A 118,870-nucleotide genomic window follows, 5' to 3' on the forward strand; every position below is an offset into this window, starting at 1 on the left:
TTGTAGATCTCATCGAGAGCTATAAATTTCATATAAAATTTGTCCTAATCCGTGTCCATATGAAAAGAATAAGTTAAATTATGAGATGATAAATTTTTATTGCAACGAATTTGTTAATCATGGCAATAGAAAATAGTGAAAAGTACCATGTACTATGCAAATTGCCACAAAAATTAAATGTGTGGCGATAGAACATGTTTTTGCAATAGTACTGTTTGTTGTGGCAATAGCTCATTTCCTATTGCAACAAAAATACTGAATAAAACAATGATTGTAAATCGTTGCAACAAATTATAGTTATTTGCCACAAAAAAAATATCATTGCGATAGTACAATATATTGCCACGAATTATTTTTCGTTGTAATAAATTGGTGGTGATAGCTCAATTATCTTGTAGTGTGCCAGTTGTTTGTAGCCACTTTCTGGACCTATGATTTTCTAGGAAAATCCTAAATATACTTGAACTGGATAAATTTTCTGTGTGCTGTATTTTTCTACTTGAACTAGTAATTTTCTGCACCTGTGTTCCCACAAACCGGTGTGCTGCATTTGCACACTATGGTCATGAAAGTTTTTCGTCTCTATAACAATATATTCATGTTGAGTTTCTTTAGAATTAAGTTCCCTGAATGTTCAGATGTCAATTTTTTTTCATGAAGGTATATATCTGTTCACCCTCATCCATATATGTGGTCTGTGTATGTGGTGAGGGAGATGCCATTTTCCACCCTAGGCACGATTTCCTGTTGTCATGTGCATAAGGTAGATTATATTCACTTCAGTCTGCTCTGCAGTGTCCATTGTCCACTTAAAATTCACCAAAACCTTGTTCTTGTGCTCATTTTTGAATTAAGGAAGGGAAGAACGATAACTCTCACTGCCGTGCGTTGTCGTGGATTGCCGTCGAGTTCTGCTCGTGCGCGGGCTGTCATTGAGATGCAAAAGCAGTGCAAGTCAAGGTGGAAGAAGCAGAGGCATTTTACACATTGTGTTTGCTTGTAATATTGTCATTTCAGTATATAGACAAATTGATTACAAACTAACTCTTATATGAATTTTCTTTTTAAATCCTAATAGCATGATAAGTGCTATGCATTGTCTTGATGAAGTTCTTCATCTCCTCCAATTCCTGCAGCACCTTCTCTAGATTGTCACCTTCAATCATCATCTTAGTTAGCACCTCCTATGTATTCTCACAATGGTCGTCAGTTTTGAAGTGCTGAACCCTAGACCCACAGGATTACTGTCTGTTGCATGTTGCTCTCCTCTCAGCTTGGTAGTCTGAAAATGTGACATCCAAGGAAGTAAAAATACTGATTTGGTAGCAAGGTTAGAAAAACATACAGGGAAGCCTGAAAAATTGTGTGATACTAGCAAGGTTAAGTTAAAAAACTAGTGAAACATTTACTTAACTAATCCAAGAAACCAACAAAGATCCATTTTATGCCTATCATATTCTGAAAGCATCCCCTGTAATTGGTCAAGGAAGAGTTCAGCACTTCAGCTCCCCAAAATTGAGCACTTGTAGAAATTTTAGTCACAGTGTGCTTGGTGTCCAAACATTTTGCCATTTTCCTAAACATCAACAACTAAATTGGGACAAAATCCAATATGTAATTGGTTACTGATGAGTTCAGCACTTGCAAAAAATTTAGTCACGGTGTGTTTGGTGTCCAAACATTTTGCCATTTTCCTAAACATCAGCTACTAAATTGGGACAAAATCCAATATCCATGAGACATCCACACGAGAGATCCAATCAGTTCAAACAGCTACATGCAGGCTGAGACTAGGAGAGGCGATCAAGAAACCCTCACCTTCAGAGCCTAGAGCTACGAGTCAATATCCTCAACGCATGACCGCCAACTCCACTGCGTCGGGGGCTAGCTCCCTCGGACCTTCGGCAGCGTGCTCCCTCTAAGCTTCACCACATCCGGCTCCCTCAGATCTGCATCCGTGTTCGGCGCAACGGCGACATCGGCAACATCCTCCTTACCAAAAGAGTTCCTCTCCTTCCGCGCCTTCTCAGCTACCGACGAGGGCGAGGACAGCCAGAGGCCAGAGTAGGTTGCCGCCGGGGAGGATAGCATCGAGGCTTCACTCATCATCGCTCCTATCCTGTGCGGCTGGTTGTCTTTGATTTGGATCTGGTGATTCAGAAAGATGTGTACCTATGTGAGAAAGGAGGGAAATGAGATGGTGTATTTGTAAATGTATAAAGCCTGACGCGGGGGGTTATTCATAAAACGTGTTGAGTGGGAGCTGGGTAGGTAACGCCTAATCTGGAACGCACATTTTAGATCCAGTGGTCCACAACGTAGGTGTAGGTTTTCACTACATATTTTCTCGTTCAAACATCCATGATGAACAGACTAGATCCCCCAGCTAAAAGTACCGGTGTATATATATTCAACAATTAAAAAAAATACGATGAGATAGGCACAAGCTTTTATAAGTATCAGTGTATTGGATTGAAAGGAAGTAAACAAAGTTAGCAATACAGTAAGAATAGACTTAATTACCTCGAGAAAAAAAATCGGACATATCTTTCACCAATATGATTAGAAATTATCTACTCACTCCGTTTCACACGCTTTTGACTTGTTTAAGTCAAACTTCTTAAAAGTTTGATCAAGTTTATGCAAAATATACCAAAATTTATAACGTTAAATTAGTTTTATTAAATTCAGCATTGAATATATTTTGATAGCTTCTTAGTTTTATGTTAAAACTATTATTATATTTTTCTATAAATTTCATCAAACCTAAAAATTTGGCTTGAAAAAAATCAAAGCTTAATATGAAATCGTGGTAGTATATTTTTGTTTCTGTGTTTCCAATACGATGCCATTTCTCTTGCGGCTTCAATGCTTCATGCATATACATCCTCTCTTTCACCCCTGAGCAATTTTCCCGTCACGATGAATGAACCAGCCGGTAAGTAGCATGCTACTTTTATGAAGATAGCATTCATATGTCTCTTTTACATACCAAAGACCCTATTCATGCTCTACATTTCATAACTATATAATCAATCCATGCTTCTGCGCAATGGAGACACTGCCAGCCAACAACATCTGTTCCTGCTCTGCATTTGATAACTAGAATCAATCAATGCTTCAGTGCAGAAGCAGACCACAGCTAGTTAGTTTATCCATCATCTAGAAAACAACCCCTGCTCTATGCATTTAGCTGAGATATTGTAGGAAACCATTTTACATCTTACATCTTGTTACCATCCTGGACAAAATATAATATCTGATCTCAAACAAAATAATTGTGTTGTATATGGATCATCATGTGCAACTTCAAAACTTATTATCACAACAACTGTACAAATTGATATGAGATTATATGTTTGAGTCAACCTGATTAATCAATATCATTTGTAGAAAGGAAGATAAGAATTACAACTATCATGTGTAACCTGATTAATCTGTATCATTTTGTAGGGAGGGAGATAAGAATTATAACTATCATGTGTAACCTGATTAATCTAATCTGTATCATTTGTAGAAAGGAAGATTAGAATTACAACTATCATATGCTTATTTTGTTTTCTTGTTAGTCTTACCGATCATATAGATGAAACTCTAATTAATTTCAGTAAGTTTAAAATTGAGTCCTTGTCCATTAAAATACTTACCAAAGTTTTCAAACTGAGCTCTCGTCGTTATAAAAAATTTTCACACTTGTAAAAAACGATTTTTGCAGTCGGCAAATTTTTTTTTCCCAAACGGCTGGATGGTCCGCCTGCACACAGATGTTTGTGACAATCAATATTTTTCTATATATTTAGCGCAACCACATGCAAAAACAACATTTTTGAATGCTTTCACCTATGACGCCCGCATGTGAAAATAATTTCAGCAACAAAAATATAAAAATTTCAAAAGAACAAATTCGGCTGAAACCCTAGCTCCCCGATTCTCCCAAAACCCTAGCTTCTAAACGCATCGTCATCGAAGCCGCCACCACCATCGTCGTCGTCGTAGCCGTTGCCATCGCGGCCATTCGCTCCCGCTACCAGTGCTCCCACCGTCCCCGGTCGGATTGCGTGAGTCTGCTCCCGCGGGCATCGGCGACGGATTTACCCAGTCCGAGGTCACCACTGCTGCTCCCGTCATCCTCAGATTGGGCAAATCTACCACTTCTGTGGGCACCGGCAGCAGATCCAGCCAGTTTGAGGCCGCCGCCACCCGAGGCTTACTCCTGTCTCTCCAAGGACGCTAGATCCGTGCACCGGCACCGCCCGCCCTTGAGGCCACCATCTCCACGTGATGGTGCCGCCTGTTCCCGAGCTGTCATCTCTGCTGGGAAGTGCGGGAAGGAAGAGGAGGGGAAGTGGAGAAAGGAGGAGAAGGAAAGTGAGAGGAGGAGGAGAAAGTAGAGAAGGAAATAGAGAGAGGAGAAGAGAAGGGGGGAAAGAAAAAAGGGGAAGGTGGAGAGGCCAAATGCACGGATGAAAAAGAGTTAAGTGGAGGGGTAGCTGACTAGCTGTTGCGTGAATTGTAGGCGAAGGAGAGAAATGTCCATATGGGAAAATTGATTTTGTCATGCGGTTCTATTAAGAGGCCCACCTACGAAAATAGCCTATTATCGTAGGTGGGTGTTGGCGGCTGTTAAATGTCGATTCTATACCGCCAACATCTGCATAAAGATCAGATAATAAAACATCCAACATAGAGATAGGCACTTAATCTCACATATTCCACAGGTGTTGGTGTATATTTGGATGCAGATAATAAACCCTGAAGGTGGGAGGAAAATCAGACTAAAGTGAAGAGAATTATGTATCCATGCAAGGACGGGTTGTGAACTTCATCGAAACATCAGTAAATCAGCCCAAAATACCAAGAAATGGATAGAGGAGGACCAGGGGAGGACTTGGGCCAAAGGCCAGGCCAGATGGGCCCAGCCCAGGTTCGGCCCTGGTTCGGCCGAACCACAATCTCAGCCATCCAGGCTGGGGTTTGGCATGGACGTCCCAGATGCATCCCTGATGGCGGTTGGAGGGCACTTCGGACATTTCCTCTTCGCCAACCGTCATACCTACCTCTATATAAAGGCTTCACTCCCTCACTTCACACACACACTTCCAAGCTTGAGCTGAATTATAAGAGGCTCTATTGTACTATATTGTATACTAGAATAGGAAGAGAGTAGAGTAGAAGGAGTCGGAAGAATTCCGGAGTTGTTGGTAATCTTCTCCTATTTCTTTTATTTTGTTTATTACTCTGAATTCAATATAATATTCTTCTTGAGTAATTTAGATTTATCTTGTGAGAATTATCTCTTGGTTAGTTCCTAATCAGCATACGGGATTATTGTTCACTATAATCAACTAAAATATAGTGATTGCTTTGGTGAGTTATAAACACTAAAGTAGATATTAATTGCTTAGACGTGGTGTTTAGGTAATTATTATCCAGTAATTGCTGTGTATCCCACAGTATGTTGAGGTGGGTGTAGAGGTGGTGACAGCCCTATGGAATGTCTCTTCCATACAAGTTTTGAAGGAATTTTAACCAGAGGTAGAACCTCATGGAAGAAATACTCCGTAGGGGAAGTGCTACATCGGTATATCCGTGCGCTTGTGGATTTTATCTGTAACCGTATCAAATACCAACAGTGGGCCTCCTGCAAAAATATATTTTCGCATGCAACCCTTGAACCACTCCTGGAATAGCAATTTTTGCATGAGGGTCAGTTATGTCCCGCTTGAAACCTAGGGGGGTCTCATTCAGAAAAATAAAATCTATAGTAGTGCCATATTAGCTATAACGTCCCGCCTCTCCCAGACCGGGCCCACTTACATCTGCCAGCTTTCATAGGTCATAGGCTGCCCTCACAAACCAACACAAGTCTTCTGACCCGCCTGAAACCTAGAGGGGTCTCATTCAGAAAAATTAAATCTATAGTAGTGTCATATTAGCTGTAACGTCACGCCTCTCCTAGGCCGGGCCCACTTACATCTGGCAGCTTTCATAGGTCATAGACTGCTCTCACAAACCAACACAAGTCTTTTCTGCACACTTTGTCCTCACTCGTGTACACCTGGAAAGAATTTCCTGGTCGGTCACCCATCCCGAAATTGCGTACCCAGGAAAGAAATTTTTCTGCACACTTTGTCCCGGGACGTGTGCACCCGGAAAGAATTTCCCGGTCGGTCACCCATCTCGAATAGGGATGGCAGTATTGCCCGTGGGTTCGGGTATCCGCGGATACCCGGCCCGATGGACGCGGGCGTGTGCACCTTTTTTTCCCGTGGGCACATCCGACCCAATATCCGTAGACTTAGTGGGCACATGCGGGTTTTATATTTCACCCGTGGATAACCCATGCCCGACCCGAGACTTTTATAGCCCATGTATATCCTTCATGTCTTCAATAGTTTAACCTCCCCTCATGGCCCAATAGCCCATTTGGCTCATTTGTATACAGCAATATACTCTCTCCGTTCCAAAATATAGGGCACAACAACTTTTTAAAGGTGTTTCATAATATAAGGCGTGCATGCATGCATGGCAATTATTTAGCATCTCTTCTCTCCTAAATTATTATTTTTTAAATCATACACTCACAAGATATTTAATTCTATTGGGTGCATGTATTGTATTAATTGGATTGATTCAAACAAAGAGGTGATAATAATTGTTTCTTGGTCTTTGGGTCAAGGGTGGTTATGTCTTATATTTTGGAATGGAGGGAGTATATACTTACTCAATGAAACCCTAGCCTTATCTCCCCACTACCACCTTTCAATCTTCTACCAGCGGCGGCCCACGGGAAAGGTGGCTGGCGGCGCGACTCGGCGGTGGCTAGCGACGCGGTGGCTGGCGGCGTGGCGGGGGTGGGCGACGCGGTGGCTGGCGACGCGGCTGGCGGTAGGACGGTGGCTGGTGAGTGGCGACGCGGCAGGCGGCGGGACAGTGGCTGGCGAGTGGCGACGCGGTAGGCGGCGGGACAGTGGCTGGCGAGTGGCGACGCGGTAGGCGGCGGGACAGTGGCTGGCGAGTGGAGACGCGGCGGTGCTTGAGCGCAGCGGCGGCGGCTAGCGTGTGGCTGGTGGCGCACGAGCGTGGGCGACTGCAGTTTCGCGGTAGGTGGCACACGAGCGTGGGGCGGCGGCCCGCGACACGGCGGTGTGGGTGGTGGCCGGCGACGGGGCTGCACGCGGGTAGCAGGCGGCGACACGGCGGTGGGGGCGGCGACCGGTGACGCGGCTGCGCGCGGGCGGCGGCGCGGTGGCGGATGGCAGGCATGCCCAGTGGGCACCCGTCGGGCATGCCCGTGCCCGACGAGCATGGGCACAGGTACGGGGATTTGCCCGATTGGCTTTGTGGGCATGGGTCGGGCCCGATTGGCTTTGTGGGCATGGGTCGGGCGTGGGCACATGGGTCTCGGGCCGAGCATGGTTTCGCTCTAACCGTGCCCGACCCGATCCATTGTCATCCCTAATCCTGAAATTGCGCACCCAGGAGGTCACCCATCCCAAAATTGCGCATCCGGGAAAGAAATTTTTCTGCACACTTTGTCTCGGGACGTGTGCACCCGGGAAGAATTTCCAGGTCGGTCACCCATCCCGAAATTGCGCACCCGGAAGGTCACCCATCCCAAAATTGCGCACTTGGGAAAGAATTTTTTTTCTGCACACTTTGTCCCGGGAAAGAAATTGCTTCCCAGTCGTTGCTTCCCGTCGGTCACCCATTGCTCCAACACAAGTCTTTTCTGCACACTTTGTCCAAGGAAAGAACACTTTGTCTTCACTCGTGTGCACCTGGGAAGAATTTCTAGGTCGGTCACCTATCTCGAAATTGCTCCAAGTCAAGCATACTTAACCTCAGAGTTCTTTCGAGATCGGCTTCCGGAAAAAAAGTTAGAATTTGTTGATATGAGTATTCTATTAATTCTATTAAGCCCTGGGCCGGGATGTCACATTAACGCAGATGCATGATTTTAAGACTAGCCACTTAACAATAACAAGTGTTGTGTCCCTAATGTTTAGTGGGATAGAGTTAGGGGATTTGAGATAGTTGGCTACTGGGTTAGAAGTGATGTACATACATTCATATAGACACACACAATTTTGCTGATATACATATATGCGTTAGAGACATTGGCGCCGATCGAGTTAGATGTCCATTTTTTTAATGTTTTTTAATCTATTTGTAAAATATGTTTTGTAAAAAGAGCTAAATGTAAAAAATCCAGCATGTATTATGAATTCTTCATGAGCCCTTGCCTTTATGTTGAATAAGTATTTAAGAATAGAAAATTATACCAGATTGTTATTACTCATGTTAAAGTTTTCATAGAAGATTTCTTCATTAAAAAATGGGATTAGCAGAAAAATACCAGATTAATTTTAACAGGTTTGTTGTTAAGAAATTCCATAGACAAAAACTTTGAGTCAATGTAGGATTGAAAGCAAAGCAAAGTTTTGCAGCATTCAGAACGGAGACATTTTCTGTACATAACAAAGGCGCCTACGCATATAGACAGATCTTCTAAAATCTAAACCACCGACCAGAATATTTCACCATTCTCATGAAAAAGTACCGATAGTTTTGTTTTATATCTTTCCAATATGATGGCATAATTTATTATGCATAATTCTTTACTTTAGAACCAAGTCATTACCCTTCACGATGAATGAGCCAGCGGCTAGTAGGTAGTAGTAAACATGCATGCTACATGTCTTTGCCGCATGCTAGTGTGAAGCTAGCATGCAACTCTGTTTTATACTTAAGACTCTTTTCCTGCTCTATTTCATGAGTGCAACCAATGCTTTATACTTCTATATATATTTGTAAAGGAGACGCAATCAACCAGGAAGATAATACCATAGATGTTGTTAGATGTTGTGATATCTTTCCAATATTTTAGTACATATTTGCTCTTCAAAGGGTGTGAACCCATTTGGACAGATCAGACAGTTCCTTCTCTGAATAAGATAGTTGAGATATTGGAGAAGACCATATTACATCTCACTTGAACAATGGAAACAATGTATACTGAAATGATCCGATATGTGTAGCTCACTTCTAGAGATATTTTTTTCCAATTATACAACTCCATATAAAATAAAATGGGAAGAGTCAAGCTATATTGCACTGATTTGATCATTTGTAGCTCACTCGCAATAATTTTGTCCAAATCATACAAATTTGTGTGAAGTAAGATGAAGAGAATCAAACGGAACATCTCATATGATCGGAAGATACTTTATTTGATAGTAAGTCGGTGGGTAAAAAAAGGAAAACAATTTAGTTAAATAAGGCCCCTTTGATTCAAAGGAAATTCATAGGAATTTTAGAGGATTTCATTCCTATAGGAATTTTTCCTACAAATCTCTTTGAATCAAAGGAATGAACCCTATGTAATCCTATGAAATTCCTATGGAATATCTCTTCCCATACAAGTTTTGAAGGAATTTTAACCAGAGGTAGAACCTCATGGAAGAAATCTTTTGAGTTTTATCTCTCCTCAAATTCCTGTGTGTTTTTCCTGTGGTCCAATCAAACGGTCATTCATATGTTTTTCATGTGTTTTGCAATCCTCTGTTTTAGCTACATTCCTATCATAATCCAATGTTTTTCCTATTCCTCCGTTTTTTCATTCCTATGATTCAAAGCGGCCGTTAAAGCTTTTATTGACATGAGAAACTTCCATGATTCAGAATTCAGAAGTCTGAATACTGCAAAACAAACTAAATTTGTAGGATTCAGAATTCATGTTTGCAAGATTTTCAGGTTGTGTTTCAACTTTCAAAAGAATTTCTGGTTCAAATTTTCGATGATTTGATGTTCTATATTAATGTCATAACAAACTTCCATTTAACAGGCAGCTTTCCGTCTCACTGTATTAGACCGTCCTTCAGCCATCAAAATATCAAGTCTACGCTACGCTTTAATGTTGAAGGTGTCCACATGTTTGAGGCTTTCATTTCACCAAGTTTTCAAAAAAAAAAAGCCAAGCAAAAATCAATTTGAACATGAAAATAAAATGTAGGTTTCAATAAGACTTGAGTATATAGCTTGCATTTCCACGGTTCATAAACAGCTAAACACCATTGCGATTTGCAAGCTTCAATTTCATAATTTTACTTTTTTTGCTCGCCTTCAGATGATCAGATTCATTCGCATATATGTTCACATATTTATATATTTATTTAAGACAGAATATAGTTTAGCATTCATATTCTGCAAGACTCCATTTTTGCCCGTGGCTGCTTCACCGGCCGGCGCGCACGCCGCCGCCCTCCACCGCGCCCATAGGCGGCACCGGCTGCGGTATCGGCGGCAGCTGGCGGTAGCCGTACAGCGGCGGCTGCGGCGGCGGCGCAGCCCTGTACGCCGCCGCTGCCGCCGCCAGGTACGCCATCGTCGAGCCACCTGCTGCCGGCGCGGCGGGCTTGCAGCTGCAGGCGGCGGCGGCGGCCGCGGCGGGGTCAGGGTGGACGACGCCGCCGAGCTTGTAGGAGAGGTTGAGCACGCCGTGGGTGGTCCTGCTCGAGCCGACCTTGCGGACCGGGTAGGACGCCACCGCGGCGGCGGTGGGCCCGTCCCCGGAGCCGGCGAGGACGTCCGGGAGCGGGACGAACACCTCCCCGACGTCGCGGTCGCCGCCGAGCCCGGCGCGCTCCGCGCGGAGGAGCACGCGGACCGCGCCGCTCCCGGCGCCCGACGCCGGGACGGCGAGGCGGACGGTGGCGTCCTTCCCCTTCCACGACGGGTTGCGGCCGCCGGCGCGGTCCGTGGCGACGCGCTGGCGCGCGCGCGGGTCGCCGGCGAGGTAGACCACCGCGTAGACCTCCATCTTGGAGACGAGGTTGACGCCCCTCAGGTCGCTCGCGGACAGCAGCGTCAGCTCCAGCGTCCTGCACGCCATCGCCATGGCCGGTGGCCGGCTTTGGCTTCCGTCGATATCGAAGCTGCTCGACCTTGAACGCGCCATGATCGCGTATATATATAGCGGTAATTAGAATATGTTGAGTAGTGTATTATTATCTAGTAATTGTTTAGTGATGAAGCGAAAAATTCCTCGCGTTAGTGGCAACTGCATCAATCGGCCGGCCACGTAATCCGGGCTCGTTGGAGCAGAGCCAATGCTTTTGCTTCGAGAAGGAAGCAGATTCCAAGCTTGATTTGCCATTTTTTTTTATATTTACTAAGATTTGATAAACTTCAGTGGGCTGGAAACTTTTCCAGATCAGTTCACAGTTTCTAACCTTGCGTAACTTTGTGGGAAGATATGTTCTCGGCTTATCCGTTAATCCTAGTGAAATAGTACTAGATAAGATCCAACATTGTAACATTTCATTCCATTTTTAGTTTGGGATGGTCGAGAATGATTCACCAAGGTCCAAATTCAGTTACCCATTGACTGCTAATTAGATCGTAAAAGTGCTAGAAGGTGGATAAACAACCACTCAAATAACTTTTGCGGCTAAGCTTTTTAGAAGATTGATTGACACCTCAATATAGCTGCAAACAAATACTCTGCACACAGCACACTAGGCTCATCTTGAATTCTTGATCAGTATTGCATCGCTGTGGTGCCTTGTACCTAACCAACAGCTTAACGCCTGTCGTAACGGGCAGTGGTGGAGCTAGAGCAAAATATAGGAGGTGCACTACTATACCACAAGTGTAACCTTATACGTGTTTACATTAAGTAACATCATAGTAAACATTCAATACACAAAAATAGGTAAAAGAAAATGTAGCGATAATGTGTTTACCAAAATAGAGAACCCCAATGTTAATATAAAAATTAGTGAACTGTAGTAAAAAAAAGTAAGACTAAAATCACAACAAAAAACATACCCAAATTAGAGAACTACCTCAATCCACACTCATTGTCTAAAACACAAAAGAGGCAAATGATAACAAATTGGAACTCAACCCTAAATTTAGAGAAAAAAAACAACCAATAATCATCCAATCGACTCCCTATCAAGCAACATTGTTCGGTTTGCTTACAGTAAATCAGGATGATCCTAAAAAACAATTTGGAAAGGAAGCAACTCGTCAGCTGACTACCCGAGAATACTTATAAGCTGCAAGCATGAACGCATCTTTTACCTTCTTGCTCTGTATGGTGGCCTGTTGGGGGTACACTTGGTTGAGTTGAGGGGGGGGGGGTGAATGGTACCTATAAGGTAAAATGATTTTTGGACATGGGTGCTTGTGAACCCTCCCTGATCACTGTAGCTCCGCGCCGGTAACGGGAGAGTTGGGAATCAAAGATTAAGGTACTTTTCAATGAATTGTGTTTGATGAATGTTTTCTTAAGCACAATTCGTCTTTAAAAAATCTTGCACAAAGGGAAGATCGGTTAGACAACCATATAAAATTTTAAAAGCAAACTTGGTTTCATTTGTTAGGTATGAAATAAAGAAATGGGCGAGGGAACATTTCTGACCTTTCACTCGTTGTATATTTCTTCATCGAGCCATAGTATTCCTTCCGCCTTAAAATGAGATTATTTTTAGCCCCTTTTGTTTGTCCTAAAATAAGTTTATTTTTTAATCACTACATCAGAGTTTATAAAAGTATGATAAATGTATTAGGAGTAGATGAAGTGCTAAATAATTGCATTAGGTTTGATAAAGTGAGGGTACTTGTTCTTATTTTATTGGTATGTATGGGATGTTGTAAAAATTAACTTATTTTAAGACAGAGTGAGTATAACAGTATGGGTATTTCTAATAGCAAATATACAGATTTTGACAATGTTATTTTTATTTTAAATGATTGATTTCGGCAGTGTTCATAGCTAAAACCGTAATGTTATACAACAAAATTTTGCCTCTCTCATTTGTTACATAGCCAAATTTTGACCGCCAACAAAGATTTGGATCGGTAGATGGATAAAATTGCCAAAGGTTTGACTTCAATACAAATAAAAAAAATCACTGAAAATTACTGTCGAAGCAGCCAAACAATTGGTATGGCACAAATTGATTTCCAAAAGAAAACCATCGTTTTTTTTAAGAAAAAAAAAGGCATTGGAATCACATTTCTGGTTCTGGGCTACCAGCTCGGCGCCCTGGCCACGGGTGCATACTTTCCAGAATCCAGAGAAGCTAGGTGGTGCTCTTCATCTAATAAAGATGAAGATTAGGTTAAGTCATAAAAAACAAGTAAATTATTAGCACATAATTAATTAAGTTTTAATTATTATAAATTTAAAAATATTTATTTAATATTTATTTAATATTTTAAAGTAATTTGTATATAGAAAAATTTTGAGAGATGCTAGAGCACATGATGCAGTTGAAACGGGACAACTTAATAAATCTAATCCCACATGTCGCACCAAACGTACTTAGAGTTTCTACACGCAAAACAAGCAAAGCAGTGCAGCCCCCTACTTTCCTGCTTGTGTGCAAGCGAAGCAGCAACACTCATCGTGTTTTGCCCCATCGGCCACAATAATGGTAGGGGAAGAGGGAGCGCGTAGAGAAGAGGAAGGAAGAAGAGGATAGGAGGAGACAACGGCAGGTGACTCATTGCCTGACCAGGTGGCGACGACGCTCTCCCCTTCCCTCTGCTTTGATACCTAGTACCTAAGTTTGGAGTACTAGTGCTTGGTACCTCAATAGTAGGGGTGGAGTTAGGGAGCGTGTAGAGGAGACAAAGGGAGAAGTGGAGAGGAGTTGCTAACGGTTGGTGGCTCGTCGAGAACCAGACAATGGTTGCGCTTGCCTCTTCCCTATGCCTTGGTACCTAGCATCTTGTACCAAGCCTATGTGTATCAGTTGAGGATGAAGCGCCCATTGCATATCTGCAAGCTACATCAACGAGCTAGCGACTTAGCGAGAAGCACGATGGCTTCAAGCGATGCCTGCGTAACAACCTCAAAGCCCCATGAAGCACTTTGCAATCACCCCTCGTCTGCTTTGCCAACTCCTAAATTGCTCTCAATGCCAAGACCGACACATCCTCGCAGGTGCCGCGAACCTCGTTGTACTCGGACTTGCACCCTTCTTTTCCTTCCTCTTTACCGACCTCATCGTCGCCTCCCTCCTCACCGACTACTGTGATTCCAACAGCTCCCAATAAACTCGCCGGCCTCTAGATGTGGTGTAGGGATGGATAAAGAGGGAGGAAGGAGGAAGACGACGCTTGAGGAGTTGAGGAAGGGGGAGGAAGATAGAGATTGGGTCGTCGCGTGATGATGGGTAAGGTGGGAGGAGGAGGAGAAGGGTGGTGTTTGAAGTAGTGGGGGAAAACCGGATGAACTACATCCTTTGCGTGGCTTGAAGAAGACGAAACGATCTTATGGCATGAGAAAGACAAAGCGACGAAGAGTTTGGTGATCCACTTTATTATCTATCTTTTGTTCTCTTAACAATACGGGATGCCGTGGTGTAGATTTTTCTCAAAAAAATTACATTAACACGATGTAAAACCGTCAAAAAAACATAGCAACGAATCCTTAATAAGAGCCTCATTGGTTACCTATATTCCCTAATAAGACAAAACGGCTTTTTAAGAAATAAAAGTTAATATATAGGAAATTTTTTTATAAACTCGTTCATAGCGACTTAAAAACCAATGTTAAAATAAAATTACATTGAAAATATGTTAAAACCATTTCCAAATTCAATTTTAAGAATTCAAATTATAGCTTTTGCTTTTAACCTATTAGGCTTATTGGGCCAACCGATGAGCTCGAAGAATAACCACCTCGGATGTCTCTGTGGCGTGTCCCTTGTCCCTTGAACGAGCGTGCTAGGTCGTTCCCGCACAGCACGCAGCACGTAGGGGCTGTTTGGTTCAATGTTTCAACTTGCCACATCACATTTTAGGCTGCCACACCTTCTTAGTTTTGTGTTTGGTTCATTGCTATAGTTATGGCAAGCCACACTTTCTTACCATCTTACCCCACATATTATAGACTCAATTCTTTGTCTAACTTTGTCACAAGTGTGGCTTATAATTTGTAGGCCAAAAAAGTATGGCAAGCCACACTTGCCTAACATTGCCTAAAGTGAGTTATGGCAATGTTAAGAACCAAACAGCCCCGTACGCCGACGCCGGTGGCGCCCGCCCCGAGACGGCCCGGCTCGGCGGAAGCTGCGGCGGCGACGTCCACCGGCGGGATGCGTGCGTGGATGGGATGTGTGTCGCTGGGTCGTCGTCTCGTCGACCCCGGTCCACGCACCGATCGAGGTCGAGGAGACTACCCCCGACCGACCGGAGTCCAACCCACAGCAGCTGGATCGCCCTCCACGTGGGGTCCTCTTCACCCGTCCGCTGTCTGTCTCTGCCCGCACGCCGATCGAGAAAAGGAGAAGTGGAAGCGATTCCCTGTAGCAGCCCCGCCCGCCCGCCCAAGTAAAAAAAAAAAAGGAAAGCGCACGCGAATAATCCCATACTACTACCCACCACCACCACCGAGGCGGAGGAATATGCAAAGCGTGGCGCCGTGGTCCCACCCTGTCTGCGACCGCGGACAGCGTGTCGTCGCTACTCACGCTCGGTGGGCCGCCCAAAGTGCACACCCGCTTTTGCAGATAACACCCTCAGCTTTTGCCTATTTCTTCGGTACTGTATACTGTTTTTTAGGACTGCTTTTAAGACATCTCCAAATTCTAACCCACCCCTATTGTACTCTTGCACCCCTTTTTCCTTGTCGTTGCACATGCTTTCCTGGGAAATTTCTTTTTCTCTTGCATCCTTTGTTTGTTTCTTTGTTTTCTCCTCCTTTTTTTTCTCCCGTCAACGCGTTAAATTGTGCTGCAAGGGCATATAGGGACACTCCTCACTAACTAGGCACTCTCTGAGAAACACCCCTTACAATGGAGGACACCCTAAATAGGCTCCTCAAAATATAAGGGGACTATATGAAGATACTCAAGCCTACAATGGGTGTCTCGGCACTGAAAAAATTCGAAAATACCCCTCCCTACAGCCACTCCTATCTCACGCGTCTCTTCCTCTGCCCCTTCTCCGCTTTGCGTCTCTTTCTCTGCCCTTCTCCCCTTCGCCGATTTTTCCTCCGCCCTCTCCCCAGCCGCTCCGTTTCCTCCGCTCTCCCCTGCCGATCCTTTTCCTCCGTCCTCCCCTTCCACCTCGCCGGCGCCGGATCCTCTCTCTCTTCGCCGCCTCTTTCTCCCTCTCTCGTTGTCGCCTCTCTCTCCCTCGTGGTGGCCGATGGCAAGCGGCGCCGGCGGGGTCGTCTCCATCGCGCGGTGGTCACCGGGTCGGGCTCACAACCCAGGCCGACGCCGTCGCCAGCCAGAGGCGGCAAAACCCCCACTCGTCGCCGCCTCGCGCCGGCCTCGCCCCGACCTCACCCCACCGCCGTCGCCGACCTCGGTTCCGGCGCCGCCGACGACCAGAGGCGGCATATCCGATGCCATCGTGCGCGGATCTGGCCCCCTCGCGGCCAGATCGGGGTGGAGCGGTGCCAGCAGCACCGCATCGAGGAGGAGGTCATGACGCCGACGGAGGAGGTCGCGCAGGTCTCCCTCTCGCCCCCTCTCACCGCCGACTCGCACCTCTGTACCTCGTCGCTGCCGCTGGCCTCTCTCTCCCGTCGCCGGTGGCCATGAGGGGTGGAAGGGGAAATTTTTCGGTGGAAACGGTGTCCATAGGTGACGCTCGCGCCCAACGCGTCCCCTCGGTTGCGTTCCCCTGCCAAAAGTGAGCGAGGGACACGTTCCATTGTGGGGGAACAGCACCGACGATAAAAGCAAACGGCGACGGGCAGAGGGGGCCAAGGGGACGACCTGGGGCTACGCATTGGTGATGGCCTAATATACTCCCTCCGTTTCAGGTTATAAGACGTTTAGACTTTGGTCAAAGTCAAACTGATTTAATTTTGATCAAGTTTGTAGAGAAAAGTAGTAACATTTTTAACCCAAGACAAATTTATTATGAAAATATATTCAATTATTAATTTGATCAAACTAATTTAGTATTATAAATATTAATATATTTGTCGATAAACTCAATTAAACTTAGAACAGTTTGACTTTAACCAAAGTCAAAACATCTTATAACCTAAAACGGAGGGAATAATTTGTACCACCTCCGGTTTTCATACAAGGGGCGCACCACCAACCTGTTTGAATGTACTATTGTACACCAACCCCAACTCTAAGGCTGTGTTTGGATCCAAACTTCCAACTTTTTCCATCACATCAACCTGTCATACACGCACAACTTTTCAGTCACATCGTACTAATTTTAACTCAAACTTCCAACTCTTCCAACTTTGGAAGGAACTAAATACAACCCAAGTTCACTTGTCAATGGTGGTTGCAAGCACGGGAACTGTAAGAACAATGCAGTCATGTAGATGTACCGCTCTGTCACTGATTTACCTTACATTACTCTACGATTATCATTTTTTGGCTAATTATAAATTATTTCACACATAAAAATATTGATTTTCCAAACATGCAAACGATTACGTTTTCAGAATTATATTTACAAACTTGGCAAACATTTGTTAGAAATACATTCCAACTTTATTGATCACTGTTTATTATAAATCAATTTTAGTAATTGTGCACGATGTCTTTAATAATCCATGCCTTACCATTTCAATGGAAAAAAATTACCTTACAACGTCGTGTATAAAATCAAAACCAAAATACACCAAACTATGGCCTTGTTCTTTTCTCCAACAAAAATTAGATAAACTTTGGGATAAAAGTTGCACGTTTTTCAAGTTGCTAAACGGTGCGTTTCGTCTAAAAACTTTCTATATGAAAGTTGTTCTAAAAAAATAAGATTAATCTATTTTTCAAATTTATAATAATTAAAACTCAATTAATCACACGTTATTGTTACATCGTTTTACGTGAAACACTTAATACTTAATTTTTAGGAGATTCAAACACCAGACTAAATAAGCCGCACGTAAATATATTTTATACTATTTTTACTCAGGCCCATGATCACAACAGAGTACCAAGAAACCCTGGTCAACATATAGTACTGCTATCGTACTAACTATCATTAATGAAGGAAGAAGGAAAATAAAATCTAACCTCAACTTGTAGTACTATTTTTTTCTCTAAATGTACTAGAACTTTTATTTATAAATACCAAGGACCCATTAGGAATTTGAGCATATTAGATTGTTAATAGATTATTGCTATGGGTTAACTACTTAATTATAAAGATAAATAAAATATTTGAGAAATAAATTTTACATCAATTTAAACAGTATGGTAGAATAATTTATTTTGAGAAAAATACATTTTTAAATATATGAAAGTACTACTCATTCTGTCTCATAATAATTTAATCTTATACGAGAAATCATATTACTACAAATCTGAAAAAATAAACATGCCAAGATTTGTAGTAGTACCATGTTGTGTCTCATAATTTTTGAATGTAGTGGTACTATAACTCTATAATCCTAGACGAAGGGATTACTATTAATTTGGTACTATCTCCATCCCATTTTGATCATCTCCTAAGAAAAAGCATAAATCCAAGGACACCGAACCATTCATCATTCTCAAATTAATTCTCATCAGTTAACGTGTTCTATCGCTTTGTGTCCGGTGAATTGCTCATGTTTTAAATATTGTTTATCATTACACCAATAGAAATTATACACCAATAAAAATTAATTACATGCAACACATTCAATCATCATATTACTGTTTACACAAACAAACGAAATTCTTATAGATAATAATTATTTTGAGAAGACCTACAAATCTTATGAGACGATCAAAATGGATGGGGAAGAGTAGTTTGCGACTCGGGAGCAGTAGTATTTTCCATTTATAAAGAAGACTTGACCGGCAGCTGGGAGAGGAAGGAAGAAGACAATGCAGATAGAGTTGGCACGAACTCCAACCCCCACAATGTTCCATCAACACTCCTGTCTCCACTCTCCACCACCCTCAAATCCCCAAAACCCCATAGTAGGGTCCAAAACGCAAAAAAACCCCATCCACCCCTTACCACCTGCCCTAAACTGCCAAATCCCCAAAACCCAGGGTGCAACACGCAAAACCGCCACCCCCTTCGCATTTCGAAAAAAGAAGGCCACCGGCCACCCCACCACCACCTCCACCACGACGCACGCTTCGAGCGCCGCTTCGCCTCTCCCCGCTCCACTCTCTCTCTCTCTCCACAGCGTTTGTTTTTGCTCGCGAGAAAAACCCTGCGGAAAATCGAAAAATCTCGCCTCCCCTCTTCGTCCCCTCCCCTCCCCTCCCCACTCGCCGCCGAAGCTTCCGGTTTTTGTTCCTCCTCCTCGAACCCTCGGGAGAGATCGCGTGGTGAGCCCGCTCGAATCTTTTGGTATATCTTTGTTCCCGTTCTTTCCATCCATCCCTGCTTTTTTCTTGGCCGCTTTCCGTGTAATGCCGGTGCCATTTCCGCCTCTTTGGTTTTCCCCGATCTGTGGTTTCGGTCTTGCCCGGTAGAGATTCGGGAACGGGAAGCGCGGCGGCGGTTGCGTGACGGTTTCTTGAGGGTTCTTGAGAGGTCTTGGTTCGGTTCGTGCTTTTATCTTTGGTGGGGTGTGAGTCCGTGCGTGCGTGGATGTTTTTCTTTTGCTTTTGCGAAAGTGAAAGTGTGCTTGCGAAAAGGGGGTAAAGCGACGAGCTTGCTGTGTGCGCGCATATGTAGCTGCTGGTTTCTTGCGAATGGTTGGGGTGGGGGGATTTTTTTGCTCGATTCCTGGTTTTCTTGCCGGGTTCAGATCTGATCTTTTTTCTGCTCTCTCTTGTGTGTTTTTTCGAGTTGTTTGTGGTTGCTCACCTCTTGTGCACCGGCAATGGCAGGCTTGAGCAGCGTTTCTTGCTCGGCGGCGGCGGCGGCGGCGGCGGTTGCTAGATCTCCGGCGTGACACCGGTCGGAATGGGCTGGATGTCGACGGGGACGACGTTCGGGCGTTGATGGCAGGTGAATCCCTGGACGAATGTTTTTGCATTTGGTTTGGTCTCCCTCTCCAGATGTAGATGGGGGGTATATATGTTGTCTTGAGTTTTCTATTACTATATTGGAGCATGGTCAATAGGGAGAACATGCTTGTTCTTGCCGCCTGCGCTGGAAATGTTAATGCTTCTCTGTCCTTTCGAGATTATTATTATTCTTTAAAGTCGCCTACTTTGCAGTGCAAGAACTCATTTTTCACCTCTTGGTTTAGTGATTTACTTCCCTCAGTGGGGAACGGCAACCGTCCTTTGTTACTTTGAGCTAGTAAATGCGCGAGATTTACCTGGTTTGTCCATGATTGCTCCAGGTGTGGTGTTCCCATGATTGATGATGTGGAGATACTGGGATGGTTCGAGATGAAGAAAATGCTTGTGAGGTGCTCTGTTGAGAGAAACCTTATTACCTGATGACTTGTTAATTCGAAGGTGCCAGGTTCTTCCTGTTCATTTTGATATCGTTCATCATTTTTGTTTCCGACAACCAGCCATTTTAAAACTTGTTCTTATTTATGATGTTGCAGTTATTCTAGCACACCAGTTGCTGCTGGTTGGATCTTTTTCTTTCATTGCTGAGTAGGAGCGTAGGAGTTGGTTGGTTCAAGAATTTCGTTCAAGATGATGCAGAGGCCGTTCCGTCCGGAGGAGTACTCCTTGAAGGAGACTTCTCCTCACCTTGGTGGTGGAGCTGCTGGTGACAAGCTCACCACCACCTATGACTTGGTTGAGCAGATGCAGTATCTTTATGTCCGGGTAGTAAAAGCTAAGGACCTTCCAAGCAAGGACATCACTGGAAGCTGTGACCCATATGTTGAGGTGAAGCTTGGGAATTATAAGGGTACAACTCGGCATTTCGAGAAGAAGACTAATCCTGAGTGGAACCAGGTCTTTGCCTTTTCTAAGGAGCGCATTCAGTCATCAGTGGTTGAGATCATTGTCAAGGATAAGGACTTTGTCAAGGATGACTTCATCGGGCGGGTGTTGTTTGACCTGAATGAGGTCCCAAAACGAGTGCCACCTGACAGCCCATTGGCTCCACAGTGGTATCGGTTGGAAGAGCGGAATGGACACAAGGTGAAGGGAGAGTTGATGTTGGCCGTTTGGATGGGTACTCAAGCAGATGAAGCATTCCCTGAAGCTTGGCACTCTGATGCAGCGTCGATCCCAGGAGATGGACTTGCAAGTATTAGATCAAAAGTTTACCTTACTCCAAAGCTTTGGTATCTGAGAGTCAATGTCATTGAGGCACAAGATCTTATACCAAATGACAGGACCAGGTTCCCTGATGTTTATGTCAAAGCCATGCTAGGTAACCAAGCTCTTAGAACCCGGGTATCACCAAGCCGGACGCTGAATCCAATGTGGAATGAGGATTTAATGTTTGTTGCTGCTGAACCATTCGAGGAACACCTGATTCTGAGTGTAGAAGATAGGATTGCCCCAGGGAAGGATGATGTACTTGGAAGGACAATCATTTCTCTGCAGCACGTACCTCGGAGGCTGGATCACAAGTTGCTGAACAGCCAGTGGTACAATCTTGAGAAGCATGTAATTGTGGATGGCGAGCAGAAGAAAGAGACCAAATTTTCAAGCCGGATTCACTTGAGAATATGCCTCGAAGGTGGATATCATGTCTTGGATGAGTCAACACATTACAGCAGTGATTTGAGGCCAACTGCTAAACAGTTATGGAAGCACAGCATTGGCATTCTTGAGTTGGGTATCTTGACAGCACAGGGCCTGTTGCCGATGAAGACCAAGGATGGGCGTGGAACAACTGATGCTTATTGTGTTGCTAAGTATGGGCAGAAGTGGGTGCGGACAAGGACTATTATTGATAGTTTCACACCCAAGTGGAATGAACAATACACTTGGGAGGTGTATGATCCCTGCACTGTGATCACTATTGGTGTATTTGACAATTGCCACTTGAATGGTGGGGAAAAAGCCAACGGTGCCCGGGATACCAGAATTGGGAAGGTCCGCATCCGCCTCTCTACGCTAGAAACTGATCGAGTATATACTCATGCTTACCCTCTGATTGTTCTGACACCTGCTGGTGTTAAGAAAATGGGGGAGGTGCAGCTTGCTGTCAGGTTCACATGCTCATCACTGCTGAACATGATGCATCTGTATTCACAACCATTGCTGCCCAAGATGCACTATGTACACCCATTGTCCGTGATGCAGGTAGACAATCTAAGGCGCCAAGCCACCAACATTGTATCAACAAGGCTGAGCCGTGCAGAACCACCACTGCGGAAGGAAATTGTGGAGTACATGCTGGATGTTGACTCTCATATGTGGAGCATGCGGAAGAGCAAGGCAAACTTTTTCCGTATCATGGGTGTCCTAAGCCCTCTGATTGCGGTGGCCAAGTGGTTTGATCAGATCTGCCATTGGAGAAATCCGCTGACCACCATACTGATCCACATTCTCTTTGTGATTTTAGTCTTGTATCCTGAGCTGATACTGCCAACAATCTTCCTCTACCTGTTCCTGATTGGAGTGTGGTACTACCGCTGGCGGCCAAGGCAGCCACCTCACATGGACACTCGCCTCTCACATGCGGAGAGTGCTCATCCTGATGAGCTTGATGAAGAGTTTGACACATTCCCTACTTCTCGTCCGCCTGACATTGTGAGGATGCGTTATGACCGGCTACGGAGTGTTGCTGGGAGGATACAGACCGTAGTCGGCGATCTCGCGACACAAGGAGAAAGGCTGCAGTCCCTGCTAAGCTGGAGAGACCCAAGAGCCACGGCGCTCTTTGTGACCTTCTGCTTTGTTGCTGCCATTGTCCTCTACGTGACTCCATTCCGTGTTGTGGTCTTCCTTGCAGGCCTGTACACCTTGAGACACCCAAGGTTCCGCCACAAGATGCCCTCTGTTCCTCTGAACTTCTTCAGGAGGCTCCCTGCAAGAACTGATAGCATGTTGTAAGCTCGACTGCCTCATGCTATGCTATCGAGCTGCCCAGGCGATGGCTGCAATGCATAAGAAATTGGAGAAACCTGAACTCTTATCTATTCTCTTTTTTGTAGTCTATCAGTTGCATGGTTATGTATGTCTTCAGGTGGTTTTGAACCTTTCATGTAACTGCTGAACGCATTATGTGACTGGATTTGCATGTATGGTGCGTGCGGGAAATTTGTTCGTGGTCATCACCTGTCATCGGGAGGCTTACTGGGCATGTCATCTCATACATATTGCATTCTGTATAATTCCATCAGATATGTGCCCCTGAATTTAGGCTAGTTGTGTTAAGGATGATGACTGACATTTGGGCTGCAGGAAGAAATTTGTGTTAATCTGTGCTCGGCAATTCTAAGTGCAGGCATTAACCCTGACCAATCTGTGGCCCATCCTGTTGAGTGATCTGTTGTTTTGTGATTTGTGCTGATTGCCTTGGAGCCTGAACAAATTTTTTGGCAGCTTCACTATACTATATGATGAGCAGGACAGGACTTCTTGAACTTCACATTCTGAGGTTCTGAGCTGAGTAAAGTTTTATGTATCCATTTGCAATGAATATGCTGTGCAACTGAGATTATTTTGGTAGGCATCCAGTCTATAATTGTTAATAGTACACACTAATCGGCCAAGTAGTAAACGATTTTGTGCTTGCTAGAATTAGATCTGTTGCTGGTTCTCTTTCTGTTATTTCTTCAAGTTGGCAAATTTCACCTCATAGCAGCTGAGAGGACGAGTCTTTAGCTTGAGTATGTTAATCATCTCATTTATTTGCTTCAGTTTATGTTCATATGTGCATTGAAGTTCTGGCTCTATGATAGTACTAATTCCTTAGCATTCATGTCTTACTGCACATTACATTTACATTTACATCCTTTCTGATGATATGCACATTACATTTAAGTAGCATGAACTACAGATATATGCACAGCTTTTCAACCCTTTCTGATGATAACCACTAAACAGGCCCCTCATTTATTTTCCTGATAATGTCCAAATAGATGTACTACAGAGTTCCATGGTCAGGAGGGCGGCGCCCCTCATGAAGCTCGTCGCCGGTGAACCGGTTCGCCGGCCGGATCAGCGACAGCGCCAGGGTCAAGTCCTACTACCGTACTACGTGCAGAGAGCAAAAAAATAAATCATAAATTCAAAAATGAAAGGTGGTTGGAATATATCAGGTCAATTTAGCAGTAGGATCGAGAAACACACGAATAGAAAATTATATAGGAATTTAACATGAATACAAGTGTTAAACAAATAATTGAAATTACCGTTCGAATAGACAACAAGAAAAATATAAATTAGAGAAAAGAAAAATAACTAAAATAAAAGTTTTCATAAGGTTGGACCTCACGTTAATTTTTCTTCAAAAATCTTCTTGTCTTGAGCTATTTCAGAGGAATTTTATAGGATTGTTAGGGTCCCAATCCTTTCTTCAAAGGACTAAATAGAAAATTTTCATGTAAGATTTAAATCCTATAAATTTCATATGTTTTCCTACAAATCAAAGGGTTCCAAAATTTTGAGGATTTTGACAGTTACCAAACAACATTTGTAACAAATCCCCCTTGATCTATCTCCCATATGATTGATCACGTCTTAATATTAAGTTCACAGAATTAATTCTTCACTTCAACTAGCCTATGATGTCGCGCATTTGCGCGACTCTACACACCCTGTTATGTGATATGTGAGAGTGCTAATATATTTCTCTTGGGTTTCTTGTTGCTAGTAAAAGTTGGGTCAGGATGAATCATAGTATTACCTTAATACATTAAATGTCTTAATATTTTTTGCAAACTTTAATAGTATGAGTTATCGTCTTTATATGTCTTTGCTATTGTATTACCTTTATCCTCCACTTATTTTCTATTGGTGCGTTCCCTTTGTGGATTATATTTTGTTGGTTTTTAAGGAATTAGTTTAATTTTTTTTAAATTTGTGTGAAAATCATTAGATCTATATTCAGACGACTATGACCTCTTTATTGGAAGGAATGTGTGTGTCTCTAGCAAATTTTTCTTAAACACATTAACAACTAATTCTTAGAAACAAAATTAATTACATAAATATACATTTTGAATATGCACTAAATAGCTCAATCATGATTAATGAATATTTAGTTAAAGGATGAGGGTTGGTTTTTTCTTCCGTTCTTTCTTTCCACTTATAGGAAAGCTTCGTCACCGGAAGCCTCTTGAATGTGTTTTTTTACCATTCACTCTCTTTTGTCTTTTTACCATTCACTCTCTTTTGTCTTGTATTAAATCCAACAGATAATATTTTTCAGATGATGTGGATCATTCTCATTCCATTTTGGATTTCACTTTTCACTGGTTAAGTGGCCACTGAAAATTCTGAACAGTGTCTAAGATTGTGCAATTACTTGCCACTTAATTAGTCCTCTTTGGGATGATATAGAGTATATCCAAATCTTTACTCTTTTTTTTTAAAAAAAAAGTTCATCTAGTTCTATAAAACAACAATTTTTTTTCTCTTGGTGCAATTGGTTGAGGCATTACGTCTGGTGGGCTTAGCTAGTAAAGCTTCTGGGCCATAAAATTAGGCGTGAAGTTTTCAGGATTTCCTGCATTATCAGGGTCCTGTTGCTCGGGGAGCTGGAGCCTGGAGCAACCATAGTTATATTAATGAAAAAACAAAAGTAAGCCTAGCAGAGATAAAACACTAAAACTTGAAGAAATACTTATTTTAAAAGATTCTTCTTAAAAAAATCCAATGCCTAACGCCAAAATCAATAAAACAAAAGGTGAGCTAAAAGAGAGAAAAAAAAAACCAAAATTTGAGTTAAGAACTATCTTTTAAATGGAATATATTGCGTGCCATACTAAAATCTATTACTATCACACTACAAGCTATTGAAAATTAAACGTGAAAGAGTTAAAAGAGAAAGAAAATTAAATGCCATACTATTAACAACCGAATTTGGTAAGTATTCGTATCAGGAAAGGGGATTTGGTCAAAGAAGAGTTGGAGGCGGAGATCGAGTTCTGGAACAGAGCAAGAATCGGCTGGAGTCTGGATCGGCTACGATTAGGATCGGCTACGGCTAGGATCGGCTAAGGTTGAGTTAAGCTAAATAAGCTGATATATACAATACAACTTGTGCGCGACGTCAGGCTCAGATTGATGTGCTTCAAGATGATTGCCACGCATGGATAGAGTCCTGGGAAGGCAATTGTATCTATTAATAATGATGATTTATGTAAATTCCTTATAGATAAGTGTGGGCAAAAGTTTGCCGCAAAGACTTGTCATATTTTAGAGTTTGTTAGAGATAATGGTCGTGTCCGGTATGGGCGTATCTTGTAATCCTCGGGTATAAATAAACCCCGAGCCCTATGTAAAAAAAACACACACATTCAATACAATTCCGGCGCATCGCCACCTTTTGCTTTTGTTTTATTTCGACGAGTTCTTACTTTCGGGTTGAGCTGCATCGGTTTCGATCTTCAACAAGAGGTAAAATTCGTTATGACGGATCGTGTTCTTAGGATTAGTGCTTACATCTTCATGACGCTCTAATCTTATTTATATAATTCGTCAAGTTACCATATACCTTATATAATCTTCAGCAATATCGTTATCTAATCTACTATCGGCTAATATTTGTATGCAAAAGACAGCCGATTAGGTTAGATCTCGACATTGATCTAGATTATATAAGATATCTACCATTCTATGAATCTTCTAGCGGCTTGATTGTCTAGATATTGTTCTTCTTTTCATACTTAATGCTGCATCAATTAAGTTTGATCTATTAAGTCATGCTTAGAATATTGATCTCTAGCCTGCCATCTAGTTGTTGATTAGAATAGTATCGGAGTTTCAGCCGATCGTATCTGATTTAACTATACTTACTCTATTTGTTTCGCTGATATGTTAAATCTGCCCTTTGTGTTAAGATCTTGCTGCATTTAAGTATATTAGGCTTTTGTTTAGTATATTCTACTTGTTTTAACATCTTAACATAGAGTGGTATCGGAGTATTAGCCGATACATGCTAGATCTATCTGATCGGCTATGCTATGAACGTATATAGTCTTATTATTAATATATATTTCGATCTAGGTGATTTATACTGTCTCGGCATGGCGACCGATCTATCCCAATCACTTGATTTAAGTATATATCGATATAAGGATTATATATTGTTAATATCTACAGCCAATCAAGTAGATTTAGTTCTTCTTTACTTATTCATGACTGCCGATCGATACATGGATGACATCGGCCCAAAGATAAATGATATGTCATCGGCATCTAGCCGATCGGCTATCATTTTTAGATTTAACTACGGTTTCTTTGCTTCTATTTCTTGTTGATTACAGGATCAAATCAACTGGCACGCTAATACATCCGAAGGCGAGCTTTGGACCTGCACTGGAGTTAAGCAGATCTCCCAGGCTACGTGTTTTCTGTCAACACATACAAAACCTAAGTAAAGTCTATTAGAAGACATTATTACTAAGCTATTGAATATAAAAGATGGAAAAACTAAAAGAAGGAAAAATAAATACTGAAAATTGGAGATGTGTTTGGTCAAGAACTATCTTTTAAAAACTAAACTATTGAAGATAAAAGAGGATAAAAATGATGGGGATGTTAGGAGTTGAACCCAGACCTATATAACTTGAACAACCACTAGGACATACAAATCATTGTAATCCATAATATGTTTCACCAAAATATTTATTGGTATTTAGGTGAATACCCATGAATTCGGGCCCCTTCGATTTGTAGGAAACATGTAGGAAATTTGAAGGATTTCAATCTTATGAAAAAAATTTCTATGAAAGCCTTTGAAACAAATGATTGAATCCTATACTATCCTTTAAAATTCCTATAGAACATGTAATCCTATAGAGATTTGCTAGGAAAGTTAGCAAGAGGTCCTACCTCTTGGAAAAATTCCTTTGAATCTATCTCTCTCATCCGATTCATGCGTTTTTCCTGTGGTCCAATCAAACGGTCATTCTTATGTTTTTCCTGTATTTTCCAATCCTCTATTTTACATCTGCATTCCTATCAGAATCCTGTGTTTTTCTTATTCCTGCGTTTTTCCATTCCTGCGATTCAAAGGGGCCCGAATTATGAGGGATTCGCCTCTGCCGCCTATGCACTTTACTCTTAAATAATTACCAAAGGTATAAATGAGAAATATTTAAATCTCCTTATTTTCTAGAACACATGTTCTCTTTTGGGCAGTTTCACCCACTTTATGTGTTGGTACGTGTTTTTTTACTATATGGTCCCCTTTTCTCCTGTATATCTGCGATGCTTGGCACATCTTTTTTCAGCCCAGTTCGGACAATAACCTCTAAACAAACACCATTATTATTATTATTATTATTATTATTACTATTATTATTATTATTATTATTATTATTATTATTATTATTATTATTATTATTATTATCATCATCATCATCAAATGGTGCCCAAATAAATAATATACTATTACATACTACTTCAAAGTTCAAACAAACAGTGTAACAATCATTAATTCTTTTTTCCTTCCCTCATTCTCTTTGCCTCATTGGTTGACATAATATTTCTGCCCTATTGATCAGTGATTTGGCTGTCCCCACTCCTAGTCCGAGTCATGGACTCATGGTTCGTGTGCTTTGTCGGCGATCCTAACAAGCAACTCGGCGAGCTTGGCCGGGCTGGAGATCATGGCCATGTGGTCGGCGCCGGCGAAGTCCACCACCTCGACGCCGGGGTTCTCCGCGATCATGCGGCGCTGGAACTCCACGGGGATCCCGCGGTCGTCCTCCACGACGACGAAGACGCGCCTCGTCGACCCGTACCTCTCCTTCGTCAGGAGCCCAGGGTCCCTCATGAGCGCGTCGCCGGTGAACTTGTTCGTCGGCCGGATCAGCGATAGTCCTAAGGTCAAATCCTATATGGCAAAAACACGATATAATCATGTCACCATCATGTATTGAAATTATTAGTTAAATAAGGTCCTGTTTAGGTTAGCTTTTGGACATGTAGCTGTAGTTTTTCTTAAGAATCTTTAGCGGTTTCATACAATTCAGAATCAGTAGCTACTATATATAGTATAGAAAAGGGAGAATAGCTACTGTAGTCTCTAAAGTTTCTCTATAATATCAATTTAGTTCATAACATTTTAAATGGTCCAAAAGAAATCCTTAAACTTTGTCATAAGAACTAGAATAATCTTTGGGTCTACCAACATTGTCATATGGATATGCCATGTAATCATTTATGCAAAAGTTATGATGAATTGTCCAATTTACCCTTACGTATCATAGAAAAATAAATATAACGGTGAATTAGATATAACCATAGAAAAAAAAACTTTCCCTTTTTTTCACCCTTTTGACATATATTTTTGCTCTTACATATACTATATATATATTTTTTACTTTTTCCTTTTGTATTTTATTTTCTTATTATATATGTAGGGTAAATTAGATAAATCATATAGATTTTGTATAGGAGGGTGACATGGCATGTCGATGTGGCGATTTTGATGGGGCCAAGGATTATATCAACCCACGTGACAAATTTAAAGGACTTGTTTGGATAATATGAAAGATTAAGGACTAAAGTGACCCAGGAGCGAAACTTTAGGGACCATATTAGCTATTCTCCCTATAGAAAATGAACTAGCAACGAGAAGCTGAAAAATCAAAGCTTTTTCAGATTCCCACCTTCTGCTTCTTAGAATCTCCACCCCCTAGAAAGGATCTAAAAGGATTCTGAAGGTCCCATTCTATTGGAATGCATAAATTTCATGTGAAAATAACTAAGTTTTCTAAACGAGGTCCCTATCCTTATAACAAAACAAAATTACTACAATAATTTTGGAGAATTGAGCGTCGAAGGCAGATTACTCTTGGATCTGTATGAAATGTGCTATTCCATATGGATTTTGACGATAAGTTAACATGATCGTATATCTCGTGGTTCTCTCTCCTAGGTGTGTCTTGAGTTTCTACATTTTCCACCACATTTGCTAGTACAAATCCTATTTGTGTGACTCCCATACGATCCCAACAAGTAATAATGTAACATCCCAACATTAAGTTTTCCATCTTGAGAAAAAAAACGCCCTAACTTCTTGTTGGAAACTTGGAATTAATTCTTCGTTAATTCCAAAGTGGCCGGCCATGAAAAATTCCCACATTCCGAACAAGCTATTTTATCACGAAATTACTCCATCTAGACATTTAATTTATATTTGACGTTCAGACAACTAAACCTATTTCTTCCAACGTCAAATACATTCAACTAAAAGAAATACTTGCCGTTCTCTAGGCGGTCTTAACGATCTAGATTAGCAATTTGAACATTTTAAATCCTATAAGATTCCCTCTTGATGCGATTGGTTAAGGTATTACCTCTTGTGGGCTTAGATGGTAAAGTATTTGGGCCATAAAATTGGGCCCGAAGATTACAGGGTTCCCCGGGATGTCAGCGTTCTGCTGCTCCAGCTCCATCGAGTCAAGGAAGAACTCCACCCCAACATAGTTCACGTGCTGCGTACAATTAGTAGAAACTATTTGCTAATGAATTGATTGATTAGTTAATTAATTAATACAATATATATATATATATATATATATATATATATATATATATATATATATATATATATATATATATATATATATATATATATATATATATATATATATATATATATATATATATATATATATATATATATATATATATATATATATATATATATATATATCTGTGTGTGTGTGTGTGAGATCGGCATACTTTACCTAATAAAATGTGACTGTAGAAAAGTGTGCACACGAATACCCCCTCTTTCCAAAAATAAAAGCATCCATTGTATCTCGAGAAAACTTTAGTATATACTAGAAAATCAGCATGCCAATTGGCGCGCGCTGAGCTGGTGACTGATTTATGGCCCATCACCAACGTGAGTTTCTCTATATCCTAATAAATCTTTCATGTTTATTCAGAATTAGTTTTATGCCAATGAAATTTCTATCCAAAAAAATCACACATTCGAAATGATCCCTTAATTAGTGATTTCAATCCTTCCCTCATCACTTACAGTCTTAATAAAGTTTTTGAAGATATGCTGAACACCTAAAATAGATATTATTGTATAGTGGCTTAAAAATTTATATCTGAAGAAAACAAAATGGAGCAAGTGAAGTAATTCAACCACTTTTGTCAGTGCAAAATTACCTTCAGAACCCAACCAGGGCATACCTACTTATTTGACTCCAACCATGGGATCTGTCTGATAACTACAAAAATGTCCTAGACTCCATGATGTAAAAATTGCTAGGTTAAATTAGACCAGATTTTGTTTTTAGAATTGCATGTAACATTTTCTTTTCTTTCAAATTATTCTTACCTTAATTTTTTCTATCTAATATTTAATTTGCATTAATTTTGCCTGTAGAATTTCCTTGATGGCTAACATTGGTCTTTTTTTTTCTATTATTTTCCTCCTCCTACATGAAGCTAGCGCAGGAGTTGCCCGGCCAGTACCCCCCCACCCAAGAGGCAAAGACCCAGCACACGCACCCGACGACATTCGTCCGCTCGTCACGCGTCCTTCCTCGCGCATGGGCCGCCAATCAGCCCAACCTTGCTGGGAGCAGGCCCAAATCGGACGCGCGTACGCGAGAAATCGGGAAGGCACGAGTAACAAAAAAAGAAAAGAAAATCTATCGTGGTGTGCCGTCCGCCCGTTCCTCTCGTTTCTCCACGCGTCGCGGACCTATACGACCACCTGGACCAATTGCATGGCGGGTTACCCACCAGTTTTAGAATTACCGATTACCTTCATCTCATAATATAACTACCTCTACCATTCAAACTTCAATAGAAGAGATAGCTATATTATGGGGTTAGAGGTAGTAGGAAAAATGACTAAAATGTCCTAAACACTCTCTTTATCTAAAAATAAAAAAAAATCCCTCATATTTTGGGACAACTTCTTTGGAATACATAATTTTTGAAAAACTTAGAATTCGAGTGCCTTGTCACTACAAGTCTTATGATAGAAAAATATAAGAAAACCATATCGTTTGTATGGATCACAGAAAAAGAATAGGAATTGATCAGAAGAGAGGAGGCATAAATGAATATTTTCAAGACGTTAAACCTTATGTTAAAAATCCTCCAAAATTCTCATAATTGTAGGCAATCCTAACAAACTTTAAAGGAATTCAGAAAAGCCATTCCTTTGTTCAAAATGTCCATATAGTAATTCTTTCCGAATACATCCTTCGGAACTTTTTTCCCAAAGTAGCCCTTAGTAGGGAAGGAAAATGTATGATGTGTCCTATTAATAAACAAAATATAGCTTGTTCTAGAGTCTAAATTTGTTAAAAAATATTAATTAGCTAAGAGTACTTAATTAATTACGTGCTAATGGACCGCTCCGTTTTTCGTGCGCACTCTTTCGGTTGGGAACACTAGCTTCCGAACACACTCTAAGTATTATACATGTTATATCACTAGATTTGTATTTTAAAATACTTTATGTGATATAAATTTTGTAGTTGTTTGATAACATAATATTAAATAAATTAATAGTCAAAAATATATCATTCAAGACCATGTAAAAAAATATTATAATTTGGGACGATGGGAGTAGTAGACTCATGTGTCGGTCTCGCATTAGCAGTAGTTGTCAATATTAAACTAAGTCAACGCATTTAGTTACGTCTATATCTCCCCCCCTCTCTCTCGGTCGCACGCAAAGAAAATGAGTTCTCCTAATAAACAGAAAAAGTATGTAATACAAACCATATATATTAGAAACATTGGAACTACCGTTAAATTTGAAAACAAACGTCTGAGATTTTTCCACATTAGCAAAAATAAAATTTTTACTCACAGTAAAATATTTACTCATGATTAAATATAAAAATATTTTTTTCTCTTGGAAACATGGACAAACCTAATATAAAGCCTAGTTATCATAAATGTGAAGAAAATATGTAGTGTAAATCGGTACATATTTATTTATATTTATGTAGTGCAAATCATATATGTGGTAATATAAAGCCTATTTATCATAAGTAAATAATTTAAAAAATATATATGGTCCGCTACTCAAAATTATCAAATATTATGACTCGGAGATAATAATAATGGAGTCGAGATGTCTGGCAGGTTTTATCTCGACAAAATGTTTGTAGGGAATATGATTATTTCCTATGATTTCCATGAAAATAAAATCATGTCGGCTATATTATCTGGCGAGAAAGATCATTTAATTTCCACTAAGTTCAGAAATGTAATAAAAAAGTTCACAACATGATTAAAGATTGACCAAATTTAAATGTCGTTCTCAAAAACATTATCTCGATACTCGGTAGGTAGTTGTGGTTACCTCTAAAAACGAAGCGTAACTACTAACACTGAGTCCGTTGCTTGAGGTTGCCAACACTTCTTTCTCGTTTTCATATGTATGAGTGATTATTAGTTCACAACTCCAACAAACGAACTCAGCCTTAAATAGGTTAAGTTTCGAATGGTAGAATATACTCAGTCAAATTCTAGTCTTCAACTCATTAAGTATGAGTACTCATATTTTTGTATAATTATTTTTTCAGTGCTAATTGATGAGTCTATGTCAACAGTGCATTTGTATTGACTATCAATCTTAAAATATTTTTGTCCATGTGTGGGTGTGTTCATAATTCTTCTTTTTAGAAAATAAATCACGGACAAACAATGCTTGTTGGTCCACAGTACAATTCATTAAGGACTCCCAGACAAAATGCCATTTTAATTTGAGCATTTCAGGGTTATATTGACACTTAGATATTGACACAATCCTAATTAAACTCACATATTATACATCTACCTTTTAGAAAAATAGGGTGGAATTTTTAGGTCATAAGATTTTAAAGTTGATTTAATTAACGTAATCCTAAAACATCGTTTAGTGCGCATTCATGGAGTAAATAAAAAAAGACTAGTAGATCGATCAGAAAAAACTTCTGTTGATTTCGCAACTAACGCCGTGTTTAGTTCCAAAGTTATTCTTAAAACTTTCAACTTTTCTATCACATCAAAAACTTTTATATACACAAACTTTTAATTTTTCCATCACATCATTCCAATTTCAACCAAATTTTTAATTTAGTGTGAACTAAACACAGGTTAATTACCTCCACGGTGGTGGCGGACATGGGGCGGCCGACGGGCGGCATGGCCGCGGTGAGGAACACGACGGCGGCGACCCTCTCTGGGAACCGCTCCGCCGCGAGCGCGACGCTGAACCCGCCCTGGCTGTGGCCGACGAGCACGACGCGCTCCTCGTCGTCGCCGTCCCCGCCGGCCGGCGGCAGCGCGGCGAGCGCGTCGAGCAGCGGGCGGGAGTAGTCCTCGAACGTGCGCACCTCGTCGACGCGCGCCGGGTGCGCGCCGCTGGCGGCCATGTCGAGCGCCGTGGCGCGGTGCCCCGCGCGGCGCAGCGCCGCGGCGGCCTTGTACCAGCACCACGCGCCGTGGCACAGCCCGTGCACCAGCACGAAGTGGTGCTGGTGCCGTCGACGACGTTCCACGCTCTCATGGCCGCCGCCGCCGAGCTCCATGGCGCCGCCGCCCGTGGACATGGGTGCTTGGGCCATCATCGATTGTGCATATGCATCTGCGTAGCTCCTATATATATATTTCCTTCTTTAATTTGCGTGTTGCACATCATCAGTAGAAAATTATTTAATGCACGTTTATATTTCTTTGCGTGTTGCATATTTTCAGTAGAAAGTTAATAAAATAGGGTATTATGGTGGTGGGCTGCTGACAAACTGGCGGCTAGCACCATAACATTTGTGTAACAAATGTGGCTAATTAAGTGTTAAATTACACTACCTTATTTTCAATAACTTTTCACACAACATTTAACCGTTTATCTTGTTTAAAAATTTAATATAGAAATGTAAAAGTGTAAGTTAAAATTATATTTTATTTGATGATAGAACAAGTCCACAATATATAAAAGAAATTATATTTATATTTTTTTAATAAAATAAATGGTCAAACGTTATACGAAAAGTCAACACTCATTTAATTAAACGGAGGGAGTAGTATATGTTTTCTTCGTTTTTAAATAATCGGCAGCAATGGCTATCTCCACATTATCTGTTCTGTAAGTTTATATCTATACAGTGAGATTTATTTCGTTCAATAATGTAGAATATTTGTAGTTTTGTTATGGATAATCCCTGCAGGCCTGCACGAAAAATTATCAAACAGTGGTCAAGACCGGTCTGGCAATTGCGTTATTCTACGTTTTTACAAAAACCAAAAAGATATATCGCCACATTTAAAATAGGTAAAATTAAATTTGGTAGCCGCTATTATTGTTGATGTTCGATGTCGCGATTCCGGTATTTGCATAGTATGGGGATCGTTGGTGCTAGGATATATGCGAGATTGAGGTAAAGAGATGGGGACAATGATTTTTATATAGGTTCGGGCCCCTGAATTGTCAGGTAATAACCCTACTCCTGTTGGCCGAAGCCGGTCGTTGCTCTTATTCATCATAATCACACTGGTACAATATTTGGGGTAGCCTATCTATCTGTTATCGACATAGCAGATTGAAGTATCATCATGTAGTCGACAACAGGGTAGTCTTCCTCCTCGAATCTGTGCTCGGCGAGATCAGAGACAACGCTAGATCCCTACAGCCGGCCTCTGTAGGTACCGGGATAGGGTCAGTCCAGGCATATCTTTGATGTCGATATCCGGCGGCATATCTTGGCGTATATTGGCTTGTATGTTGATATTGTGTCTTAATCTATTGTTCTGTCTCCCCTCTCCTCCTAGGGGGTCTTGTATTTATACCCATAGGTGTCCCCTTGTCCAAGTAGAACTAGGGAAACCAGTATGGATACAATCCGAGTAGAGCCTTGTCGCTTCCATATAGAACTCTGGTTGTCTTTCCTTATCCGGAACTCCCTCCATATCCGAGGTCAGTTTCCGTATAAGACATGGTATGTGGTGGGTCCTACTGAGATTTCGTCAACTACTGTTAGATATGTGGTATCCATAATCTTGACAATTATTTCAAAATAGTATATATAAATTATAAAATTTTCTTTCTTATTTACTATAGATGTTTTTCATGTGCTTATATATTTTGTATCTTGATCACTTATCTAAATGTTATAAATGATTAAGTTGTATGGTGTGGTTTCGGAGGAAAAGAAATGCAATCCACGTCCTTGATAAATCATTCAAATGCTAAATCAATTAATATGATGTGACTTCATAAGTAAAAAAAAACAATTAAGATGTCGTGACTTCATAAGTGACTACACTTATTGAGTACGAACTTTATAAAATATACTGCATCCGTCTTAAAATAAGTGCAACGATAGATATCCGAGTCCAACGTTTGACCATCCGTCTTATTTAAAAAATTTATAAAAAAATTAAAAAATTAGTCACACAGAAAATACTATTCATGTTTTATCATCTAATAGCAACAAAAGTACTAATCATAAATTTTTTTAATAAAACGAACGGTCAAACGTTAAACGTGAATAGTGTAAAACTGCACTTATTTTATGACGGAGGGAGGATAAGGATTACGGAGCAGACCAAACTATATCGAGACAGCGATAAACAGATAAGACGTCTTAGCATTATTACCATGTGTACCGCTGATAAGACGCGGTAAACTCAGTTAAGGTTTATCGCTGTCGACAGCGGGTTGAACGTTCCATGTGTACCGCGTGATTTTCGTCATAGTGCTAAACGGACAAACAGGTGGGACACACTGCAGAAAATTGTAACTTCAGTTCCTCCATATATCCGTAAGCATTTACTGTACGTCACTATTTACATGGCTGCGGCCGTCGACCTCGCCGCCGCCGCCGCCAAGCTCCACTGTGCCACCAACCGTGGTCTTGAGTGCTTGGGCAATCCTCATAGTTAGGAAAAAGTCCATTTTTACCTTCCTTGAGTGCATAACGAGTTTTATCCATATGAAAAGCAAGTATAGAGACTCACTCAACTGTTAAAATCAATTTAATTTACGTTCCTATACGATTTTGATGGTGATTTCATCCTACGTAACACTTTAACCTGGTTTTTTACATGACGTAGTACCTACGTAACACTTAACATGCGTTCCAATTCAAAAGAAACAATTAAAAATAGACAAAAACCACGTGTAAGTCTCACACGACTTTTTTTAAAGAAAAACGGTGAAACTAACATGTCATGACAGCTCTCTCCTCCCCTTTTCTCTCCTTTCAGTCTCTCTCCCACCACGCCATCCACTATATCGCACTAGACGATGAGACCCTACGGAGGCACCTCCTGAGTGCTGCACCGCTGTCATCGACAAGAGCATATGCCACCTTGATTGTCGCGCCAAGTGTGAATTTGTCTAGGTAGAGAGCCTTGCTAGTCATTAACAAAAGCTGGCTGGGCATCGACGAGGGCAAAGGCAGTGGCATTGGCGGAGGAGGCAAAGCTCGCTTCGGGCAGTGCGTGGAGAAGGCAGGACTGAGCCCAGGAAAGAAAGGAACTTGAGGAGGAGGAGGCGGTGACGACTACAAGCCCGTGGCTACTCCAGGCAGATGCCACATTGGTTGCATCAGCGGTCGTGGCTTCCTAAATCTAGAGAGAGAGATAGAGGAGGTGACGCAACTCACCCAACCCATCCTCCAAGTCGAGCTCGTACTCCAGATTGGTGACGCCTGCCTCTAGATATTGCCCTCCAGCATTGCATGCGGGATGAGGACGTTGCATCTGGTGAGCGTGGCCTGCGGTTGAGGAGAGACGGGTCCATCTAAATCTAGAGAGAGAGAGATAGAGGAGGTGACGCAACTCACCCAACCCGTCCTCCAAGTCGAGCTCGTACTCCAGATTGGTGACGCCCGCCTCTAGATATTGCCCTCCAGCAGTGCATGCGGGATGAGGACGTTGCATCTGGTGAGCGTGGCCTGCGGTTGAGGAGAGGCGGGTCCATTGCCACTATGACCATCATCGAGAGGCGGATTCTAGATCGACGACCATGCATAATCTTCTTCACCTACGTTGATGGCATCGTCACGCCCTACCATGAGGAAAGTGGCAGCTCTTCTGATGCAAGACGAGAAGGGTGAAGGAGAACTCGAGGAAGTGATGGGCAGGTGGTCATGGAGGCAACGAGTGAAGAGAGTGTAGAGGAGAGGAAGAGAAAGTAGGGATGACATAGGATGGCATGTAGATGTGGGTCCCACTGAATTTATTTTATATTTACTCCTACTAGCAAAAATGCCTTTGCGTTGCAACAGCTGAAAATAATTTTCGCGATTGATTAAACTCTGCCAATTTAAATGACTGAAACAAGACAAAATAATGGTAAAACTAAATCAAAATCATATATAGCATTGAACCATGTTACATTCGCTTGCATTATCATACGAAGAATCCTTTATGTACACCTTTCCATAGCCTCACAAATCGATTGGGTGGCTACTATATAAGTTAACACATGTGTATTTGCTATACTTCATCGACCAAAATTGAAATTTTGAATATTCAATTATTGAATTTTTTTTACTGTAGATAGAAAGCATTTGTAAAGTAACAAATTTACCGTATACACACCTTAAATAATGATAATTTCAAAAGGAAAACATTTATGAGGAGAGAAATTTTAAAGAGAAGAAAAGAGAAAAGGAGGAGAAAACGGAAGAGATGGGAAGGATCGTGAGAAGATCATGATGATCGGAAGAAAAGAAAAGGAGAAAATGAAAATGAAAAATGGGAAAAGAAAAAAAACACCGATCGGGGGAGAGGCACGCGCCACGCCGAGTGGAGACGCATTGGATGGCGTGGCAGGATGGTTTGGACCGCTTGGGTCGGGCTAGGAGGGGCATATTAGTTATTTAGACCCACATCGAATTAGATACAGATGATTTATAACCAAATAAAAAACAACTCAAATACGGATGAAGTACCAAAATTTTAGCGGAAACAAATTTAATTTTTATAATAGTAGAGATAATGTGTCATTTTATCCTCTCACTATAATATCAGTTAAACGTTACGTATAATAAAGATCAGGTCAACATGTAAGATAGAACAAAATAAACATCAAAACTGTCTGCCTAGAGAGGTAATCTGATCTAGTTTTAATTCTGTCCCTGATTTTTGTGGTCAAAGAACGAGAATCAAACTAGAAATGTAAAAAAGTAGACTTTTTCCTCATATTTATTGGGTGGAGGTGTTGCACAATTTCATTAGAAGATACTCCCTCCGTCTCATAAAACCAACTTAGTATTGGATAAGATACGTCTTAATAGTATGAATCTAGACTAAGATATATGACATCCAGTATTAGATTATTTTATTTTGGGATGGAGAGAGTACTACGGTAATATAGATGAGGTGGTGGGTTGGTTCCTTGGTGGCAGCTGGCAAACTGGTAGTTAGCACCATAACGTGTATTTATGAGATTCTAACGCTAATGAGACCGTGTTCTTTTTAAGATAAGGTATGAATTATCCATATCAGGCTTTTATAAATACAATTTCTTATATAATTTTGTATATAAACACTGCTCACATAACATTTCTTCAAGCTATTTATTGAATTATATTAGTTATTAATTAATTCGTGTATTGGACCGAACATGCCTTAAAATATTTACTGTCCCAATTGTTTCTAGGCACTTTGTGGCTAAGTGTGGAATAATATATTCCCTTCATTTTCGAATAATTAGTAACATTCAGTAATCATATTAATTTCCATCCTATCAAATTTTATAGGTTAATAGTTGTATTGTAGGCCTATTTCGCTCCGATACAATTATAAATAGCATAACAGTCTCAAGTATTTGTAGATTTATTATGGATAATATATCTCTGAAAAAATATTACCAACTAAAATAGCCAAAATTTGGTAACGTCCATGCAAGTGACTGATCGAACTAGACTTTCGAGAGTAAACTAAAATGATGATCTAAACGGAAGATTAATAAATGGACAAGGCAGCGTTCTGAACATTCCACAGTGATTTCCTTACGGTGCTAATTAATTGCTAACAGTGAGTGCATATACTGCAGAAAATTGTATCTTCCTTCGTATTAGAAATAGAAAATTGTACTCTACCCTCTACGTATTCCCTCCATCCATAAGAGCTAGACCTATTTAATATTTTAGTTATTTCAAATAAGTTGTTTTATTTGTAGTCTCTATGCATTCAAGACTTAAATGAAGAAAAAAATTAAATGTTTGATTTGAACCCGACAAGTCATGCAAATTTGGAAAAAAAAGATGTACATTTTCAAAAAAGAAAATCTCCTGATGATACTCACAGACACCTTTTTCTTTACGGAAATGCTAAATGACGGAATCCTGTTTCCAGCGCCCACGCGACGGTATCGTCTTGCTCCTCATCCTAGAGCACTAAGCGCGGCAGCAGAGCAGCGCAATGGCGGCATGCGGCAGCGAAGGAAGGAGGGAGCTTGCTAGCGGAGGAGAGAGAGAGAGAGGAGCTTGTCGGAGAAGGCCCCCGCTGCCTCGCCTCACCTCGCCGCTCCGTTAAGGAGCACATTATAGGAGAAGGGGAAGGGGCTCTCCGGAGAAAGGACTCGTGCCTGCCTTGCTGCACTGCCCGGGAAACATCGCCGGATGCTGCTGCGCTGACCCGAAGAAGGGGAGCTAGTCGGAGAAGAGGGTAAGGAAGAGGCGGCAGTGGAGGAGCAAGTTCCAGCCAAGGTGAAGAACCAGAAGGTGATTCCAATTCATTGTTTGTATTGCTGCTTGTATGCCATGGAGATTGGTATTGTTGTGTCGCCAGGGAGCTCATCGCCAGAGAGTGGACGAAGGAGGACGCAGCTACTGACGATGAGCTCTGGCGTGGGGCGTGGATGATGGAGGACGCGTCCGCCGCCGACGTGCTCCGACGTGGCATGGACGGTGGAGGATGTGACCGTCGGCGACGAGCTCTAGTGTGGGGCGTGGATGACGAAGGACACGGCCGTTGGCGGCGAGCTGTGATGTGTCGTGGACAATGGAGGATGCGGCCACCGGCGACGAGCTCTGACGTGGGACGTGGACGGTTGGACAACCAGCGACAGTGCGTTAGTTCCCGGCTCCTGATAACTTGTAAGTATCACCTAATACGTGGTAGGTATCGCCTGATATTTAACAGCTATCACCTGATACTTCGCAAGTATCACCTGATATGTAAAAGTAATCGCCTAATACCCTTATAGGTATCACCTGATACCTTAGAAGTATCGGCTAATACCGGTTAGGTATCAGGACATGATATCTCAGAAGTATCAGGATCTGATATCTAATCTGTATAATCCCGTCCCAACGGGATTCCGTTGCATAGCAGCCCCTTTTTTAATTATCTTGATGGTGTCCAAATACACATGCATTATTACATATTCCAAACGGCACAAGGATATATATATATATATATATATATATATATATATATATATATATATATATATATATATATATATATATATATATAGAGAGAGAGAGAGAGAGAGAGAGACTTATTTATTTGTTTATAATATTATATTATCAATTATTTCTGAAATTCAATCTGGCAAAATATGCATTCAAGGTTGTGGTGCTTTAATTGGCAGCGATCCTGACGAGCAGGTCGGCGAGCTTGGCCGGCTTGGAGATCATGGCCATGTGGTCGGCGCCGGCGATGTCCACCACCTCGACGCCGGGGTTCTCCGCGACCATGCGGCGCTGGAACTCGACGGGGATGGCGTGGTCGTCCTCCACGACGACGAAGACGCGCCTCGTCGACCCGTACCTCTCCTTGGTCAGGAGGCCGGCGTCCCTCATGAGCGCGTCGCCGGTGAACCGGTTCGCCGGCCGGATCAGCGACAACGCCAGGGTTAACTCCTATGGAAAAAAAAAGAAAGACTTATATATGAATCATAAATCCAAAAATAAATGAACATTTATATATATGAATATATCAGGTCAATTCGTAGGTGCATTAGAGATTGATTTTTGTCATCCCTAGCTAAAGTCCTATTTGGAATGCAGAAGCTTTACCATAAAATGTGCTTTTTCAAAAGAATTTTCTACGAAAATCGAAAATTAACATCATTTTGATCATTCACATATTCCTTAATGTAAGTGTCATCATTTTCTTTTTTTCGAAAAAAACGTTCTTTTTTTTCAAAAAGAGAAACGTTCGGGGTATTCTACCTAACTCCACAGGGTGATGAGTTAGCCATTCTAAATTTGAAGCCTTACCCCTTCTATTTATTTGATATTAGGTCCTTCCCTAATATTTATGTTTTTTCTCAAATTATACATCTATACAAATTATTAAAAATATAATCATATATAATCATATGAAGCTTTTTTAATGACAAATCTACTAATGCCATTTTCACCTATTAAATATAAATATTTTTTATTATTGATTTAACAAGTGAGATTTGACCGTACATAACGTCATCTGTTTGAGAGCAAACATACGAACTATTTGAGCTGATCTAGAGTATCATAAAAAAATTAAATTAAAATTCCCTCTTGCTCTAGAAAAAAATAAATAGAAATTGATGCCTCATGTTGCGATTTAAGGCATTACCTCTGGCGGGCTTAGCTGGTAAAGTTTCTGGGCCATAAAATTGGGCCCGAATATTTCAGGGTTTCCCGGGATATCGGGGTTCGTTTGCTCCAGCACCCTCGAGTCGAGGAAGAAATCTGCCCCAACAAAGCTCACATACTGCATCGCAAAGTAGAAACCAACAATTTCATAATTAATTAATTATGTAGGAGTATATCATCAATATACAGTGCATAATGTGATCGTAGAATAGTTACATACATGTAATAATATCTATACTGCTATGGAAAATAGTAGTGGCGGTGATAGTCCTTAATATTTTTTAACATATATTATGCAATAGTATGAATATTTGTTTAAAAAAGTGGATACATGTATTAAAATCACAAACAAGCGGTGCTTGTATATTTGACACCAAAGATATTTTATCTAAATATATTATCGTATTTTCTTTTACCCATAGCTACCCGTAGCAAAGATGGGTCTGGGCCTTTGCTAGTACCTCATGCACCACATGATTCCGTGTATTAGTATGAGGATTGCTAGAGCACGGGATTCCATTCCAACGGGATATTATATAAATCTAATCCATCTTCCCCTATGTTTGAGCTCCCACGTTTCAAAGAAATGAAGCAGTGGCACCACTAACTCCTTGCCCTCACCGGTCACAGCAACAACAGAGGAAGGAGGGAGGCGTCGAGAGGAAGGGAGAAAAGAAGATGAGACAATGACATGTGACTTGTCGGTAAGCCAGACGATGAGAGCGCACCCTCCTTCCTCATTCCTTGATATGGTACCTGATACCGTAAGTACCAAACCCGATACCTAATATATGATACTATTCACTTGGTACATGTAACACACCCTGAAAAGTTCGTTAAAATAAAATTCGAAGACCAAAAATTCGCCTCAGGAAAATTTGCAAAAACTTGCATCATGCCGAACTTATGGATTTGGATTTTACCCTTTCTCGCCAAGTGCCAAATTTTGTTTAAATTTCTACAATCCTTTCTATCCTCGAAAAGAGTTTTATCCTTATATTTTACCTCTCAGAGCAACTCTATCCTACGAAGTCCAAATCCACTCCCTCAACCTAGCCTCTACTGTTTGAGACTTTTTAAAGAAAATTCTATTTACCTCCCTTGGCCCATTTCTCCTTTTTTCCCTCAATCGGCTAGCCGAGGGAAGTCTATGTTTGCCCTCCCCCCTCCCCCCCTCCACCCTTAATCGGCTTTGTCCTCCCTTAAATCGCGGGTGAGGCCGTTCGCGCGCCGCCGCTGGCCGCCGCCCCTTCCTTCCCTCCCTCACTGGCCGTTTTGTCGCTCCCCAACCGCACGCCGCCGAGCAAATGGCAGCAAAAGCCGCGCCGGATCCACCAGCGCACCAGCGCACCGCGACGCGGTAAACACGATTGGCGGCCGAACGCCCGAAAATCCTGTCTTCGACCGCCACCTTGCCGATATTACTCGAGTTAGTGCGGGAGGTTAGCTTCCGCCTAACGGCGCCGTGTGTCAGCCATCACCCAACACCTGTCGAAGCCAATCCCGCATCGCCACGGTAGCCCCAATCGGTGACGCCGTGCCGCCGCGCCGCCAAACAGTCAACCACCTCACCTACGTGCGCGGAAGCTCGTGGATGAAATGAATGCATGCATCAGCTCACCCGGTACCTATATAAGCGCCGCCAAAGCCAAGCACGCAACCCGCCCCTCTCTTCTCCCTTCTCCCCGACATTCCACTCCCATCCATCCTCGCCACTCCCTCCCGCGCACAGGCTGCCGCCTCTTCGCTTGCTCCGCCCCGGCCGGCATCGGCTGGGCCTCGGTTGGGCAAGAGATTGCGCCACCTCTCGGTCGTCGTAACCCCGTCATACGTTTCGGCTAATCAAACACATGAACGTTTTGAACGAACGATCTTTGAACGCTCGAATGAACGGACCTTCGAACGATTGATCGAACCTCATAAAGTTTAGTACGGCTTAGACTAGAGATGTTAAGACTTGTGTAACCTCTCGCCCAACATGCGAGGAGGTTAGTATAGTAATGGTATGAACTGGTGGTGAGGGTAAACCTGACCAAGCGAGGCTTGGGGTGGGTGGATGAACCCCCACTATTAAACACAACTTCAACTTAACGACATTTTCGGTTAAAACTGCTAGGTCCTAGGTTTGTGAAATGATTTGTGAAATATAGCTTTACGCAAATAGCTCGAACCCCTTCCTGGTATCCATGTATTCATTATTTGCATTTATTTTAAGTGGTGACATGCTGAGTACGCTAGTACTCACCCTTGCTTTACCACCCTCTCTTATACCCAGTTGATGTGGAGGTGCCATTCAAAAACGCTCCCAAGGAGGGAGAGAAGGAAGAGACGCCCTAGGGACTAACTCCCAGTTGTTGCCTGCGGGAATATAGCCGGTCCGCTATAGCCTCGCTTCTGCTATCCTACCTTATGCTTTGATGTTGGTATTGTACTCGACCAGTTATGGTCTATTCGGGAACCCATTCGGGCTTTCCTTGTATCAATGAGAACTATAAAACTATGCAATGCAAACGATGTTGTACAGTATTATATTGTGTGTATGCCAACCTACCGATCCAGGGAGTTGGTATTGCGAACACATGTGGCTTTCCGTATCTAAAAACCGGGGGCCGACAGTACATATGTGTACTGGCTGATACCTAAGGTACCTGGCATGATACCCCAAGGTATCAAACCCTTGTACCTAGGTACCATGCATGATACCCGAGGTATCAAACCCTGGGTATCAACCCCCTGATACCTAAGGTATCGGCTGCGATGTACCTGTATACAACACTGACGAGTAGAAGTGATGGGTTAGCAAGGAGCATGAATAAACCCGACGGCCTCTAATCCACTTCATCAACTCCAAGGTTGCCATTTACGTTGAGACCGGCTGCCTCCACCTCCATGTCGATGCTCAGAACCTTGTCCCCCTCGGCCTCGCCGCCTCCCTTTCCTTCTACTCATACATGACAACCCCCAACCTCACAGCCATAGTTGGCTCCCTCCTTGGCTATAACCCCCATGCCCTTGTCAACCTCCACTCTCTCACATGCTCTGGATTTGGTGTAGGAAGGGTGAAAAGAGGATAGAGGATGTCGTCGATGTTGGAGACGATCATCAAGGAGTTGAGGAGAGGGAGGAGGAGGATGGCCACTGGGGCAGAGTAGTGGAAGGAGGGAGGAGGAAGATGAAGCGCTGCTGCTCGGTGGGGGAGAAAGCAAGTTGGTAGGGGAAATGGATATGGGAGATATGTAACCTTCGCCCTTGTTTTATCATGTGCCCTCGTGCCCCACGAGATTCCTTATATTAATTTTTCTGATATAAATGTGTGTGCACACATCACAAGCTAGTCCACTTTAAGTCTTACTCCCTCCGTCTCAAAATAAGTGCAGTTTTAGCACTATTCATGTTCAACGTTTGACCGTTCGTCTTATTTCAAAAAATATTATGATTAGTATTTTTATTGTTATTAGATGATAAAACATGAATAGTACTTTATGTGTGACTAATTTTTTTAATATTTTTCAAATAAGACGGATGGTCAAAGCGCTAAACACGGATATCTATGGCTGCACTTATTTTGGGACGGAGGTAGTAAAACATAGTTACTTATACTATTTAAATTATATACCAAGTATAGCTATTTTTAGAGTATGTAGTGATAAAATGTCGAAAGTTGGTGTTTGGATTCGACTGTTTAGGTGGGCTAGTCTAAACTCTAAAGTTAGAACGTAATAAATATATTGTGTCATCCATACATGATAATCATTGCACGGACTAGCTAGTACTCTCTCCATCACATATTGATATACATACAGTTTTTTGAGGTTATTCCTAAATGATCTGCATATTTATGTTCATTTATTAAGTCTATTCGTTATTTGTGCATTGGAGTAAATAGACATTGATGCATGCATCCATACATATAAGTATTTATAACCCACATGCAATATCTTGATTTGCTATTGGCTAAGAAATAGTAGGGATGGTGCATGCATAGAGTTTGTTGTTAGAGTAAATATAGTATGAGAGAGTTATTAGTTTTTCTTGATCTTGGTGTACCTATGAAATATGTAGATCAATTTAGAATGGAGGGAGTAAATAATAGTGCTCCAGCCGACCCAAATATGGCTACTTAATTATAGAGTTTTTGATCATGGAAGATAAGAAGAGAAAGATAAAACGACTAAATTACTACACTCACACTACAACACACGCACACACACGTTAGGAATGAGATTGGAGGCACTAGGCCTCAGTGCACGGAAAACGTGCAGTCCCACTAAACGCGCACGCGTGTGTGTACCCTGTTACCTAGCCGGGACCAACCGAAGTCAGTCCCGGGTAAAGAGGGGAAAAATCCCCCCGGGCGAGGGACGAGCGTTGAGTCTAAGACTCGAATGCTGATCGGCACGGAGCGAGCCACTGGCTCCTGCCACCCGCGCTAAGCGCGGTCCTCGGAGGTGGATGAGACTTTAGAGATGAAAGTACTTATTTGGGGCATGTTTGGATAGAAGGACTAAATTTCACATCGGATATTTAACACTAATTAAAAATATTAAACGTAAACTAATGACAAAACACATTCCATAACTCTAGACTAATTCGTGGGACGAATCTATTGAGCCTAATTAATCTATGATTATACTATGTGATACTACAGTAAACATATGCTAATTATGGATTAATTAGACTTAAAATAGTTGTCTCACGAATTAGCTCTTATTCATGCAATAGACTCTAGAGTTCTGACTTCATGTACAAAAGGTGGTGTTTGGATTCGACTATTTTTAGAGTATAGTGGTGTCTTGTACGTTTTATCATAAGGCGCGGCGCCAGCTAGGCAGCCAGCCAGCCATGAGACATGTATAGTCACAGGAGTAGAGTAAGGTCTCGTTTAGTTTCTAAATTTTTTTTCTAAAAGCATCACATCAAATCTTTGACACATACATAAAACATTAAATATAAAACTAATTGTACAGTTTATATGGAAATCGCGAGACGATTCTTTTGACCTAATTAGTTCATGATTAGCCATAAATGCTACAATAATCCATAATTGTTAATGACGGCTTAATTAGACTAAAAAATTTGTCTCGCGGTTTCCAGTTGATTTATAAAATTAGTTTTTTCATTTGTGTCCTAAAACATTTTTCGATATCCCGTCAAACATTCGATTCGATATGAAACTCGAAATTACAGGGCCTAATAGTACTACGCGTACCTCCAGCAGAGAGCAGACACGCCCATGTCGGCGATCTCGGCTGTGTTAACTTCCGGTGTAATTACTTCTTATCAAGATAAGTCAACTTTCTTAATTACGTCTAGCTCTCTCTTTCTCTCGCACACGCAAAATGAAAATGAGAAGCTTTTTTTAATAGATATGCAAAAGAAGTACGTGCTATTGTTTTCAATGTTTTCTAAAACAAGGCGTGGCGTGCATGTAGGAGTAGTATGATTAACTAGCACCTGAGCATTTCTTCTTGACTAAATTAAGATATCTAATTTTATTGGATGTATTGTATTTATCGGCGTGATCCAAATAATAATGTCATAATAACTTTTTTCTTGGTATTTGTATTAGTGGTTGTTATGCTTTATATTTTACAGTTGAGGAAGTATTTTTTTTAGGAATGTTTATATTCGACTGTTGTTTTAGGCAATTTCAATCACTTTTTAATTTCTTGAATGGCAATCCCATGATTCTTTACACCACTCTTCTATTAATTATTTATACGCAAAGTCCCTTTTCTTTTAAATAAAAGGTTGAAGAAATTATTGTAACCTAAACATGAAATATAACTTACCATTCATTAAAACTTGGTACAAATAAAATTACATATTAAAATATTCAATCTTGGATAAAAATGTATCAAAATCATACATAACAACAATTGCAGATAAAATGAACTTACAATTACATATTTTACGTAGGCCCTGTTTGGCGGAGCTTGTCCCAGCTGCAGCTTTTCCAAAAAACTGCTTCTGCTAGAAGCGGCCCCCAAATAATCCACAGCTTCTAAGAATCTGTAGTTATAGATTCTGAAAAATGAACTAAGAAGCCAGAAGCTGGAGAAGCTGGGTTTCAGAGTTTTTCCAGATTCTCAGAAGCTGGCTACCAAACAGCTGCTTCTCAGAATCTAAAGCTCCTCCAAACAGACCCGTAGTCCATCAATTTAAGTCTTAGTAATATGCAAATTTAGGTGATTATAAATTTGCAATTTAAGTTTTATTAAGTACTCCCTCTATCTCAAAATATAATTATTTTTAGCTATGAATCTAGATAACTGTGTTTAAAGTTATAGCTAAAAGTTACTATATTTTGGGACGGATATAGTACATTATTTTTTTTCCTTCTCGTAAGACTACCACGTTTGTTAGTGAAAGATATTTTAAAGCTGCTAGCTCTTCTTTCAAAAAAAGCAAACACTGCCAGGTGCAGATAGAGCAAAAAAAGAATAATGTCCATGTCGCTAAGAAAGATTCCCTTTCGCAGCCATGGATTGCTACCATATTTGATTTCTTATACTAGTGATCTACTCCCTCTGTCCCACGATATAAGCGATTATCTTATTTAAATTTTTTTAGAAAATATAAAAAACGAAAAGATGTGCTTAAAGTACTGTAGATAATAAAGTAAGTCACAAATAAAATAATTAATAATTTTAAAAAAATTTAAATAAGACGAGTGGTCAAACGTTGTAAGCAAAAAATCAAAATCTCTTATATTATGAAACGGAGGGAGTAAGATTTTTAATTTTTTTTAACGGAAAATAGATTTTAAAGTTCGATTACATAATCTTAAAACATTATACGGTATATTTCAATAACAGTGCTAGCTGCAGAATGAGAAAAGAAAAATGACATTCAGATTGATATAGTAAGGCTTCCTCTCTCTACTAGCCCAAAGAGCTCAAAAGCTCGTGGATTCAATCGGCTCTAACTCGTAATCATAGTAAGATGAGCTTTTGCTCAAGACCGTAATTAACGAGCCATCTCACGGGCTACTCATTTACCTCGCTTAAAAAGATTATCATATATTTGTTTTACTTAGTGATCGTTAAATTCACACTTAATTCTTCAATTACTTCGAACATAATTTGTACTTAAGTAAGTTCTTGATGATAAATTTAACATTATAAATCTTAAGATAAAACTAGTTTAACAAATCGAGTTAAGCGCTTAAGCCAAGCATTAATAAACAACTAGCTAGTCGATGTTAATTTACCTCGTCGGTGGTGTTGGCCATGGCGCGGCCGACGGGCGGCATGGACGCGGTGAGGAACACGACGGCGGCGAGCCTCTCAGGGAACCACTCGGCGGCGAGCGCGACGCTGAACCCGCCGTGGCTGTGGCCGACGAGCACGACGCGCTCCCCGTCCCCGGATGGCGGCAGCGCGGCGAGCGCGGCGAGCAGCGGGCGGGAGTAGTCCTCGAACGTGCGCACCTCGTCGACGCGCGCCGGGCTCGCGCCGGCGGCGTCCATGTCGAGCGCCGTGACGCGGTGGCCCGCGCGGCGCAGCGCCGTGGCGACCCTGTACCAGCACCACGCGCCGTGGCACAGCCCGTGCACCAGCACGAAGTGGTGCCGTCGTCCGCCGCCCTCGCCGTCCCTGGGCGCCATGGCGGCGGTCGACGACGCTGCTTGGGACATCATCATCATGCAGCTGATGGCCATGGCCATCATCATGCACACTTTCGGTAGAGAATACGACACGGACGTCATGACGTGGTGGTGTGGGCTTGTGGCGAACTGGCAGCTTATTAGCAGCCTAGCACCATAATTATATATAGGAACTAACTGGATGGCCCGCGCAATTACGCGGCTAGTACCCATATAAAATTATTTTTTTTACGCGCAAAATGATTGCATGTCAATATAAATTATATATTTTTTAATATGAGTGTACTTAAAATTTATTAAATAGTTATCTTGTTGACTTAAGATTTTGAAATACCAAACCTTATCATCTTCGTGTTTCTAATTTTATACTCCCTCCGTCCCAAAATAAGTGCAGTTTTGCACTATTCACGCTCAACGTTTGACCGTTCGTCTTATTTGAAAATTTTTTATGATTAGTATTTTTATTGCTATTAGATGATAAAATATGAATAGTATTTTTTGTGTGACTAAATATTTTCAAATTTTTCGCAAATTTTTCAAATAAAACGGACGGCCAAACGTTGGGCACGGATATCTACGGCTGCACTTATTTTGGGACGGAGGTAGTAGTTTTTAAAAGACACATCAGTTGTTACCCCTTACTTCTGTCATAGTATTTTTTATTAGCTTGCTCAATCTACCACTGTTTCTATTCATTCTCCTTAGAACCTTTAAAAATTGGATCTTAAAAACTTATAGTTTTTATAGTTTATTGTCCTATCAGGCTTCTTTCTAATAATTTCTAGAAGTTTCGTTAAACGCTGTATTCATTCTCCTTAGAACCTTTAAAAATTGGATCTTAAAAACTTATAGTTTTTATAGTTTATTGTCCTATCAGGCTTCTTTCTAATAATTTCTAGAAGTTTCGTTAAACGCTGCCATTATACTCCTACACAACCGACTGCATCTTCTCTTTATTGTCATTGCTATTTTAAAAATCGAACATAATTATCGTTTAGGTTCATATCTTTTACTTTCTAGAAGTTCCGTCAAAACGTTAGCGACGTTGTCACTATACTCCTCTACGGCTCGCTCGCTACCGCCCTTCTTTATTGTCATTGAGATTTTAAAATCAATCATGATTATTATTGGGGTTTATTTTTTTTACTTTTTAGAAGCCTGAACCTTTAAAAATTGAACCTTATAGTTTTTAGAGTTTTATTGCCTCGTTGGGTTTCATGTTTTTGATAATTTTTAGAAATCCCGTCAAACGTTGTCATTATACTCCTCTACGACCCATCCGGCAAATAATCTTTGTTGTCATTGGGATTGTAAAAATTGAACACAACTATCGTTGGAATTCATTTTTTACTTTCTAGAAAACCCACCAACCATCGACGGCTCTACCATTGTACTCCTATACGACCCGCCCGCCGCGTCTCATTTTATTATAATTGAGATTTTAAAAATCAAATATGATTATCATTGGTTTTTTTTTTACTTTCTAGAAGTCCCCGCCAACCGTGTTGACTGATTGCTTCACAACCTGCCCAACGTCCTTCCTTTTAATCGTCATTAGGATTCTATTTGGTGTTTTATTAATAGCTTTTAGATGTTTCATCAACCGCCACCACTCTACTCCTTTATAGTCCTGTTACTTAATTAATCTCGTCATGTATTTTTTTAGATGGTATTTTCTTTCATTAGTATTATTTTTTATTACCAATTTTAGTTATTTATAAATTGTATTCCTAGTTGAAATCTTTTTTTTCTTTTTCTAATTTCAGATTTTATTTTATTTATTATTATGTTCTATTGATATTTTTATTTTTTATTTTCAATTTCAGTTGTTTCAAAATTGTATTCCTACTTTAACTCTCTTTTTAATTTGCCTAATTTCGGATTTTATTATATTTTTTATTCTAAATTTTAATTAATCTCGTATTGGATACTTGTATGGAATCTTCTTTCAATATTCCTTATTTTTAATTCCGAATTTCAGTTATTTATAAATTGTATTCCTACTCGAACTCTTCTTTTCTTATTTTTCTAATTTATAAATTTATTTTATTATTATTATGAATTTTAATTAATCACGTATTGGGTTCATATATGGACTCCTCTTTCCATATTGCATATTTTTAATTCCGAATTTTAGCTATTTTTAGATTGTATTTCTACTTGGACTCTTCTTTTCTTTTTCTCCGATTAATGTGGGAATTTCTAGCCTCCACAGTAAACGTTGTGCCTCCTTTCAAGGCTGTTTTAATAATATAATAGATAGATAGGAGGATGAGATCCTACGTACTAATAAATGTGATGTACCTTTTCCGTTCAAAAAAAACTTAACTTCTGGAGTTTGAACTTTGTCAAAAAGAAAAAAAAATCTGTCATCATACCTACCCTTAGCACATAAAATGAGAAGTTTTATCATCGCTTTAGTATCCTTTACCTACTTATCTGCATTATTGTTTTTTCTGATAATGATGGGTATTTTGGTTATTTTTACTCTCCACTAATTTCACCTTGGAATGCTAGGAATGGCCTTTTTTGACTAGGGGAGTAGCTTTATAGGCCACTGCTTGACACTTGTGGCAACACTGGTTATCGGCTAAGGCCCTGTTTAGTTCCCAAAACAAAAATTTTTACGCTGTCACATCGAATGTTTGGACACATGTATGGAGTATTAAATGTAGGAAAAAGCAATTGCACAGATTGCGTGTAAATTGCAAGACATTTAAGCCTAATTGCGCCATAATTTAACAATGTGGTGCTACAGGAAAGATTTGCTAATGATGGATTAATTAGGCTTAATAAATTTATCTCGCAATTTCTTGGCAAAATATGTAATTTGTTTTGTTATTAGACTACATTTAATACTTTAAATATGTGTATGTATATCTGATGTGACAACCAAACCCAAAAAATTTTCCCAACTACACAAGGCCTAAATAGCCAATGTAATCCTTCAAGTTCACCCAATTGCTCAATTTGGTCCTTAATATTTTATTTTAAAAGAAAAAACTCAACTGGTGAGGGAAAGGGAAAGACTGTCCCCATGCATGTCTTTGCACTAAGAAGAAGTCTCAACAAAACCGATCGAGAAAGGTTTACCATATTATTTATATTATTTAGATCATCAGGAGTTTATCATATACTACTCCCTCCATCCCACTAGATAAAACATGCACGTATTTTAAAATTCAACTCTTGAAATATTAGACCAACAATTAGTCTAATACAAATAGAAATTTATTTGATGAAAATAAAATCATTGAATTTATTTTCTTGTGGTTATGATTGTTGCCGCTACAAATATTATATTATAGTATACTTGAAACCAATATTCAAATATTAGTTTTAGATATTGTGGTAAGTTTGACTATGTTTTATTCTGTGGAACAAAGGGAGTAGCGTGTTTGTATCAACAAAATCATAACCTTACATAAGTACATTCAAATATCAATTCAATGATGATATTATTGTCATCAAACAGATTTTATTTATTAGACTAATAGTTGACCAAATTTTATAATCTATACCTAATTAAAAAATACGCAAGGTTTCCGATCGTCCGTTTCGTCCGTCGCCTAAAAAATCCTTCTAATGCGCGCGTGTGATCGATCCCTTATCAACCCTTCTCCGATGGCAAAAAAAAAAAAGAAAGAAAGAAAAAAAATCATGCTGGCAACCTCACCAGTACTGGCCTTCACAGCCTGCCCCCGTGCGCCTTAATCCGAGTACGCATCAAATTTGGACCCAAATCCTAGAGAAATCACTACTACAATAACACAAGAACAGATTTCATCAGCACTCATCAACACAAGAACAGATTCCATCAACACAAGAACACAAGAAAATGCCGACACAGGAAGGGCAGGGTGCCGCCGTCGCTGCCACCGTCGCAGGGCCACCAGGTCGCCACCGCCTCCCCTCCCATCCCCTCCCCTCACGCTGGATCCGGGACGCCCGACCGCCGCCGCCTCCCCTCCCGCTGGATCCAGCAGAGGGGAGGGCACCGCCCCTGCCCACCGATTCCCCACCCGCCGGGAGGGAGGGCGCCGCCGCCCACTACCGTCGAGCCCTCCCGCGGCCTCATGGCGAGGGAGACGAGACGAGGGGCGGAGAGGCGCCGCCGCCTGTTGCCGCTCGCGGAAGGAGAGAGCCGCCGACGCCGAGGAGTAGATCGCTGGCCGCCGCTCCCCGGCCCGTCGCGCACCGCTGCTCACCGGGTGAAAGACGCCGCCGGCCAGGTGGAGGGAGCCGAGGCGGAGGCACTGGCCGCCAAGGGTAGGGCGCTGCCGGCTGGGGGGAGGGCGCCGTGGCGAGCGACGCCACCATGGGTTGGGGGAGGGTGGGAGGGACGAGATGGAGGGCGTCGTCGGCTGAGGAGAGAAGAAGAAAAAGAAGGAAAGGGAAGATGCGCAATGGAGAGGACGAGTAGAGGAAGAGAAAAGATCAGGGAAAAACGAGGAGATAATGAGGGCGGAAAAATCGAGGCGCCCGGCGCTCGCTCCGAGCGGTTAGGCTGGGCGCCCTTTGTCTCTCTCTGTGCGAAATCATGTGCAGTACATGGAGCGTGAATTACATGAAGAGAGATGGACGGCGAGTCACCGCACCGCTGCCAAAGGCCACATGCGAACATGCACGTGGCATCTGAATCCAGCAGTTTTTCATTTTCATCCCTAAAAGTATTGTTTATCCTATACTTCAGTACATACAAAATATTTGTAAAAATACCCCCAGGTTAGTACTCACACATTAATGTTCAGGACCTTGGAAGTTTTAATTTTTCAACACTGATATGATATAGAAATAGTAACCTTTTATATATTTGCATATTGGGATGACCATAGAAGTCATTAACGTAAAAAATATACGTTATATAATTTTGTGATTTTCGTGTGGTTTGACAAATTTTGCAAATGTAAATATATATCCATATACCTAATTATTAAAAAATACAGGTATTTTTTCCATCCTTTTTAATCCGCTTTTTTTATTTTTTCCACTGTTTTTTTGTCGCTGTCTTTGCATCCGTTTTAAGTCGTTTTTTTGGCACGCGGTAAGGATTCGTTTTTTTAAAGTCGCCAGGCCGACCCCTAGCGCGCCACTGTCGATTTGCCTCTCACATGCGTTTCCTCCTTCAATTAATTAAAAAATTGATTCCTTCTATTACCTCATCATTTGGTTTTAATTCACCGGATTTACTGTCGTCGTTTTTATCTGACTCTTATGGATTCGCTTTGATTTTGATAAAAGTAGAAAGATTCTCTTTGATTTTGATAAAAACGGAAAGATGATATTATGGGAGAGTGGATGAAAAGTGAAGGAGTATAATATATAGCAATCAAAAACTTTTTTACCCGTTGCAACGCACGGGCATTTTTTCTAGTAATATAAGATTTGGATATTTAAGATATGTGGGTGCGCCTTCGTGGGACGGATGGAGAACCATGTTCCACTGTTTAGCATACGACTCTAAAAGCTAGTTGCCTAGTTGGGAGTAACTCAAGATGTTGATAGCTTTGGTTTGGCCCTACTTTAGATAATCATCATAAAGCTGATTTTAAATTTGTAAATTTAATTAAGCGATTTTCTTTGTGACAAGGCCCTATTTTCATGTTTGATCCTAAGACAAGTAAAAAATCTCACATAAGTTATTTTAGAAAATTCAATCTTTGAATTCAAATCGCTTTAATTATATAATTCATTTTTTTTTGCAGGGAGTATAGTTCAAAGTTGACCGCTCAAGCAGGTTTCCGTAGCATGACACATCTGTTTGAATTCACTTGTCATGGCTATTGGCTAACGTTTCTGTTGCATAGTTGCACTGCAGTACAGTTAGTTTGCATGTGCTACCGTTAGCTTTGTCATGCTTATCTTTTGACCAGGGTTTGCAATCTACTACTCTCTCCGTTTCATAATGGAAGTTATTCTAACATTTCTCACATTTACTTTGATGTTAATAAATTTAGACATATATATATTTATCTAGATTCATTAACATTAATATGAATGTAGAAAATGCTACAATTACTTACATTGTGAAACGGAGGAAGTACTAATTGAAATGTGAGACCGACCAAGAAAAATTTTGATAAGCTAAAACATTATCTCTTTAGTAGATTATGTATCTTGATATACACAATCCACTAAAAAGATAATGTTTTTTTTCTCTTAACAAAATTCCTCAATCTCGTGCTTTTCACCATCATATATTTGTTTGATACACAATCCTCAATCTCGTGCTACAAAATTTCATTGAGTTAATCACTTCCAATGTACTGGTAGCACTAGACACACCTAAGTGCACAACTATCAGCCAAATTTGATTAGCCACCTAAGTGGATTATTACTTAATTAAGTATCATCAAGAGTATCAGCCAAATTTAAAACTAGATGATTTCCCGTACATTGTCGCGCGAAATTAAGAAGTAAAGAGAGTATTAGAGGTACACCATTGTTTAACAAGTTGCCGTTGATTCCAAGCATGGTAAAATAGAGGGAAAATATCTAGTGCAAACCACATATATAGTGAAAACTTGGAAACTACCGTTGGATCGAGAAATGAATGTTCGAGATTCGTCCACGTCACCCTGAGTTAAAACTCCTAGTTAAATTTTAACTCAGGGTGACGTGGACGAATCTCGGACGTCCATTTCTCGATTCAACAGTAGTTTTCATGTTTTCACTACATATGTGGTTTGCACTACATATTTTCCCAAATATTGAGATGAAGTACACCACTGTGTAGTAGATGACTCTGTAAGCTGGTTGAGAGTAACTCAAGATTAAGATATTAGAGTAAGGGCATGTTTGGTACAGCTCCAACTCTTAAATATAACTCCAAGAGTTGAGTCTGGAGTGGAGTTGTGGAGCTGCCTAAATCCAGCTCCACAACTCCAGTACATTTTGTGAGAGAGCTCCACCCAACTCTACTCCCAGTTTTGGTGGAGCTAAAACTGTTTGGCTAAGCTCCATCCCTCCTGGAGCTGTGTCAAACAGGCCCTAACTCTAGATCTAGGGTGATTATGATCTAGAGTAACTCTCAACCAGCTTAATTTGGCTTGCCTCTACTCTAAACATAATCACCCTAGAGCTGATTTTAAATTTACAGGTTTAATTTTAGGATTATTTTTTTGGTTGTTTTGTTTGTCATAAAGCTTTCATGTTTGCTCGCATCACAAGTAAAAGATCTACTCCCTCCATTTATTTTATATTACAAGTCATTTTACTTTTCTATAAGTCAAACATTTTAAGTTTAAGTTTCACTAAGTTTATAAAAAAATATAATAATATTTTTAACACAAAACAAACACAATATCAAAATATATTCAATATTAGATTTAGTGAAACTAATTTAAGGTTGTAAATATTGTTATCTTTTCTATGAATTTAATCAAATTTAAAAGTTTAACTTAGGAAATATCAAAGCGATTTATAAAATGAATCACAGTAGTTTTTAAAATTTAAAATTTATAAATCATTTTTAAAATTTAAAATCACGCGTTAATTATATAATTCAAAGTTGACCAAGCAGAACCATAGCAGTATTTTTTTAGGATGGCATCCGTGTTCCAATCTCCAATCATTTGGCACTATACCAATTATTACACTGAGTTGAATTCACGTGTCATGGCTAACATTTTCCATTGCAGAGTTACTACAATACCCTTCCATTTCTAAATACAAGGGATTTTGGTTATGGTTAGTTGTGACATATCATAGTACAATAAATCTGGATAAGAAACTGTCCAGATTTATTATAATAGGATATACCACATTTAAACAAAACCTCTTATATTTAGATGCGGAGAGATTATTAACCATCAGCTGTATATGTCACCGGCAAAGCAAGTAGGCTACTTCGGCACGGGCCCTGGATATGATAGAAACTCCATCACTCTGGATTTGGACAATCTGAGCCGTCTATGGCTGAGATCACCTCTCCTAATTATCATACATTAGAGGGGTAAATATTTTCTTTTTCAGCTTTCCTGTTCCATTCACAACGATCGCGGGCAGGATTTATAAAACCGTGCGGTAAAGCTTTTGATACCCACACGATCACCATGAAAACCATCTTATCATGGGTTGACCTTAATTCCATCCGAATCGATTTAGTGAACCCTGATCGCGGGTCGCCGATCGAGGAACATCTCCGTGGACGATGCGGCCGGCCAGCAACAGCGGGAAAGCTGGCCATCGCCACCGTACGTGCTAATCACGTTCGCCAACAGCGATGGCACCATCTCAACGAGCCTCTGTCATGCCCATCACGGTGGACTTCCACGGGATGGTCGTTCATGCCAGTAGGCTAGGCCAACTCGCCGGTCTTGTAACCCGTCCCTGTCCATCACCGGCTGTGTGACTGTGGGGTGCTACTTGTGCTCCCCTTCCGAGAGATGAACAGCGCCACTGACATGACATGCATGTCCCAAGTCCCAAACGGCACGGGCGAAAAGCTGGAACGAACTATGGTCATGTGCATCCCTGATAAGAGTTGGATGAAGCCTAAGGGCTCATTCGGTTCACAGGATTTTCAAAACATAGAAATACTTCGTGAATACATATGTAAACCAACACAGATATTTTTCCTATGCTGTTGAGCAAGCCAACCAAAAGAATGCAAATATTAGGTTGGAGTGGATTATTTTTTCCTATGCTTTTCCTTGGAGGAATGGAAAACTTTCCTATGGTACATTCCTATGAAACGAATAAGCCCTATTCCTATTCCTATGCTTTTCCTTTGCAATTCCTTTGAAAGGAATAAGCCCTAAAATTTTCGTGACACGCTTTTTAAACTGCTAAACGGTACGTTTCGTACAAAAACTTTATATTAAAGTTACTCTAAAATATCATATTAATATATTATTCAAGTTTGTAATAATTAAAACTCAATCAATTATACGTTAAAACCACCTCATTTTACGTAAAAAAACTTAATCTCCATCTTCAGGAGAAAAGAACACCTACACAATGTTTAGCCAGAGTTTATGCTGATGCATATATCTGAGTTGTATTGAGAAGTAACATATATAATGAGAATAGATGAATTAATTAGTTAAAAAGAGATTTAGACTAGATTCCTAAACACCTCCCGTCCTATCTAGCTCTGCCTCTCTGCCCATGAATGGTGGTGTTGCTGTTAGAATTACAACTCCAGCATAACATAGACCATGTTACTGAGGTGTTTAGTTGCTGGTTATACTTTTAACACATTTTGTCATCTTAAAGATTAACAAGTTTGACTAACTTCATAGCCTGTTTGGTTCTAATAATAAAATGCAACAAGATTAACTGGTATAAATCTTCACTAGTTTCTGCTTATGTTCTTCATGGCCTGAGCATCAAAATCTCTAAAGCACAACCGGAGGCAGCACTATGCAAAAGAGCAACAAGAGCAAGCACATGCATAAAATGAATAAACATTATATTTCACTTGTAACGACTCCTTTTAAGGACACAAATATTAGGAAATAACCTAATATCAAATAATTAAAAATGATGAGCCTTCGAACCCCAGAAGACCCTGGCGTATAGGACTCCCTCTTTAAGGGCTCTTTTGGAACAAATTACAAAGGAAAAGTAGAGGAATTTTTACATTAAAATTATATGGCAAATTTTCCCAGGTACTCCTTTGCAACAAGGAACTTGAAATTCCTGCATTTTAGAATTCCTAAGGATCAACTATCTATGCCACAATTCCTAAAGAACTAGATGTCATATCGATTCCTCAATTTTTCACATGTTTATGTATTTTAATTCCTGTAGCCATTTAAAACAAAGAATTATTTCCGAAGGGACACTGAAAAATTAATGACAAATTTAGGATTATGTAGATCGCATTGGCATATCAATAAGGACAACTTAGTGTAAGTTTGTGCAGAAGTACAGAGTTACAATACGATCTTGATCGTTCTGGCATGTCGATCCATCCACCATACCCATCCATCCCCTAAAAACCCAATGTTACCGGAAGATAAACCGGAAGCAAAATTCAGATAGGAAAATGTGGGTCAAATCCAGGCCCGCGAGATCAAAGCCCGAAGGCGTCACTGCAGGCAGACATGCAGACCTTGTGGTGAATCTCCGTGCACACTACCATGCTTCCTTCCTCTTATTTCGTCCAGAGCATCGGCTTATTGTGCAAGGATTAGCAATTAAATACCAAATCTAAGTCATGACGAACAAGGAAAACAACTGGATCTGGTGGGAAAAACTGAGATCTTTTTTTTTTCGTAGGGCAAGTTTCTGCAGCTGATCAGATAATTGTAGTCTGAATTTTAGGGTCAACACATCAAAAGAGTTTCTGTGAAAGTTTTATCCTCACATCAACTGAGAGCAGATCTTGCACTAGCTTGTATTACAGTTCACCAGAAGACAGCAAAAGGAAGAGAGAAAAAATCAAAGAACAAAAATGAACAGTTCACAAAGTGTACAAGAGCAAACAAAAATAAAAAAAGAACTCGCAGGGTTGGTTTTGGTAGGCTCAGAAGGATCCATTGGTTTCTCTCAATCAGGAGGAGGAAAACTAGGTCTCCATCCCTCAGAAAATCCCTTATCAATACGCATCACAGCCAGGCCACCGAACCCAAGATTCATTACCAAGAGAAACAAAACGAAAGAGAAACCAAGGATAGATTTAACAGCAGAAGGCAAACGAAAGAGACCACCAAAACAACCATCATAAACACAAATCATCAAACAGAGAGGCGAGGAGGAGTATAACAACAGCATATTTCGTTGGAGCAAGAGAGGCGGCGGAGGGAGACAAACCCGCAGCTTGGGGGAATATATAGAGTGGAGATTAGTGGGCTAGGGTTTTGGGAGGATTGCACGGTTTGGGCCTGAGTTGGGCTGGTGAGCCTGCGTTTCTTCCTAGGAATAAGTCTATTTGCCTTCCTCATTAGTTTAATAAAATAAATGGTAGTAGAAGTAAGTTTTTTTCTATAAAATGTATTTTTTAGGTCCCCATCGTTTGGCTTATTTTCTAATAAACCAAAACGGCTTATTAGAAAATAAAAGAATTTGTGGGTAAAACTTTTATAAATATGTTACTATGTTGAAAATATGTCAAAATCAATCTTAAAATTAAGCTTGAAAATTTAAAATTTGGATTTTTCTTTGGCTTATTAGGCCATCCGATGGGGCTGTTATTACTTTGAAGTGTGAAACACATAAAATGTTTAAACAATTCATTCAATAAATAATTTGAAAAGAACAATTCATTCAATAAATAATTCAAAAAAGTAATTCGTAGGAGTTACTTTTTTGTCACCAACTTATGTGGGGGAAATTTGATAATTTAACATTTTTTTTTCTACCCAATTTCTTTGATTGACACTTGTGATGATAACATGTAGGACCATTTAGATGTTAAATAATCGAAGCCTATTTTAAAAGGTGTTAAATTATCAAATCTTTCCTTGTATGTACCACAGTTCTTAAATTACGGTTTCTTAAAAAACTTTGTATATCAGCCTATTCTAAACCACCTATTAGTTTTATAATATTATATTTATAATTCCTACTTAAAAATTTTTTTGATACTACGTCCAATTAAATAACAGAGCCTTAGACTTACTGAAATAAAATCAAAATGAGAGGAGAAAGGTCAAGCTGGAAGAATTTTGCGAGGGAGACATATAAGTCACTGTCGCGTGAATTACCCTTACAGTGAGAATGAATGTATGTAGAATAAATTTCACAAAACTATATACATTTTGACCAAATTATTGCAAAACTATATATTTAAGGTGTTGTGTCACAAATCTACATATTTATTACAAATATTATAAAACTACAAGCATTTGGTTTTATGAAATTCCCTGATGTATATAATACGCGATCAAAGCAGCCTGAAAACGACAACATTTCGAGATGCAAAGATTTTTTTTTTAATAGCAGCATGAGCAGTTACAAATGTACAATGACGATGCTGGGGCAGGAACCAATACAACACTCATGTTAGAAAACAGAACCATCATCATTTGTTGTTAGGTCAGCTCAAAGAATCATAGTCACAACAACTTAATGACCACTTAGCTAAGGGGCAGCTATCTTTGCAGTATACCAAAAGAATGAATTCAGTCACTCAGAAACCACAGAAAATCAACTGAAATTGGATCAAAATTCTCCATTTTGTTCCGCTATAGCCTTTCTGGTATACCTCTCTATAGATGTACACAGGTATGGAGAAAAAAGGGGAAGCAATCAGCTCATCATTAATTTATATATATGTACACAAAATTGGAGTCAGAGGTGGTAACTGACGTCCTCCGTCCTCTGCAAGTTTGCTCACTGGGTAGCTGGGTTCTTATGCGCCTCCACAACTGAATGCATGTATCAAACTTGGCAATCATAATCATATAAAGGATTACTTCACTGCAGCTGTAACAAAATGACGTTGTCCATTAGATATGCTTTATGTTTGTCCTAATTCATTACATGGTTCTGAAAATAAGAATTATCCAGGGTTTTCCTATTACAGGTCACAAATATACCCTACCTATCAGGAGGAAGATGGACACATCTAGTGAAATAAAACCAAGTGCAATCACACAAACCTTCTTGACTTAGTTATCTATTCTAAGTACAGGACTGAACTAAAACACTAGTAGTACAACATAAAGATTTAAGAACGGAAGGGTTAAAGTTTCTTGCCTATTGGAACCTTCATCGACAGACCAATAGAAGGTGAGGAAAAGTAGAATATTCTCCTCTGCCCTGACCTATGCTTCTGTAGGAACTCAGGAATAGATTGTTCAATTCAACATTGTCCCAATGAAATTTTGTCCCTGTTTAAAAGTGCAGGTATATATGTTAGATTTTTTTTTAAAAAAAGATAGTGTGTGAGGATTCTAAGTTTCTTGTTTATTGGATGCTATTTGAGTACAAAAGTTTGACTGATAGAGAAAAATATGCAGCAATTCATATCAAGAGTACAAGAGAAGATTGAGCAAGCCAGCCATTTGGTAGGTACTCAGACATGCATGTACAAAAAGAGGGGTAAACAGATATTTCTTACCGGTACAACAATGAAATAGGTGACAACTGGGTTCACATCAACAATGGAATCGGGGACTAATCAGACATTGAAACTGAGAATGTTGAATGTAGCAATTTATACTTGTTGCTAAATTTTATGTAAAACCCCAGTTGGCACAGGTCAAAATGTTCATCCACAGAGAAAATACTTCCAGGTGATAACCACACATCATAAATTTCCTCTGTTAGCAAATTGCTAATCTTGCTCCATTCTTGCACCCATACTGGAGGCATCTATTGTAAAACAACATATAGAAACATTGCCAACATATATCTCTATTCACATTAAGAATGCCCATTCTATTATTTGAACCTTTCATGGTTGATACACTCCAATGAATGACGGATCAGTTGCAGCAGCCCCTTGACATTATGGAAACTGAAATTAAGGACTTCCGTTAAAAGAGCAATGCCATCAGCCTGATCTTTTTCAATACCAGAAAGATAAGAAAAAAATGCACTTTGCGACTTTCTGGTTCCCTCAAATGCATAATTTGTGTCCTCTACCTGTAAAAAATATTACAATCAGGAGACAGTTCCCTTAATTCTCACTGATATCTCCTTAATCATGATTGGATACCAGTTGTGGAGTAGTTACATGGAATTAGATAACCAGTCAATTTGAACTAACAAATAGCAGAATCCATACTAAACCAAAAGGTTTGAAGAGTGCTGTTATTTTTTAAAGCTTGATTTCCATGGACATCTTTTTAGTACCGTTACACACTATTGGTCCTAAATACTGACCTTATCTAGCAAACAGAAAGGATCATAGGAGAAACTCTAAAACTGAAATAAATGCAATCATTGAGTTCCATACGTAATCATATTTGACCCACAATAATAAGTATTGCTCTAAACTAAACAAGGCAAGCATTAAATGGATCATAATCGTGCAATGCCAATTGTAGGTGTTGTGTGCAACCCTCAAGTAAAAACTCAACTTGGCATATCAATATCCAATAATCCAAATGGCAAAAATAAGCAGCAAAAATAAGCAGCTTACATAAGCAAGCAATCCCATCAAGTGATGATTGCTCCGAGATATGGGATTCTTAGCAATCTGAGAAGTGCATAGACCTCTTGTTGAAACAATCTTAGCTATTGTACTTGGGTTATTTAAATTATCAACATCTGAGGCAGAAGACGACGGTGATTCAGCTGGCCAAGGAGAAAGCAAGAGGAATGTGAATTATCAGAAGACCAATCATTTCAACAAATTGATAATAAACCTGTTTGGAATTGATATCACGAAATAAAATGAAGGATATCTTTGTCTAATAAACAGAACAATAATGATGTAAGAGATTCAAAAAAATCATGGTGTAAGGATGAAATCCTAGAACCATCGAAAGCATTACCTACTTCATATTCATTTCTATGTTGTTATATTTCACTTGTGGTAGAACTTAGTACAGATACAGTTTTTCAAACATTTAAGCATCCCTACTTTTATGAAGCATTTTGGTTTGAGGAATATGTTCAACCCAGGATCATCTGATCCTGACTCCAATGGAACCTTTGGTTTGAGAAATGCTGAATGAGTTGAAAATAGAAACATGACCCCATGATGGGCCAGCCCGTTCCAGAGAGGCCATTCCTCAAACCAAACATGCCCTTAATGAATGAAAGAGATTTCAGAAACTACTAAAACAACTAAGCAGCTTCATGAATTAGAGAATATGTAAAACCTGGAGGAGCAATCACAGATGCTGCCTGCAAGGCATGGCTATCTTTAATTGCACCAGGATGCTTGTAGAAAGCTGCCTTCATGTATGCCACTTCCACACATTTATATGCCAAAGCAGCATTTGCCATTTTCTTAAGTCGCTCAAATTCACGGGCACAAAATCTGTTGAACAAGCCAATGGGGCCATATTAGCATAGTGAATTTACATATGCATATAATAAATTTTTATACAAGGATAAATGGAACAAGTAATATTTGGCAGCTAAATGAAAGGCATGTCCAAGAAACACGAAAGACATTGAAAGCATTAAAGTTCGGCCATTATAGTTTATAATTACAAGGACAAGAAGTAATTAAGGCACTTGTTGTTTTGAAATGGTTCCTAACAAGAATAAATATACCAAATTAAAAAAAGTTACTACTATCGTGCATTCAAGAATGTTAAAAGGGTCTAACAAATATAGAAGTGATATTCTACATGCTGCCTGCCTTTTGAAGACGTGAACTGCAAATTGCTTACCCACAAAGGTTTCCAGTATCAGAATATAATGTCATAGTATTTATTGGATCCCCTTGTTTGGAGCTATCAACACCAGCAGCCTCCTTGAGAGATGCAACATGGAGAAATTTTAGGCAAGCCTCGAAACAAATGTTTGCACTCTCAAGGTCATCCCCCTTCCCCTGCAAATGAGTAGTGATGGAATCTGAATCAAGAGAACCCTAAAAAAATGGCTGACTAATGTATCAAACATCCAAACCTTTAAGCGGTCAGACAAGTGCTTCAGATCTCTAGCTTCCTTCAGCAGAGCAGATGCATTAATTGGAGTTGAAGCATCGACATGAATAGCTGCATGCTTCATATTTTCAACTACAGACTGTTTTGACTTATTGGAGGCATTTCCATTTACTTTATTGTTTAATCCGGGCAACAGCTTGCTTCCTGCTACAGTAGATGGATTTGTTTTCAGGTCTATGTATTCTACATTCCCTTTATCAGGCCTAACCTGTGTAGGATGCTTTCCAGAAGACAGTTTTGCTTGGTCACTTTGATTTGAATTATATTGAGGCAATGTCTTCCCATTTTGATCAGGTGTTGGCCTTCTGAAATCACCGCTGCCATGTATTGGAAGGACATGCGAATTAACTTTCTGTTCCACCAAAGAATTCGGTTGGCCTTGGTCATTCCTTATACCAAGCCCAGAACTTCTGTTGTTAAAGACTCCATTTGTCAATATATTTTGTTTATCCAAGTCCCCATCCTCCAAAGCATCTTGATGCATGACTCTATTAGAGCAACCAGAAACATGAGGTTTCGTGTGATCAGAACCACATTCAAAACCATATTTTTCCTTCGAGCATGAAGCACCAGTTTTCACTGACTCCTGAGAATGCACAATTTCTGCCACTGCATATGAATTCGTTCTATGCCGATCCAAGTGTTTCTTGTCAGAAGTTCTCAAGGGTGATGAAGAAACTGACTCTACAGGTGAGGTCCTTGTTTCTTGAAATTCAGGTTTATTCTTGTGGGAGCTAGACACCTTGGATGAACTGGAAGTGGCAGCTGTAGATGCTTGTACATTACAGATATTCCTCCTGACTGAGCTTTCAGAGAGCAATGGGTGCTGGAAATGGATATTCTCCAGGTGTTGCTCAATTAAATCCTCTTTCTCACTGAATATTGCATTGCTATTAGTCCCAGTGACAGGGCCTCTGGCATGAGCAGATTTCTCATGATCATCTACCTTCAGAAATTTCAGGTCTGACCCAAGCTTTTCCTTGGCAGCATTACTTTCACTTAACACTTCTTTTACAACATGTTTTGCAAAGGCATCACTAGGTCGAGGATCAGGACCATGCTGTCTTAACTGCATTTGTTTTGATTTGTTCTTCTTAATGAACAAGTCCCGAGGATCAGATTTTCCTGCATCCGAAGCTCTAGCACCCCTATCTGAGTTATCTCCATCACAAAACTGCTTACCTGATGAAGGTAAAGCATGCTTTCCCATGCCAGGTGAAATATTAGTATGCTTCGGCAATTCTTTTAGAGATCCCTTGGTTGAAGGTCTACTTTTGCTTAGTTCAAACTGAGGGGGTTGGTGCTTTGGAGGCTCATTGTATACTTTCTTCAATTTCTTTGATGCTATCAGGTTATCATAATCAGCACCACTGGTCTTCCGTTTTCGATGCATCCGATCTTTTGCCATAGTTTGTCCTGAGGAAATGGTGACCTTTAATAATAAAATGAATGATAATAGAATCTAAATGAAGAACAACCGTAGATTTTTCACCTTTATCTGATGATTCTATGCGCTTCTGTTTTTCCTTGAGTTTAGGAAAGCAGTCAAGACCATCACGATTCCTAGGAGCATGTAGTTTCTTCGAAGACTTTGATATTTCTGGCATTCCTAAATTATCTGACATAATGGCTGCATCATTGGATCTAACCAATGTAGCAGTATCACAACGACTATCTAAACTGATGTTATTTTCAGGTATGGGAACCACATAAAGTGCACGTATGGCATTTGTAGTCTCACCCTCACTTAGTTTGCAGTTATTCATCCCAGGCCTACAAGAAGTTAAAAGTACCAATCAATTGAAGATAACATTAAGCACCACAAATGCAAAAATAAATAAATAAACAAAACTAAATATTTCCAAGCAATGATATAATAGTCCAATAGCCTATAGTCTGCAACATCACAACATGACGGGAGATAAAATTTTCCAGAAGATCCTTGAAGGAAAACATGAATCCCAAGATTACAAATAAACCAGAACAAAATCAATTATGTGATCTCAACAGTTGTTTTCTCTCTCAGGCAGCAGGGCAGTTAGAAAATGAAAAGACTGCATTTGAATTTCCACTGATGAAACTAAATTATGGTGCATATATATATAGTGAAGGGAAATTTTACTCCTGTCAGTTATTTCAGTTCACAGAAACCAGTGCATAGACAAATATAAAGCATGAAATGAGAAGATTAAAAAAAAAGAATGAATCTGATTAACGTTTCTTGCAGAAACTTACAGCCAACTCTGCATGCTACACCGCCATTTTTTTGGAAGTGTATCTGAATTCATCCCATAAGGTAAAAGGCGCCATGTCTCACACTTATCACAGCACACCCATTGATCAACAGGTTCAGAAGCAGGAACTGCCATGGATGCTTCTGTAGTTTCATTCTTGCACCTTGATGGCATAGATGCAGACTTATCAACAACAATGGGAGAGATTTTGTGGTCCCCATCATTCCCACCACCTGAAAAATCCTTATCAGTCAATCCAGATGTAGCAGACTCTTTCTCAGTCTTCAAGCTCTTATCTTCAGTATGTAAGTAAGTCGAACCATTTCTATGGTCCAACACATAACCCTCGTTTTCACCATTAGGTTTTCTAGTGGTATCATAGTTTGGTTTTTTGTGAGTCTTAATTTTGAGTTTCTTCCCAAACAGGGAAGCTTGCAAGGCGGACACTTTCTTCCCTTTCAGTAATTCAGAAGAATTTCCTGCTACATTTTCTGTGGTAGTACCCATGGACTCTGCATCAACCAAACTTCTCAATTCCTTGCTTTTGTACTGTGATGGTTCATCTTTAGCACACACCACTTTCCCTCGGTCTCTCTTAAGTGACGTTTTCTTAGCAGGATCAATTTGCAGTTGACTTGAAGTGGTAACAGGTTGATCATTGCATTTATCAGATTTAGTTTTGTGTGAAAATCCATCATCAAGTGAACTTTCCATCTTAGCATTTCTTACTAAAGTTACTTTTAACTTTGCTTTGCCCTTTGGATGTTTATCATCATTTGCTGAATTAGCAGCTTTAACATCAATGATTGACAATGAACTCTGAGTACTACCTTTCCCCTTGAATTGACCATTTTTCGCTTCCTTTAGGCGACCTGAAGTATCAGCTATAAAGTCTGCTGATTCCCCAACTGCATGTTTTTCTGTCTTCGCGCATCTTGGTGCACGGATAGAATCTATTTCATCTGAAATATCCTTCAACTCAGGCTTAGCTCCCTTTTTCATAATTGTTGCATTCTTATGCCTGTATTTTGAATTCTCGAACTCAGGAAGGTGATCCCTCTGTTCATCAAGTTTGATTTTCTTCACCAACTGATAGTTGTTATCTGGTGCAGCAGAGCTCGTATGACAACAGTTCCTTTGTAGCTCTTCCTTGTCATTATCGTATACAGGAGCTTCATGTTTCTTAGTTACAGCTGTTGATTTTTGCCTCAGTTCCAGAACATTTTCTGCAAGAGGCGAGAGCAAAAGTCCTCCAGGAACAGAATGGCAGGTCATTATCTGTTCAAACAACAAAATGGATTATTTATCAAAAATCAACCACCAGAGGTTTTGCCAAGATAAATTGAATTGATGGTGTAAACTTAACCTGAAAAATGGTATCTGCAGATTCATCAGGAAAAAGTTTTGATTCAGGAGCCTCGATGCTCCATTGTGGACTGTCATCTATAGATGAGGAAGGAGAAATGTCGAGGCCCAGGCCACTGTAGATAGCAGCATTATTTCTTTCTAGGCATTTATTGTTCACCTTGATACGTATTTTTGCTGTCTTCTGCTCAGGACCACTGTTCAACAACTGTTGAGAGTGATTACTATCATTCTCACTGGATGTTCTTTGGCAGTAATTGTTTTTCCTCCTTCCATCTATAGCTTGCTTGACAAAATGGTTTTTCTGTACACTCTGGAAGTATATCACAACAGGGTGCAAACATTAGGCAGTAATACTAAGAAGACAACAACGCATGGTGAAGTTTGCGGCAGTATACCTCCAGTGGTATATATGGTGATCTCGAGGCACTGCCATGGTTGGGTAGAACTGCAGGGCTTCCAGATTGAGATAAGGCAGGAGGAGAGCGCTGGTATGTAGGCAAGAATGAACCATAACCCCCATATTGTGACCCTATGCAGTGTTAATGATTTTGCACATACATCAGTAGTTCAATACAACTGTAGCTCCACGGAGCAAATGTGACACAGCTTTAGTCCCCTTACCCAAGTTCTCAGCAGATACTCCACCTTCAAACTCCTTCTGGAAATGACCCAGGATATTTTGAAGTTTTTCATCCTGTACAACATACATCATACTTTATTTCATGCTGATCATTCACAAAGAGAAAACTACTTCTTTAAGACTGTACAGAACATAAGGACCATCTGTGAAAGAGAAAGCCTCTTTGGGAATAAATATGGAAACAGAAGGTTGAAGATCTAACATCTGGAGTTCATTAGCATTTAGCAGCAGCCATACTGCAGAAAGAATAACTCATTCCCTATAATTCCTCACCATCCAAACAAAAAAAGGTACAGTAGGTCCGACCCGTGAAGTCCAGAAGCATCACATAACAGAGATAAAATCCCACAGCTGGATCCAACAAAAACTATACGAGTTACGTATTCCCTATGCCAAAAGTAGCATCACTGATAATTAAACTTGCACACAGAATGCAAACCATCATCAGCTATATGGAGTAGAGTATTTGTCCTTCTGAACCACTGGTGAATCAAGTTACAACACAGACAAAGGCAAATCAAGCCGCAAAACAAATTGACAATTACATTATAAGAGCTTCCAATGCTGAATCAAGTTTTAAGCATCCAATTAAAAATCCAAAATTACAACATAATACTGCATTCATCATGACAGAGAATCCACTATCAGTCAATATAATCACCTTCATACATCATAATACTAGACCCCCCTCCAAATAATCATGGTAAACAAGGAAAGCTGGAAATTCCTATATCGTTTAAAGATAAACAGTTAAAAACCCTATGGTGATCAAGAAAATAACAGAAAACTTGAAACTCCCCAAAAGAGATAAAAGGGAATATAAACTGGATTATATATGATTTTATCTAGGAGTGAACAAATAGATTTCACAGCATCCTAAAAATCCAGTCAGCATACTTTTCTAACCGAAACCAGTGTTCTTGTGTCTGTACAGACTATCAATTCTTGAACTGTGCAGCATGTTGAACAAAATAACAATCAATAAATTAATAATAATAAAGTTAGGACTATAGAATATAAGAAATTTTTTAGTCAAATGCAACTATCGCATATAAGTCATCCAAATGTGCAGAAATTCATGTTGCTTAAGGTTTTTCAATTCAAATACTATAAAGATCAAGTGAGAAACAAAGTTACTAAAACTTTTGTGAAGCATGAATGAATGTGGATGCATGGGCTGCCAACTAATGCAACAAAAGATAATGCTAAACGTTTTTCTTGGCATATATGTGGAATTCCTTTTGTTTATCTATTATATTTTCTAGAGCTTATAATATAGTTTTACCTGACGAACAAATTGGTTATGGGAAGGTTTGGTGAGCTTATAGGTGAGATGCCCACAAGCTTATTGAAGTAACTTATCGAGCTTATAGGTGACAAATGCTTTGGCATGACAGGCAGGATTTTAATAGATTGTTTAGAAGCATGAATTTGAAGGAAAAATAAAAGAAGTCAATGGCCTAGATAACGTTCGCATCAACTCACAAGTTAATCGCTTCATTCTATGTATGCAATAGATAAATAACCTTGCAAATTGTCACAAGCAAATTAACCAATACATGGCTATATAAATCAATCTTGAAAACATTATGCTGCCAGTCACAAGATAACAAGCAGTCAAAATTATGTGCTGATTCCGCTGTTACAGCTGCTCTTACCAAAATCCATCAGAGTAGCACGGAAGTACTGTGCTATGAAAACTTTGGTTCTCACCAGAAGGTCGTACCACCGTACCAGAAAAGATACACATGATAGAGAGGAAATTCACCAACTAGATGGACACTCACATGTCAGCTCCAAGCTAATACTCCAGAGACAATTTCCAATATATCAGCCGATGCTAACACATTCTCACTATGGAGGGCGGCAATTTACTGGAAAATAGCAAAACCCATTCGCGAAAATCGATGACTTGATGATCAGCTCATATTACCGAACGGACCACACCACTCATCAGTAATCCCCTTTATCAACCAAAACCAAAACTACGTGCAGAAACAGATAAAAACCGACCCCGAAATTGCACGAAGCAGCAGTCTAGATGACAACATTGCAATCGAAAGTACGTGCACAAACAGAGAAAAAAATCAAACTCAAAATTTCAAGAAGCCACAACAATCTAGATGACAGCATTGCCGCTGATGCGCAAAAACAAGCAGGCGACCAACACCACGGTACCACCACCATCTCATCAACCATCCAATCCGCACACGCTCAAAAAAAAAAGTAATAACAACAATAATTAAAAAACAAAAACACCAATGGGAGAGCATCCCTTACGATGTAGGTGAGCTGGTCAGGATCAACAAGCTCGTCGCCCCCGCCGCCACCCAATCCGCCGGCGGAAGCGAGCTCCAGCTCCCCCGCCACCTCGTGCCTCGCCGCCGCCGCCGCCACCCCGCGGCTGCGCCCCGCCACCGCCACCCCCTCCTCCGCCTCCCTCCTCCCGCCCCGCCTCCCCCCGCCCATCATCTCACATCCGCCGCCGCGGCGATCGCCTCCCCCACCGCAGCAACAGTCTCCGCCGCCGCCGCCGCGATCGCGGGGCCTAGGGTATTTTCGTTGTCCCGTTTGTTATTCAGAATTATTTTTCTTTTATTATTTATTTTTCCTCCTCCTCGTCGCCCACCCTCCCTCCGGTGTTTCTCCTCCTCGGAGAAAGACAGGACGAGACAGAGACGAGAGGAAGTAATTATGGAAAAAATAAATATAAAAAAAAATGAGTCGCAATACACCCAAGTAGACTATTCGGTTCATCTTCCGTTTACCCCCCTGCAGAAACAGGATATTGCAGTGATCTTCCACGTGGATGTGCTTCCTGCCGTTGGATTCGGTTGTGGACGGATGAGATCGGGCGGGGGGGAGTGAGATGGGATTGCTGTGTTTGTTCGGGGGTGCGGGTGGGAAAAGGGCATGAGCGGCGCGACGTGTCGTGGGTGTGCAGGTGTTGCACGAAACAAACATGCTTGGTGCCAGTGCCCAGGGCCAGGGGTGAGTGTGTGTGGGAAACTGGAGAAGGAAACGTGGGGCGACGGCGACGGCAGTATGGGGCGCATCAGGGGCTCAGGCGCTCCACCGTCACGTGCGGCAGAGACGGACGTTCGTATCGTGCCGTGCTCGTGGCGACAGGGACCGGGATATGCATCTTGAGCTGTTACACTACTAGCAGCATATAATGCTTGTAACGGGGATTTTAATTAAAGATAATTACAGTATTATCCTTATTTTATGTATATATACCACATCTTAATTCACCACTCATCACCAACACTGCTCCGTTTTAAAGAAGTATAGAAAAATAAATGGGAAGATGAAAAATCATACAAGAAAATTATTGTCAGTGGCAAAAGGCTGAACTTTGATTGACCACTCCATGACGATATGGTATTAGATGGAAGCAACTTCACATATATCCGAACAATTTTAAATTGCTACATTTTCTATACTGAGCTAGAAATTCAAAACCCCTCAACCCCCCCTTCTCCCGACACATAAAACGTAATATGTGTAGTGCACATATAACTAAGTCTTATGTACACATAAACCACATGCAAATTTGCTGTCACATGGTGGCTATACGGACTCGGATCCTCTGGCATGCAATAGCAAAAGTTAGAGAAATATTGTATGTCCATATCTACCATTCAAACACATTAAACGTCTCTTTTTTTTTTATCCCACATTTCCTTCCTATTTTTGTCTGCATGTTTGAAAGCAAGTTTCTTTATGTCCTTCGATGAATTTGGCCCACTTTAATCTTGACATCACTAAGCAGCGGTGGTAGAAAAACAACAACCACCTGCTATTGATTTCTATGGGCACCGGTGGAGCATGCAATCCTGCTTCATGGTGCTGGATGAGCCTTGATTCTCTTGCTAACGTGAGCCGCACCACGACGCCACCTCAAACTGCTATTACACACCACTTATGAGAGCATGTCAAGCTCATTGGAGAGTGGGGCTCGAGTTCTATCCAGCTCGGTTAGATGAGCGAGAATGCTCATGTTGCTGCAGTGGCTACAATCACACTAGGAAATAGGTAGAAGAAACATGGCCATGGGTGTTGGTGCTCCTTAGGCTGTGTTCGGTAGGACATGCTCCCAACTCCTCCTCCTCGCTTTCCACGCGCATGTTTTTCAAACTGCTAAACAGTACTTTTTTACAAAAAGTTCCTATACGAAAGTTGCTTAAAAATCATATTAATCCATTTTTTTAAAAAAATAGCTAAAACTTAATTAATCACGCGCTAAACGCTACTTCGTTTTGCGTGCCGGTGAGTAAGGGTTACCAACCCTCACTCCTGAACACAGCCTTACTTTTGTGTCGTCCTACTTCTACAGTGCAAAGGGATTAGATATTTGAGGGAAGAAGTGTGTAGGAGTTGGAGTCATTGTAGATCTTCTAACCTTGCTACTATACATCAGAGGATATGGGTCCATGGCTACACATATGGATTGATACTACAATTCACTACCATGGAATCAAGATTTGGATGTGACTATAATAAAGAAGATAATTGATAGAAAGCACAACAACATATATACTACATATCTCTCATATATGTAAAGCGGTAATTATGCTTTTGTAGTTTGGCAACCTAGCAGAAATTCCAGAAAAGACAATGTATGTTTGAAATTGATCTATCAAAATGTCTTTGGTAATTTAGTAATTAATGAAGTTTCTAAAATAATAAATAAAGTTAGAGGGCAGCTGGAGCACGGAATCCCGTAAGGGTTACGGGGTAGTTAATGAATCTAACAGACAAATACTCTAGCGCGTAGCGTGGTAGCGCCTCCTTTTCTCGAACTCTCGATGCGTTCTCACCGATTTGAGGCCCACAAGCACCATCTTCCACGAGGCACACATGCACCAGCTAGCTTGTTTAGAGAAAAAAAAGGCCGCCTAGCTAGACTACACGATAACACCACCCCCGATACCATGCCATACCCTTGAACCATATGACATGATACCATCGGAGGTACCATGCTATGGTACCACTGAGGTATCATGATACCACCAAGGTACCATGCTATGATACCAAGGTATCATGATACCACCCGGGTACCATGCCGATACCATCCGGGTACCATGCCAATACCGGAGGTACCATGCTATGGTACCACCGAGGTATCATGATACCACATGGGTACCGATACCGTTAGGGTACCATGTTGATACCACCAAAAATATCATATCGATGCCACTGGAATATCACGATGATACCACAAAGAGTATCGTAACCGAATAGCGCTGCATCCAAAGGAAAGCCAACCTAAGAAAATCCAAAATCCAATTTTGAGAATAAATTCCGAGTGAAAAAAAATCAACAACCAATTGCTCATACATGCTATTGTTGATCTCCTGTTAGCATGTTGATCTTTCTCTATGTGTCTCCTAGAATGAATACTCTCCTGCCACCCTTCATTCCACGTGCAATTGTGCAAGCAACCACCTAGAGGCAGCGTTGGCCTGTGGAGCACTTGGCCAACCACACTAGAGGCCACCAGGCACTAGCCACCAATGGCGTCGACACGGTTATTGTTGCCGAACCACATGAGCAAAGTTCACCGGCAAAGGCTCAACTTGATATTGCCCCAACCAACGGCATGGCATCCGGGCTACTTGCGCACGCGAGGAAGGTCTCACTGCTTGCAACGCCAGTGGAGTTCAGCCAGCCTCACTGTTGTCTTGCCTGAGCTATAGCCTACAGTCTCTTGTATCGTGTTGTACGAATCCATGGATGGTGGAAACTACTAAGTAGTGGAAAGAGAAAAAGGGGAAAGTGAATAAAGAGGATAAGACTAGAGCAATGAGTGGCCTGGCTGAAGTCTGGATTGATTGATCCATATGGAGCGGTCTATCCCGTCGTGCGTCGATGGGATGGGATCCCGTACAGTAGTTTTTCTGACAAGATTAATATATGGGTAAGATAGTTAGTGCGAGTGAACCACATTTCATCTAGGAACACAACTATTTAGCTAATCATGTGATTATTTAGTGGGTAATTATAGGATAGGTGATGTCGTTGAACGCTCCCGTCTCCACCACATATTGCAGGTCTATATACTCTTGCATGTTTAGAAATTAAAGGAAAACATGTATTAACGTGTAATACACGGTAAACTTTTTATGAACTGTCATGGAACATACTTGGCTCACCTCATTTTACATATCTTCTTTTATTATCCCCTCCTCTTAAACACTGTCAATGTTCATTATGATATTTCGTTCCTGCTGGATTAACGAAGGTTATATGTACAACTCGCATAAATAATACTAGTAAAACTAGGGTTGTAAAATATGTGCGCCTACAAAGTACGTATGATTGTATAGGAACGAGATCCCCTGGCATAGTGAATTCTACGCTAGAGGGTGAGAGGGACGTCTTGCCCTGGATCGCCGTTCTTTGTCCATCCTTCACTGTAGGCCCATAAGCTTGCTTGGTATAGCCCATTCACGGCAAGCAATCGCGGCGCCGGGATCTCTAGCCTTCATCGTCGCCGCTATCTCTCACTGGTGAAGCGCGTTCACACTCGATGGTCCTCGACTCTCACATGGGGGACGCGATACCACTGCCGGGATCTTTGGGATGTGGATGAAAATCTTGCTGAGGCCTTCAGTATGTGAATATGTGATTGAAAATCTTGCTGGTAGAAAATCTCCCCGAGTAGCCTAAAGAAAAAAAAAGAGCTTGCCAACAGATACTTTTTCCCCCTTCTGTTAAAACAAGAGACCAAGTGAGTGCAGACGATGTTGACCAATGAAAGGATTCTCTGTATGCGAATTGAAGAGAAAAGGAGTGGTTTTTCCCTTCGATTTGTCCTCAATGCTGGCTGACCTCGTCGATGAGCATGATGTGGTTGTCTGAGGATCATCGACTGCGTACGCGCTTTACCAGCGAGAGATCGATAGCGGCGGATGGCGGTGAGGGCGGCCGGAGATCCCGACTGTTGAGCGCCGTGAATCACTGATGCAAATGTGCTGGAATCGAGCTTAATTATGGGCCTACGACTGAGGACGTGGAAGAGTTGTTGCCCGTCGGATGCACAAAGAATGGCGATCCAAGACCGGACGTCCCTCTTACGTAGAATTCACTGCGTCAGAGAATCTCATTCCGATTGTATAGTTTTGTGATAATTTTATTACTAAATTTGTAGTTTTGTGATATTTAACCTTAAATTTGTGGTTCTGTGATAAATTTGGCGTCAACTCTATAGTCTTGTGATACATCATATTTAAATATGTAGTTTTATGATAATTTAGCTAAAGTGTCAGTAGTTTCGTGAAATTTACTCCATTTAAAATTTACATGCTTTGGTTATTTCAGCGTAACTCCCCCTCCTCCTCCATCCAAAAGAAAAGAAGGAAAAGAAGAAAAAAGATCCTGTGAACCCTACGAAACTACCGAAGCGAAGCGAAGCGAAGAATCGGCGGCGGCGGCGGCGGCGGCGGTGGGGAGAAGCCATGGAGCGGCTGCAGCGGATCTTCGGCGCCTCCGGCATGGGGCAGCCGCCGTCGGACTCGCCGCTGCTCGACTCCTCCGAGCAGGTCTACATCTCCTCCCTCGCCCTCCTCAAGATGCTCAAGCACGGTGCGTCCCCCCCTCTCCTGCTTGGCTAGGGTTTCTGCGGCTCTTTTGCTCACCCGCCTGCGCGCCGCAGGGAGGGCCGGCGTGCCGATGGAGGTGATGGGGCTGATGCTGGGGGAGTTCGTCGACGACTACACGGTCAGGGTGGTCGACGTCTTCGCCATGCCGCAGAGCGGGACCGGGGTCAGCGTCGAGGCCGTCGACCATGTCTTCCAGACCAACATGCTCGACATGCTCAAGCAGACCGGGAGGTAATAATGCTTTTGCCTTTGCCTGATTGATTGGCAGTGTTCTTTCATCGTTTGTTGCTATATGCCTGAATTTGGAAGATCTAAGACTTGCCCTTATGTTTTAGTGGTGGTCAGTTAATTGCGCCTTTACTCTTTTCTGTATCATATATCATGTATAAAAAAGAAGAAGAATCAAGGTCTAGATTTGATTCTTTTTGTAATAATAGTCATAGATTCCTAGCCGCATATAACGTAGCGCCGATAACACGATGTCCGTGAGAATTGTCTTACTTGTGCTGTTAAAAAAGATTGCGCTTTCTCGGGGAGAGAAAAAATGATAAATTTTACTTGCTGTTAAGAGCACTTCTTCACACATGAAAAGCTCTGTGTTCAAGTGCATTTAGATCATAACTGAAAGTAATCATATTGGAAAGAAAGAACACCTGTCTTCTCATACAGCATATCCTGTATCTTGTTATCTCTTTGGTTCTTCTATTTCAACTTCTGTTAAGTTATTTGGATATTGGTGTTGGCCATAACTTTAGATATTTTGTTGCTCTGTTGGTCGACACCTTTTGCTTGGTTATCTAGAATTATTTTTACTCAGCTTTTCTGTGGGCAAGCAAATTAAGCTTGATAATTTCGTTGCTTTTACAGGCCAGAAATGGTGGTAGGTTGGTACCATTCCCATCCTGGATTTGGTTGCTGGCTTTCAGGAGTTGACATCAATACTCAACAGGTTTGGTGCATATTTCAGACATTTTTTCTTCAGTATGAAAGGAATCCTGTAACTTGGTTTAACAAGAGATGATTCCTGTATTTGTCATTACATTTTTTATTCTTTTTAATGAAATATGGACATAGTAACTAATTTTTCAAATGAATGGGGTACCATATTCTTGATTTCTATTAGTATTGCCATATGTTTGTGTGTTCCCTGGCTTTTACCATATTCCATGCTAGTGTCACGGTGTCATGGGCCTAATAGGTTCACTGGCTGACTGGCCTTCTTATTGTAGTTGGATAAAGTCTGTTAGGATAGAGTAGTCCAGTTGGATAAAGTCTGTTAGGATGGGATTAGGTTAGAGAGTTCATCTATATAAGTAGGGACCCTATAGCCCAGGTCAGGTTAGGCATTAGATCAAGATTATTTTAGGGCCCATAGTCCTGTCTCGTTGGCACGGCGTCGATTCGACTCCGTCGCGCCATTTGGTTTCAGGGCCATTTCCTGTTACTTCCCGACCATTATAATCAAATATATCCCCTTTGTCTCCAAACGTCCTTGCACGTGACACCTAGTGTTAGGCAGATTAGCTAACCATTAAGGCTGTGTTTTAGAGGAGAGGAAAAGAGAAGGAGAAGATACTCAAAACGAGGTGAGCCATTAGTGCATGATTAATTGAGTGTTCATTATTTCAAACTAGAAAATGGATTAATATGATTTTTTGAAAGCAACTTTCTTATAGAAAATGTTGCAAAAAACACAACATTTAGTAGATCAGGAAGCGTGCGCGCGGAAAACGAGGACTTCCTCTCCTTTCTGTCATTCAAACGAACGCTCCAGCCTTTGTTCAGTTAACCATGTCAGGCTGTTACTGGCTGCTTTTGGCAATGGCTTTTCCTGACTGGAGCTTCTGGGTTGAATTCAACTATATCACCCTGATGCATATTTTGGGTTATAGCTTATTTGTACACCTGATGCAGGGAATAGGTTTGGAAAACAGATCCCAGAATAATGCGTGACAATATATGTGATAAATCTTAATCATTGAGGCTATTACTTACTACCATCCTGAATAGAGCTGTGATAAAATGTTTGGGGGGGGGGGGGGATGTAGGAGAAAAGATGAGATCATAGATGAAGATGATAATACCTTTGGGAGAAGGCCATTTCATTGTTCTTATTCCTTCTACTTAATGATTATTCACCACCCTTTATATAAGGCTGTCACCTGAAACCTAGAAGCTAACTCTATATGTATATCTAATAAACTAGAGAAGGGTCAATTTGATATCAGCATTGGTAGCTGGTAATTCCCTGCAGTCAGCTACCATGATCATCTAGCTGACCTTAACTTCTATTGCAAAAATTTCGCATATGTTTGTTGTTTTTTCACAAAGTGTCAAGTGCTACTTTCCCAAGTTAACGTTTTTATAAAAAGGGGCTTAGTGCAAGTTATATTTACGTCTAACATCTTCAAAATTGAACATGCAGAGTTTTGAAGCTTTAAACCCCAGGGCAGTTGCCGTCGTGATAGATCCCATCCAAAGTGTCAAGGGGAAAGTTGTCATTGATGCATTTCGCCTTATTAACCCTCAGACCATGATGCTTGGTCAGGAGCCACGACAGACAACATCAAATGTTGGGCACCTAAATAAGCCATCTATTCAGGTAAGTGGGTAATAATGTTGGAGCTTCTACATATGTTTTCTTTTTCCTATTACTTATGAATGATCAGGGTATCTCTTTTTTGTCAGGCTCTTATTCATGGGCTGAACAGGCACTACTATTCAATTGCAATCAATTACCGGAAAAATGAGCTTGAGGAAAAGATGTTACTGAACTTGCACAAAAAGAAATGGACCGATGGATTGATTCTGAAGAGGTTTGACACTCATTCAAAGACCAATGAGCAGACTGTTCAGGTGTGTATTTCTATTTTGAACGATCATTTTAGTCAATGTTGAAACTTCATCTCTGTAGTTTTTATCATTTATAATATTTATGTGTTATCTTTTGCAGGAAATGCTGAACCTTGCTATCAAGTACAACAAGGCGGTGCAAGAGGAGGATGAGCTGCCGCCTGAGAAATTAGCGATAGCAAATGTGGGACGGCAAGATGCTAAGAAGCACTTGGAAGAGCATGTCTCCAATTTGATGTCATCAAACATAGTTCAGACGCTAGGAACCATGCTCGATACAGTTGTATTTTAGATCACTACTGCTGTTATCCCAACACTGTACCCAGAGCTCGTTTATTTTTTATTTTTTTATGTTTATCGAAGCCTACCATAATTCAGTGAACTTAACGCCAGTTACATTTGGGTTATGAAAGCTTACCACTTGACAACTTCATAATTCATTTTGTTGGAGCGCTATCTCCTGTACGGTGCATATATGAATGAAGGTTAATAGTGTGTCTATTCAAGGCCGTAACCTGTAATTACAACCTGCATTTTGGAAAGCACAAATGCTAGTGTGGGTACCCGGGTACCCGAGACTAGGCCTTTGGACCGTATTACACAGGATGGGCCGTATAGGCCTAAAGCCAATGCGACATGATGTAACATGGTGAGAGGGATTAAAAATGTTTATAGGAAAATAGGGCTATAAATCTTATCACATATAAATAGGTGATAAATACCTAGATTATAAGGGATAATTTACCGACCTTAGCCGGTTGCCTCTAGGTCTATATAAAGGGAGCCGGAAACTCTAAGACGGGTAATTGATTGATTCCTTTATACGCACTACTCCCTCCGGTTTCATATTAATTGACGTTTTAGATAAGATTGAGGTCAAACTTTTATAACTTTGACCACCAATAATTTTAAAAATATTTAGTTTAAAGGAACTAGAACAACATATATAATTTTGTCTTTCAAAGCACTGTAATAAAAGTAAACATGCACTTATTTATTATATATATATATATTATAATAGAAAAATAAGGTCAAAAACGTATTTTGTAGACCGTGTCATTGTCCAAAACGTCAATTAAAATGAAACCGGAGGGAGCACGTGCTATTCACACGTCGTGTTGTGCACACACCAATACAGATTCAATCTATAGAGTACCACTTCCATCACCCTGACCAAGCAGAGGGGGTCCCCGCCTTCACCAACACCCTCCGTTGGGTGCAGTGGCCTGCCAACTTAAAGCAGATGGGATTGACAAATATGACAGAAAATCTGACCCCACTTCTTGGTTGTCAGTCTACTCCACCGCCATCCAAGCTGCCGGAGGTGACCAGTGCGCTATGGCGAATTATTTGCCATCGATGTTTACTTCGGCAACTTGGGCCTGGCTAACTAGCCTCCTCAAGAATGCTATCGACTCATGAGCCGAGTTAAAGGTCCAGTTCATCGCCAACTTCCAAGGCACGTTCCCACTCGTGGCACCCCTGGGACCTCTATATATCAAATTATTCAGGGTGATAATGAACGTTTCTCCGACTACATCAGACGTTTCACGGAGAAGCGCAACACCATAACACATGTCAAGGACTCTCACGTCATGGCATCCTTGTATCAAGGCTACAAGAACGGGGATTTTATCAAGTAGTGGGCCCGCAAAACTTTAGCAGGTGGAGGACCCACAAGCGTTCATCTTGACTAGGCCAACAAGGACGCCAACTCGGAGTTGGTCGTGACACACCCACTTGGACGCCAACTTGGGTGGCTACTGCCTCCACCCAAATGCGACAACCCCGAATCCTCCAAGAACAAAGGCATGAAGCGCAAAGGTGAGGAGGATGTCAACATCGCTGAACTCAATAGCTTCAACAACCGGCGCCCCGGAGCGCCCCGCGCTAACGACTTCAGCAACTTAATGGACAGACCCTGCATCTACCACCCCAGGTCAAACCACCTGGCAAATAACCAAATTTTTGTAGCTCATCATGGTATGGGCAAAGTAACAGCAAATTCGTATGCACCAGATTAAAGTGGCTGGATTGCAATTAGTCAAATGGAAGCTGTACCATACGTAATTTCAGAATAAAAATGCAAATATGATTTGTAGCGCCTGATGTACTGCATCTTACATTTCAAATCGCAAAAATTTAAAAATGATTTTTGTTGAAAAGACAACATATATAATTTATTTTTTGAAACACAAGTTAAATTCAGTATAGTGTAATTTGGACCCCAAAAAGGTGCATTAGTATAGTGCAATTTGGACACAGGTTGAATTTAGTCAAAAATAAAAGTATAGTGTAAATAAAAATAAATGAGAAATAAAACAAAAGTATAGTGTAAATAAAAATAAAATTAGTCCAAATTAAAAGCATAGTGTAAATAAAAAAGAAAATGAGAAATAAAACAAAAGTATAGTGTAAATAAAAATAAATGAGAAAAAACAAAAGTATAGTGTAAATAAAAATAAATGTGAAATAAAACAAAAATATAGTGTAAATAAAAATAAAATTAGTCCAAATTAAAATTATAGTGTAAATAAAAAAGAAAATGAGAAATAAAATAAAAGTATAGTGTAAATAAAAATAAAATCGCTAGAGGGAGGGCTTGAACCTCCGACCTTGTGGTTAACAGCCACACGCTCTAACCAACTGAGCTACTCCAGCTAACAGCAAAAATTTCAATGTACTGCTATTTAGAAGATCATATTAACAAGCAATTTACTGAATACTGTATATTACAAGTATGTAGTATTTAGATACAATTCATTCGAACAAACACAATACTGCATTCATTAAAGCAAGTATAAAAATTATAGATGACTTATTGGGGGTGTTTCTTAGATTCTCGTTTTATCTTCAATATTCTTCCATTGGAAAATAACTAGATCAGAGATAGGAGTGACGTTTACACATGCCCAAGGCACAATTTTGATTTACATGAAGTATACGAACAGTAAAGGCAAAGCTACATGGTTAAAACATTCAAACCCAAAAACACATGAAATAGAAATACACATCAAGAAGACAAATTAACTTAGGGCTTATTCGGAATGCATGATTGAAAAAATATAGGAATAGAAAAATCATAGGAATATGATAAGATTGTACTAATAAAACAGAGAATTGAAAAACACAAGAATGCTATATAAACATGCGTTCGGATAGAGCGTAAAAAAATATATGAATTTTTAAAGAACTTACCCACTAACTTAAAATATTCATGTGTTAGAGGAGTGAAGATTAGTTTGTTGATTGCCGCGTTCCCATGCATAGGAAAAATAAAAAAGAGCTCGCAGTGGATTGTTAGTTTTCATGTGGAATGGATGGCCAAGGAAATTTTCCTTCAGATTTCCTCCGATTTTCTTACAAGTGATTCCTTTGATCCGAATGCTGCTACAGTACCCAAATCCATAGGAATGCAAATCCTATATTTTTTCCTGAGTTGACCCTCCAATCCGAATAAGCCCTTAGTGTGATAGGGTGTTTTCTTGAAATATATTCCCACCATTCCCAAAAAACATGTGTCTTGGGGACTTGGATCTTGTACAATTTATATTTTACTCTGTACACATTAATCACAATTTTTTTAATAATAAATATTGAGAAAAAAACATGAATGCATATTTTTATCGAGAATCTACCACCATCATATTCACAAGAGTCGTAATTCAGCATATCTATATGAAAACATGGATATCTCAAGGAAACATGCCTCCACAATAAAAACTATCTTTTAACTTTTCAGAAACTCCAATAAAAGATGCTGACGATTTGATTTGATCATAAACGACTAGAAAAATTTTAAAAATTTTTTTATTGGAAAATGGATTATAAAATATGCAATATTTTTCTGTTTTATAGTGAATACAGATCTATGTTATTTTCTAGTAGCTGATCTTAAAAAGAAAATTATTTTCTATTAGAAAATGTATTATAAAATATGTAGTATTTTATTTTCTATTCGAAAATGGATTATAAAATATGTAGTATTTTCTGTTTTATAGTGAATACATATCTATGTTAGCTGATCTTAAAAAGAAAATAAACTTATAGTAGCTGATCTTAAAAAGAAAATTATTTTCTATTAGAAAATGGATGTGATCTTAAAAAGAGAATAAGCTTATAGTAGCTGATCTTAAAAATTTAAAAGAAAATTATTTTCTATTAGAAAATAAAATGGATGCGATCATAAAAAGAAAAATAAGCTTACAGTAGCTGATCTTAAAAAATTAAAATAAAATTATTTTCTATTAGAAAATGGATTAAAAAGAAATTATTTTCTATTAGAAAATAAATTGGATGTGATCTTAAAAAGAATATAAGCTTATAGTAGCTCATCTTAAAAATTAAAAAGAAAATTATTTTCTTTCTATTGGAAAATGGATTAAAAATAAAATAAGCGTCATCTTAAAAATTAAAAATAAAATTATTTTCTTTTTAGTAGAAAATGGATTAAAAATTATAGTAGCTGATCTTAAAAATTAAAAACAAAATTATTTTCTTTCTATTATAAAATGGATTAAAAAAATAAAATTATTTTCTTCCTATTAGAAAATGGATTAAAAAGAAAATAAGCGATAGAGGTAGTTATTTTCTTTCTATTAGAATTGTTTTCTTTCTATTAGAAAATGGATTAAAAAGAAAATAAAATTATTTTCTTTCTATTAGAAAGTGGATTAAAAATTGTTATTTTATTTCTATTAGAAAATGGATTAAAAAGAATATAACCGTTGGATTAAAAAGAAAATAAAATTATTTTCTTTCTATTAGAAAATGGATTAAAAAGGGTTATTTTATTTCTATTAGAAAATGTATTAAAAAGAATATAAGCGCTGGATTAAAAAGAAAATAAATATAAGCGCTGGATTAAAAAGAAAATTTATTTTCTTCATATTAGAAAATGGATTCAAAAGAAGAAAATAAATATAAGCGCTGGATTAAAAAGAAAATAAAATTATTTTCTTTCTATTAGAAAATGGAAAATTAAATTATTTTATTTCTATTAGAAAATGGATTAAAAAGAATATAATCGTTGGATTAAAAAGAAAATAAAATTATTTTCTTTCTATTAGAAAATGGATTAAAAAGGGTTATTTTCTTTCTATTAGAAAATGTATTAAAAAGAATATAAGCGCTGGATTAAAAAGAAAATAAATATAAGCGCTGGATTAAAAAGAAAATTTATTTTCTTCATATTAGAAAATGGATTCAAAAGAAGAAAATAAATATAAGCGCTGGATTAAAAAGAAAATAAAATTATTTTCTTTCTATTAGAAAATGGAAAATTAAATTATTTTCTTTCTATTAGAAAATGGATTAAAAAGAAGAAAATAAATATAAGCGCTGGATTAAAATGGAAAATAAAATTATTTTCTTTCTATTAGAAAATGGATTAGAAAGAAGAAAATAAATATAAGCGCTGGATTAAAAAGAAAATAATTTTATTTTCTTTCTATTAGAAAATGGATTGAAAAGAAGAAAATAAATATAAGCGCTGGATTAAAAAGAAAATAAACATAAGCGCTGGATTAAAAAGAAAATAAAATTATTTTCTTTCTATTAGAAAATGGATTAAAAAGAATATAATCGCTGGATTAAAAAGAAAATAAATATAAGCACTGGATTAAAAAGAAAATAAAATTATTTTCTTTCTATTAGAAAATGGATTCAAAAGAAGAAAATAAATATAAGCGCTGGATTAAAAAGAAAATAAAATTATTTTCTTTCTATTAGAAAATGGATTGAAAAGAAGAAAATAAATATAAGCGCTGGATTAAAAAGAAAATAAACATAAGCGCTGGATTAAAAACAAAATAAAATTATTTTCTTTCTACTAGAAAATGGATTAAAAAGAATATGATTAATAAAACAGAAAATGGATTAAAAATAGTTATTTTCTTTCTATTAGAAAATGGATTAAAAAGAATATAAGCGCTGGATTAAAAAGAAAATAAATATAAGCGCTGGATTAAAAAGAAAATCAAATTATTTTATTTCTATTAGAAAATGGAAAATTAAATTATCTTCTTTCTATTAGAAAATAGATTAAAAAGAAGAAAATAAATATAAGCGCTGGATTAAAATGGAAAATAAAATTATTTTCTTTCTATTAGAAAATGGAATAGAAAGAATAAAATAAATATAAGCGCTGGATTAAAAAGAAAATAAAATTATTAAAATTATTTTCTTTCTATTAGAAAATGGATTAGAAAGAAGAAAATAAATATAAGCGCTGGATTAAAAAGAAAATAAAATTATTAGAAAGAAGGAAATAAATATAAGCGCTGGATTAAAAAGAAAATAAAATTATAAGCGCTGGATTAAAATGGAAAATAAAATTATTTTCTTTCTATTAGAAAATGGAATAGAAAGAAGAAAATAAATATAAGCGCTGGATTAGAAAGAAAATAAAATTATTAAAATTATTTTCTTTCTATTAGAAATGGATTAGAAAGAAGAATATAAATATAAGCGCTGGATTAAAAAGAAAATAAAATTATTAGAAAGAAGGAAATAAATATAAGCGCTGGATTAAAAAGAAAATAAAATTATTTTCTTTCTATTAGAAAATGGTTTAAAAGGAATATAAACGCTAGAGAGAGGGCTTGAACCTCCGACCTTGTGGTTAACAGCCACACGCTCTAACCAACTGAGCTACTCCAGCTGTGTGATAAATGATTGAACTACTTAAGGTGTGTGATAAATAATTGAACTACTTATTATCGCACTTAAACACAATCAACTACTCTAGCTGGTCAAATGCAATTAATACTCCTGACAGCTAACTAATCAAAAACTGCATCACTGGTGATACAATCTATCAGCTAACTTCACTTGATCTTCATTGTGTTAAGATATGAACTCTCTGCTTTGGTCTACTACTTTTGTATAAGTGGTGCATTATCTGATTGTCATCATGACTGTAAGACATCACCATGTTTGTAATTCAGTTCCTCGATTTCATCTGTAACAAACAAAACCAGCATATCTGTAGTGCAGTAAGCAGATCTGTAGTGCAGTAAGCAGTGTAAGACATCACCATGTTTGTAATTCAGTTCCTCGATTTTATCTGTAACAAACAAAACCAGCATATCTGTAGTGCAGTAAGCAGTGTAAGACATCACCATGTTTGTAATTCAGTTCCTCGATTTTATCTGTAACAAACAAAACCAGCATATCTGTAGTGCAGTAAGCAGATCTGTAGTGCAGTAAGCAGATAATATGTCATGGCATCCATGTTTTTCCACAGGTTTCTCTAATACTATTTACAATGAGGGTTACCAGAGGCTTTATCGTTATGCAGTATGGACTTACACAGACATACTTCAAATGAAATTGTCATGAAAAAAAAACTTAGTTTGAAACATCATAGCTGCGCTTAAAATCACCCCTACTTCAGTTACACCTAAGTTCAGCATTGTCAAACTTGTGCACAGGAGACAGGGCATCAACTTGCAGTGGGCAAAACTTAAAAGAGAACATAGTAGAAAGCTACAAGCTATGGATACGTATCATTCCCAAACTGTTGGGACTCCCAAACTTAAAAGTAATCAATGTCTTCCCTGAAAATTTCAACCAGCAAATAGCCAAATAGCTACGGTTGGGACATCCAAAACCTCAGAAGTTCAATGAACAATTAACAAAAGTTCAAAGTACTTTTATTGGCAACAGAGTGAACAGACTGCATATAATGCATCTGATTGCATGGATTCGTTCAGGAAGAAAATATATCAACGTTTTGAAAGCGATGTCGTAACAAGTTAACAACCCGTTTATACTCGGTACGGCTGATCCACCAAGTCATGTGTTGGTGGCATTAGTTCTATTTGGCGAAAGAACCACTACCAAGATTTCTCTCAAGGGTCGAGCTCTTCTGCCAATTCTCGACTGCTCGCCTTACTACAGCTTGGGCATTGCGGATCTCTGCATCAGTGAATTTGTGCTCCACAATCCCTATCGGTCCTGGCTGTAGAACGTTTATCACTGTCTCAACATCTTGCTCCATCTGCCTGAGAAGTTGCCATCAAGGAAGCAATTAAAACACAACCTAATTCCATGGCAAAGTTGGATATCTGAATATACAAATGCAGCCTACAAATTACACTCAGTACAAGATTGCCGAAAATTTGCAGCTAATACCTACCTAAAAAGTTGCGGCAACCTTTGAGGTAACAGCCTGAGGAAAGACATCACGCTAATCTTCTTAATTCAGATTGATTCCTGCGATATATATAAAAAGAAGTAAGAAGTGGTGGATCTAACATAGGACAGGGGGTTCAGTTGAATCCCCAAATATAAGTATTAAGGTTAATGCAAATTTCAAAGAACAGAAGCTAAGGTTAACGCAAATAGGAGAAAAAAAGTGAGTGGGTAGAGGATCCAGGAATTTTATTTATTTTTTTTTTTTTGGGGGGGTGGGGGGGGGGGTGGGGGTGGGGGGGTCAACATACGGGGAACACACATTATGTCTCATACTATTACAATACCATAATATTATGTTGTACTCTAAAGAAGTTTCATATAGAAACAAAGAAAAAAAAGAGAAATACATCACAACTTCACAAGACAACTGATTATTTTTCACGCGTGACGCAAATTATCCTTCATGAGGAGCATTCTGTACAAGAGAGTATGAGAAAGCAAATGTTCTTTTCGACATGCTGCGATTCTAGTCTAGACAAACAACATGAAACTGTGCTAAATTGCTAATGGATTGAAGTATTGAATCATTCCAAATTTCCACTTAAGTAATCTCTGATTCACAGTAGCATAAATTGCATTGCATATATTTGCATAAACTGATAAAAGTGATAAGCATACCTTTGTTTAGATGTTTTGTAGCCGCCGGCCTGCTGCTGGCCTATTGCTCTGCCTGGTCAGGAGCAGATCCTGGTCACGCGCGCTCCCGTGGCGTCGCCGGCGGCCGGCCGCCTGTCTGCAACCTGCTCGGCTGCTCTTGCTCGCGGACGCGCCGTCACCCGTGCTCCGCTGCTTGCCTGCTCACCGCTGGCGCCGCCGGCCCCCCGCGCTGCTCGCCTCTTGCGCCGCCGGCGTCGGGGAACTAGGGATTTGGGGTGGGGATTGAGTTAGGTAGTTGGGCTGGGGGCTACATGTGGGCCTACGGCCTATTTTTTCTAAGTGAGTTGTGAAAGCCCAATAGCGTCCGCCTGGCCCAATTTTCGTTCGCCGGCCCAATTTTGTGCTTTCCATACCGATTTTGCTATAAATCTGGCGATAAATTTCTTCCTCAAAATTTGTCGATTTTTGAACCGTTTGATAAACCTACTTTCGTTTCTTTCGACGTCCGCAGGCCACAGGGGCAGTTCATTCATGCGTAGTAGAGATGACAGACGAAGGGCAGACATAAAGTGGCACAGGGCATAGCCGAACATGTCCTCGTTTAATATTTCATGGCATGCATGAATGATGGCCAAGCACTGTATGCTGGTAGATGACGGCAAGCATTAGTTCGATGGCATGCCGCATGCACAAGTTCAGCCTGCATGCTCCGCACGCATCGTCCAAACAGACTTTGCGAGTTCATGATCCCTCTTTGGCGTGAGCACTGTCCAAGCGGAAGTTTTCTAAAGTTATATCTTACTTACATGCAGTTATATTGCAGTTACAGTGTAATTATATATAAGTAACAGTTTTATTATATTGTAGTTACAATGTAATTATATGTAAGTTACAATGTAATTACACTACAATTATATTTGACAGATTTTTAGAAGAAAATTTGTCGACAAATGTATAGATAGTCCCGACCTTCAGCACCCCGGAAAAGCTAACGAGTGCGCGCGCCGGCGACGTGCGTTTCGGGCCCAGAACTTTTTTTTCATTTTTTTTAGTGATTTCTCCGTTTTTTTCCACTTTTTTCTGATTATATTTTTAATCTTTTAGCATGTTTTGAGTTTGAAAGTTTTTAAATTTTGAGTTGAAAATTTTCAAATCAGAACTTGAAAGTTTTCGAATCTCGAGTTGAAAGTTTTCGAATCTCGATTTGAAAGTTTTCGAATCTCGAGTTGAAAGTTTTCAAATCTCGAGTTGAAAGTTTTCAAATTTTTCAAATCTGGATTTGAAAGTTTTCGAATATCGATTCTCGAGTTGAAAGTTTTTGAATCTGAGTTGAAAGTTTTCAAATCTCAAGTTGAAAGTTTTCAAATCTGAGATGAAAGTTTTCGAATTTCGATTCTCGAGTTGAAAGTTGTCAAAATCTCGAGTTAAAAGTTTTTAAAATCTCGAGTTGAAAGTTTTCAAACCCTAGTTGAAAGTTTTCAAATTTTGATTTTAAATATTCAAATTTCGAGTTGAAAGTTTTTTCAAATCTAGATTGAAAGTTTTCAAATTTGAATTGGAAATTTTCAAATTAAAGTTGAAAGTTATCAAAAAAATCTTGATTTGAAAGTTTTCAAATCCACATTTAAAGTTTCAAATTTCAACATGAAAGTTTTCAAATGTTAATTGAATTATTTTTTAAAAGAAATACTACTACTAAAATTACACTTATAACTAATTAGTGTCATTAACCGTTAATCCTATACACTAAGCAGGATGGGGCGCGCGCGCGAGCAAGCCAGCCGGCGCGCACGCGCCCATTAGGAGCCCCCTCAGCACCCTCTACTCTATCATGGTGAATTTTTTGAAGGGGGGCTCAGGGGGTGCTCTGGTTCGGTGGGTGTAGGGGGGGACTCCTGCACCCACGTTGAATCCATCCCTGGGAAAGAGGATGCGGCGGAAGCAGCAGGACGAGCGACGGCGACCCTGCTCGCGCGATGGATGGGGATCGGCATAGGCGGCGGTGGCGGAGGATGTGCTCACCAGGATGGATGCGGTAGGACGAATGATGCTCGCTCGCTGGATGGATGGGGATCAGCGGCGGAGGCGGTGCGCAAGGGGAAAGTGACGAGGACGAGGGGTTACGGTCACTCATTTCTTAACTTAGGGCATATTTTTCATATAAGCATATTTTTCTCGGAAATAATAACCGAAAACTGAATAATACTAACGAAAACATGTCGGTGCAAATCGGAAACCAGTAGCAAATAAAAAACATTAAACTATAAAAGAAAATATTTAACTTAGCATAACTACGTAATACGTATAAATAAATTCAAGCTTATACTATACAAATTATAAATTAGAGTAAATTTTACAAAACTACGGATACTTCGGTAAAATTATCAGAAAACTATAGATTTAACATGATGTATCACAAAACTACAGATTTAAGGTTAAGGTAAATTATAGCAAGACTACAGATTTAGTAACAAAGTTATCACACAACTACAAGTTTAATATCAATTTAATCAAAAAAGTTAGACATTTATAACTCAAACACAAAGGATTTAAAACCCCAAATCTATAGTTTTATGATAATTTTATCATTAAATATGTAGTTTTGTTATACTTAGTCTTAAACCTATAGTTTTGTAATAAATTTGTTGCTAAATTTTTAGTTCTATGATATATGACCTTAAATTTGTAGTTTTACGTTAATTTGGTCAAAGTAAGTTTTGTGAAATTTACTTTATAAATTAACTTCATTCAGCCATGCACTCAAGTTAGGGATTTGTTTGAAAAGTTAACTAATCTTTAAACTGTGGATCAAGTAGAGACATACCCTATAAATATCGACATGTTTAGAAATACGGTAATTACCATATTTTAAAAAGCGATAATTTTCACAAGAATATGTAAACGGTCGGTATAATAGAAAAATCATTTCTATATTTTTTTATTTACCATTTTCATATTCGTTTCAGTCGATTACCGTTTCTATATAGCTCGGCTGATAGAAGTCGAAAACGAACATCGGTCGGCCGGGAATTTCCGTTACCGTTTTCATCCCTGCTGAGGATAACTCACACACGACAGAAGCGTCACAATGGCAGTAACTATGTAGTACATATAAATAAGTTCAAGCTTATACTATATAAATTATAAATTACAAAATTATTGTGCTATAGTAGAAATTTTGATCAAAATTATTGTGATATAGTAGGATTTGAGGATTATGTGTATTGGTTCTGAAATTTGGAGCGGAGAAATAACCGGGCATTATGTTTAGGTGAAATTGAACCAAGGATTAAAATGGAGTTGCGACTATTTTCTAGCAAAATTAATCACAACTCACAAACATGTAGGCTATTATCTTCATGCGTATTTTCTAACAAAATTAGTCGCAAACCGAATAAAAATTTTCCTAAGAAAGTAGGGATTTTGCAAACTCAGAAATTTATAGGTGCTACAAATAATCTCCAAGGGTGTTATATAAACTCAAATATACATGCTATTAATTCTGAAACAAATTTGTAGTAAACATGTGCTGAGGACAGATGTAACAACAGATGTTAATCATTTAATATGACACTGAATTAGCAAAGAACTCAATCAATAGCCCTTTCAAAGATTAAAACATAAAAGGGCACTGAACAATCTGAAATTACATACAATTCTCTCAACCAACAAAAGGAGGAAGAAAAAGAAAGATACATACAGCTCTGTTTCTTCTCACCTTTCCCTACCAAATTATACCAACCATGATAAGCCTAAAAAAAATCATACATGGCATATCACAACAATGCAGAGCCTGTACAACTTCTAAGAAACAACAGCTGTTAGACTCTACAGACAATCATCATGTCATCAAATAGCAGACATGCAATCAATTTTCATCTTCGCTACTTAAACAATGTGCTCCCAAGGGTGATGATGGCGGTTCCATCACCCATAATCGTTGTCAGAGACATCTCTGTCTCAAGAATTCTGTCTAGTTCTGTCGCGACTAACCTCATCTTTGGCCTTCTTCTTGAAGATGGAGTCAGGCACTGAAAGGTGAGGCCAACAAACTCTTTCATACCTTCTGAGGTGAAATTGGCACCTAACCTTGGGTCAATTAGTTCGTTTGAACTGAAATGTCCTTCAATCTTTCAATGTGACAGGAAAATGGATGTCAGCTGGAGGTAGGATATGGAATATAATCGTGTGCAAGAAACTGCAATTCTCTTCTGAAAATGTTCTTATTTTTCCTTTTTTGAACTATATATCTCAGTTGAGGCAGGAAAGTAGCATCAAATGTCAAGGACCTCTTATGCCAAAAGGTGTGAAAAATGCTCCAATACGAATATTTCCTAACTGTTGTTGAGGAAATCCCTGGCCATGGTTTATTAATAAAGTTATAACCACGGGGGCCTCCTCTGCTGTAGGTTTGATCCACACACATACACGAAAAAAAAAAACCTGGCCCACTGCCTAACAGACAAACAGTAGCATTTACCAAACATCCATAGTTACCACTTTTTTGTTGATGTGGACATAAACAAGCTATGACAGATTATATTGGACCAATAAATAAAAAGTTATGTTCTTTTCCAAGCAACAAAAGTAAGAACCTTCACACCATCTCTATAAATACTAAGGGATGAGCCTGAACACTGGGTTTAAGATATTTGAAACACAAAGTAGAAGTTTTTAGCTTTCTTTCTTCGTAACAATAGCTAAATGTCAATGGAAATTACCCACTGGGCCAGAGATTCTCTGGAATCTGGAGATATCAGGCAAGCAGCTTCCCTTCCAGTGATCAACTCCAAAAGGAAAACTCCAAAGCTGTACACATCGCTGCTTTCAGAAAACTGTAGCACCGATTGTACCCTAAGAACAAAGATGCGTAATGAAACATCAATGACTATATGACAGAATTAGTGACTAAATCATTCCAGAACTGCAAGACTTAGTTAGAATACATGAATTGAAGATCTTTTCCTAAAACTGTGATTGACTTGTGACAAAATTATTGTACAAGTTTTTCAAATATAAATATTATAGGGTAAAGCAGTGATCAGCATATTTATTGTCTTTCGGTCCAAAAACACATCTATTATCTGACATGAAAAATAGAAGATAAAAAGATGTGGTAATTATACTTACTCAGGATCTTGGTACACACTACTACTGAACCCATGAGATGGGCTGACGTCTTCGTATCCTCTAAGTAACCTAACAAGTCCAGCATCAGCCACCTTTGCAATGAAATTTTCATCAACCAACACATTGCTTGTCTTGAAATCCTTGTGAATCAAAGGAGGCACAAGAGTATGCAGATGATTGAGACCTGCAAATAAAAAAGAATTTATAATTCACGTCAACAAAGCAATCCTTGTGACTCAGAGGAGGCTCAGGATATGCAGATGACTCAAACCAGCAAATAAAAAAAAATTATACTACTTATTACTTAATGTCTCCAAAGCAATTAGATAACTCACTTATGTTATTACCTTTAGCTGCTCCAATGGCTATTGAGAGCCTTTGTTTGAACTCAAGCCTTGTCATGGAGCTTTTCCCGGTATCTGGTAAAACGTACAAGGCTTTAGAAAGTATAGCAAGGGCACAAAAGCAAGTACCTAACTAAACATTACCATAGAGATGGCGAGAGACACTGCCATTGGGCAAGTACTCATACACTAGCATTTGTAGACCCCCTTCTTGGCAATAACCAATGAGAGTAACAATGTTCCGGTGATTAATCTCTGAAAGCTTCCTAACCTGCATTTTGCAAGGGGCACCAAAGAAGTTAATGGGAGTGCTGACATATGAGGCTGAAACAAATGCATTTACTTACCCGTCCCTATCTAATTTATGAAACTTTCTGGACTAGCAAACGACAACAATTGACACCAGACAGATCTTACTAGCTCCCAAACAAGCCATTTGACTAAAATGTTCACTCTATGCCCATAAATATGGCACACTTTAGTGAGATGCAGATGCAGTTAATTTCAGAATCCAATAGGAGTAACAGAAAGTACCACCAAACATTGAAGGAGACACCGAAAGAATCCAGACAACATACAAACACATGAGGAACAATTAAGACCAACACAGTTCAAGCTCAGGACACAGCTAAATTCCATTCTTCTATAAAAAAAAAGGAGTTCCAATCTTTCCCCCCCAACAACAATATCACCCTGATTCTGCATCCACATTTTACCTCTTCAGCGAATTCCTGCCTCGGCGCCCCAATGCGCTTCTTGATCGCGACGACGGAGCCGTCAAGGAGGAGGCCCTTGTACACCAGCCCGAAGCTGCCCAGGCCAACCAGGTTGGCCTCACTGAAGCTCTTGGTCGCCTGAGCCAGCTCGTCCAACGAGAATTGCCTCGCTCCCTGGTGCTCCGGCGCCGACGAGCTCCTGCCTCCCTTGCCCCACTCCACTGCCACCACGCACATTGGCACCACACATCAGCATCGAAATGGATGGAGGATACAAAAGGGGCCAAGAACTAAGAAACAATGGCGAACTGAGAGGCACCCAGGGTGGAAGGATCGGAGGAGCCGGTCTCGTCGGAGTTGCGGCCCCGGCGGCGGGCCATGCGCCGCGCGGCGCACCACAGCGCGGCCACGGCGGCGAGCAGGGCGACGCAGGCGGCGGCGATGCCAGCTACCTCGGCGACCGGCAGCGACATCCGGGCGGCGCCCGTGACATCGAATCGGCAAGGCCACGGTTTGTGGTCGTCGTCGTCAGAGCAAGAAGCAGCAGCAGCAGAAAACGGAGCCCCGAAACCATCCCAAGCTGCCTAAGCAGCCGGCCAATCCATCATCATCGTCATCAGCGGGCGCATTGATGGAATGCGGGGCGAGAGCGAGCAGCGAGCGATCTTTGTCCGAATCGGGAGCTAATCTATCTACCCCGCTGCCAAGAAGAAGCGGCGGCGCTTTAAAGAGGAGAGGGGAGGGGGAGTGGACCGGGGTGGAGGAGGAGGAGGAGGAGCGCCACACCCACACCCACATGGAGATGGTAAGATAGCGGGGGGTTTGTCGAAACATGGATTCGGCAATAATAAAACGGGGTAGCGCACGAGACCTAAAAGTGGATGGATGTGGAGACAAAGGATTTAGACAGGTTCAGGCCCTCTCGATGAGAGGTAATACCCTACTCCTGTTTGGGGATTTGAATCCGCCGGGTGTATTATAGATCTGACGATCTAGTTGTCTCATATATGCTCATGCCCCCTAGAGGGCCTCCTGCCCACCTTATATAGGGTGGGGGGCAGGATTACAAGATAGAAACCTTAACCAATACGGTATCGGTTTCCTAAATCTACTTTACAATATTATCAAACCAGGACTTTAGGCTGTTCCGTAATATATAAGGAAACGTAATACCCAAGTCATGATCTGTTACATATTTCATATATATAAGTTATCCCCTATAACTAGTCGGATAACCATGCCGTGTGGGTATGGGGTACCCATAATCTCCACAGTAGCCCCTGGGACCTTCACAGTCGGAAAGATAATCTTCTCTCGAACTAGATTACTCCAAAGCCGAGTGCTTCAATCATCCTCGCCATGATCTCCCGAGTACTTTTACCAAATATAAAGACTGTGGAGGGCTGAAAAATAAAGTCAGGTGCATCGACTAGATGCACCTAATAGGTGTAGCCCCCGACTATGTGGTTAATTGAACAAACCAAGCATATAGTCAAGGAATAAATAATCCAACCAACCGAGTGGTTTTAATAATTATAGTCAACCAAGCGACCTGATATTAATATGTAGCATATGCGGTGTGAATCCCTGAATAATATGATCCAAGTGATATACCGACTGCTTTGTAAAATATGATGAGTGTAACCTAAAGTTGGCTACATTATTGAAAATTCACATAGCAAAACAGCTATAAAAAAGCTTGTATGTTGTGAATAAAGAAATTTCCAAAGTATTGGGCATACGCCATGCGCACACTGCTTTAACAGATGTGCTTAAGTCCCTAGAAGACACATGGTTTCACCACACCTGGAAATATATGGCATATGTGGTGTAAAATCTGAGTAAATAAACTCATAAAGGATTTACCAACCGCCTGAAAAATGACCACAATATATAATCAGCCTAAGCCATAATATTGGTCAATAAAAATGCACACTTACGTGGCAAAAAGCAATGATATTGTATCCAATCAATTGCTTAAAAACCCAAACAGCACCTTGACTTATATATAAAAAAGTCAGCGGGACAGCTATATAAAGTTTTACTGTTTGACACCTTTTAAGATGCATTGTACCAACTCCTAAAAAGTTAAGTAACTGCGGTATAAAAGGATTTTAAGGTATTGGGCACTTGATCACGCGCACTTTGGCCTAAGCAAAAAGTGCCTAAGTCCCTAAAAGAACGTGACAGGCCACACCTGAAAATATGGGCTGCAGACATATTAGGCCTAGGCCAAAAAATATGCCTTCGACACCCTTTAAAGGATGACGCATGTAACATGCTCCCGAGTAATAAATCTTCCGGGTAGAGTAATAAATCTTCCGGGTAACATAGACCAAGTGTAGCTCATATGAATAGCTTCTGATCTGAATGATTATCCCTTATGGGATACTCCAAAATAAATATAATAATTGAATCCCGACTGGCGCAAGTATTCGGTTGATAGCCCTTACGGGGAATAATAATTGGTCCAGTCTTTGAGCATAGAAAATAGACTCATGACTATGAATCCATGTGGAATGTATCCGGAACAAGTCCAAATTGGAGATATAATCCTCACGCTTGAGTTGATGAGCCCCTGAGCATATAGCTTGTCCTTCTGTCATAGTCAAAATTGTCTATTGGCAATAGCTGACGCAGTCGGCATGGAGATGAAATGACCAACATGAAGACGAAATTGCTCATCAGAAGTAACGGAAGATGTCAGTGGTAGTAAAGATGCCACCGATCAAATGTAATGAAGTTGCATAACCATGGAGGCGAAGAAACCAGTTGGCAACAGTCAGGTCAGCTAACAGTAAAGATGTAGGCGCCCAACAACAACGAAAGAACAGTCGGTGGTGACAAAAGCAAACCGACGATGAAGACGTAGACGCGCATCAACGGTGATGGCGAAATCCACCAATCATGAAGATGAAGAAAATAATCGGCGGCGACAAACGCATCCGACGGTAATGATGATTAGCGGCAACAGAGATATCCGACTATGATGATGAAGTTTCCCATCAACGGCAGCAGAGTAGGCTATGTTGATGAGGCTTGACAAGATGTTGATGAAGATGACGATGTCGGTGATCCAGTCAATAGCGATGTAGCAGCCGATGATAACGATGAGATCCTCTATCGGCAGTTGCGTAGTAGGCCAACCGTGAAGACAAATAATTGGAGGAGAGTTGATGTTGTTGCCCAACTCGTCTAAACCGAAATATTTGAAGTTGTTGAAGTAGAATGTATGCTCCGAAGCAAAGATGAAGATAATGACTCCTGGAGTTGACTCATTGGCTGATGAATTGATTTCTTCAGCTTGACATAAAATTTGTCAAATTTTGAGCCTTGTATTTGTGTAGCCCCCCGACTCTTTGATTAGTTGGGAAACAACTGAACATAGAGTCGAGAACTGTAGCATCTTGTCGTCGAATAGTTATTGCTTGATTGAAGATATGTGTTGAAGATGTCCAAGTAGAAATCCTGAATATTGGAGAGCCACTTGTTGTAGTAAAATAACACGGCATCGCATGCCGAGATGTCGAGATTCACAACAACGTCATGGTTGGTGATGTAGCAAAACTTGTTAAGTAGCAGCAATAGAGTTTGCTGGTTCCGAAGATAATAAAGATGAAGTCGCTCCACCATGATGACAAAGTTGTGTTGCCGTGATGAAGTGAACCGGTAGTGAAGACGCGCAGTTGTGAAGATAAAAACACCAGTCGACGGCGGCATAACACGAGTCGGCGGCAGAAAACGATGATGTCCATCAGTAGTGGTAGCTGTATAAACCAGACGTAGAGGCGAGGGCACTAGTCAACAGCAGACGAGATGACCGGCGGTGAAGAAGATAAGGCTAATCAACACTGGTAGAATCATGTAGCCATGGAAGTGAAGAAACCAGTCGGCAGCCATGGCAAACGTAGGCAGCTTGTGTTGAAGATACTGATGCCTATTAGTAGTGACAGCGATGTAGCCAGCCGTGAAGAAGGTAGTATCAGTTGGCGTTATAACAGGCCAGCCGTGCAGGCGGTGACACCAGTCAGCGGCGGATGCGGCGGCCGGTCGGTGAAGACGTAGACGCCCAACAACGGCAGCATAATAGGCCAGCCGTGCAGGCGGAAACACCAGTCGGCGGCGGTCGAGGCGGCCGGTCGGTGAAGACGTAGACGCCCAACAGCGGCGGCATAAAGGCCAGCCGTGCAGGCGGAAACACCAGTCGGCGGCGGTGAAGGCAAGCCGGTCGGTGAAGACGTAGACGCCCAACACCGGCGGCATAATAGGCCAGCCGTGCAGGCGGAAACACCAGTCGGCGGCGGCGAAGGCAAGCCGGTCGGTGAAGACGTAGACGCCCAACAGCGGCGGCATAAAGGCCAGCCGTGCAGGCGGAAACACCAGTCGGCGGCGGCGAAGGCAAGCCGGTCGGTGAAGACGTAGACGCCCAACAGCGGCGGCATAAAGGCCAGCCGTGCAGACGGAAACACCAGTCGGCGGCGGACGAGGCGGCCGGTCGGTGAAGATGTAGACGCCCAACAACGGCAGCATAATAGGCCAGCCGTGCAGGCGGAAACACCAGTCGGCGGCGGTCGAGGCGGCCGGTCGGTGAAGACGTAGACGCCCAACAGCGGCGGCATAAAGGCCAGCCGTGCAGGCGGAAACACCAGTCGGCGGCGGCGAAGGCAAGCCGGTCGGTGAAGACGTAGACGCCCAACAACGGCGGCATAATAGGCCAGCCGTGCAGGCGGAAGCACCAGTCGGCGGCGGACGAGGCGGCCGGTCGGTGAAGACGTAGACGCCCAACAACGGCGGCATAAAGGCCAGCCGTGCAGGCGGAAACACCAGTCGGCGGCGGCGAAGGCAAGCCGGTCGGTGAAGACGTAGACGCCCAACAACGGCGGCATAATAGGCCAGCCGTGCAGGCGGAAGCACCAGTCGGCGGCGGACGAGGCGGCCGGTCGGTGAAGACGTAGACGCCCAACAACGGCGGCATAATAGGCCAGCCGTGCAGGCGGAAACACCAGTCGGCAGCGGCGAAGGCAAGCCGGTCGGTGAAGACGTAGACGCCCAACAACGGCGGCATAAAGGCCAGCCGTGCAGGCGGAAACACCAGTCGGCGGCGGCGAAGGCAAGCCGGTCGGTGAAGACGTAGACGTCCAACAACGGCGGCATAAAGGCCAGCCGTGCAGGCGGAAACACCAGTCGGCGGCGGCGGAGGCAAGCCGGTCGGTGAAGACGTAGACGCCCAACAGCGGCGGCATAAAGGCCAGCCGTGCAGGCGGAAACACCAGTCGGCGGCGGCGAAGGCAAGCCGGTCGGTGAAGACGTAGACGCCCAACAACGGCGGCATAATAGGCCAGCCGTGCAGGCGGAAACACCAGTCGGCGGCGGACGAGGCGGCCGGTCGGTGAAGACGTAGACGCCCAACAACGTCGGCATAATAGGCCAGCCGTGCAGGCGGAAGCACCAGTCGGCGGCGGACGAGGCGGCCGGTCGGTGAAGACGTAGACGCCCAACAACGTCGGCATAATAGGCCAGCCGTGCAGGCGGAAGCACCAGTCGGCGGCGGACGAGGCGGCCGGTCGGTGAAGACGTAGACGCCCAACAACGGCGGCATAATAGGCCAGCCGTGCAGGCGGAAGCACCAGTCGGCGGCGGACGAGGCGGCCGGTCGGTGAAGACGTAGACGCCCAACAACGGCGGCATAAAGGCCAGCCGTGCAGGCGGAAACACCAGTCGGCGGCGGCGAAGGCAAGCCGGTCGGTGAAGACGTAGACGCCCAACAACGGCGGCATAAAGGCCAGCCGTGCAGGCGGAAACACCAGTCGGCGGCGGCGAAGGCAAGCCGGTCGGTGAAGACGTAGACGCCCAACAATGGCGGCATAAAGGCCAGCCGTGCAGGCGGAAACACCAGTCGGCAGCGGCGAAGGCAAGCCAGTCGGTGAAGACGTAGACGCCCAACAACGGCGGCATAAAGGCCAGCCGTGCAGGCGGAAACACCAGTCGGCGGCGGCGAAGGCAAGCCGGTCGGTGACGACGTAGACGCCCAACAACGGCGGCATAATAGGCCAGCCGTGCAGGCGGAAGCACCAGTCGGCGGCGGACGAGGCGGCCGGTCGGTGAAGACGTAGACGCCCAACAACGGCGGCATAAAGGCCAGCCGTGCAGGCGGAAACACCAGTCGGCGGCGGCGAAGGCAAGCCGGTCGGTGAAGACGTAGACGCCCAACAACGGCGGCATAAAGGCCAGCCGTGCAGGCGGAAACACCAGTCGGCAGCGGCGAAGGCAAGCCAGTCGGTGAAGACGTAGACGCCCAACAACGGCGGCATAAAGGCCAGCCGTGCAGGCGGAAACACCAGTCGGCGGCGGCGAAGGCAAGCCGGTCGGTGAAGACGTAGACGCCCAACAACGGCGGCATAATAGGCCAGCCGTGCAGGCGGAAGCACCAGTCAGCGGCGGACGAGGCGGCTGGTCGGTGAAGACGTAGACTCCCAACAACGGCGGCATAAAGGCCAGCCGTGCAGGCGGAAACACCAGTCGGCGGCGGCGAAGGCAAGCCGGTCGGTGAAGACGTAGACGCCCAACAACGGCGGCATAAAGGCCAGCCGTGCAGGCGGAAACACCAGTCGGCGGCGGCGAAGGCAAGCCGGTCGGTGAAGACGTAGACGCCCAACAATGGCGGCATAAAGGCCAGCCGTGCAGGCGGAAACACCAGTCGGCGGCGGCGAAGGCAAGCCGGTCGGTGAAGACGTAGACGCCCAACAACGGCGGCATAAAGGCCAGCCGTGCAGGCGGAAACACCAGTCGGCGGCGGCGAAGGCAAGCCGGTCGGTGATGTTCTGACTGATCCATTCCTGGAGCGTAAGAGATAAGCTTAAAGCCATGAATCCCTTTTATGCATATCTGGATCTGGATCCTGCAGAACAAACATATAGGATGAGTAGTATCTGATATAAATATAATACTCGAGAAAAAATCAAGTATTTTAAAATATTTATAAATATGTATTTCTCCTCTTGTCAATTTTGATTTCCCCGAGCAGATGACTCTGTACGTTTAAACACTCTGTCCGACTAGTCATGACCATCAAGCACCGGGAGTCGGCCTAGGCACTTCCCAAACATGCATATGAGTGACATGAGTTCGTCATTAATGGAACAAAGTTTCACGGATCAGAATTTACTACTCGGGTACTTTTGCAATTATTAAGAGCAGAAAATAAATTTATCTCATCTCTATGCTTTTGATTTATTCCGAATAATACTTAGCACCTTGCGTTACTCGGTCCATCCAACGAGCCCCCGGGTGCTAGGAATCGGCCCAAAGGCAACCATCCATTGGCAAACCAAACGGAAAGCATAGGAAGATAGAACTCCATAACTCGATAGGTACTTTTGTACTCAGATTATGTCGCAAGCAATCAAGATAAATATTATGAAAAATATGATATAACATCTGTAGCCCCCGACTCACTACTCAATGGAAGACCAATTGGTGTAGTGAGGCAGAGGAAAAGGAAAAATATCATATAAAGAATAAAATAAATGATGACTTAGCTTTGTAATATTCCCCTTGGTGATGGCAGAAGTGGCCAATGTGGGAACAAAGTCGTCCATCAATAACAATGAAGACACCAGTCGGCGGCGACGAAGGCGGTCGACGGTGAAAGCGAAGATGCCCACTAATGGCGGCATAATAGGTCAGCCGTGTAAGCGGAAACACCAGTCGACGGCAACGAAGGTGAGCCAACGGTGAGGACGTAGACATCCAACAACGGCGGCATAATAGGCCAGCCGTGTAGGCGGAGGCACCACTCGGCGGCGACGGAGGCAGGCCGGCGGTGAAGTCGTAGACGCCCAACAGCGGCGGCATAATAGGCCAGCCGTGTAGGCGGAGGCACCAGTCGGCGGCGACGGAGGCAGGCCGGCGGTGAAGTCGTAGACGCCCATGAACGGTGGTGTGACCAACCAACCGTATAGGCGAGGACACCAGTCGGCGGCGACGGAGGCAGGCCGACGGTGAAGTCGTAGACGCCCATGAACGGTGGTGTGACCAACCAACCGTATAGGCGAGGACACCAGTCGGCGGCGACGGAGGCAGGCCGGCGGTGAAGTCGTAGACGCCCAACAGCGGTGGCATAATAGGCCAGCCGTGTAGGCGGAGGCACCACTCGGCGGCGACGGAGGCAAGCCGGCGGTGAAGTCGTAGACGCCCAACAGCGGCGGCATAATAGGCCAGCCGTGTAGGCGGAGGCACCAATCGGCGGCGACGGAGGCAAGCCGGCGGTGAAGTCGTAGACGCCCATGAACGGTGGTGTGACCAACCAACCGTATAGGCGAGGACACCAGTCGGCGGCGACGGAGGCAGGCCGGCGGTGAAGTCGTAGACGCCCATGAACGGTGGTGTGACCAACCAACCGTATAGGCGAGGACACCAGTCGGCGGCGACGGAGGCAGGCCGGCGGTGAAGTCGTAGACGCCCAACAGCGGCGGCATAATAGGCCAGCCGTGTAGGCGGAGGCACCACTCGGCGGCGACGGAGGCAGGCCGGCGGTGAAGTCGTAGACGCCCAACATCGGCGGCATAATAGGCCAGCCGTGTAGGCGGAGGCACCACTCGGCGGCGACGGAAGCAGGTCGGCGGTGAAGTCGTAGACGCCCAACAGCGGCGGCATAATAGGCCAGCCGTGTAGGCGGAGGCACCACTCGGCGGCGACGGAGGCAGGCCGGCGGTGAAGTCGTAGACGCCCAACAGCGGCGGCATAATAGGCCAGCCGTGTAGGCGGAGGCACCACTCGGCGGCGACGGAGGCAGGCCGGCGGTGAAGTCGTAGACGCCCAACAGCAGCGGCATAATAGGCCAGCCGTGTAGGCGGAGGCACCACTCGGCGGCGACGGAAGCAGGCCGGCGGTGAAGTCGTAGACGCCCAACAGCGGCGGCATAATAGGCCAGCCGTGTAGGCGGAGGCACCAATCGGCGGCGACGGAGGCAGGCCGGCGGTGAAGTCGTAGACGCCCATGAACGGTGGTGTGACCGACCAACCGTATAGGCGATGACACCAGTCGGCGGCGACGGAGGCGGGCCGGCGGTGAAGTCGTTGTTGCTATCAGCAATGGCGGTGGCGAGGACAAGCCGGCGGAGTGGACTCGCGGCCGATCGACCGGAAAGCTGAGACGCCTCGAGTCCATGACCAGCATCAATCGCCTCAATAGTGCCGCGCAGTTATATGCGAACAACAACAAAAAATAGCAAGAAATTAATCTGAGATTAAAAATCAATATGATAAATAATGATAAAAATCAGATTGAGTTTCCCCCTGACTGATTTGGATCAAGTCAGAGAAGAGGAGCTTGAAGAAGTGGTCGACGGAAAGGAAGTGAAAACTCCCAAAGCGAAAGCGAAGTCGGCGACTCATGAAATTGATTCCATCGCGCTCGTTGATAGGAAACTCGACGCAACCCCTACCTGGCGCGCCAACTGTCGAAACATGGATTCGGCAATAATAAAACGGGGTAGCGCACGAGACCTAAAAGTGGATGGATGTGGAGACAAAGGATTTAGACAGGTTCAGGCCCTCTCGATGAGAGGTAATACCCTACTCCTGTTTGGGGATTTGAATCCGCCGGGTGTATTATAGATCTGACGATCTAGTTGTCTCATATATGCTCATGCCCCCTAGAGGGCCTCCTGCCCACCTTATATAGGGTGGGGGGCAGGATTACAAGATAGAAACCTTAACCAATACGGTATCGGTTTCCTAAATCTACTTTACAATATTATCAAACCAGGACTTTAGGCTGTTCCGTAATATATAAGGAAACGTAATACCCAAGTCATGATCTGTTACATATTTCATATATATAAGTTATCCCCTATAACTAGTCGGATAACCATGCCGTGTGGGTATGGGGTACCCATAATCTCCACAGGGTTGTTGAGGAATGGGATGGGACTATGGGAGCCATCGCCGCGGGCGTGCTGGTGGCCTGGTGCTCCCCCCCCCCCACCCCCCATCCCCATGTGCGCGCGCGCGCGTCGGGCGGCGTGGTGGCCGTAGCCGCGTAGGTGGGGGACTAGCTCCAAATGTTATTTCTAAGGGAACACCAATGTATCTTGTTTAACTAGGTAATAAGTAGCAGGGCTAAGTAATAGGTCTTTGTAAGGTGGGTCCCATGAGGGAAAAAATATTGCTTTTTAGTTGCTTTTTGTCCAACTCAGCATGCAGTAGTAGCACATCTTGTGTTGGAAGGAGAGAGTGAGAGAGATTTTAATGTTTTTTTATTCTTATGAGTGGGTCATAAGCTTACTACCTAGCATTAGTTACTACCCACTTCCACAATGCTTATTACTAGATCATAGAAATATTATATTGCTTAATACCTGCTTTTTCCTAACATTGTGGATGCCCTAAGCGCTCATGGGTTGTTTGGATAGTGACCATACTTTGTCACAACTTTGGCAAGCTACTTTGACCAATTTAACCTAGTGTTTGCTTGGTTGCCACATCTTTATCATGCCACAATTTTTTATTTTATGACCCCACTTGTCATAGGCACATATCTTTACCAACATTTGCCTAACTTGTGGCCAAGAATTTCTTAGCCACATAAATTGTGGTATGCCACACCTTAGCTATATAGTAGTTTGGTAAATTGAAACAAGCATCCAAACAGCCCCTTACTACCTCCGTAAAAAAAAAACTCCCTCCGTTCTTAAAAAAAAACTCAATCTAGAACTAAAAAAGAGGTTGTTGTAGGATCGTATCACAATAACTAAACCAACCAGAGGGGGGGGTGAATGGTTGGTATAACCAAAAACCGAAAACTTTTAGCGGAAATAAAAGTTACCCTCAATTTCGATGAGATCGGTCTGACCGAAGTAGATTAGCAGGTCTGACCGAAGCATAGCCGCCGGTCTGACCGGTGTTGATCTACCGGTCTAACCGCCGAGATCGCCTGCTGCTCGCTGTCGCCGCCGCCGGTCTGACCGCCGTTCTCCCGCCGGTCTGACCGCCGCAATGCCGCTGGTCTGACCGCCGGTGAGTTGCCGGTTATACCGCCAAAACCCGGTGAAACACAAATATAAGAACTCTTAAAATAGATGACAACTTTATTGATTCTCTCTGTGTTTACAAAGTGCATCAACAGCACTCCTTACAAAAATTTCGACTAAACTCGAAACCCTAACTCAAAACTCAACTCAATTGCTCTCTAAAGCGATACAGGGAAGCCTCATGCTCCCCCTCTATTTATACATAAGGTAGGCAGCCTAAAGCCACGAACCAAACTCATACTAAGAGTCCTAAACACCTTAGGAAACCCTCTAGTACAAGAAAGAAACTTTACATAACCAATCGTACCAAATTTGGACTCCTTCCAAATTCAACTCCACATCTCATACGCACACAATAACTCCATCGTATGCCATATGGAATCTCCATCAACCACGTGCATCAACTCTAGCCTAAGTATCCCGCATGATCTCTGACCACCACGGACGTCACCTTATCCCCAAGCCGACTCCCGGTCCATCATCGCAAATACTCTCCCGAGACATCAAGTCACCTACACTGGAACAAACAAAGAAACCATATTCCGCGACCAAGCTATCTCCAACTTGACTCATTAGCAGCAAACAATTGTATTACATACGTATAGTATCCATCTAGAAGTCATAATCAAGAAATAAACTCGGATATCCAAACAAACAACCCGAAACCGAAACCAACACAGCGTCGGCCGGTCAGACCGCAGGCTGGCCGGTCCGACTGCTCGATCACCGCTGGTCTGACCAGCATACACAACCCGGTCTGACCGGTCACATAAAATAATGAACCCTGCGATCACATGTGAATCCAATCATCTCCAAAACCACTTCGTGAATAAATTCCAAATAACAAAACCAATAATCTCCAATGCCCAATTGTTCATCATAGAATAATAATCAAAAACATCTATGATTTTACAGTTGTGGGTTACACTCATACGCATCCCCTTCTAAGTTGAGTTATACGCATCCCCTTCTAAGTTGAGTTTTTTTAGACAGAGAGAGTACTGCCTTACCTCCGTACCATATTACTATTACTTGGTGCTTAGAGTTTTTGTTTGTAATGTTGGATTATTTGTCTTATTTAAAGATTTTTTAATTATTATTTATTTTGTTTGTGACTTACTTTATTATCAAAAGTATTTTAAGTATGACTTATTATTTTTTATATTTGCATTAATTTTTCAAGTAAAACGAATGGTTAAACGTTGCAAGTAAAAAGTTAAAGCAACATCTATTATTGACGGAGGTAGTAACGTACAAAGCAATGTGCTCCCTTCTAGTCCAACGAATCTAGCCAGAGAATTGTGTAGATCATTGTATTAGAAGGGGTCACATCTTCTCCTAGGTTAAATTTTTTTGGACGGAGAGAATACTTTGTTCTAAAATAGAGTTATTTCTTCTCATTTCAACCAATCACAATAAGTTTCTTTTACATACTTTATCTTTTCAACTAATCACACGTTTCCTCTAATCATTCTCATATTTTCTTAATACTTGTGACAATATCAAAAAATATTTATATTTTGGGACTAGGATTTAGGGTAGGGGCATTTAACTATATACAACTTTTAATATGTGGCGATTAAGGATTTGCCAGTCACAATATATGACATGTGGGCCCTCATATGTGTCCAGTGGTAAATTCCTTATTGTCACTAGTAAGAGTAGCAATTAGTTAAATATCTCTGTTCGGTAGGGTTCCAACTTCTAGGTTTAATTTTAGAAATTGGGTTTGGAGTGAAGTTGAGCTACCTAAAACGCAGCTTCGCTTCTCTAATTCATTTTGTAAGAATACTTTAGCCAGCTTCACTGCCTTTTTGAGTGAAACTGTAACCATTTGGTTGAGCTTCAGCTCTAAAAGAAGTGGAGCTAAAGTTGAAGGTGTGCCAAACGGGCCCCTAGATATAGGAGAAATCTAAGAGTCTTAGAGAGTGCCTAATACACTATTACTTAAGTTACTCTCTTTAACCCAGAATAAATTAATCTATTAGTGAAAATGACACATCCTAGTTCTGTTCAGATTCATAGACTATTGGCGAACTGATCTTTGCCTGAATGGTAAAAATGACATTTGTCCCGTTCAAATAGGAACCGGGACTAAAGAATTTCTGTAGCCCCGGTTCAAAAACCTAACGACACTTTATGATACCAACTGGGGCTGATATTGAAAAAAAGAGCACGGGAGGAAAAGAGCCGAGCGTGTGTGTCCTTTTTCTTTTTTCTCCCATTATCTTCTTGTCCTTATCTTCTCCCCTTCCTCTCTCCTCCCCCTCCTCAGTTGTGACGTACGACGGTGACGGGCGGCAGCGTTGGTGGCGGAAGGTGCCTGAGGGGCAACGACAGCGCCCTCCCCTCTACCGGATCCAGCAAGAGGGGAGGCAATAGACGGTGGCGGCAGGCGGCGATGTGGAGCGGCGTTGGCATTATTTGTGAATTTGTTGTGAATTTGCGAAATTTTTTAGATGATTCGTGAATTTGTGAATGAATTTTGTTGTTGAGTATGATTTTTTGTGGATGATTTTGTTGCTGAGGTGGCCGATCTGTGATGTCTAATTTGTAGCAACTCGATTAGATGATTTTGATTAGATTTTGTCTGATCTGTGATGATTTTGATTTGTAGCAACTCGATATGTGATGTCTGATTAGATGATTTTGATGTGGGGGTCTGGGGATGTCAGGAGCAACTCGATGTGCGCCGAGTTCGGCTCGAAATTAATATGCAAGTAGCAAATAACAATTAAAAAAGAAAAAAAATAAACAACCGGTTTAGTCCTGGATTGGGCATCCCGGTTGCATACCCGAGACTTAAGGGGTTGCGAACCGGAACTAAAGATAGGTTCCTCAATAGTGATAGTATTAGGATGTATCACATCTAATACTAGATTAACTTTTTTCTATAAACTTGATCAAACTTAGAGCAATTTAACTTTGATCAAAATCAAAATGACTTAAAGTGTGAAACAGAGTGAGTACTGGTTAGGGTGGTTTTAGTCAACTAGTATTGCTTCATGGTTCCTAGCAATCCAATCTTCATTTCTGCAACCCAACGTCCATTAGTTCAAAAGTTCAGATCTAAGTTAGGATTTTATTTATCAAACTTTCTCAAAAAGATTTAGATCTAAATTTATCATGGATATATCACAAAACTATATATTTAATCTATGAAATAAAATTTGTGCGTATCCGTAGTATAGGGAGATACTCCTTCGTCTCATAAAAAAACAAATTTAATTCTGAATATGACATATAATATCTTAGGATTATAAATCTGAAAAGATAATATCTAGATTTATAGTATTAAGATGTGTCACATATGATATTAAGGTGATTTTTATGAGACAAATGAATTACATCCTTAGTTTTTTTATATCTAAAAGAGAGGATACATGATGAAATATCGTGCCAAAGAAACAACGACCAAAAAGGGACATCCGGACATGAGCTGATGGGAGGAGAGAGAGATGGTGATCGTCTGAGAGAGAGAGATGACATGAGCTGATGGGAGGAGAGAGAGAGAGATGGTGATCGTCTGAGAGAGAGAGAGAGAGAGAGAGAGAGAGAGAGAGATGGTTCACAGGAGAAAACGAGAGAATCTGCTGGCTCTGGAGGAGGCCATTGCCCATTGCTGTCGATCGTCCGATGTCCTGTCGTCCATCTCTCTCGCGTCTCCAGTAGTATTGACACGCAAACATTGGTTGCTGTCGTCGCGTCAGAGATCCTGCCTGCCGGTGCACCGAATCGGCGAATCCCTCCTCGTTTGCAGGATCTTGATTTGCTCTTATGTCACCTACAGTGCAAGCTACCCAAAACGAGGAACCTCACGCAGTCCATACATCCTCTCCAACAGTGCGAAGTTGCTTTAAGGGTGTTCTTAAGTCATTAGGGCATCCACAATGTATCACTAAAGTAGGCATTATACAATAAATGCAGCTCTAAGGGCAGGCAATATACACAGTGGAGGTAGTCCATATGACATTAATTGCTAAAGTAGTTCTTAGAATAGGCAGGCCACAAGGAAATAAAATACAGTAATTTTTGAGTTCACTGTGTATAAATGAATATAAAATCTAAAGCAGTTGGTGCTGGGGCGTGAGCAGCCGAGCAAGTGTCCGTTGAAGTAGCCTTTGGTGCTGGGTGTTGGCTCTCCTTCTCTATGCTCCTATAAAACAGACCAACAAGAGATTTCAGTTTGTATCTCTTCATTTCATCAGGAGATGGATTCATCCAACCAAAAATTCATAGATCTTCTTAGTCAAGACTCTCCAAACCATGCAGAAAAGACTAGCCACAACTCCCCTCCCCAACAATTCCCCAATAATTTTCCCCAATCTCAGTTTACCCAAAGCTTCAACCCACATTTTTTACACAATTTCTATCCATTTTGTTCCCCAAGCAACTATCCACCATATGGTCATTCTCCTCCCAGCTTTCAAGGTACTCCTCCAAGCTTTCAAGGTATTCCACATCAAGGAAATTGGGCACAACCTAATTTAGCCACCTTACAAGGTTTCCATTTGCAAGAAAATATGGTGCACTCACCAAATCAGGGGTTTGGAACTGCAAACCACCAAGCAATATTTGCACTGCAATACCCCTTAGTTAGAGCCACTGTCAACAGTTCTTCCCATGGGTCAGAGTCATCGACTCCCTGCCCTGCAAGACAACAAGAGGCGCCAGTTAATCTCGAGTCGTCAAGTGAAAGCAGCGAAGACGAGGTGAGGAGAGCAACACGCACCAATTGGACAGAAGAGGAGAACTTACGGTTAATTAGTGCTTGGTTGAGCAACTCGGTTGATCCTATAGATGGAAATGACAAGAAGGGAGAGTATTATTGGAAGGATGTGGCTGATGAGTTCAACAACAACCGTCCTACAAATGGCCACAAGAGGACAGTCAAGCAATTGAAGACACACTGGGGAAATGTTAAGAAGGACATTGGGAAGTTTTGTGGAGTTTATGCTCAAGTTAGACGTACCTGTACCAGTGGACACTCTGATGACATGATCATGGAAAAAGCTCATCTATGGTACAAGAATCAATCAAATCAGAAGAAGCCTTTCACCTTAGAGTATATGTAGAGAGAAGCCTTTCACCTGTGGTGATTATGGAGTACCGACTATCATGCTAGAAGCAGTTGCCTCTGCTGATATATGGATTTGGCATGCATTTTTTGGGGTTGATGGTTCTAACAATGATATTAACGTTTTTGAGAAGACGGAGGAGAGACGGGGAAGTTGAGAAGAAGAGATATTTTATTTACACGTGGGACCTACCATATCTTCACATAGGCTACAAACATTGTGAGATTTGCTATAACTGATGCCTCCTGCTGTGGGACCCACTCTTATGGGCTGCTTCATACATATACATTGCTCATGCCCTTAGCAGTGTAGGTCACGCACTACCGGAACTTCATGTGCCAAATAAGTTTTGAGTGTGAGCCCAGATGATTTGAGCTACAGCTCCCACAGTGCGAGTTGCCTTCCAAATAGTATCAAGTTGGCTCGGATTCAGTAGTATAGCATACAATAACCAAGAAAGTGACGCTGACGCAGAGCCATGTTCCTGTCGTTTAGCCTGCAGCGCAGTGAGGAACTCGTTGCTCAAGTAGGATGCGAAAAACCGAGTGGAGGAACGGGCCCCATCAACCTTTTTCGCCACGTAGACGAATCCACGCGCCACGTAGACGAGGTTCCGCCCACTGTGAAGGGCCTTAGTTTTCATGTTAGCCCTTGCCATCTTTTATTTTAACATATAAAATTTAGCACTAAACACCCAAAAATCTAGAAACAAGTATAAAATTTCTCCCCTTCCCTCAATCTCTCAGTTCCCCAATCCACCATAGCTCGATGGTGGCTGGCGGCACAACGAACTCCAGCCAATGGAGGCCGGCAGCTCCCCGACCTCCTCCTAACCGGCGGCTCGGAGGGCGACGGCGGCGGTGCGAGAGCTCGCCGGGGCCCCTCCTCTCCCTGTCGGTGACGAGAGCTCGGATGGCGACGGTGGTGGCATGGAACGGAGCGGCACGAGAGCTCACCCCTCTACTCCCGGCCAGCAATGAGGGCTCGGAGGACGACGGCGGTGGCGTGGACCCAGAGCAGCGCGAGAGCTCACCGGGGCCCCTCCACTCCCGGCCGACTACGAGGGCTCGGAGGGCGACGGCGGCGGTGCAGATCCAGAGCGGCATGAGAGCTCATCGGGGCCCCTCCACTTCCGGCCGGCGATGAGGAGTCAGAGTGCCGAGGGCGACGGTGGCGGCATGGATCTGAAGCGACAATGACTTCGGCGGTGGAGAGATAGGTTTGTTCCGACGGTGGGAAGGTGGGGATGGTGGTTTGCAACCTGAACTCCCTGCTTTTCTCAGCTTTTTCAATTGAGTATCTCGTGTCTCAAGTTAGTCTCGTGTTTCTCACAAAGAAATGGTCCCCTAATGCCACGATAGCAGCTGTCCTACGTGGCGAGCTGTGGCAACACGCCACGTCCCTGCACTGTGAAGAGTCTTAGCTTCTGCTTGGCGCCGGAGATCCTGGTTATTCGTCGCTCTGATGTGTCCTACTATTATGTGCTAAACCGCTAATTGTTAGGTTTGGTGCTTACCTCACTAACACTATTTATTCATTTTTTCAAAATACAATAAATTAAAACATACTCATTCCTATGAATGAACACACACTATATCCTTATAAGTACATTAAAAACTGAGTCGGCATATTTTAAGATTGAATAAGTTGCCACATATGTTTCGTTGTCGACGAGTAGATCATTTATCACTGAAAGAATAATTAGTCGTAAACAGAAGCACTCGTGTCAAGTCTAGAACTTAAATCTAGGTGAGCATATTCTCCCACAAGAAATTTAACCAGTTAAGCTACGCTAACTTCGTATTAAAAATTGCCAAACTTATGGAGGTAGATATTATCCGTTGCTGCAATATTTTAGACATGAAGCACACACATTTGTTTTGAGCAATAAATATTTGGCTATGATCAGTTGAGTTACAGCTGATAAGCCATGGAAGAATGTCGAAGAGAACATCCAAGTGCAACAACTTCACAAATAGGTATGATCTAGTACAATAACTTTGGCTATGATCAATAAATTTCATCCATGGTATCACAACTTAACAGGTAGGTGTGATATGGTACAAGAACTTAAAAATTAAGCATTTAAGTGTTACAACTTGATAAGGAGGTGCACTACAGTGTGAGAACTTGATAATTTAGCATTTTGATGGAGCAACTTAGCTATGTAAGTGCTATTTTGATTAATGAGTGCTAGGTGAGTTTTTTTTTTGCAATGTCAATCTTGGATATTATAAAATTTTACAATTTTACGAGTATTATCTTACAATCTTGAATGCAATCTATAAGAACTATGGTCTATAACAATTACATTGTTCATCCAATTTTAACCACCAGTTTAGATTTTTTTTTGTTCACCACGACAAATCTCAACTGAAATATAAAATTTTCCACGTAGTAAAATATCAGGGTAATGGATAAGGCATACCTCATATACGAGGTTTTATGGTGATACACAGATACCATATACATGTAGGTATACGGGAAGATGACTTTACAATAAAGAATATGATGATACGAAAGGAAATTATCTCCCCGAGTAGAAGGTGTCAGAGTCCAACTTGAAGGGGATAAGGTCTCCTTTATCTCGGGTTTAGTTGTAATTTTCCGAGTTCTACTTGGATAAGGGGCCAATCTACGCTATAAATATAAGGACCCTTGGGTCAAGGAGGGACACACACCAACGCAAGCCGTAGTCACCACCCAGATCGAGATACATCCAGAGAAAGCCGAAGTCATATTCGTCGACTCTCTCGCTAATGCGTTCTCGACGGATCCTAGGGTAGTTAGTTTACTTACAGTGCATATTTCTGTTCCGTATAGCCTTAGCATGAATCACACCCCGATACTTTCAAATAGTGTAGTTGCGGTATCACCCATCGACATAAACATATTCAATTGAATTTTAGTTACTAGAACGATAAAAAAAACAAATATTCTTATACAAATGTGTGTATGCATATTGACCAAAATAAGTACTTAAAACCAAATGTGTATTGAAAAAAAGTGCTCAAAATAATGAAGTTATTACATGCATCACTTTGTTGTTCAAAAATAAAATCGCATCGATCTTACAAGTTGTTGCACCTATACACTTACTCATCAAGTTTGTCAAGTTGATGTACTATATTATACCCGCTTACTAAGTTGTTTCACAAACACACTCTCAAGTTATTATACTAAATTGCACCCACCCCTATTTAAATAGTTTGTACTGTGAATATTATTTACTGGAAAAAGAACTTATGGGTAAATGTTATACTATATTATCATTGGTTTAAATAAAATGCTAAAAATAAATTACAATGAAAAAACTATAAACTCAACTCTAAAATCAAAGATTTAGAAGATGCGTAAAACAAGGTGAACTATCAGCGTATGATTAATTGAGTATTAATTATTTCAAAGTCAAAAACTATATTAATATGATTTTTTTTAAAACAATTTCCTACAAATTTTCAAAAGACACGTCGTTTACCAGTTTAAAAAGAGTGCACGGAGAAAAACAAACATTTCCTCTCCATCTACTCTTACTGAACGCGGCAAGTAAACGATGCTATCCAAGAAAACATGAAAAATATATAATGCAAACTACATACATACATACATATATATATATATATATATATATATATATATATATATATATATATATATATATATATATTGAAAAACTGAAAACTGCCGTTGGATCGAAACATAGACCTGAGATTCGTCCACATTAACATGAGTAAAATTTTTTACTTATGAGTAAATCAACCTCAGGCGTCTATTTTTAGTTTTCAAATTGTGGTTCCCCTACATTTTTATTTTCCAATGAAACGTGACTGATAACACCAGCCAATAGTTAAGTGTTCCTCGTACGATGTCAATGTGTGTACGTACAGACAAAACCAAGAGAAGGCGGCATCTAGCATCGGTCCGTAGGCACGTGAAGTCTGGCCATGCGCCGCCCTTGCATATGCGTTGCTTCTGTCGCGACGGGAAAGATATCCCCCTCGTTTCATTAAAAAAAATATAAATATGATAAAAATTTAAATTTTAATAAGATAAATTAATATGAAATATATCACTCCACAAATATGCAAGTTAAAATTTAACTTCTACAAGTTATAATAAACAGTAGTGGGAGCAACCGAGGATATTTTTTTAATCTAGAAAAAATTTAAGCTTAGTGAGTTACTCCCTGTTTTAAAATAAATAAATATAGAATGCGCACTGGCTAGCTACTACTCCCTCTATCTCACAATATAAGAAATTTTAAGTGGATGTGACACATCATAATACAGTGAAACAGACCGAATCTCATTGTACTAGGATATGTCTCTGTCCAGATTTATTGTAGTAGGATATGTCACAACCACTAAAATTTCTTATATTATAGGACGGTGGAAGTACTATAATAACACATCGTCTACCTACATGGACAGAGACAGTAATCATCAGTAATTGATATACTGCTTTTTAATATATGTGATCGTATCACTGTTTTTTTGTTAACTTTTAAGTAAGTACTACTGCCTCCGTCCTATTATAAGTGCAGCCATAGTTTTCCGCGTCCAACTTTAACCGTCCGTCTTATTTGAAAAATTTTTAAAAAAATTTAAAAATATAAGTCACGAGTAAAGTACTATTCATGTTTTATCATCTCATAACAATAAAAATACTAATTATAAAAAAATTTAAATAAGACGAACGATTAAAATTGGGCGCGGAAACTTATGGTTGCACTTGTAATGGGACGGAGGTAGTACTACTTTATAAAATTAAGTCTTAATTAAGGGATTTATTTTCACATAGGGACATTTTAGTCACAGAATGACAGGAATTCTCCAATGCTCTGGATGGTATTGTGGCGTACGTGTAAAGCGTTTGATCGATCACGCCATGCGTCATGCGTGGTCTCGGCAAATGGATTATTATTAACGAGATAAAAAAATATCACTGCAGAGAAAGCCATCTTTGCCGCCGGTTGGTAAGGGCCTTTACTCCCGGTTATATAACCGGGATGACAAATCCGAAACTAAAATGGACATCTTTAGTCCCGGTTCAAATAACCGGACTAAAAATAATTTTTAGACCCGGTTTTTAGTTGAACCGGGAATATTGTGGATCTTGGATAATCCGACAAAGATCACTTCTCCAGTAATGTATCAGTTCAATCATCTAGCGTCCGTAAACCATTTTACTAGAAAAAATAATTTATAATAAAACTTTTATATCTATATTTATAATAAAACTTTTATATCAATATCTCTCGTTGATTTATAAGCCAATTCTGAAAAATAAACTACGATTAAAATACCTGCAATATCATCTCTAGTGATTAAGTTTCAAAACAGGTTGCAGCTAAGCCAAGAGGCACACACGATGGTGCTGTACGTGGCGCAAAAGGAGAATAGACGAATATTGTGTTTTAAAAGCACATAAAAAATGAAGGCTAATTAACGGGCTTCAAGAGCTGATAATTTACAAGTTACAACTCTCATCAATTGCATCATATCTTTTGCTCCACTAGGTTAAAAAGAACAGTTTACTAGGAATATAGATGTATGTAGTTTATCGATAGCTAATTAATTAACACCCATATGGATACATGAAATTTAAGATCATATCTTCCACTTGGCCCATTACAACTAGGCGCTTCCACTATTTTTTTTATAATTTTTATTGGATCCTGTTTCTGCATTGTTTGTACCAGGGGTGAAAACAAAATCGGATAATATCCTATCCGATCCGCTCCGAAACCATCCGAAACGAGGATATAGTACGGATTTTTAGAAATCCGACGTATATGGATACGGATGAGGATATGGTATCTCCAAAATCTGGCGGATGCAGATTAGTATGATATGCGGATGAGGACACGAGGCTTTCACCGTCTCATGTCACATTTGCGTAGCTTTATTTTTATATTATAGACATCATGTATTCATGTTGTTTAACACTTACGCACACAATTATTACAACAGGTCGTTTATTGACTATTGTATTATTGTTACTTGCATTGCTAACTCGATGTTGTATTGATTGCATACACACATAACATCCGATAAATTTAATCCGTTTCCAAACTGATTCCACACCATTTCTGACATCCGAAACAATCCGCTCCATATCCGTAAACTATCCGCACCCGCTCTAAATCCACTTAAAAAATATGGTTTAGGGTATAGTGTGACCACTATCCATCCAAATCCAGTCTGTTTTCATTCCTAGTTTGTACCCATCGGAGGAAAATCGGACGGTTGAGACAGACTAGGATGATGCGTTGAATTCTCATCTTTTTTTTTTTATTTACAGTCCGAATAATAGAAATCAAGATTGCTAATGCATAAAGCCATAAACCCTTAGTTCTCACCCTAAACATCTAATTGTGCACACACACCAATACAATAGTACGACACGCGATTTTTAGAGAAGCCATTTATGCATTTATCAGTGCTCAACGAAACAAATTTAAATAAACACCACTAACATTTGTCATTCTGAAAAAAATTGTCACACTACCACTATGGACCTGTTTGGGGGAGCTTCTAGCTGCTACAGCTTCTCTCAGAATCAGAGGCTCCCTCAAACATTCCAGCTTTTGGTCCAGATTCTAAAAAATTATAGTTGTAGAATCCAGAAAATAAACTAGAAGTCAGAAGCTAAAAAACCCAGCTTTTCCATATTCTCAGAAGCTGGCTTACAACCAGCTGCTTTTTAGAATTTTAAGCTTCCCAAACAGGCCCTATATATGTGTAGTTGTGCAACTTCTGTGAACCCTGAAGTGAGCTGTAGTACCGCGTCTCTATAAATTTTAGAGTAAATTTAAAAAGCTGCAACTATATAAAATTATTACTTTGCTACAACTTTAACAAACTACTGCAACAATCTCTGAGAGCAAGTTTAATAGTATAGCCAACTAGAGGCTCCAAATCATCTATAGTTAATTTAATAGCCAATTTATATAATAGTTATCTATAAACATATACTACATTATTAATATATGGTCCCACCTGTCATACACACATTATGTTTGTTTTAGAGTCCATCCGATAGCTGCAAACTAAGAGGTTAGGTATATTAATTAGGCACACGTGTAATGCTCGCATTATGGCAAGTTGGATCCACATTGTCAAATATATGTGGAGGATAAGAGTTGCAATTTACTGGTAAAATTATTTGCTATTGTTATAGTTTTATGAAATTTCTAGCTAAATTAGAGCAAATTGATAGTTTTGACAATAAGAACTGTTGCACTTCTATGAAATTTACTCTAAGGGGGTGTTTAGATCCAAAGATGTAAAGTTTTGGCGTGTCACATCAGATATTATACAGGGTGTCGGATGGGGTATTCGGGCACTAATAAAAGAACTAATTACAGAATCCGTTAGTAAACAGCGAGACGAATTTATTAAGCCTAATTAATCCGTCGTTAGAAAATGTTTATTG

At 40.9% G+C, this 118,870-nt stretch overlaps 8 protein-coding genes, 1 long non-coding RNA gene, 5 other non-coding genes and 1 pseudogene across 23 annotated transcripts; 3 read left to right on the forward strand and 12 right to left on the reverse strand.

The window, feature by feature from the left end:
* Positions 1 to 961: 961 nt before the first annotated feature.
* Positions 962 to 2,110, reverse strand: LOC9268611 (uncharacterized). Its single transcript, XR_001545870.3, has 2 exons — positions 1,819 to 2,110; positions 962 to 1,282 (listed from the first exon to the last, which is right to left on the reverse strand). It is a non-coding gene; the product is annotated as an uncharacterized lncRNA (long non-coding RNA).
* A 7,881-nt stretch (positions 2,111 to 9,991) lies between these two features.
* LOC4338581 (protein SRC2) lies at positions 9,992 to 11,377 on the reverse strand. The gene has a single exon (XM_015783474.3). It carries the CDS (start codon positions 10,958 to 10,960, stop codon positions 10,238 to 10,240), a length of 723 nt encoding a protein of 240 aa, XP_015638960.1. The 5' UTR covers positions 10,961 to 11,377; the 3' UTR covers positions 9,992 to 10,237.
* Positions 11,378 to 19,055: 7,678 nt separating this feature from the next.
* Positions 19,056 to 23,448, forward strand: LOC4338582 (FT-interacting protein 1). Of its 7 annotated transcripts, none has more exons than NM_001420455.1 (4): positions 19,056 to 19,293; positions 19,779 to 19,899; positions 20,240 to 20,357; positions 20,453 to 23,448. In NM_001420455.1, exon 4 carries the CDS (start codon positions 20,547 to 20,549, stop codon positions 22,869 to 22,871), a length of 2,325 nt encoding a protein of 774 aa, NP_001407384.1. In that variant the 5' UTR covers positions 19,056 to 19,293; positions 19,779 to 19,899; positions 20,240 to 20,357; positions 20,453 to 20,546; the 3' UTR covers positions 22,872 to 23,448. The 7 variants fall into 7 exon arrangements, with proteins under 7 accessions (NP_001407384.1, XP_066166338.1, XP_015640340.1 ...); XM_066310241.1 differs by having other exon boundaries at positions 20,240 to 20,364; positions 20,453 to 23,092; XM_015784854.3 differs by having other exon boundaries at positions 19,056 to 19,271; positions 20,240 to 20,364; positions 20,453 to 23,092.
* Positions 23,449 to 28,349: 4,901 nt separating this feature from the next.
* LOC4338583 (probable esterase PIR7A) lies at positions 28,350 to 34,596 on the reverse strand. 2 transcript variants are annotated; one of them, XM_015782327.3, is made up of 3 exons: positions 34,073 to 34,573; positions 30,296 to 30,433; positions 28,350 to 28,827 (listed from the first exon to the last, which is right to left on the reverse strand). In XM_015782327.3, the coding sequence occupies exons 1-3, from the start codon at positions 34,535 to 34,537 to the stop codon at positions 28,534 to 28,536; spliced, it is 897 nt and encodes a 298-aa protein (XP_015637813.1). In that variant the 5' UTR covers positions 34,538 to 34,573; the 3' UTR covers positions 28,350 to 28,533. The 2 variants fall into 2 exon arrangements, with proteins under 2 accessions (XP_015637813.1, XP_015637814.1); XM_015782328.3 differs by lacking the exon at positions 30,296 to 30,433 and having other exon boundaries at positions 34,073 to 34,596.
* Positions 34,597 to 41,424: 6,828 nt separating this feature from the next.
* On the reverse strand, positions 41,425 to 50,272 carry LOC107277255 (probable esterase PIR7A). Its single transcript, XM_015783367.3, has 3 exons — positions 49,722 to 50,272; positions 42,489 to 42,626; positions 41,425 to 41,788 (listed from the first exon to the last, which is right to left on the reverse strand). The coding sequence occupies exons 1-3, from the start codon at positions 50,217 to 50,219 to the stop codon at positions 41,507 to 41,509; spliced, it is 918 nt and encodes a 305-aa protein (XP_015638853.3). The 5' UTR covers positions 50,220 to 50,272; the 3' UTR covers positions 41,425 to 41,506.
* Positions 50,273 to 60,109: 9,837 nt separating this feature from the next.
* Positions 60,110 to 60,220, reverse strand: LOC112939115 (small nucleolar RNA snoR100). Its single transcript, XR_003242657.1, has one exon. It is a non-coding gene; the product is annotated as a small nucleolar RNA snoR100 (small nucleolar RNA).
* Positions 60,221 to 60,357: 137 nt separating this feature from the next.
* Positions 60,358 to 60,439, reverse strand: LOC112939166 (small nucleolar RNA Z155). Its single transcript, XR_003242708.1, has one exon. It is a non-coding gene; the product is annotated as a small nucleolar RNA Z155 (small nucleolar RNA).
* Positions 60,440 to 60,583: 144 nt separating this feature from the next.
* LOC112939149 (small nucleolar RNA R41) lies at positions 60,584 to 60,688 on the reverse strand. The gene has a single exon (XR_003242691.1). It is a non-coding gene; the product is annotated as a small nucleolar RNA R41 (small nucleolar RNA).
* A 1,381-nt stretch (positions 60,689 to 62,069) lies between these two features.
* LOC4338585 (cysteine-tryptophan domain-containing zinc finger protein 5-like) lies at positions 62,070 to 72,531 on the reverse strand. Of its 2 annotated transcripts, none has more exons than XM_066311060.1 (13): positions 72,158 to 72,531; positions 69,859 to 69,931; positions 69,633 to 69,766; positions 69,236 to 69,547; positions 67,871 to 69,147; positions 67,128 to 67,408; positions 65,598 to 67,051; positions 65,360 to 65,520; positions 64,841 to 65,001; positions 64,156 to 64,310; positions 63,130 to 63,528; positions 62,766 to 62,899; positions 62,070 to 62,492 (listed from the first exon to the last, which is right to left on the reverse strand). In XM_066311060.1, exons 1-11 carry the CDS (start codon positions 72,347 to 72,349, stop codon positions 63,520 to 63,522), a joined length of 4,209 nt encoding a protein of 1,402 aa, XP_066167157.1. In that variant the 5' UTR covers positions 72,350 to 72,531; the 3' UTR covers positions 62,070 to 62,492; positions 62,766 to 62,899; positions 63,130 to 63,519. The 2 variants fall into 2 exon arrangements, with proteins under 2 accessions (XP_066167157.1, XP_015637337.3); XM_015781851.3 differs by having other exon boundaries at positions 63,130 to 63,656.
* A 4,731-nt stretch (positions 72,532 to 77,262) lies between these two features.
* LOC4338586 (26S proteasome non-ATPase regulatory subunit 14 homolog) lies at positions 77,263 to 80,773 on the forward strand. Its single transcript, XM_015781911.2, has 6 exons — positions 77,263 to 77,467; positions 77,538 to 77,715; positions 78,352 to 78,433; positions 79,910 to 80,086; positions 80,173 to 80,340; positions 80,438 to 80,773. The coding sequence occupies exons 1-6, from the start codon at positions 77,341 to 77,343 to the stop codon at positions 80,627 to 80,629; spliced, it is 924 nt and encodes a 307-aa protein (XP_015637397.1). The 5' UTR covers positions 77,263 to 77,340; the 3' UTR covers positions 80,630 to 80,773.
* Positions 80,774 to 82,924: 2,151 nt separating this feature from the next.
* TRNAN-GUU (transfer RNA asparagine (anticodon GUU)) lies at positions 82,925 to 82,998 on the reverse strand. The gene has a single exon. It is a non-coding gene; the product is annotated as a tRNA-Asn (tRNA).
* Positions 82,999 to 86,924: 3,926 nt separating this feature from the next.
* TRNAN-GUU (transfer RNA asparagine (anticodon GUU)) lies at positions 86,925 to 86,998 on the reverse strand. The gene has a single exon. It is a non-coding gene; the product is annotated as a tRNA-Asn (tRNA).
* Positions 86,999 to 87,970: 972 nt separating this feature from the next.
* Positions 87,971 to 89,417, reverse strand: LOC4338589 (uncharacterized). The gene is made up of 3 exons (XM_015782572.3): positions 89,155 to 89,417; positions 88,478 to 88,554; positions 87,971 to 88,343 (listed from the first exon to the last, which is right to left on the reverse strand). Exons 2-3 carry the CDS (start codon positions 88,522 to 88,524, stop codon positions 88,157 to 88,159), a joined length of 234 nt encoding a protein of 77 aa, XP_015638058.1. The 5' UTR covers positions 88,525 to 88,554; positions 89,155 to 89,417; the 3' UTR covers positions 87,971 to 88,156.
* Positions 89,418 to 92,711: 3,294 nt separating this feature from the next.
* On the reverse strand, positions 92,712 to 96,020 carry LOC4338590 (probable receptor-like protein kinase At2g39360). 2 transcript variants are annotated; one of them, XM_015783320.3, is made up of 7 exons: positions 95,643 to 96,020; positions 95,324 to 95,544; positions 94,752 to 94,878; positions 94,611 to 94,682; positions 94,264 to 94,447; positions 93,855 to 93,987; positions 92,712 to 93,263 (listed from the first exon to the last, which is right to left on the reverse strand). In XM_015783320.3, exons 1-7 carry the CDS (start codon positions 95,794 to 95,796, stop codon positions 93,018 to 93,020), a joined length of 1,137 nt encoding a protein of 378 aa, XP_015638806.1. In that variant the 5' UTR covers positions 95,797 to 96,020; the 3' UTR covers positions 92,712 to 93,017. The 2 variants fall into 2 exon arrangements, with proteins under 2 accessions (XP_015638806.1, XP_066166405.1); XM_066310308.1 differs by having other exon boundaries at positions 94,599 to 94,682.
* A 14,546-nt stretch (positions 96,021 to 110,566) lies between these two features.
* On the forward strand, positions 110,567 to 111,454 carry LOC107280964 (glutathione S-transferase T3-like; annotated as a pseudogene).
* Positions 111,455 to 118,870: the final 7,416 nt, after the last annotated feature.

This window comes from Oryza sativa, chromosome 5 (assembly GCF_034140825.1).
Source record: "Oryza sativa Japonica Group chromosome 5, ASM3414082v1".
Lineage (NCBI taxonomy): Eukaryota > Viridiplantae > Streptophyta > Magnoliopsida > Poales > Poaceae > Oryza > Oryza sativa.

Coding starts and splice junctions, on each gene's coding strand:
- LOC4338581 (XM_015783474.3), bottom strand. CDS start 10,960: ATGGCGCGTTCAAGGTCGAGCAGCTTCGATATCGACGGAAGCCAAAGC.
- LOC4338582 (NM_001420455.1), top strand. CDS start 20,547: ATGATGCAGAGGCCGTTCCGTCCGGAGGAGTACTCCTTGAAGGAGACT.
- LOC4338583 (XM_015782327.3), bottom strand. CDS start 34,537: ATGATGGCCCAAGCACCCATGTCCACGGGCGGCGGCGCCATGGAGCTC. Junction 30,434..34,072: donor TGTCCGCCACCACCGTGGAG/GTAATTAACCTG, acceptor AATTGTACGCAG/CACGTGAACTATGTTGGGGT. Junction 28,828..30,295: donor ACCATCTAAGCCCACAAGAG/GTAATACCTTAA, acceptor TTTGCCATATAG/GATTTGACCTTAGGACTATC.
- LOC107277255 (XM_015783367.3), bottom strand. CDS start 50,219: ATGACGTCCGTGTCGTATTCTCTACCGAAAGTGTGCATGATGATGGCC. Junction 42,627..49,721: donor TGGCCAACACCACCGACGAG/GTAAATTAACAT, acceptor TTTGCGATGCAG/TATGTGAGCTTTGTTGGGGC. Junction 41,789..42,488: donor ACCAGCTAAGCCCGCCAGAG/GTAATGCCTTAA, acceptor TTTTTTCCATAG/GAGTTAACCCTGGCGTTGTC.
- LOC4338585 (XM_015781851.3), bottom strand. CDS start 72,349: ATGATGGGCGGGGGGAGGCGGGGCGGGAGGAGGGAGGCGGAGGAGGGG. Junction 65,002..65,359: donor GATACTGGAAACCTTTGTGG/GTAAGCAATTTG, acceptor CTTGTTCAACAG/ATTTTGTGCCCGTGAATTTG. Junction 64,311..64,840: donor ATCTGTGATTGCTCCTCCAG/GTTTTACATATT, acceptor CTCCTTGGCCAG/CTGAATCACCGTCGTCTTCT.
- LOC4338586 (XM_015781911.2), top strand. CDS start 77,341: ATGGAGCGGCTGCAGCGGATCTTCGGCGCCTCCGGCATGGGGCAGCCG. Junction 77,468..77,537: donor CCTCAAGATGCTCAAGCACG/GTGCGTCCCCCC, acceptor TGCGCGCCGCAG/GGAGGGCCGGCGTGCCGATG. Junction 80,341..80,437: donor CCAATGAGCAGACTGTTCAG/GTGTGTATTTCT, acceptor TATCTTTTGCAG/GAAATGCTGAACCTTGCTAT.
- LOC4338589 (XM_015782572.3), bottom strand. CDS start 88,524: ATGTCTTTCCTCAGGCTGTTACCTCAAAGGTTGCCGCAACTTTTTAG. Junction 88,344..88,477: donor AGGTTGCCGCAACTTTTTAG/GTAGGTATTAGC, acceptor GCAACTTCTCAG/GCAGATGGAGCAAGATGTTG.
- LOC4338590 (XM_066310308.1), bottom strand. CDS start 95,796: ATGTCGCTGCCGGTCGCCGAGGTAGCTGGCATCGCCGCCGCCTGCGTC. Junction 94,448..94,598: donor AGCTAAAGGTAATAACATAA/GTGAGTTATCTA, acceptor TTTTATTTGCAG/GTCTCAATCATCTGCATACT. Junction 93,264..93,854: donor GAGAATCTCTGGCCCAGTGG/GTAATTTCCATT, acceptor TCACATTGAAAG/ATTGAAGGACATTTCAGTTC.